Consider the following 144179-nt stretch of genomic DNA (forward strand, 5'->3'; position numbering starts at 1 on the left):
GGCTGAGCAGGAGATAAATGCTGACAAATACATCATTAGGCCAAATAGAGAAGTTATAGCTATCACTGAGATGAAGACACTAAAGAACAAGAAAGAACTGAGAATCTTTCTATAGCTAACCCAATGCATGAAATCTGTCATTTCTGAATGACAGAACATGTGGCAAACCTGAGAGAATTACTGAAAAAAGATTCTGTACAAGATTTTCCCATGAAGTAAGTGTTAGCAAATTTAGGAGCTGATGTACACTGAGATGAGCCCATCATAATACAACAGAAAAAAAAGACTATGAAGACAAAAGAAACTCCAGATGCTGGAATCTGGAACAAAAAAACAGAGCACTGGAAGAATTTAGCAGGTCAAGCAGAATCTGTGGAGGCAAAAGGTGTAAGTTGCCATTTCAGGTGAAGATCTTGCTTCAAGACCTAAAGCAGGGTCTCAACTCAAAACGTCAACTTACACCTTTTGCCTCCACAGATGCTGCTTGACCTGCTGAGTTCTTCAAGTGCTTTGTTTTTTTGCTCAGAAAAAAACTATGTAATTTTAGATATAATATCTTTATTAGTCACACGTACATTGAAACACACAGTGAAATGCGTCTTTTGCATAGAATGTTCTGGGGCAGCCCGCATGTGTTGCCACGCTTCCGGTGCCAACATAGCATGCCCACAACTTCCTAACCCATACATCTTTGGAATGTGGAAGGAAATCGGAGCACCCAGAGAAAACCCACGCAGTCACGGGGAGAACATACAAACTCCTTACAGACAGCGGCCGGAATTGAACCCAGGTCGCTGACGCTGTAATAGCGTTACATTAACCACTACACTGATCCCTTTATTAAAGGCCTCAGAACCTTTAGGTAGAGGGATCTACTATATGGCAAGATGAGAGAATTTGTATCTGAAATACTACATTGACATACTACATTGCCGGAAATAAGATAGCCCAACATAGAAACCGAGATATACATTTGAGAAGTTCCATGTCTTTCTCTCAGGATGGAAATTTGCAGTAGAGATCACTTACCCGAGAGCAAATCTGCAAGAAAAATCAATGTGGATTACCAGCAAAATACTCCTGTGGCTTCAAAGTTAGGATTTTACTTTGAATTACAAGCCAGAAAAAAAAGATGCCAGCAGATATGCTACCTCAGTCACTGCTGGAGAAGCACAAGATTCAGACACATTTGGGTGTGAAGATACAGTACATGGAAAATGTGACACCAACAAAGCTGAGTAAGATCACAGACTGACAGGAATGAAGAATTATGGATGCCTTCTTAGCAAGTGATTCAAGGGTGGCCAAATAAAATTCAGCAGACATAACCAACAATAAGATGTTATTGGCCAATAAGCTATGATATCTTATGAAACATGTGTCCTTCCAGCTGGATCCAGGACCATCAGACTCAAAAATATGAAAGGAGAATTACTTGAGAAGATCATGAAGACCATATGAGTTTAGACCCGAGAGGCAGATCTGTTGTAAATTGGATTGATGTCTACCAGATGATCTGTCTTGGCTTCCTCCTGACATCCCAACACCAGAGAAGCCAGTCTCCAGCCAATTCAATAAAGTGAAATCAATAAAGGACTGAGGGCTTTGGATAAGGCAAAAGCTCTATGTCCAGAAATCATGCCAGTTCTACAACTGAAGATCTGCATTCCAGGAATGGACGTGACCTACTTGTAAATTGCCTCTAGCCAAAGGTTCCAATATAGTTACAGCACTGGCATCAACTGACAATGTGGAAAATTGAAACAAAAAACATTTGGAAATACTCAACAGATCATGCAACATTTATGAAAAATCTTCTATTTCAAAGTACTTCTGTTTCAGGTTGAAAACCCTTTGTGAAATATTAACTCTGTTTCTCTTTCCACAGATGTTTCTGACCTGTTAGTATTTCCAGCACTTTCTCTTTAATTTTCAGATTTCTAGTGTCTGTAATATTCTATTTTTCATGTGAAAAAATTCACAGATATGTCCTTTTCACAAAAAGCAAAACAAATTGAATTCAACTAATAACTACCCATTGGTTTATTATCAATCATCAGCAAAGTGATGGAAGCTGTCTTCAATAGCACTGTCAAAAGGCACTTACTCATCAGCAACCCAAGCACAGATGCCCAGCTTGGATGTCACCAGGATCACTCTGTTCCTGCCATAATCAATGCATGGTCAAAGAGCTGAATTCCAGAAGTATAGTGAGAATGACTAGCCTTGACATCAAGGAACACTTGTAAAACTGAGGCTAATGGACATCAAAGGGTATCAAAAGACTCCAGTGGTTAGAGTCATTTCCCAAACAAGGAAGTCGTGGTTATCAGAGATCAGTCACCTCAGCCTTGGAACATCACTGCAGGAAATCCTCAGAGTAGTGCCCAATGGTCAGCCATCTTCATCTGCTTCATCAAAGACTTTCCTTCCATCATAATGTCAGAAGTGGGACTGTTCATTGACGACTGCACTTTTTTCCAATTCCATTTGCAGCTCATCAATAAATGAAGCTGCCCATACCTGCATGAAGCAAGACCTAGACAACATTCAAACATGGGCTGATAAGTGGCAAATAACATTCTTGCCACAAAATCGCCAGGCAGTGACCATCTTGAACAAGAGAGAACCTGAACACCTGCCTCGACATTCTGTGGATTTATCATTGCTGACTCCTTCACCATCAATATTCTGGGCATCACCATTGATCAGAAACTCAGCTGGATCAGACACATAAATACCATGGGTACTGAAGTTGGTAAGAGCCTGGGTATCCTGCGTTGAGTAATTCACCTTCTGACAGCTCAAGGTCTTTGCACCATCTATAAGGCACAGATCAGGGGTTTGATGAATGCCTAGTTACCTGATAACTGTCAGCACTAACAACTCAAAGCAGTCCAATCAAGCAATCAAGCTGCCTGAATAAAGCAGTCCATCAACCCATCTAAACATGCATTCCCTTCACCACTACCACTCAAGTTTTTGGCATCTGAACCAATATCTTATTACCTGGCTCAGCATTACACTTTGTTGGAAAACAGTGCTCTGAAGTACTTTGGGACACTTTGTCATATTAAAAGTTCAAGGTAAATACAAGTTGTCTTTCCCGGATAACTGTTGCTAGGAAAAACTGTGATTTGTTTGGTATCTTTCTGGCATGGAAGTTGTTCTATTTTACTCTGACCTCACTTTGGTGGTTTAGGTATGTGGCAATCTAAGGCAGTGGTTCACTTGTCAGTCATAGAGAACCTATTTCTGCCAGAGTTAGTGCCAACACAAGTTTTTCATCATTAGGTTACATCAGATTATAATGTGGTCTAACTAATGTTATACAAGATTGCAGTTTAATACATTTGGAATTGTATTCTGTGAATCTCTTTACATCACCTGATAATGCAGTTTATTTTTGAACATTTTAATAATGGTTTATATTAGAGTTGAGATCATTTTGCTGCTTATTTTATGTAATGGAACATTTTTCATGTTTTGTGAGGTCTTACAATAAGTTATTTTCTCATATTTCCATTAACAGTTTATTATTTCCTTGGGGAAGGCCTTAGGATTGTTGTGAACTTCATCTATCCATTTTGACATGACTATTGCTTTAATTCTTGATAAGCTCTCTATCCTTGCTTCCTTTCACATGGCTACAGGACTTTCCAACAGATTATTTCACACTAAAAGACTCGGGCTTATGTTGCTAACCATTAAAAATAAAGTTTTAGGTAGTTTCCAATCTTGTGATTGTAGTCTTGTGAGCCGAGAATTAGTTTTCTCCACACCTTCCCTTGCTTTCTTTCACCATCTTTGGATGTGTTTCATTTATTTCCCCTGCCTTTTCAGTTATATAAAGGTTGTTCAGCCTTCCATGCCATTTGAATCCTGACTTCTCTTGGAGTTCAGATGAATCTCTTATCAAGTGCAAATAAAGTTTTCTGGAGGGCAATCCCGATGATGCAAAATGTGGTCACTGCACATATAAAATTACTGAATCATGACCTCCGATATAGTTCCTGTGTTTGCACAAGTGGTATTCTGATGTCCAGATTACCTTTAAGGCAACTGTGTCCAGAGGAAATTTGTTAAAATCAGAAAGGGGCACACTTGGAATTGGGGATGGTTTTTAACCCCTGAGAGTCATTAGGTTCACAGAATAGTAAGGGTTAAATCAACTAAAACAGGCAGAAATCTGACACTCAAATGCATTCACTGAGATACTGACATTTTGAGACCCTGGGGTTTCAGCCCGAAACATCGACAGTTTATTTCCCTCCGTGGATGCTGCCTGACGTGCTGAGTTCCTCCAGCACTTTTTGTGTATTTTTCAAATAAATTCACTCATTATAAAGCCAACATATCATTTGTTTTCTTCATCATTTCTTTATCCATACATTGGCTCCTAGTGACTTGTGCATAAGCTTACCTGGGTCCCTTTGAACATCATCATTACCCAAATAAAAATTACCTTATTTTTCGATTTCACACACTAAAGGGGTTAACTTCACATTTTTCCACATTTACCATGTTCTTGCCCACTCACCTAGCATGTGTACCCCCTTGAAGCCTCTTTAGATCCTCCACCTTACTCACACTCCCACCTAGCTTTGTATCATTAACAAAGCTGGAAATATGACATTTGGTCCCCCAGCTAAATAGTTTTAAAGATCACAAATACTTGATGCACAAGCAACAATCCTGTAGTACCCCACTAATCATAGCCTGCAAACCTGAGAGAGGGGCACTTATTTACACTCTTTGCTTCCTGTCCAATACCCGAGTTCTCAATCCATATCAGTATATATTATCCCTGACTCTGTGTGCACGAACCTTGTTGACCAGCCTCCTGTTTGGAACTTAACAAAAACCTTCTGAAAATCCAAATACATCACAGCCGCTATTTCTCCACTAGTCACATCCTTAAATAACTCCAGCAGGTTAGTCCAATGTGTTTTTTCTTTCACAGTTCCATGCTGACTCTGCAACTTAGAGAGGCACCTCACAACATTTGAATGCTGCTGTTGAATTTTAGACTGCTGCCATTGACTTAGGGCCCAGTGTTTCAAAGAGATTTGGGAATATTTCAGCAAACTAGCAACTTTTCTTCCAGGAGGTTAATAGGATTGCTAAGGCAACACTCTGAGGAAGTGCTGATGGCTTCATGAAACATATATGCTTGCCGCTCTGCTTGTACCCTTTCTGTTGCCTATCAGCCAGTCAAGCCAGAGTGCTGGCAGTCATAGTGAGAGCTTTAGGCCAAAGCCAGGAATCTGGTGACAGGATTGCCCCAATTCGTCCGCCTGCAACTGCTTCAGTCTCCTCTACTGTAAGTCAATAGCCTTTCACCAGCAACCCCGAGCCCCTGAGTGAGCACTATGCAGAAATATTAGTTCAGTAAGGTCATGGTTAATTCAACTATTCTCAAGAAATTCATTCTCATCTCTGTCTTAAATCGGACCCCCTTAGTCTGAGACCTAGACTCTCCCAAAGGGGAAAATATCCTCCCAGTATTTACTCTATCAAGTCTCCTAAAAGTATTCGGGCTTCAATAAGATCACTCTTCTAAAGCTCACCATCTACTCCTTATTCTTCTAAACTCCATTGAGCACAGATTCAACCTTTTCACCCTTTTCTTTTATAAACTGACACAGCTTCCAGTTGAAGGTCAGAAAAGAAATCTGTCTTTGACACACAGTCAGTGAAAGCATTTGAGACACTAACTGCTCATTAATATCAATGTTTATTCCACTGACACCTCTGATTCTTTTACCTGTCATCTGAAATCTGTGACTTCTGGTTTTTGTCACTTACATCAGTTTCTCCTGATCTGCTCGCTCACATCTTTCAACCTTATCCATGGGGAATAATTCCAGCTTTTCCAACCTTTCCCTGTAATGTAAGTCTCTCATCCCTGGAGCCAATCTAGTGAAGTTTTTCTGCACCCCATTACATCCTTCCTCAAATGCGGTGATCAGATATGGAATTAACATTTCAGTCGTGGGCAAACCAATATTTTATGAAACCTGAAACTGTCATACAGCCACTTTTTCTACTTCATCCTGCTCACTTTTGACCTCATCACACAATAATTACTGACTTTGGTGGTCTTACCTTACCTTCTTGTTGGAGTTTATCAAGACTGTACAAAACCAATCGGCACTAAGGTCATCTTAGTTGAATTACAATCTTGTCTGCAATTAAAAGGGTCATTTCTGCTGATCAGTTCTTGATGCTTGTATCAGTACACCACTTAGTGTTGAAAATCAAAATACTGCAGATGCTGGAAATGTGAAACAAAAACAGAAAGTGCTGGAAATACAGCAGATCAGGCAGCATCTGTGGAAGGAGAAACAGAGTTATCGTTTTAGGTCAAGGAGTTTATGTTGAAGGGTCTGCAACCAAAAATGTTAACTCTGTATCTCTTTCCCGAGATGTTGCAAGGCCTTCTGAGTGTTTCCATCATGTTCTGTATTTGCAATACTTGGTGTTAACTGAGGTCCAATTTGGCAGCATTGACACAAAATACAATGTTGAACATTGCATCAGTTTTTGTTCTGCAAATTCAGCAAACTTTGGTGTAAAGAGCAGGAAGTATAAATAGATAACAAAAGCACACTTGTGTGGCTGCTTGTGCCAACAGTACCATGTGTTTTAAAAGTGTTGCATTGCAATAGCTTAACATGAATGACAGGCACAACCATAATCACTCCCTAGTTCTTATGAAGGATTGGACTTCAATCCAGAACCTAAATTTTTTTTAGAACTGCAACTGGAGACATGTAAAAATGTAATATAGTCTTCAACAATTATTGTCATGAATACGATTTGAGCTTTTAATTTTAAAATAGATCCAAAAAGGATTAAGATCTTTGGTTTTCAAAACCTAGTATGTTGTAACTGCAAGATCTGATTTGTAGAAATGTGATCTGACAATTCAATAAACCACGAAAATGTAAAGAGTAACAGATAACTAGTCCAGCATATCCTAACATTTTGGGTACAATCATTTTCGGCCTTCCTGTATTTTTATCAAAAATGCAAAAATGTGAAAAAGCTAATGATAATGATTTCAAAAATGTAATCAAGTGTGAACAGATTTCAAGTTGAGGATGGTAGTTATATGGAATGAGCTGCCAGAGGAAGTGGTAGAGGTGGGTAAAATTACAGCATTTAAAAGACATTTGGACAGGTACATGGATAGGAAAGGTTCAGAGGAATACACGCCAAATGCAAGAAAATAGGACTAGTTCAGGAAAGTACCTTAGTTGGCAAGGATGAGCTGGGCCAAAGGGCCTGTTTCCGTGCTGTATAACCCTATGACTCTCTTTCCTCTATGAAATCAATAGACATTGGGGTATAGACAATTGAAATTTCATGTAATTTCCAAGCACATAAAGCTACATTCGATTTAGTTCTGCTTTAGAAATTTAACCAGGTAGTTAGGTGTATTTATAAATGGTTATGTAAGTAAGTCACGTGTTCAGAGGATGTAGTCTTGTCATCAAATGTACACCACAGTAGAGAGTTCCTTCTTGTTCAAATAAAAATAAACATCCTTGTTTGAAGCTCTGGAGTTTTGAAATTATTACAATAAGTAGAATTTACCAGAAACCCAACAGTATCCCAGGTGATGAGGATTGGAGAAATTTTTAAAAATCAAAGTAAAAAACAGTACTGTGACTTGAAGAGTATTGTTCTTCCTCTGTGAAATCTGTGAAAAGTCCTTGACTGTGATGAAAACTGGGAAAAAAATAGCTGAAAACAGGCTTCTGAAGTTTCAGCCTCTCTGATTTATTTGTATGGGACCATGGATCAAAGCAAGAACTCCAAGCAGCTGCACTTTGCTTGTAAGACGGCAGCGATTGTTTTTAAAGCTGCAGCAACAAATTTCCAAACACAATTACAGCAAGAAAGGCTGTGTAAATCTGCAATTAGTGGAGGATCTGAGAGTAGAAGTCCAAATGCACAGGAGGCTTGAGTCTTGTGACATTGCCTCAGCAGGACAAGAATGAAAATGGCTGCACAGACATCTGCAGGATTCATGAACAGCCCGGCTGCGCATAACAAGGTATGTGAATTATTCACACTCCACCTGAAATGGATGAAGATATCCTTTATGGCCAATAATAATTTCTGAGGTGAAAGCCTTTGTCGAAAATGTGCAAGTATTGAATGCTGCAGTGAGGGATATAACAAATCAGTTCTAAAATATACACATACTCACAAACATAGTGCCTCTGCAGAAAGGTAGAGGTAGTTCATTTAGATCTGATGATCACAGCAAATGATGAACATAATTTGATGAATCTATTCCTGACTTTACTATAGAGTCAACTATTGCTCAACACCGACAGAATGGCCATGAATCAAGTCACAAGCTTGTAAGTGCTTCAGTTCAAGCAACTAATACAACATCAGAGACAAATGCACAATTGAGGTCAAATTGACTTAGAAAGCCAGTTGACAGATTGAATCTTAAGACTGTGTATAATCGTGAAAAGTGTTTACACAGGCTTCCTCAAACATGGTGTGGTGGATAAATATGTATGTTCAGTCATGTAGTAACTTCCATTATGTGTAAAATATATGTATTGTACACAGCAAATATATCTATAGCATAACAGTTTCTTTCTGTGAAAAGAAACACCTTTGTTTGAAGCTGCTGTCTCCTGCAATTATTACATTAAGTAGAACTTACAAGACCCCCAACAGTAACCAAGGTACATCATAAGATACGTTACAGATAGTCAATTATAAATTATATCAGTCATTGATATAGTATATTGTGAATATTCTGCCTGATTGACTTGTTGATATTGTAAATATTGATAGCTAGCATATGCCACCAGATGTTAATTTACCATGAACTAAGTTCTAATCTATTGGCTTGATTGTGTGTCACTGCTGTGCTTCATTGAACGATTAATGTTGCCTTCTGTTTCAAAAATCAAAATGAAAGGCTTGTTTACAAGAATTTGCTATGACAATTAGAACAAATTATAAACATATCCCTTTGGAGCAGATGCAACCAAACATTAATGGCAAGGTTGTTGCTGCGTTTCACAACACTGAATGCTTCAAAGTCAAAAGAAGGCATTTCCTAACAAGCCAAACATTAGCGAGAAGCAGCTGCAGACCAGATAACTCGCAAAAATCTCTGCAATAATTAGGCACTGATGGGATTGAGAACATTTGCTTCACACAAATCTATTTACTTCAGCTGACTGATCCTCAGCATTGCCACCGGCATAGAATCTCATTACTGAAACCAATGGCTTTACAATCAATTTACTTTATGCAAAACATAGGTCTTGGAAAAGATAACATCTTCCAGTGTTGGACTCATAACAGGTGCCGTGCAGTAACAGTGAGGGATGCACATATCAAATTATGACTGCATATTTCAATTCCAGTCTCAGAACATCCTTGGTAACATTTTCCGAAAGTTAAGAATGAAGAATGAGCCAAATGAATGGAAAAATCCTGTTGTAAATTATAATTAATATGCAATGATAATTAATGAATGATAATTCTATCTTCTCAGAATGTTTTTGTAATATGTGTCTCTCTGGCCCACAATGTGAACTGAGATAGTGTTTCAATCAAATGTTCTACGAATCCTCAAAGAATGATTATCAAAAACTATTCACACTTTGACAATTAGTTACTTCAAGTAAGAATTAATATCTCTTTAATAATCAAACTGGAGATTACAGCAATAACAAAGGCAAATATTAAATAATAAATGAAATACCATTTCCCAAGTACAGGGAATAGTGGAATGCCATCTGTAGAAAGCACCAAACCAGGGTGGAGTTTTCAAGTTTGTTGGATAGATAGTCTAGGATTTTGTTTGATTACCTTTTATGCATTAGAAAGTGCTTCCTCCTGGAATACTAAATCAATTCATTGAACTCCATGACATTTCACAGGAATGGAAATTAGAGGCTTTATTGTCATTCCTTGGGCTTACCATGCCTTTGTGATACACATTCTTTTTAAGGTTAAAAATATTCAGACACAGATAACATATTTCCCCAAACATACTTTTGTTCTCATAAGACATGCATTAACATTGCATTACCCTTGATCCCAGTGACATGTTTAAATAGTGGCTTCATCAAGGATTTACAGATTTAATAACAGCATGATTAATTTTTACAACATAAGAACATTATTAGTTTTATTTTTTTCACATAATCTAGTTTACTAGGTCATTATCCCACATCCCAGCATTATCACGCACTCTGTTGCTGAAATAAGTGGGCTTCAATGAGTTAGTCTTAAGTTGCCCACAGTACTGCAAAACTTGATACATTTTAGAGTTGAATCATGTACAAGTTGTGATTGTTGGATGTACTGATCATCTGTATTACAAAAGAAGAAGAATCCTTGTATTTAGGCAGTTGCTCTGAGCTCTTCAAAATCTAAGCATCTAATTTATATTCAGTTCTTTTTCTGGTAACTGGAAATTAATTTTAATATTCATTTTTGTTTTATACAGCAGAATGTCTATGCATTGAGGGATAAAATATGCAAACAATCTTACATAAATTGCAATATTTATTAATTATGCATGCCTTCTTGTTTGTTATGGCTTAATTAAATATGCACTGATTAGTCTGATGTCTTTCACATTTTGCAGGCCAGCATTACTCTCCGTGCTGTAGCACATGGATTTCAGGACTGCGGCTGAGGAGGTAAGTTCATTTCAAGCTTTTGGCTAGCATTGTTGGAATAAGATGAAGAGGGAATACTTGCCTGCTTGGCTTTTATAGGATAGATGTTTCAACTGACCAATTCATCATTGAAATCTATTTTGCAACACATTCTGAATGCTACTTCTAGTGATTATTTATTGGCTCGTTTTCTTGATGGTTAGTAAGGTGACAGTACTCATCATTGAACTCAAGGAAAACTACCCATAAAGACCTTGCCCCTTCTGCGTCATGATTTCATCATTCCCAATGTTGGTAATTGAAGTTTCAGTTCACTGAGGCCTCTGCCAACCAGCAACAGCAAAATCATCGTGAGATGAATGGACAAATACTTTGAAAATTCTCTCAGACAACAAACTTGGAAATAAAAAATGCAATTTCTAACTATCTTTTTAAACATCTTTGAACAATAAAATGAAGGTGGAGCATATACATGAGAATAAGCCAAATCACCACTTTGTTATAAAACAAAATAAATACATTTTTATCATTTTAAAGGCATAGAAGTCTGAAATAATTTTCTGAACAAATGACATTCTATACATGTAAAATCAAGTTTTTACAACCAGAATCATTGCTAAGCACTAATGATGGGCTAGTAGGGCACTAAATCTCATTAACACTGTACAACAATGTGCAACGTTTGCAGGGTTTTGTTTTTCACTGAGGATGAATTGTAATTATTTGAAGTTCATAATAGTTCACCATTTTCAGGATTATGATGGTAAAGATAGCAAAATAAAACAGGCTGTAGAGGAGGGGTTCATGGACAGCAGTTCTTTTTACTCAAGAATTTGCTCTGGTTACTTGGTGAAAGAAAACAATTTTGTCATGAGCACAATGACAAAATCCAGGTCAATAGCTGGAATGCAACAAAGCAACAAAATGATTTAATGTGCCATACTTCTGGAAACTTAGTAAAAGTTCCAATTATTATAGATGGTAAGAAATATAAACTTCCACTCTAATTAATATACAAAAGGACAATGCAAATGACAAAGAAAACAATAAGAACTGTAGGAGATAAAACAACTTTTTTGGAGACTTTTAAGTAGAAGGAAAGTATTTAAATAGCCTCCAAGCCTCCAAGTAATTTTTGTTCTTCACTTCTTTCACCTTAAACTTTAAAAGCTTCATTCAAATATTCTATTCAACCAAGTTTTTAGTCTTCTTTACTAGCTCTTGTACTTTTGCACAGTGTATTTCCAAGTAAAATTTGTCCTCTGAAAAGTTTACAATATGTCTTACAATACTGCACTGTTTCAGGCATGATGTATTGGGAGTGGTGTATTTAAATGTTCTTTTAGTTTTGTGGTATATCTTAAGTTCCTTTTGGAGATAGATTTAAATGATACCATGAAACTATTTAGAAGAACAGTATCTCCATTAAATGCACCTTCCATAGTGTAGCATTTCATTAGTCTTGCACTGAAGTGTCAGCCTAACTCCTGAGGTCTAGCCCCATGTGAAATCACAACCTTCTTACTCAGGTGGGGATGCTACCAATAAATGGGAGTTAGAAGCAGGATGGGCAGCAGCAATGATGCAAGTCATTTTTAGAGGCAGAAAATATGAAGCTTAGCGATAGGTAGCAATGACAGCAAATGTGGTATTGGCTTTGTTATACTTTCCTGCATAACAATGGAATCCATAGAAATAATTAATTGTGAAATATGTGAGGAGAAGGTGATATTCCAATGCAAGTCTTTCTTTTGTAAATATTTTTATGCTGATAGCAGGAGAATCTAGTTCACACATCATTTCAAATGGAATGGGACATTCTTGATGATTGCTTTTCAACGTAATATTCTAATTTGTTCATAACGTCTCTAAAACACCTCATCCTGCACTGTGCCTCACTCATCCATCACTTATCTTCACCAAACTTCCTCATTCTTTGTTGGATAGCAGATGAAATTCAATATTCTCATCCATAGCCTCCTCCAGCCTTTTATCTTAAAATTTGTCCTCTGACTCAGATCTACTGTGCATCATTTCACCACCAGGAGAAGATGCTCCTGTGATTTAGGCCTTAATTTTTGGCACCTCCTAAATTTTTGTTTTTCACTTCTTTCCCCTTAAACCTTAAAAGCTTCATTCAAATATTCTATTCAATCAAGTCTTTAGTTTCTTTGCTAGCTCCCGTGCTTCTGCACAGTGGATTTAATCCAACAAATACGTAATCTTGAAACTGGATATCAGCAATATCCCTTGGTCCACACTTTGCTTTCATTTTAAAAATCTGTATTTTGTTTATCTTCGTGTTTCCTTTCCCTTTGTCCTCCACTCTCTGGCCCCTCGCACAATGTTTTATAGCTATACCTACTTGCTGTAATCTATTTTGGTCCATTGTTATCTAATTTCCAGTGTAAGGCACTCTGCTCTGAACTCTCATTATTGTTGTTTGCCTCTGCTTTATGGCTTCTCTCCCCACAGCCATAGATTTTATCAAACTCAGAATAAGGCCATCATGATAATGCTCCAGATTACTGAAAAGCAAATTGGGAAATTATTATCTGGGTATGATGGAATTAGATAACATCTTCCATAGCTTATAAAAATTACTAGAATCCATACCAAAGACAAAAGACATAGATGAGGGGAAGCATGAAGGAAGAGTAAGAAAATGAAGTGGAGAAATATAACATTGGAACTTAATGGTGCTTCTGTGTGCTGCTGGCATGTAAGGTTCATTGCTCCTACTATATTTTGAAGAATGCACCCAGAGGAACGTAAATAGAAACCATGATGAACATGCAATGAAAGGGTGTCAGAGAAAGAGGGAGGGGGTTGCAGATTGAAACAACTTAGAGATGGAAGACAAACACAAAGAAATGAAAGATTTTGAGATTCTGAATAGAAATATTACAGATGAATAAAATTATAGATCATCTTCTCACTTCAGGGTGCAGTGTGCACTACATGGTTCTGAAGTTTAAGTTTTGCTGTTACTTATTTACTCACTTATTTGTGGAGCTTTGAGAAAACACAACTTTCATTTATGGCAGTCGGTCATCAACTAAACCATAAGGATGGTAGAAGCAATTTTATATGATATAACCATGTGGTAGTTTTGAAAGATAGTAGCAACCCTCCAACTACAAGGTAGCACTTTCCCTAGCAGTTAAGACATATAACATACCCCAATTCTTCTTTATTAAAAAAATGAACAAAACTGTATGAACAGATAAACATATTTTCACTGGAGGCTGACATAAACTGAGCCAACACAGGAAATACATATAAATTCATAACTTGCATTCTTGATAACATTCATGATAGTATTTCAGACATATAAAATCGTTTGTTCACCTTATATGCATGAGATCCAACATATTTGCAAACATGTTTAAAATGTTAATACTTAGATACTTACGTAGATAGCTGATGAAATATTATCCAAATGGCACAAACTCATGAAAACTTGGATCACCTTATGAAGAAGCAAATACTTTCAATGTACCTTGTGTATTTTCTTAGTGTATGTGTTCTTCGTCCACAGTCAAATCTTTACTTTCTTTTTGTTCCTTTGGCCTTCCAGAGATTCTGCATCTGCCTTTGTGCTGCATTGTACTTCATCAAGATGGTTAAGATAGTTGCTTAGTATTCAGTGATTACAAAAAATAGGACTTCCATTCCATTTAAATTAACCAGTGCCTAACCCAGATGATGCCATAGATGTTTACCCCATCCTTCTGCACTCTGTTCCTCAATATTTACTCCAATCACTTAAGTAATTCATTAACCTTGAAGAACAGTTTGTTCTGTCAACATAGGCACTAAATAGCTCCTGCATTTTGTCATAGGGATTGAGGAATCTGATATAACTATTGTTGTAATTTCAAGGAATGTCTTCTGTTTTGCCCTGCCTTTGCAAATTTTCACGCTCACCCAGTCTTACTTTCTGCAGCCTGGGACATTTCATACCTATGAGTTCTTTTGAACTGGTCTCAGTATCTGAGTTTCACCGTGCATATTTGAATAAACGAGTTACAGAACTCCAGGTAAACAAACAAGAAACTGCAGTTGCTGGAATCTGGATCAACAAATAAAATGCTGGAGGAGATCTGCAGGTCAGGCAGCACCTGTGAAGGGAAATGGACAGTCGATGTATTTGCAGCATGTCTTCAACCAAATTGCACACTTGGTATAAAAATGTTACAAGGTATAACCACTTGACAGTCTCTTAAGGTAGTAACCTTATACTGTATCCTACCTCAGAAAAGACCAATCCACCTGTCCCATCAGTCACCTCCTGTTCCACCTGTGGTAGAATCTGCACTTTCCTCATTGACCTCATCAGTTACCTCTGAACCCACAAAACTAGAGTCATCCTCAATCCTGAGGGAATGCCAAAGGAGTTTAAAATATGGAATTTCTACTGACGAAAATAAACTATTTTGCCTCACAATCAGATTGTTTTATTTTGAGTATTTGACTCCTCCAACATATTTTGTTTTCAGGAATAACAATGGAAGAAGTGAAATTTTAAAAATGAGTTACAATAATATATTGCTCCTGACTTCCATTACATTTTGAGAAAAGAAGTACTTCCAGACATAGTACAGAATATCTTCTCTATTTGTCTGATCAAATTAGTCAGTCTGTATTTACCTTTATCAGTCAAGGCATTGTATAGGAGTTGGGATGTTATGTTGCAGTTGTATAAGGCAGTACTGAAATCACACTTGGAGTACTGTGCACAGTTTTGGTCACCCTGTTATCGGAAGGACATCATGAAACTGGAAAGTGTGCAGGGAAGATTTACGAGGATGTTGCCAGGACTCAAGGGTCTGAGTTAAAGGGAGAGGTTGGGCCGGCTAGGAATTTATTCCTTGGAACATAGCAGATTGAAGGGTGACATTGTAGAGGTGCATAAAAACATAAGGGGTATAGATAGGGTAAACGCACATAGTCTTTTTCCAGGGAATGGGAGCTTAAAACTAGGAGGCATAGGTCTAAAGTGAGAGGTGAAAGATTTAAAAGGGACCCGAGGGGTAACCATGCAGGGGGTGGTATGTATTTAGAATGAGCTGCTAGAGAAAGTAGTTGAGGCAGGTACAATAACAACGTTTAAAAGACATTTTGATAATTACATGGATAGGCAAGGTTCAGAGGGATATGGTCCAAACGTAGGCAAATGAGACTAGCTTGGTGGGCACCATGGCTGGCCTGTTTTCATGCTATATGACTCGATGCCTCTAAATCCTTTAATCATTTTAAGTACCTCATTTTGATCTGCCTTTTATACTCTTTACCCAAGTTCTGCCTGTTTGTGGTATAATAAGGTACCTCTTTATTTTGATTTCCACTGACCCTGAAAGCTACCCATTGTCCAAAATAATCTAAAATAATCCTCACAATAGGAGGATTATTTCAAACTTCTGGAAACTGCTGGAGAATCCTTGGTGGCAATGCCCTGTTCAACAAAGGCCAATCTGTGCTTTGATGTGATCATATGGGTTGTGGTGGGGTTAGTGGTGAGAAGGGTGTAAAAAAAAGTGGGCCACTAATTACTCATTTTGACTCAGTCTTGTTCCCCGGACAAAACCAGGATCATCAAATACTTCAAAGACCCTGTATGTTTCCGAGACACTCTGAAACGTCCAAAACTATCTTGTTACGGACTCAGTGAAAGTCCCTTTAAGATAGAGAGTGTGTGTGTATGTGTGTGTGGGGCGTGCTTACGTCAATAGAAGATAAAGGACGTAATGACGTTGTTGAAGAAGTTAGAAGAAGAAGAGAGAGAGAAGGGAGAGAGACACCAGCCTGCTTGTTTTCTCTATCGATGGATGAGAAACAATAACTGTGTTTGCCACTGAAATCCATGTATGGAAGTTGGAAGTAATCCGGTGGAGTTCACTTTGTTGCTGACCTGTAGAAGGAAACAGGTATTTGTATGTGGACGACCACGGTTCGGATGCTTTTCGGGGTGAGGAAGTCACTACCGAGTAAACACTGAAGTGTCGTTTGGGTTCCATCGTGGAACATTTGGATTTCGTATGTACTCTCTCTATGTTTTTCTACATCTACATCTTATCTTCAGACAACGGTGGTTGTTGAAGAAGCCCTTGCTCATGTTTCACCTTATGGCTTGCGGAACTGAACTTTAAGAACCATTCAGGAACTGGGAGTTTTGGACTTTGTCACACACACACACGAAGAGTTTAGTTTTGGGGTTAACGTTCGAGGTTTAACATTTTTGAATTCTAACATACTAACATTTTTACTTTTATTTTACGTATTATCATAAGTAGTGATTAATAAAATAGTTTTTAACACTAAATCATGCTCAGTGTGTTTCTTTTGTTGCTGGTTCGTGACAATCTTCAAAATTGTAAAGCAAATAATGACAAAGAACTTAAGTAAGCTAAAACACTTTTGAGCACTTTTAAACATCTTCAAATATTTGTATTCTTCTTGTATTTAAAAGAAAAAAAATTCACACAAGGCTCTCACAGCCATTCTCTTCCACTCAAGATCAGTTGTGCCTTCTCCGATCTAGCACAGAATTCTTTAGTGAGTCTGGAGTGTGAGAGTTTAAAGTATGTTGTCCAAATTGCCTTTTCTATTCTGAACTTGTTGAGAACTTTGCTGGTGGAGTGCAGTTGACTGTCCTAGGCCTGAGTGTTCCACATTTATGCGTACATGCAAGGTAACCTGAAGTCAGAAACCATTATAAAGGGTAATGTTTTCAGTTTTGCTCACTGGTTAAGCTTCCAGCAAAAAATCTTTCATAATTAGTTCCACATCAACCAGACCTTTATAGTCATTGAGGTTGAAACTGCCACCAGATCTATTGAAAATGATAGTTCAGAAGGCAAAAGCTCTCATGAAATTGATTAAACAGAATGTATCATAACCATCAATGTTCCTTAAAAATAATAATTCTTCACCAACCTGATCTTCCTCTGGCAGAAAGCCAAATTGAATAAAGCTTACAATACAATACATCTGACATATCCATGGCACAAAATGTTATCAGATTTATATAAAAATAACATATGAAAAATGGAAACATTTTCTCCAGAATTGATTATGTTTTCATAAATTGCCTGGGGTTTGTCTCAGTATTTACTGTGGCTGGAAGATTGCCTTTTGTCCCATTGTCCTTGGCAAAACATTTTTAATACACCCTGCCAAGAACATTGCCTTTGCCTATGTCTCCTAATTTTATTCAAAGATAGACAACGCCATAAAGCAGTAAATGCAATTTTATGCATGGGACATTTTTTCCAATACATTTTAGTGGGAGTGATTTCAATTCTGCTGCCAAAATGGTGGGAAACAAGAAAAATACTCAGTTTTTTCCTTTGCTCAGCACTGCCAGACCACATATACTGTAGCACAGCTAAGTGACAATTAAAGATCGCTGAGTGCCCCAACCTGATATCTGCACCAAGAAAGCAATTAAAATGAAATTTGTATTTTTTTTTAGCAGTCTGCTGTTTGTTTAGAAATTATTTGTGAGATATTATGGCAAAATTGAACAGCTTTCTACAGGGGAGATTTAAATGATCAGGGAGCAATCATATCCTTCATTGAAGTAAAACTAATTCAAAAATTGAACATCTTTGTCAGAGAATCAGTTCCATGTGATTTTTTTTCTGCAATTGTTGCATTTAATAATTCTGTGTGTAATAATTGGTTTGGCTGGTGTGCATTCGTTTCCTACCAAAATAACAAATGGAATTTAAGAAAGCTATTGCAGTGTGTTTGACAATTAACTGAATAACACTGATGGTAAGGGATTTTAAACAGACCAGGAATTACCTGTTTAAAAGCTCCAGCATTATGCTAAACTGAGTATTTCATTCTCCTTTGAAATATTCAGGGTCTGGATATTTAAATGAATAACTAGATGTACATGAGAGGAGGGAAACAATCAGTTAGTTAATTTAAACAGAATGCAAATTTTGCAGGGTTGGATTCCCAGTATGGTGTCATGTTTGGTATGTGTTCAAGATATAAGCTAAAATTAACTACAAATTACAGAAATGTTTGCCGCATCTGAATTTAACAGATTAATTTGACTTTGCTCTTTGGTTCTGGTTTAAATATTTAAATAATTCATTATACAAATCAAAATACTATTTTAATCTAATGCCACAGTTGTGAAAAAAAAGTCCTTCAAAAAAAAAGCAACGTTGTTATGTCCTGTGATGTCCAGGTTCATTGTTCTGCTTAATTTGCCTCAGCTAACCCCTTTGCAGAGCTGGACAACTATCTTGATTGCTACTACTGGTTACATCACTGAAACACCACTTCAGTGAACCAAAAGGGGCATTATTGTCCCAATTGATCAAGTTTTCTACCAAGTTATGTGATGAATTCACCCTCAAAATGCTGATGCTGGAGAATAGAACGTGTTCTAGTTCAAACTCTAATGGAAGTCAGCATCAAGCACTGCCAGACCACATATACTGTAGCACAACTAAATGACAATTAAAGATCGCTAACTGCCCCAACCTTAGAAGACAATTTTATAAATATCAGGATTCCCTATTTATGAAGTGAACATCTTTCTATTTGGTGACTTGAATGAAGTTGCTAATTAGTGTAACATTAGGCTGTGGTCTGTGGTGTGGTCACTTGTTCATTAGTAACAAAATTAAGACTTCCCACCATAACTTAACATGGAACCCTAAACAACCAGCAGGAAAAGAAAGCTTGCATTCAGACTGGGTTGGATTTAAACTTGTGCAGGGTTAAAAACCAGTGTCTAACTCACTGAAGCATTCGGATCCAAGTACAACTGAAATAAATGATAACCAGATAACAGCCTTAATTCCAAAATTGGACAACTTGTTCCATAGTTTTACATTGTTCTTGAATTGAACATAATACCAAAACCATGCTGTATTTACATGTTTTCTTTGATTGAAAAATAGCCAGATGAAAACATCTAAAATCATTATTATCTTCTGGAATCAAGACCAATTTTCAAGTGAATTGATGTGAAAGAGAGACAGATAATGGGGCTGATCCATGCAGTTGTAATTTAGTCCTCATTTTACATTCTGCCCCTATTTAATACCTTATAATATTTTTTTTATTTTGAACATCTTGCACCAGTTTAGGAAACAAAAGTAGAGTTGGTTAGAACAAAGAGATTGTTCCTTAATAGAGGTTGATGAGCTGGAAAAAGATAAACAGAACAGCAACATATAATACCACCATTCACAAAAAAGACTATTGCAGTGCGACCTGTTTGCATGTCTAATTTATGTTATAAGTGCAGCTTAGGAATTTATGACTTTTTATATACAATAGATTAGGGTAAAAGGTTGTATTATGAAACATGCATTTGATGCCATGTAACATTAGATAATTGGTTGCCAATGCATTATGTAACTAGAAGCCTAACTTGTTAGAAACTAATATTCATTGAAACAAAGCATTGAAGTTTACACTAAGACATGTTAATGCACTGTTAACTGATCAGGAGTGTACTACTAAATGCAAATTAAGTTGAATTCATATTTAGAAATGTATACATTTGTATTTCTCCATATGCTTTGAAGAGAGTGCAAGTCAAAATACAAACATGTATAATACAAACATGTAGAATGCTCTATAAAAGTATTTATAGAGTTTTCATAGTTAATGAGATCCAAGCTTTAAACCATACTGGAGAGCCAAATAAGACAGTACAATGTTATACCGTTAGTTTTTGTTAAATATAAACAACTAATTAAATGAATGCTAGAAAACCAAAATACTGACTGCTGAAATCTGAAATAAAAACAGAAGAGGCTGAAACTAGTCAGCAGAACAGTCAACATCTATAGAGAGAGAAACAGGGTTAACATTTCAGATTCTGATGAAAGATCATCGATCTGAAAGGTTAACTTGATTTTCCCCAAGATTACACTGTGGAGCAATTTTTAATTGTCAACCCTTTGCTGTCTTTATGTCCTTCAGCTATTAAGTCTCAGAAATGATTCTTCTGTCTAGTATTAATTGATTGGATTTTGCAATCCACTTACAGAAAACAGGAGTGGGATTGGTGAGCCTCAGACATTTTCTGTTCAAGTAACTTTGTTAAAGCAAAATATAAAAGTCTAAGAATGTATACTTAGTTACATAATTAAAAACATACAAAACTACAGAATATAAAACATTCTTTGCAACTGAATAATTAGAGCTTTTTTTTCTGCAGCATTCACTTTGGCACAGAAATGTTGATTAGAGCTGCTTTGGTTCTGTTCTGTTCAAAGACAGATTGTGTTCAAAAACAGATTGTGGTGGCTTCCCTGTAACTCCTCTCCACAACGTTGTAGGGGGGTCTCTGTTTAATGATTTGGTTCATTGATAGTAAATCCAATTATTGTATCTCTTAACCACTTTAATCAACAAGTTGTAACTGAGGACGAGATAGAATGTACTTTAAGTATAGGAATGCACGGGAATGTACTTTAGGTATTGCTGTGACCATGCTGATAACAGACTTACAAAACATATAATTTCAAAAGGTAGCAATTTCACCTTTATCTCTCGTGTACATAGAATTGGCTGTGAATAGATCACTCCCTTTAGAAGAGAGAATGGCAGGGTGTGAAATTTCAGAATCTGCCATAAACACGCTGAATCAGATGTTATAAGCTCCAAACCATTTTAGAGACCATCTCATTAGGATGCATTCAGTGAGCTGCAAGTGTCTTGCTGCAGTTCACTGGCTGTGAGGGATCAGGAGATCATGTAACTCTTGTACATTGTTGGCTGGCAGATCAGGCTTAGGTGTGTGGCAGGGTTGGAGAAGAATAATGATAATGGAGTTCTTGTGAAAAGTTTCTGGACATTTTAAGGAGGGCATGCATTGGGGAGGATTCACATGTTAGTCGTACTGCATAATACAAGTTTATCACAGTCAGCGTAGACAAATTGGACCGAAGGGCCTGTTTCTGTGCTGTACAACTCTATGACTCTCTATGACTCTATTTTCAGGCAGGATGCCTGGGTCCAGATGAAGTGTTTTGACTTGAAACGTTGACTGTCCACTTCCTTTTACAGATGATGCTTGACCTGCTGAGTTCCTCTAGCGGTTTCTTTCCTCCTGGTTCTAGCATTTAGTCTCTTGTGTCTCCAGGCCACATACATAATTTAATTGGAGTCTTGCATAGACTGCAGGAATCTGTTTGTTATTCTCATGCACAAATGGGCAGAACATGACTACCATTCGTTAATTTTAAAAGTGCTGTCCAGAAATAAAACAAGCAGGATGGAGCACGTGCCTCTGTATTTATCAAGGTGCTGAGGTGGAGATGGTTGAGAGCTTCAGGTTCCCAGGTGTAAATATCACTAATAGCTTGTCCTGGTCCAACCACAGAGACGCTATGGCAAGAAGACACACTAGTGCCTCTAGTTCCTTAGAAGGCTGAGGGAATTCAACATGTCCCCATTGACCCTCAACAGTTTTTACAGATACAGCTTGGTATGGCAACTGGTCTGCCCAAGACTGCAAGAAATTGCAGAGAGTTGTGGACACAGCTCAGCACATCATGGAAACCAGCCTCCCCTCCATGGACTCTGTCTACACTCTTGCTGCCTCGGAAAAGCAGCCAGCATAATCAAAGACACCACCCACCCCGGGCATTCATCCCCCTTAAATTGGACAGAGAAACAACAGTTTTAAAACACGCACTACCAGGCGCAGGAACAGCTTCTATCCCACTGTTGTAAGGCTCTTGAACGGTCCCAATGGACGTTAAAGATGAACTCTTGTCCTCACAACCTACCATAACATGGCCCTTGTGCCTTATCATCAACCTGCATTGCACTTTCTCTGTAACTGTAACCATAACACTATAATCTGAATTCAGCTATTGTTCTTCCCTTATTCTATCTCAAAGTACTCATGTTTTAAAATGATCAGTATGGATGGCTAGCACTATGGATAACTTCCTCTATATCTCGGTACATGTGACAATAATAAACCAATGCTAATAGTAATGGGCATCTCAGAAACTTTGTGTCCTGTCATTGGATTCCATATGGAGTCTAGTGATGAAGTGTATTTTTAGATCTCTTGTAAAGAGTCTGTCATCAGGTTTGAGACTCCCAAGCACTGAAGTCCTGAACTTACTTGAATTTACAAGAGAAATACAAGAACTAACCAATAAGTTTTAACTCAATATATTGCCAACAAAATCAATCCATTTTTCTCAACCTGAACCACCTTTCCTAATTCCCCTCACTGGCTTTCACTTCACTTTCTTGTCCTCAGCAACAATCAGTTATCCTTTAACAGCTTAGAAAATGATTGACCCTCCAATGTTCCTTGTCTAGAATCCTCAGGTATAAACTGCGTGGTCCCAGTGATTTTTTTTCTATCTTAGGTTTTAAGAGCTTTATAATAAACTTTCCCTTCATATTAAAGTCTTCAAAAGTTGTTCAACCTCATCTGTGCAAGCTAAGACAAAGAAATTACATCACATCATTGCTATTTCCTCACTCTTCACTACAAGCTAGCTTCATCTTCAGCATTTAGGTCCACTCATTCCATGTAATCTTATTACTAATTTAGTAAAAGAAAATTGTTCTTCTTAACTTTTGTTCTTTTCCTAATTTTCTCACATCGTCTAATACTTTACATTTATTTATGCCCTTCCTGATTATTCTTCAGAATTCCCTTATTTTTTTTAATTTTCTGCCATTTTCAAACTTTAATTTGTGGAAATCAGTATTCAACATACTTCCAGGATGGCACAATGGTACAGCTATTGGACCTGTGCTTCACTGTTTCAGTGATCTGGGTTCAATCCTGACCTCCACCGCTGTCTGTGTGAAGTTTGCACATTCTCCTTGTGACCATGTTTCCTCCCAGTTCTCCGGTTTCCTTCCTTATCCCAAAGATGTGTGGATTGGTAGGCTAATTGGCAACTGTATATTGTTCCAAGTGTAAAGGTGAGAGGTAGAATTAGACGTTTAGTTGATGGGAACATGGAAAGAATAAAACAGGGTTAGTGTAGTATTAGAGCAATTAGGTATTTGATGGTCAGTGTGGACTCAGTGCTCCAAAGGGTCTATTTCTGTACTATATGACTTTATGAACCAATGTTTCCCTTCATCACTGCTCTAGGTGCTTAGCTATGATTTTTCATTACCACATCTGCCAACACAAAGTAATATAGATCCAAACTTCCATTGTCTGATGTGTCATCTCAAAACCCCACTGATTCCCCTACTTATTTCCCCAAACTAGGGGAATGGTTAGTTGTATACAATTACAAAGCTTAATCAGTGCTTTCACCAGGCAGACATCAGGCATAAGGAGCTGTTCATAAATACCATAGTAAGCAGTGGAATTCTCAGAAAAAGCTGTTTGATTTTCTTCAGCCTAATCACAGAAGGTACTGTGCCCTAGATCCATAAGCACATTTTCATAATTATCCTCAGGCAATGTCTGCCAGCAACTATTGTCCCAGGTTTCATGTTTTACTAATCAGAAGGATAAAGACCATCTGTCCTCAGTGTGATAGAAGGATAATGCAGGATAGTTGGTAATGTGCTGATCACCTGTGAAAAAGTGGGCATCAGATTACATCAGGGGGGTCAAAATTTTACATGAACTACATCCTGCAGAAAAACTCCTGACTAATTGCCTCTATATTTGAATATATTAAAAACAATACCTGATGTTTTGTGAGGAGAGGCATAATAATTTTCATCTGAAGTACAAAGACGATGAGTGTTTGAGGTTTTCATAATCTATACTGCGGTGCATGCCTTATGTATCAGTTGTTAATTTCAGGATGAAAAATCCTGCCTATTGTAGTTTCAAATCTGAGGTTTCACAGAACACTGGTATTCCTTATAATGAATAACGTCTCAAATTTGCTTCAAATCAGTTTAATCTTTTCCTTTTTTTTCAAGACAAAGACAGGAATTTGTTTGCTACAAGATGGTTCTCAAGAGCCCTTTGAAGTGCGATTGCACTTAGCAAAGGACATCTTAACAATTCAGGAGCAAGATGTTATCTGTGTGTCGAGTGAAGCTTTCTATTCCAATGTAAGTAATATCCTTTTCTATCAAAAATGTTAATAATTGATGTCTTTGCTATTTAGAATGAATAGTACCCACTTATTGGATCAGTTCATTTATTTAACTGGATTTATTGCAAGACTCTTTTCAACTTTCTATGAATCAATGTCCAAAATATTTTGTGGTTAACAAAAAATAGTGTCAGTGTGCAGAAGAGAAAATAAATGACACACTTTAGGGATTCAGATGATAATGTCCTTGTGCCTCCATGGCAACTTGGAGAATAAAACAGCATGTGTTAGCACAAGGGAACTACTAATCACACACAGCTTATTCATATGACATTGATAAATTTCAATGTGATCTTTACATTTGGAAAAATGTATTTGTTGAAGGAGTTTTGTGGTTCGTTGAAGATTAAGCATAATTTTTTTCCTGCTTGATGTCAGTCTTGAATGCAGCACAATTCCTCCCTCATACTCAATTCACTGTCCTTTTTTTGCTAGATGTTAAATCTACCATTGCAGTGCACCAGAAGGCTGAACAAGACATGAGAGAGGAAATGTATATACTCCTGTTATAGCAGGAATCAGTCAATAACCCATTTCATTATTTATGTCAGGGGGCATTCTGAGAGAAGCTGGATCAACATTTGCAATTTTTTTTAGCGATGTCCAGACCCAACACTAAAATAATGGGGTCCAGAATACATGCAAACACTTGTGACAAGAAGTGTGCCAGGTGTCATCATGATTAATGAGTTTGTGCTTGCATACTTAATGATTGCCAGTACCATGCAGACCAAGCAGACTGTGAATCAAATTATCTATCATACTGATTTGAAGCCAGAGCTAGAATTTCCCAACCGGACACCCTAGCCCTCTGTTTTAATTTGGTACATCTGAGCATGTTGCTAAATGGAGTAAAGAATTTTCCCCTCTCCCTTATTGCCCACTATGGATCATGAACTACCTACAGGATATACATTTTCTCAGAATTCCCATGCTTGTGTAATGTTTGAATACTCTGCAGGGAGTGCTTTGGCTGTGCTGAAACAAGTAGCTTCCAGTCTTGAGTGACTTGGAGGGGCTTTCTCTAGGAGTTAAATATGAAAGACTGAAGAGAGGTCTTGAAGAGCAGAACAAACAGCTCGATGTGCATGAGGAAAAAGACCATTCATCAGGAGGCCATATCAACTGTAGGTCTTCAGGAACTAGTTCTTTTACCTCATCTTAAGTGAGAACCAATACATAGGAGGTCATGATAGAAATCTTGACCCTGTCTGCACTTTCCGCTGCCTCCGGAAAGCAGTCAACATAACCAAAGACCCGTCCCACCCTGGCCATTCTCTCTTCTCCCCACTTCCATGGGGCAGAAGATACAAAACCTTGAGTACATGTACCACCAGGCTCAAGGACAGCTTCTATCATGCTGTTATAGGACTCTTGAATGGACCTCTTGTACAATAAAAATGAACTCTTGATCTCTCAGTCTACCTCATCATGGCCCTTCCACCTTAATTGTCTACCTGCACTGCACTTTCTCTGTAATTATAACACTATATTCTGCGTTCTGTTGTAGCTTTTTTTCCTTTTGTGCTACCTCGATGTACTTATATATAGAACAATCTGTTTGGATTGCATGCATATAAAGCTTTTCACTGTATCTCGGTACATGTGACAATAATAAACCAATTACCAATTGCCAGCCATAATCACAGAATCAAAGGCAGAAAAAGGAAGCATGACTTTGCATATCAAGCTGATTAGATCTTAACTGTTGTGTATTTGGTTCCTTTTGAGCTGCTGCAAAAAATCTGGCTATTAGCAATGCATTGCTGCATCAGAAATATCACTGAGGCTCACTGTACCCAGACCTCAGCTGCAAGATTTATCTCCATTTGTTAGATGTCGTGGGTGCTGAATTGGTTCTCCATGTTCCTTGCCCTCCTATGTGAGCTTTGGGAAAGGCCTGGCAATTACCCAAGCATTTACTTCTATGTAATCCCAGCCTTCTTCTGTGGCTCAACACTTCGAAGTCCTCATCTGCAGCTGAAGTAACATGTGATATTGCATTCTGGGTAGTTCACACCTGCATAAACCTGTGTCCCAAGCCGATTCTTGCAAACTTGTGTCCATCGCCTCACACCATAAAGATCTTTGCTTGATCCTAGTCTCTGAAAAGTGGGCAGCACAAATGATCCAGCTTGCAAGCATAAGTGTGTAAATCGTTTCTCTTCACTTTCAGTGTCTTTATCCATTTTGGCTCCTGACCCAAAAGGCTCAAATTCTTGAGAATCTGAAATGAAAAGGAAACTAAAGTTGGATTGCAATGAGTGGAGAGCATAAAGCAAGATGTGTATCACAAACAGACTCAATACAGGTCTGGCACTCTGGTGGAAGATCAGTGTGCTGCCATCAGAAGCTTTGAATTCCAAAGGGCCTATGGATGTGCACAGTGGGGAATGGAGGGGAATGAGTAGGCAAATACCCTCATCATCAGTTTCTCAGCTGTAACAGTGGTGATCAGTGTTGTCTCCTCCAGTCATTTTCCACTGTCTCCTGTGACGTGCCACTTTCTCCTGCAAGAAGAGAAAACATGTCAGTGAGTGTCCCACACGAGAGTTGGGTGGAGCCTGAAAGTTGGATAAAAGGTAGCTGTAAGGTCAAATACTTTTAAGGAACAGGACCGGATATAGGGGAAAGTATTCATTTTACTGCTGAAATAAGGTCTGCAGTCATTTCAGGTTCCCAGCAGGGTAACCTCAACAAAAGGTTGATGAATAGTTATAATGACCCGGGATAGATTCAGTTTGGGGGGTGAGGCCTTCCTCGTGCCAAATTTATTATTGTCACACCCATTTTACACCCACTAAAGTTTAATGAAGTTTAACAATGGAGACACAAGAGACTGTAGATGCTAGAATCCGGAGCAAAGGAAACAAACTATGGGAGGAACTCAGCAGGTCAGGCAGCATCTGTGGAGGGAATTAGACAGTCGACAATTCATGTCGGTCTTGACCTGAAATGTCAACTGTCTATTTCCTCCCACCGATGCTGCCTGACCTGCTGAGTTCCTCCAGCATTTTGTTTTTTGCTTCACTTTATCAATAATGTTCCTGTCACCATCTTGATGACACTTAGTGACAATTGTCAGTCCAAACAGAAATTTATTCACTAGTTTTATAAATATGGCTGAAGTGAACCTCATTAGCAAAACCAATAGAACCACTGATTAGGCACACAAGATAAAAGGGAAGCTTCAGTAGAGATGCATCACTAATTGACACATAATAGATGTTTTGTCCAGCCAACCAGGTATAAAACATGTTAGAACAGCTGGCACATTGGCCAAAATGAGATAGTAATACAAATGAGCTTTGAACTGGAACTAATATTCTCCTTGTAACACAAAGGCATTTTATGAAAAAATGGTTCTATAATATTCTAGGTTCTGAATGTTGAAGGTCCCTGTCACTTTGCAATTACTGGGCAAAGTCTATTGCATAGGAACGGCACCAAGAACTTGACCTACACAATTTCTAGTACAAATGTACTTATCGTCACTAGATCTTTTGCAGCTGTAGTTGTTTCTTTGTAGCAAGTTGCTACCTCCAGAGCTGGATTGGAATTTGCATCTTCTGTCGTCCAGCTTCAGTTACCTTGTCATACTTGTGCCAATGTCCTCACTAGGTTCAGATGCAGCATTTGTATTTCAAAATAACACATGATTACTTTTATTCTTTTCCTCCCTAGTCAAAGAACAGAAAACTGCCCACAATCACTACTCCCCTGAAGTGGATCTTCCATCAGCAATCTGGTCTTCAAAATCAATTCTAACCTGATAGATGAGACCTTGTGCAGTGCACAGGCTGCCAAGCCTAGCAAACAGCCTGAATATTTCTGAATAGCTCTGATGTTTACAAATATTCAAAAACTGTTGAAAAATTAAACATATTATTGAAAACTTAAAAAAAACAAGAAACACAGAAAACGTGGAAAAAAATTGAGTGCATTTAATTCAACTCAGATAAAAGAAGTGTAAATTAGAAGAACCTCGCCTCTCTCCTTTGCAAACTTTACTCTCTGTTCAAATAAATAGATCACTGAACCTCTACCAGAACTAACCAGAATCAGGCTTGGTGGACAGATTCCCTGGGATTGCTCCTGGGAAACTGTGGGAAATTGGCCTCTCAGCTTTAGGTTTGACCAGGGAATCTCTCAGGATGTTGACACCAGCACCTGAGTCTTCAACTTCCTGACAATTACATGGCAAATTTAATGCCAAAACATAAGCAGTAGCTGTAACTTCCAAGGAAAATCTGGGCCAATATTTGCCAAACTATTTTTTTCAGGAAACCAGCCACTCTTCAAGAAATAATGAATCCACACACCTAAAAAAATACTATTTTGTTATTTTGAATATAGTTTTTTATTTGTGACCTCATTCCATATTTGATGGCCTCTTTATTGAGAATTGGGCTGAAGTTGCCCAGATTGTTTTTTACCTTGTATGTGGCAAAGAAGAAGACCACCTGTTCCTTTTGACCATTTTCTCTGCTCCAGTGAGAGGGCTGGCAAGTTGACTCCTTTGAGATTAAGCTTTACTAATAGACCTGTCTGAAAAACTTGTTACTTCTACTGCTGAGAGGTATAACTTTAAAGAAAGCATTGCCAATTTTCCTCAGAATAAATAAAGACACCTTATGGTAAACTGATGTTAGGAAATAAATATCATCCAAAAATATAGCATCAGTTTCCAGCTGTGCACTAAAGACACCCAGCTCACCCTCATCAGCATTCTCCAGACCATTCATCCTGCCTAACACCAACCTCCACTGTTTTGACCTTGACTGACATTGAGTACTGGATAAGCAAAAATCTTCTCTGAGTGATAATAAGGAAGACTAAAAGCATTGTCTTCAATATCCATCATAGACACTGTTCTGTGGCTACAACATACACCCTCCTTTACTAGCAAGTGTCTGAAAATGGAACTAGACCTTGGATAGCAACTCTACCATTATCATAGATTGAATCCCCCGCCAATGAAAAGGAAGATCCTGTCAATGGGTGAGATCTCCCTCATTGACTAAGAGTTTCCATGAGAATGAGTAAAAAACCCCACTGCCATTATGGTCTCATAAAATATCACTAAAGGTTCTTGTGATTCATTGTCAGAAAACATACATATTGCCTGCTGAACCTGACTTTTTATATTATGTGAGAATTGTTTAGGATTTGCATTGATTTATGCAATTACGTATACTAACTATTATTATCCTTCTACAGGAAAGAACTGTTACAATTAGAAGACAGACAATTGGTGGATTTGGGCTAAGTATAAAGGTACCTTTTTAAAATTAAATATTTCAGAAACAGTTTTATTTGATATCTAGTGTAAGTTTTTCAGTATTGATATTGCCCAAAAATTTCAGATCAGTTTGACCAAATAGAATTTATTTCTCTTCACATAAAGGCGGTTTCTGCTTCTCTCTATTCTAGCAGAGTTTTACCAACAAATACTCCATGGAACCTCCTAGATATATGGCTTGGTCAACCCTGAAAGCATGGGTCATTGGGGGTGAAGCTCCTTCCTAGAATAGAAGATGTTTCCAAAGATGGTTTTGTTTGATTGTATGACATCCATGGTGGCTTAAGCTCTTAATTCTTTCAATGATGAAACTCATGGTTCTAAATCATTTTTAGGGATCCAGATTACAATTTGTATAGTTACATGGGCAGCCACTGCCTCTGCCAATTGAAATGCCATCAAGAAACCGAAGCAAATGCCTTTAAAGGATCTGCTGGCCTTTTTATCAATCACCTCAAGCCATTTGTATTTTTTTCTAATGATGAAGTGTTCTTGTTTGTTCCACAGAATACTTTTGGCTAAATAAGTCATGCACCCCACCACCCCATCTCACTTCACCAAATGGCTCAGTATAGCAGGTAGCTAAAATTTTTCAGGATTAAAACAGTCAATGCATTCTGTCATCCGCTCATTGGTCCCACTTCAAGGAGGATCAGACCTTAAAGTAGCTTTGACATTTTGCTCCAAAAACAGATAGATGATTAACAACTCAGCTCTCTGCATGTTAAAATGATTCTGAGTGAGCTTGTTGAACAGCTTTTCAGATGTATAATACCTGCACCTTTTACTACATGTTAAAAAATATAATCTTTGAATTTAAATGTTACATTTGGTAATTCAAAGCAAAGTGAGTAGATTGGCACAAGTTCAGGATCTAGAAGATTTTTAAGACCTCAGGGAGCTGTAGCTGCTTGTGATGTTTAATGCAGCTTGAAACAGATGTAAAGAATTGCACATGACTCAATTAGCCTTCATCTTCTGTAAAGATCAGATAAAACCATCTGGCATTCACCATTTTTATACTGCAGTGCCTGGTGGCTATTTCTGGATCAGAAAAAAAATGACTTTAAAAATAATGATCTTGTACCCCACTTGCAGTCAGTAGCTCATCTAATTTTGCTTTATATCAATAAAAGACATGGGGAAACAGAGTGGTGAGACACATGCACCTATGACAAGTGACAAAAGGACATTAGAAATACCTTTCTCGCAGAAATGTAAACATATAATAAACTATTCCCCATAAAAGAAAATCTCTTTTTAGCAATGGCACAAAACAGGCAAGAGGAAAATCAGGAGCCTACTTTTGCACTTATTGGAAAAGAAAGTAGCACAGAAGCTAAAAAAGACTCCTGATGAAAAACACAATGATGCTGGAGGAACTCAGCAGGCCAGGCAGCATCTGTGGAGAAAAGCAGGCGGGTCAATGCTTCGGGTCAGGACCTTTCTTCAGGACTGAAGATAGGAAAAGGGGAAGCCCAATATATAGGATGGAAAAGCAGAGCAGTGATAGGTGGACAAAAGAGGGGAGGTGGGTTGGGCACAAGGTGGTGATAGGTAGATGCAGGTAAGAGATAGTGATAGGCAGGTGCGGGGGAGGAAGGGAGAGCAGATCCACCGGGGGATGGGTCAAAGGTAAGGGGGAAAAAAGGGTAGAAAAAAGAGAGATAGGCTTGGAAAGGGAAGAAAAGAAGCATGGTTGGGGGGTGGTGGGGGGTGAAAGATTCGTGTTTTGCACTTCTGCCCAAGGTGAATTTAAGTTCCATCGATTGTAAGATAACTGAATGTATCTACTTCCAGTTAGCAATGCAGCCAAAAAATTGTATGTGTCAGTATAAAATGAGGAAGTAGACAAAAAAACCCGATCTCATTTTCTTTGCTTATACTGCTGGCAGCATGCCTGAAAATATTTTGTTTTTGGTCTTTAAACCTAACTGTTATTGTTCTTAATTTAGGGCAGTTTTACTTTTTATGAAATGAGCAGCTTGTTGTGAGAGAGATTAGTAAGTAACAGATCTAGTTGTCGTCTGTGAACAGAGAATAAATCAGAAAAATTCTAGCTCACCTGGAAGAAATGAAAATAAAAAAGAATCCACCAAAAAAGTTAAAAGAAAAGATTGTACTGTCAAGGATAATCACAATTTTTGATCACAGCTGTGTTGATTTGTCCTGCTGCAGCTTGCTTCTGTTTCAAAGACCTGATTAAGGGAAAAGGCAAATGTGCACAAGGAGCTCTGTTGAGCTTGCATTATGCTGGAAGAGTATGGATAATAGTAATATTGGCACAATTAATGGTATAACACATCCTAGAGTCAGCATTTCTGTCCATAGTGTTAAACATATCAAGAAGCAGAGTAGAATGTGTTGCCATTAAGTGAATTCACTGCTATCAACTAAATATTGCTACCAAGGCAATATTTTGCATTGTAAGGAAAACAAAAAATGTCTGCTTCAGATCTGACAACATTGATAGTATTATATAATTTTCAGTCTGTTAAAGTGCCAAGAACAGCTATCATAAATAACAGGTTTCTGCCTGTGATTTATTGATGTAAGAGTCATGACAGCTGTGGTATCATTACTGATGATTGGTTGAAAAATCATTTTCATTTGATTAGTGTAGAATAATGAAATCCATACATGTTAATAAAAAGGGTCCCTACTTGCTGCTAACATGAAGACTTGAAATGAAAACATCTGAACTGGAATTTTGTGATTAGAGTTGCCACTTCCAAAATTCCATTTGATTGATTTTAATGGAACTAGATTATACAAGCTCCAGAAGCATAACTGCTGGAGCAGGAATGGTGGGCTCACATACATTGTCATCCAGACTGATTTGTCCTGCGGGGGGCCATCACACTCACGGACAGCAATGCCTGGGCAAGCCTTGTGTTCTGCTGGAGAAAACTAATCGGTGCACTCCTGTGACAACATTCTAGTCTTTCTGAACACTGAGGCCTGATTGCATTCTGTGCATCCATTGCAGCGTCAGAGGTTGTGTGGCTTTTGCTATGCTGTAATGCGATCTGAAATATGACCCAACAATTTATCATGTAGACTCCAGAAGTGAAACTGCTACTGTTTCCATTGCTGAAAAGGATGGTTTGCAAGCTCAGCACAATATCACGTGTGAGTAGTCCTGATCTCCTGAATTCCAAGTGCAAATTGGAGGAACAGGACCACATTTTCCGTCTTGGAATCTTGCAGCCTGACAGCATGAATATTGAATTCTCCCACTTTAAATAATCCTCACACGCCCTCCCCCCCCCCCACAAACCCCGCCCCCCCCACCATGGCTTTTCTTTTCTTCCCTTTCATAGCCTATCTCTCTTTTTTCTATACCCCTTTTTTTCCTTCTCTCTCCTTACCTTTGACCCATCCCCTGGTGGATCTGCTCTCCCCTCCTCCCCCATCACTATCTCTTCCCTGCATCTCCCTATCACCATAATGTGCCCACCCCGCCTCCCCTCTTTTGTTCACCTATTACTGCTCTGCTTTTCCCTCCTATATATTGGGCTTCCCCTTCTCCTATCTTCAGTCCTGAAGAAGGGTCCTGACCCAAAATGTTGACTGCCTGCTTTTCTCCATGGATGCTGCCTGGCCTGCTGAGTTCCTCCAGCATTATTGTGTTTTTAATCTATATTCCAGCACCTGCAGTCCTTTGTTTCTCTAGTCCTGAACTCTTCCATGTTATGTGACATTGCACGTTGACTATCTGGCATGCCTGTAAATGCCCCAAACATTTACTTGTGGATTCATTGGAACATTAGAACTTTACAGCACAGTACAGGCCCTTCGGCCCACAATGTTATGCCACCATTTTATCCTGCTCTAAGATCTATCCAACCCTTCCCTCCCACATAGCCCCATCAGCCTTCTTCTCTAGGTAGGTCCATTAAAGTCCTGCAGCAAAACTTGTGTGTTATATCATCTTCCAAGAATTTGGCATGGGCTGCCATTTGCCCTGTCCTGACTGCAGACCATTTGTACCCAGTAACTCATCATATACAGATTCTGCTTTCATACTAATGTCTAAATCATGCAGCAGCTGTGGTAGAGGCAAGGTGGATTGGGTCAAGTAATAGTATTTTCATTATTTTTGCTCCCTTCTAAGTTCCTTGTTCCATCAGCCAGGTCCATGGCTTTCTGAAAAGAGAGCGAGTGCCACAGCTTGTAGAGCAGCTGTCTCATACCTCCAACAATCTAGGTACAATCCTCGTTTCCAGTGCCATCCATGTAGAGTTTGCACGTCCTCCCTGTGATTCTGTAGGTTTCCCCTAGGTGTTCCAGTTTCCTCCCACATCACAAAGATGTGTAGTTTGGTACATTACTTGGCCACTGGGTGCAGTTGATGAGAACTTCTCAGCTTAGTATAGGATTAGAGTAAATGAATGCTTGAAAGTTGGAGTGGACTTGGTGGCCAAAGGGCCTGTTCCCATCTTCTATGATTCTATGACTCTATAGACACATGGTTAAAGTCATGAAGGGAAGTTGGTAGGAGTGGAAGCAAGAAGTGCGTGCTTCTATCGTCTTCACCTTGTTAAACAAAAAAAGCACTCTCCAGTTTATTTGAAAAGGAGAATTAGAGCTATTAGAATATCAGCTCATTTACTGATCTGAATGTCATTACTGGCCACAGTCTAGTCATATCTGTAGCTCTAGAATACTGGATATAACCAGCTCCATTGGTGGTTAAGGTGATGCATCGAACCTGAGTGCCCCCTGATAGTTTGCTGATGAAACCAGCAATCATGTACCTGCTGCCTTGTAGAAGAGAGGGACGTGTATTACTGCGTGTTCCATAATGTGCTCGCTATCACACATCCTCAAATAGTTCACTTGTTTGGTTGTAGTTGATATTGTGTGCAGGCTCTGAAATGTGGGTTTGAGGCACTGTGGGATTGTGGAATAGTAAGTTAACGTTAGTGATATGTGCCCTGTGAATTGAGATTATTGGAAGATGAGTGACGGTGAACATTATTTGAATTTAGTAATGTAGTGGGTGTTATATAACATTTGTAAATTGAAGCTGACCACCGATTTGAAGTCATTGAATTTTCTGCAGCATTCTAGTCAGCTCTATGGTGTTTAGATTCATGCATTCATCTCCTCCTGCTTTCTTTGTAGTGGAGGACATACTGTTCTCTGTTCAACAGAGGACATCTCTCCTTTTCACCTCCTTGAGCAATTTCAAAGCAGCAACAGAAAAGCGTAGAACCATCTGCTTCCATGCTATGATAGCCTTGCTCGAGAAAGTGGCACCTGCTGCTGTCAACTCTTAAACCAGAAACACCTTATGTTGTTTTTGTTGGTTTTAAGTAATACAGGCTAGCTTTAACTGGCTCCAGCCACTTCCAAAATTATATCACCTTGCAAAAGCATTGAGCAATTTAGCATTGGCACTGGCAAAGCACTACAATTCTGTTGATCAACAGGGAACATCAGGTTTCAGTGCTGCCTGGAACCGGTGTGAGTTTATCTCACATCATAATGTTTTCCCTTATTTCCTGCATTGTCCAGTTTATCCTATATATTTTAAACCACATCAGCTGTTTGTACTTTTATTAGTATTCACCCTTTTAGTCACCTTATATTGATATAGTGGTTGTACAGCAGTTCTAGGCTCTGCTGGTGCCACTTTTCTTTCATAGAACATAGAAAAACTACAGCACAATTCAGGCCCTTCAGCCCACAAAGCTGTGCCGAACATGTCCCTACCCTAGAAATTACTAGGCTTACCCATAGCTCTCTATTTTTCTCAGCTCCATGTACCTATCTAACAGTCTCTTAAAAGACCCTATCGAATCCGCCTCCACCACAGTTGCCGGCAGCCCATTCCACGCACTCACCACTCTCTGAGTAAAAAACTTACCCCTGACATCTCCTCTATATCTACTCCCCAGCACCTTAAACCTACGTCCTCTTGTGGTCACCATTTCAGCACTGGGGAAAAGCCTCTGACTATCTACCTCATCAATAGCTCTCATCATCTTAAATACCTCTATCAGGTCTCCCCTCATCCTCCGTTGCTCCAAGGAGAAAAGGCCGAGTTCCCTCAACTTACTTTCATAAGACATGCTCTGCATTCCAGGCAGCATCCTAGTAAATCCCCTCTGCACCCTCTCTATGGCTTCCACATCCTTCCTGTAGTGAGGCAACCAGAACTGAACACAGTACTCCAAGTGGGGTCTGACCAGGGACCTATATAGCTGCAAAAATACCTCTCGGCTCCTAAATTCAATTCCCCGATTAATGAAAGACAATACACCATATGCCTTCTTAACCACGGAGTCAACCTGGCAGCCACTTTGAATGTCTTATGGACTCAGACCCCAAGATCCCTCTGATCCTCCACACTGCCAAGAGTCCTACCATTAAGACTATATTCTGCCATCATATTTGACCTACCAAAGTGAACCACTTCACACTTATCTGGGTTGAACTGCATCTGCTCCATGTCTCCTTATTTTCTCAATAAGCCTTGCATGGGGTACCTTATCAAATGCTTTGCTGAAATCCATATACACTACATCTACTGCTCTCCCTTCATCGATGTGTTTAGTCACATCCTCAAAAAATTCAATCAGTCTCATAAGGCAGGACCTACCCTTGACAAAGCCATGCTGACTATTCCTAATCATATTATACCTCTCCAGATGTTCATAAATCCTGCCTCTCAGGATCTTTTCCATTAGCTTACCAACCACTGAGGTGAGACTCAGTGGTCTATAATTCCCTGGGCTATCACTACTCCCTTTCTTGAATAAAGGAACAACATCCGCAACCCTCCAATCTTCCGGAACCTCTCCTGTCTCCATTGACGATGCAAAGATCATCATCAGAGGCTCCACAATCTCTTCCCTCGCCTCCCACAGCAGCCTGGGGTACATCTCATCCGGTCCCGGCGACTTATCCAACTTGATGCTTTCCAAGAGTTTCAGCACCTCCTCTTTCCTAATATTTATATGCTCAAGCTTTTCAGCCTGCTGCAAGTCCCCACTACAATCCCCCAGATCTTTTTCCATCGTGAATACTAACATAAAGTATTCATTAAGTACCTCCGCTATTTCTTCTGGATCCATACACACTTTCCCACTACTGCACTTGATAGGCCCTATTCTTTCGCATCTTATCCTCTTGCTCTTCACATGCCTGTAGAATGCCTTGGGATTTTCCTTAATCCTGCCCGCCAAGGCCTTCTCATGCCCCCTTCTGGCTCTCCTAAACTCCTTCTTAAGCTCCTTCATATTAGCCTTATACTCTTCCAGATCTCTAACATTACCTAGCTCTCTGTACCTTTTGTAAGCTTTCCTTTTCCTTTTGACTAGATTTATTATAGCCTTTGTACACCACGGTTCCTGTATCCTCTCGTGAATCCCCTGTCTCATTGGAACATGCCTATGCAGAACGCCACACAAATATCCCCTGAATATTTGCCACATTTCCTCCATACTTTTCCCCGAGAACATCTGTTCCCAATTTAATCTTCCAATTTCTTGCCTGAGAGCCTCATAATTCCCCTTACTCCAAGTAAACGCCTTTCTAGTCTGTCTGTTCCTATCTCTCTCCAGTGCTAATGTATAGAATTATGATCACTATCACCAAAATGTTCACCCACTGAGAGATCTGACACCTGACCAGGTTCATTTCCCAATACCAAATCAAGCACAGCCACTCCTCTTGTAGGCCTATCTACATATTGTGTCAAGAATCCTTCCTGAACACACATAACAAACTCCTCTCCATCTAAACCCCTCACTGTCTGGAGATGCCAATCGACGTTTGGGAAATAAAAATCCCCTATCACAGCAACTCTGTTATTCTCACACTTTTCTAGGATCTGCTTCCCTATCTGCTCCTCAATATCCCTGTTACTATTGGGTGGCCTATAAAAAACACCCAGTAAAGTTATTGACCCCTTCCTGTTCCTAACCTCCACCCACAGAGACTCCGTAGACAGTCCCTCCACGACGTCCACCTTTTCCGCAGCCGTGATACTATCTCTGATCAACAGTGCCACTCCCCCAACTCTTTTACCTCCCTCCCTGTCCCTTCTGAAACATCTAAAACCTGGCACTTGAAGCAACCATTCCAGTCCCTGAGCCTTTCACATGTCAATCTTTTTGAACAGCTATCAAGTTTGAGGCAGGCAAAATATGCAGCTCATTCTGGCGAGCCACCAAATTACCCACTTAAATTTCAACAGATAATACCATAAGAGCTGGCAATGAAGCATAAAGGGTTCTGACAGTTATTCCTACATAATGACTTTCCATTTAGAAAGGTTTCTATAGCATTGACCTACATGGTGCAAATGCACAATTATTCTGATCTCACAGAACAGCTTCCCAGATTAATGCCCATTGCTCGACATTTGCAGTGAAAGTTCCAGTTGTGCTAACATACACACTGCTCTTTACCACATAGGGGTCAAATTATTTAATATCTATAGGCCTCAGTCAGTTCCAAATGTTTCAGAACTGATGCTAAACCCGACTGATTGAAAAATGAGACACAAATAGTGCAGGGTATCTGGTGATGGTAATTTAAAGAATTATTCATAGCAAACACAGAGGAAATTTGGGAATAAACTAGTGGTAGAGGACAAGTGGGTGCTAGAGAAATTTAAAGGGATAATTAAAGGTTAACGTTACCATAAATCATCGTAAACATTTTTGAAAATTCATACAAGCTGTAAAGATAGGGGATGGATAAGTAAGTGAAATGTAAAAGGAGTTCTTATGCAGGCACGAATCTAGGCAAGAGCCATCCTAGTACAACTGAAAGCCCCATGTCTAATGGCCAGAGAAATGGAGATGGTGCTGCATCCAGTACTTGGAGAAGGATTACCTCTGTACCATCCCCATGGGCTATCATTGCAAGATATCTGAAAGAAGGAGCAGGCGTGTTTCAGAGTACAGCTGACTGACCTCGCATGTGAGGCCTGAATAAGTACAGCTGCCAAAGCATCCCTGATTTTGACCTGGAAAGAGAGATCCCAATTGCCATTAGTAGGTGAGTGTGTGTCAAGGCCAATGGAAATTGTAATTGCAACTTGGAGGAACGGACTTGATGACATAATATTGCTCTGTTTCTACTGAGAAATTTTAGCCCAGTTTTTTTTTGTTGTTTGTTTTTTTTAAAAAAGCATTTTTTTGTTTCATATTGTTTCTAACTTTTCTTATTGATTTGGTTTTTTTTAAATTTATATAATAAATCTTTTTCTTTCCTTTCTTTTATATTATATTCATTTACTAAGAGATCGTTGGATCTACAGATTTTTTTTATATTTTATTGTTCTTTATGATTACCTGATCTCTTTGTATTACATGTATAAATATTGATGCTATATATCAATCTGTATTAACTTGAAAACTAATAAAAAGATTGAAAAAGAAAGGAAATTGTAATTGGGTCATGATTACTCTGGCATAGCTTCTTCCATGCAGTGCTACAAAAACCACAATGAGCTTTAATTGGAATGTCTCAAAAATATCACCAATGTTACAATTAGTCGGGTACATATGTTCTCAGTGAAATATTTGGAGTCTGTGCTCATTTCATTCTGCTCGCTGCTCTCTAAAAGATTCAGTCTGGAAGATGTTCAGTAAGTGCCACAAAAACAAGTAGGTGCTAAAACTCATGAAAATCTATGGCAAAAGCTCCCACTGTGCTGCTCCTTGGCACTCATTGGGGCAACATATCTCAAAATCACAGGCACAAATCACAGTCTGTGATGTTAATGGATGGCAGACATGATCAGGAAGTACCCAGTTTTTCTGCTTGTATTATGAGATGCGCCAAGGAATTCTGCAGTCCATTTCTAAACTAAATGTCAACATCTGCACTGTTGCTTGGAATCCAACCACAAAGAGGTAGAGGGGAAGAATTGGGCAGCAATTGCCACCTAACTTTACAGTTGCATGTGCTCCACCTGCACACAAGCAAGGATGCAAATAGAATGCTCAAAACATTTTTTTTGGATGAAAATCCTGAAACTTCCATCCTAACAGCACAGTGTGCTAACTTTCACCACAGAGACCGCATTAACTCAAGAGGTGCAGTAGCACCTTCTCAGGCATTTAGGAATGGGCAGTAAATACCGGCCTTCCCAGTTTCACCCATATCTCATGAATTAATTAAAAGACCCACTGAATAAGCCCCATGACATTTCATTTCATTCACTTCCCGTTACTATTAAATGTCACTGCTTTTATTAAGGATAGATTTTAGTGATTCTAACCAATCACCCATGTAGGTATATCTGCACTGTCCCATGTTATTGAAACAAAAACAGTTTTTGCTGTATATCATGCTCTCTTACAATTCTATATCTCCAGGGTGGAGCAGAGCACAATATTCCAGTCATAATATCGAAAATCTCAAAAGAACAAAGAGGTATGACACATTTGGCTTATTTATTTTCTATTGTTTTAATACAATTTGTCAATAAGACACTTGACACTTTATCCTTTCTTCTCCTGTATTATTTACAAAGCTGATCTATCAGGTTTACTGTTTATCGGAGATGCTATCCTTCAGGTGAGTTCGCTGTCAATGTTTTTTTAATTAAGCAGTTAGTACCAACTGACAATTCCAGTGAATTCAATTTTGTCAACAATTTTTTTTCTCTTTTTCTCCTGCTTTCCCTGGACCATTAGATAAATGGAATAAATGTTAGAAATTGCAAACATGAAGAAGTGGTGAGTACAAATTAATTTCTGATTTTGCTCCTTTTTTCTTGATTGAAGCAGAGCTCACCCTGTAATATGTATGCATTTTGACACCTGTCTCATGTAGCTATCTTTTTAGAACTTCCAGACAAGTTGAGGTTTAAACCTTTCACATGTCAACAATCTTGTTTATATGAGTGGCTGAGAAGGCCGACATTTTAACTAAATGCAGCCAAATTCAATTTGCCAAAATGAAAAATATGAGATGATATTTCTTTTTAATGGATGAAGACTCACAGGCAATTTCTTCATCTAAATTCTCGATGTGCACCATGATCACTGAAGTAGAAAATTGCCCCTACATTTTGTCTTAACATTCCTGTTGCATTTGCCTCAGTATATGTGCCAATATTTCAAATAATATTGGGACCTCAGATGCACTGATTAAACAGCCAGGTTCCTCTTCTCTAATTCAAGTCAAACGAAAACCCTTAGGTTCCTTAGAATGAAGGAATCCCATAAAGACATGATCCAAGGTCACTGGCTTTGCCAATCAGTGCTGTGCTCCACAACCTTTGTGTGGATGTTAATGATCTCACAGTTATCTATAGAAAGGGGAGACATCAAAAGCTTTTCACTTTTTGGGATGTGGGAGTCACTGGTTAAGAAAACCTTCATTGCCCATCTCTAAGTGACCTTCAGAAGATGGTAACAAGCTGCCTTCTTAAACCACTGCAGTCCTTCTGACGAAGGCACTCCCACAGTTCTGGATTTAGACCCAGAGATGATGAAAGATCAGTGATATATGTCCAAGTCAGAATGATGTGCTTCTTAGAGGGGAACCTGCAGGTGGTTGTGCTTCCATGCACCTGTTGCTCTTATTTTCCTTGACGGTAAAGCTCTTGGGCTTGAATATTACAGTTGAAGTGTTCCATGTGAGTAACTGCAGTGCATTTTGTAGATAATACATACTTCAGCTGATAGTGGAGGGAATGGATGGATGGTGGAGAGGGACCATTGAGTGGTTGCTTCGTCCTGGATGATGTTTAGCTTCTTGTGGTTTGTTGCAGCAGTACTCAACCAGCATACAGAGAGTATTCCATCATCCCTCTGACTTGTGTACCTTACAACTGGTGTCAGGATGTGAGCACTTGCCACAGAATCAGAATCAGATTTATTATCATTGACATATGACGTGAAATTTGTTGTTTTGCGGCAGCAGCACAGTGCAAAGACATAAAAATCTACAAGTTACAAAACTAAAGTAGTGCCAAAAATAGGAACAATGAGGTAGTGTTCAGGATACCCAACCTGTACACAGTGAGAAATATGCTGTGCCATGAATTATTGAATGTGATGGTGTATATTTCTGCTGCTGGTGATGGCCCATCATGCTTCATGGATGCCCTGTCTTGAGGTGAATGGTTCTAATTTGAATCTATCCCATTCAGTACAATTGGAGTGCTAGACAACACGATGGTAGGTATCCTCAGTATGAAGATGGGACTTTGTCTCCGTAAATACTGTGCAGTGGTTATCTGTACCAATTACATCATGGAAAGAAGTACCCGCAGCAAAGAAATTTTTGAGGCCATGGTCAAAAATTTCATGATGGTTTCATCACTATCTGCTGCTAGTCTACACCTATGTCCTTCAGCATTTGACTGTTCAGTCAGTGGTGATGCTTCCAAGCCATTCTTGGTGTTGGACTTTGAAGTCTCCACATTCTATGTCATTGCTACTGTTACTGTTCTTTCCAAGTGCCGTTCAACATGGATACGCAGTGACCTTTCAGCTGAGGAAGGTCTGTGCTTGGTAATTAGGAGATTTCTTGCTTATGTGTGACATGATATCATGAGACTTGAGAGAGCACAGGAGTCAATGCCGAGGGCTTCATCCAGCCTGAATACAATTGTATTCCCACCCATGGTGGCCTGACCTGCTGGTGAGACAGGCTTCACCCAGATACAGTGATAGTAGAACCTGCCCTTAAAGCTAAGCTGAAAGAATGTTTTGTTTAAGCCTCTGCTGACTGCTGAATATGTAGAGGAAATGCATGAATGGCTCACTGATATAGTGAACTGCACAGTTATAAATATTTTCACACCAAACCGGGAAGTTTCACATATTTGAGTTGAATTTCTTCTGAAGGGGAGTCACAATGTATTCAAATTCTGCACCATCCTCTTGAAGGAAATGGCTGCATGAAAATGCCCAGAGTATCAAACCAATGTTTCAAAAGTTGAGAAAACACAAATGTGCGACAGTTATGGTTTTGATGAAGGAGTTCACTCAATGTGCTTGTGTACTGTTCTTTAAATTGGCAGTTCCAGCACAATCTTCAGAGCAAATGCCTCCACAGAGATGCAAATACAATCCTGTCTGCTGATACACATCCTGTCATTATGATGGCACTGGTAAACAAATGTCATTAATTAGATATCATTAATGTTCGTGCTAAGTATGCATTGGACATTCCTCTGTGCATGATTTTATTGAAATTGTTAGCCAATTTATAATAAACCAATTAAATAGTATGCAGAGGAATTACATCAGAATATATTATCACAATTGTTTGTAACATTACACAGCATGACTTCAACCCATTAGTCTTCCACTGAGATATATTAGCATCAACAAAGATAGGTAGCTGTGCAATGATACATTAATGAATCTTTTTACGTTTATAATCTGATTCCAAGAATAGTCTTTACATTCTGTGTGAGAATCAGTTTCCATTTGGAGTCTATACACTTCACTTATTTGATACTACCATCATTAATTTGCTATGTGTGCATGCTAAAATGCTATGCCCTTGACTCCCAAATGGGGAAAAATACATGCTAATTACCTGGATATTTTACTTGACAATCCATTTGGTGCAAGCTTCATTATTCAAGGTGCTAATATCTATTGATTTTTGCTTCAATGCCTACTACTTAAGAACAATTAGTTTTGCATATTCTTGTCACAAAGAAACACTTACTGTAAAATGCTGTAGCTCTACTAATTCTCCTTTTGTCTTAGTATCCCCCTGGAGGAATTTACTAACAAGCCAGACAGCATTTTGTCATGAGCTTTAGGTATGGAAAGATTTCATACAAATTAACATTATACCTGAATACATAAAATCTAAGGAAATAATTGATGAGCTTGAAGCACAGGGACATTAAAACCAAAGCTATTTCATGGATTGCACTGTGGTAACAACTAATATTGCACTTAAGTAAGAACTTAAAATTTTCCAAAACAAATAGTTTGCTGAACAGAACTTATTACAAGTTTGTTTGTGATGTTTGTTTGCAAGAGTTCCCATTGGAAATATTAATTATGAACTTTTACTTTCTTGCTCAATGAATAACCAATGTTAGTTAGAGGGCCCATTCCTTACAGGGTGATATTTATGTTCCTATCAAATTAAATTTACTTAAAAACATATTGATAGAGGAACCACATGGAGGATGAATTTCTGCCCATTACAATTTTTTAAGTCAAACTTGATTGAGTTCCCACGGAGTCCAGGTATGGGCCTCAATAATAAAGGCAAATCAGAGACAAATTCCATTGTTCCAACTCCCCAAACCATTTTTGTCTCTTTTGCCTGATCCTGATCTTAAACCAAGTTGGGAGATGCTCATTTCCAACAACATTACACAGCGCCCTTAGTTGTTTTCACGTAAAATTCTCTAAAGTTTGGTGAGACAGTTTTAGAATTCCATCAAATCTGAAACACATGAGCAGGCTATTTGAACTAGTTCCTTTATGTTAGCATCTCTGCTCCACTTGGGTTTCTTTTCATTCCTTCTCTTTTTCCCATGTATGTTTCTCTAACTTCCTGATAAATGCAGTGTTGCTGTTCTTGGCAATTCCTCCTTCTGGGATCTGATTTCCATTCTTAAAGAAGATCATGCTCCTCATGGGTCTTTCTTAAATAGTGGAAAGGGCTTTAGGGAGTCAAGAGCTGAGTCACTTGCTGATGGATACACAGTCTCTGCCCTGCTTCTCTTCCCTGCATCTCTTTGATCTGGGTGCTGCAATTGTCTCAGTGTGTTGATTGTGGGGAATTCATCAATGACAATGCCATGGAAGGTCAAAGGGAGGCAGTTAGACTCTTCCTTGTTGGAGATGGTCATTGTCTGGTACTGTTGTACCACGCGTTTTACTTGTCATTTATTAGCCTAAGTCTGATGAATGTTGAGGTCATGCTGTATGTGGGCTGGACTGTGGGTAGAACTGAGTGTTGAGCATTTACAAGCAAATATCTCCAGTTTGGAACTTATGATGGAGGAATGCCATTGATGAAGCAATGAGTAATGGCTGGGGCTGGGATACTTCCCTGAGGAACTTCCGCAGCTATGTTCTGCGACTGGAATGATTGGCCTCCGACAACACATTCCTCTGTGTGAGATATGACTCAGCCAATAGAGACTTTGTCACAAGATTTCCACTGACTTCAGTTTCACCAGGATTTTTTGATGCCACACTCAGTCATAGCAACCTCAATGTCAAGGAATTATCTCACTCTTATTCCGTGTTTGCTGCATACTAGCACCATTTGTTGCACCTTGCATCATTTGGCTGAAGATGATTGGTGTGTGCCTTTTCAAATTAGATTTGTCCTGCACCTTGTGGACACGATACATCCTGCCAATATTTTCTTCCGCAGATGACACTTTTGCAGCTGTACTGGAATAGCTTTACTTAAGATGCAGCTATTTCTGGAGCATGAGTGTTCAGTTCTACAGTCATGTAGTCTGTAGTCTACATGATGTATTTCTACAGTCATGTACAGTATTCTGTAGTCTTTTCTATCTCTTGTTTTCTCAGCTATTTTTTCATATATGGATTGAATAGAGAAAACTGAAGATTTATTCTGCTCTTCAGGCTTGGTCAGCTCAATCAGTTTTGGTGGTACCCAGACACATTTGACGATGACCATCGCATTTCTCTACTCAACATGTATTCTGGGATCTTGGCTTTTTCCATTCATTTTTCAAGATGGTCTTCAACATGACGGAGTGCTACTTCATCATCTGAGGGTATGCAGTAGATGGTAATTAGCACATTTTCTTCCCTGGGGTTCACGAGAGTCAGAGTCATTGCTGAATACCTCCTCCACTCCACGTCACCTCCCCTTCCCCGCCCCACTCTCTCATAAGCACGCGTGCGGACACACACAATTATCCCACTGTGCCACCACCTTTGGGATAAATGTGAGATGGGACGTATGGAGTGATTTGATGTCAGAGTCTGAGACAATAGACTGGAGTGTGCTGATTACCAACCAGTGACTCCATGGAGAACCATGGTTAAAACGCACTGAGCTGAGGGGCAGTATGCACACATGTCATGTGAATGTCCCCCTAACCTGAATTAAAAAGGTAAATGAAGGTAAAAGGATTTTTTTATTTTTTTCAATCTTAATATTTTAATCTCAAATCTAAAGTTTAAGCAAGTCTTGGTAAATGTATTGTTTTATTATTCTTAATTTCAAATGTTTTTAAATATCCCTAATTATTAGAGATATCCTAAAAAAGGCCCAGGGCAGGGATCGCCTGTCAAGAATCCTTCTGGGCAGTCTGGGTATGAGGCTTCAGGATATATCACCTGAGGCCAAGCCACCAGTCACAGACTACCCCAATTTGTAGGATGTCCTTTACAGTAGGGTCTGAAGCTCAGGTGGAACCACAGGCTGTAAGTGTTGCTACGGGAATAGCATGGGGTCGAGTGTGAGCAGTGTTACAAATCATGGTGATGTAGCTCACTGTGAGGACAGCTATGCAGCTTAACATTTGTGGGACTGTTCTCCCAATTTTAGCCCAGGTCCTGAGATATTTTCAAATACACTGCTTCAGGGTCAACTAAGCTTCAGACTATAAGTTACAGCTAGAAATAGAAAAAGCATGTCAGAGAGACAACATGAAGATAATTATGGGGGATTTTAACATGAAGGTGGATTGGGAAAGGCAGCAAGGCAGTGGATCTCAGGAGAGCGAGTTTGTGGAATGTCTACGGGATGGCTTTTTGGAGCAACTTGTTGATGAGCCCACCAGGGGATCAGCTGTTTTGGATTGGTTGCTGTGTAACGAACCGGAGGTGATTAGGGAACTAAGTGCAAAGGAACCATTAGGAGCTAGCGATCACAACATGATTGAGTTGTTTCAAATTTGAGGAGAAGCTGATAGCAGGGTCATCAATATTCAGTGGAACAAAAGAAATTACAGTGGCATGAGAGAGGAACTGGCCCAAATTGATTGGAAGAGTAAACTAGTTGGAGGGATGGCAGAGCAGAAATGGATAGAATTTCTCCAAGAAATAAGGAAAATGCAGGATAGATATATTCCAAGAAAAAAGGTTTTGAATGGAAAAAAGGCACAAATGTGGATAATGAGAGAGAGATTAAGGCTAAAATAAGAGCAAAAGGGAGGACATACAAGGAAGCAAAAATTAGTGGGAAAACAGAAGACTGGGAAACTTTTAAAAAGCTGCAGAAAGAAACTAAGAAGGTCATTAAGAAAGAAAAGATGAATTATGAAAGGAAGTTGGCAGATAACATTCAAGAGGATACTAAGAGTTTTTTTAAATATATGAAGAGTAAAAGAGAGACACGAGTTGATATAGGACCAATCGGAAATGGTGCGGGAGAGATTATAATGGATGATAAAGAGATGGCTGAGGAACTAAATGAGTATTTTGCATCGGTCTTCACTGTGGAGGACATCAGCAATATATTGGATAGTCAGGGGTCTCAAGGGATGGAACTAAGTTCAGTTAAGATTACTAGAGAGAAGGTGCTAGGGAAGCTAAATGGACTAAAGACAGATAAGCCTCCTGGACCGGATGAGGTGCATCCCTGGGTTCTGAAGGAGGTGGCTTTAGAGATTGCGGAGGCATTGGTGATAATTTTCCAGGAATCAATAGACTCTGGTATGGTTCCAGAGGACCGGAGGGTTGCAAATGTATTTCCGCTGTATAAGAAAGGTGGGAGGCAGCATAAGGGAAATTACAGACCTATTAGTCTGACATCGGTGGTGGGAAAGATATTGGATTCAATCCTCAAGGATGAGGTTATGGAATACCTAGAGGTGCAAGACAAGATATGTCCAAGCCAGCATGGTTTCATGAAGGGAAGATCCTGCCTGACCAACCTATTGGAGTTTTTTTTGAGGAAATCTCAGGTAGGGTGGATAAGGGAGAGGCTGTGGATGTTGTGTATTTAGACTTTCAAAAGGCCTTCGACAAGGTGCCGCACAAGAGGCTGATTAATAAGATGAGAGCTCATGGAAATACAGGTAGGATAGTAGAATGGGTGGAACATTGGGTGGAGCATTGGCTGGTGGGCAGAAAGGAAAGGGTGGGATAAAAGGATTCTGTTCTGGTTGGCTACCGGTTACTAGTGGTGTTCTGCAGGGGTCGGTGTTGGGGCCGCTTCTTTTTACTTTGTACATTAATGATTTGGATGATGGACTAAATGGTTTTGTGGCTAGTTTGCAGACGACACCAAGATAGGTGGAGGAGTAGGGAGTATTGAAGAAACAGGAAGGTTGCAGAGAATGGGCAAAGAAATGGCAGATGAGATTCAATGTTGAGGTACACTTTGGAAAAAGAAATAAACGGGCAGATTATTATCTAGAAGGGGAGAAAATTCAAAGTACAGAAGTACAAAGGGACTTGGGGGTACTCGTGCAGGATACCCTAAAGGTTAACCACCTGGTCGGATCGGCGGTAAGGAAAACGAATGCTATGTTGGCATTCATTTCGAGAGGTATAGTGTATAAAAGTAGGGAAGTGTTGATGAGGCTCTACAAGGCACTGGTGAGACCTCATTTGGAATACTGTGTGCAGTTTTGGGCCCCATATCTTAGGAAGGATGTACTGATGTTGGAGAGGGTTCAGAGGAGATTTACGAGGATGATTCCTGGAATGAAAGGGCTTACATATGATGAGCATTTGTTGGCTCTTAGACTGTACTCACTGGAGTACAGAAGAATGAGAGGGGACCTCATAGAAACATTTAGAATGTTGAAAGGACTGAACAGAGTAGATGTGGCTAAGCTGTTTCCCTTGGTGGGTGAGTCCAGGACCAGAGGGCACAATCTTAGAATTAGAGGGTACCAGTTTAAAACAGAGATGAGGAGAAATTTCTTCAGCCAGAGGGTGGTGAAATTATGGAATTCTTTGCCAAATACAGCTGTGGAGGCCCGATCATTGGAGGCATTTAAGAGATAGATAGTATCTACCTCAAGGTATCAAGGGATATGGGGATGAGGCCGAAAATTGGGGCTGGATAGGAATAGTATTAGTTTAGTTCATGGTCCAGACTCGATGGGCCAAATGGCCTACTTCTGCTCCTTTGTCTTGTGATCTTGTGAAATGCATTGGTCAATGCTGGATGGTCCACCTGGTTTGATTCTTCGCAGGGCAATTCATGTTAGTTGTGGCAGCGTTTCCAAAGAGAACCGGTGATGTTCAGCTGCTTCCAGTTAAGTAAGTCCTGGACATAAGCATAGTTCCTGTAAGTTCTGAAATGAGCTTGGAGACAGATGCCAGCCCATCTGTTCCTCCACTCCATTGCAGGACTTCTTGTGGTCCTGCAGCAGAACCCAGCCATGATGGGAATCCTCAGGGAATCTACCTCTCTGATCCAATGCCAGTCAGATCTGGCTTAGAATTAGAAAGTCCATTAACTTGAGTAGGGATCCTGAACTCAAGAAAGGAGGGAAAAGATTTTAGTTTATTTTTAAGTTTAGTTTGATGTCTTTAATAGTTATGTTTGATCTCCAGATTTAGAGCCAGGTTATGGCATCTGGTTTGACTGTGTGAACATTGGCCAAGTGTCCTGGAAGGGATCGGAGAGGACAGAATGATATTAACTTTTTACTCCAGACTATTTAATTCACTAAATTTAAATTCCCCTGCTGCTGTGATGTTATTTGAAATATCTTTGGATCATTATTCCAAGCCTCTGATTTACTGGTCTGATCACATAACCAATACATTACCATAGCCAATATATCTGTTGTGGGAATAACCTTGGTTCTCTGCCAGCTGTCATAGACTATTCATAAGGGTCATAGAGTCCTACAGCATGGAGACTGCCAACAACATCTTGGTCGCATTTAACTGAATGTGGGATAAAGGAGCTCTTGTTAAAAAAAACAAGAGGGCAGAGATTTAAGGTGAGAGGAAGGAGTTGTGAAGGGTATTTCGGAGAAAAGTTTTTTTACACAGAGTGACTGATATCTGGAAGACGCTGCCAGAGGAGATAGTGGAGTCAGATGCAATCATTATGTTTAAAAGACATTTTAGGGTACTTAAAAGCACTTAAATTGGTCAGGCATGGAAGGATACAGACCATATGTGGGCAAATAGGATTAGTGTAGGTGGACAAAAAGGTCAGCATGGATGAGGTGGGCTGAAGGGCCCATTTCCCTGCTGTACAACTCTATGACTGTAATTTTACTTCATTTAAAAGGATTAGCACTGGAGGAGGTCACAAGCAAAGTGGCGGCTAAGGAAGAGTAAGACAGCATCTGTGGAAAGAAGACCTGACGTAATGTTTCAGGTCGAAGGCGACTCATTTGTTCTGGGTGTTTCCAGCATTTTCTGTTTTTATTTCAGATTTCCAGCATCTGGAATATTTCTTATTTTTAATAGTAAAGAGCCATACAAGTAGAAATCCTTCCTCCCTCACAGAACAGATCAAAATTGCAGATCCTCAAGGAATCATCCATGAGGAGACTTTGCTCCTTTGGAAGTTCATTTGCCCATCTTAGACCACAGCCCAGTACTGGCAGGCCACTGCAGTCCTTCTGGTAAGGAGTTCAAGGATTTAGACTTAGTGACAATGAACAACTAGTGTTATTTCTAAATCAAGATGGTATATAACTTGGAAAGGAACCCACAAGTCACAATGTTCCCATGTGCTGCTGCTCTTCTTGGTGGTAGAGGTCACAGGTTTGGCAAGTGCTGTCAGTGTAGCCTAGGCGAGTAACAGCAGTGCACTCCTGGAAGGGGAGGTGCATATTTAGGATGCCAGTCAAGTAAATTGTTCTTATCTGGATGGTGTCTAGATTTAGAGTTGGTGGAACTGTACTAATCCAGGCAATTTGAGAATATTCTATCATGCTCCTGCCTTGTGCCTTGTTGATGGTGGAAAAGCTGTGAGTTATTTTCTATCTATTCTCAACCTGTTCCTGTAACCACAGTATATATGTAGCTAGTCCAGCTGAGTTTCCAGTTAATAAGGCTAATGTTGTATTTAATTGTTTGGAATCCTAAAGCTGAACTTGTTTTCAAGAAACAAGAAGAAGAATGCTGATACCACAACATAACTAACAATCTACTCACTGAAGTCTTCCAAATGTATTGTAGGGAAAATTCTGACCTCAGTAATCCACCCTAGAGAACTGAAGAGACTGGAGCATCATCAACATTAGTGCGGCTTGTTATAGTTTGGGTGCATTGAGTAATTGTGTACCTTTGCCATTACTTAGGCTGGAAAGCTCTGGACTAAGGGGTACACAACTTGCCAGGGTCATTGGAACTGAAAATCTTCCCAATGATTTCACTAGTGGCAATGAGAAGTGGTAATCTATCTGAACATATTTTCAGTAATTTAATCCCTTGCAAACAACTAATGAACTGCAAGCCCTGTGTAAATGTCAAAGTTTATTAATTGAGTAATTTGTAATGAACGATTTCTGAGAAGTATGTAAACAGATCCTGCTCTTCCGAGGCTGAGTTGCATGTGTTAACTGCACTGTTTATTTGTGCTGCTGTGGTGATGCTTAAAACATTCTCCTTCTTGAAGTTTATTCTGACCAGGATTTAAATGCTCACTTTGACTCTGCAGCTGTTAGATGTTAGCATTGACTCTAACCACTCATAGTTCACAGCTGTTTTTATTCCTTTAGAATAAGAATCATCAGCACAGCACTAACAGATAAATTACCTTCTGTGCCCTCTGCCAGTGTTTCTACTTATTAAGGTCTACTTTTATCTCAACATCATCAGAGACTGACAGGACTCCAGAAGAAATCTCTTTTCTGATTAGACATGATTTTGTCTTCAAAGTCCATTGAGGTTCGATAAAGCTGAAGCAAAGGTTTCAATATTTCCCTTAAGATACTGAACGAATGTCTTAAATACATATGTGTCATATCACAATTGTTTTTCTTTTATTATTTGCCGGCTTTTCTCATTTGTTAACACTTATGACTGATAAGTATAATGTAGTTTTCAGAAACAGTAAATAACCAGAGAAACAATGTTGGCATCTCTTGTAATGACCTTCAGTATAAAAGTACAGCGAGGAAGAGTGAATCATGTGCTGTTCATCCGCGTGCAGCCATCTTTTTCTCCTCTGACTTTCTTTGCTGTTTAATTGCTGGTAAACCAGCACTATAACAATCCAATGCAGACAAACACAACTAATTGCACAATGCAACATGCTATACTCCACCTCACTCCTGTCTTCCTTCCCTTCCTACACCATCTTAGATTAAATGTCACTTAACAGTACAGGTTATAACAACTCATCACTACTGGGCTCAAGTAGACTGTTCAAAACAGAACAAGTTCAGCTTACTTATAGAACTATCAAACAAAAATCTCCTTGAAATCTCTCAGGTGTCTTCTGTTGCTGTGTACGGTATTCTCATTCCAGAGTAATAGATGTTAGTGAGACTTGATAGTCATTACCATGTGGAACAGGTTCTGCTACAGTCTCATGAGTGAGAGAAAATCTAATATTTCTCTGTCTCCCTCTCCCTATTGAGTTATTGCATTTCATTTCAGCTGACTGGCAGTTATTGGAGTAATTGCTGTGATTTACCTACGTTTCTGGTTGGAAGGCGGCTGGATCAGCAGAATGGCTGACGATTCTTGAGCTAGACGCCTACTGACTACCTGCTCACTGATGTAACTGGTTACTTGTTACAGTGCAAAGGGATGTCAGCAGCCAGCACCCACCATTCAGTGATCCAGCTGTGTCAAGATTTTTTGGCACAATGGGAAATCTGAATAGCAAAAGGCCTCTCTGGCTGAGTGAGACCCTGGCTGAATGAAGGTATGGGTGAGTGATACCCTGGCCATTCCCAGGGTCTCTAGCTTAATCTCGGACACTAGATATTGAAGTGGGGAAGTGGGTGGGTAGGGGAAATGATATGAATTTGGTTAACATTTTCCACTTAATTTTTAGCCGAAGGTATTAGTCAACACTTGGAGTATTGTGTTCAGTTCTGGTAGTCTCATTATAGGAAGGATGTGGAAGCTTTAGAGAGGGTGCAGAGGAGGTTTACCAGGATGCTGCCTGGATTGGAGAGCATGTCTTATGAGGATAGGTTGAGTGAGCTAGGGCTTTTCCCTTTGGAGAGAAGGAGGATGAGAGGTGACTTGACAGAGGTGCACAAGAAGATAAGAGGCATAGATTGAGTGGACAGTCAGAGATGTTTTCCCAGGGCAACAATGGCTAACACAAGGGAACATAATGTTAAGGTGATTGGAGGAAGATATAAGGGGGATGTCAGGGGTAAGTTTTTTACACAGAGAGTGGTGGGTGCATAGAACGCACTGCCGGCAGAGGTTGTGGGGGCAGATACATTAGGGACGTTTAAGAGACTCTTAGATAGCTACATGCATGACAGAAAAATGGAGGGCTATGTGGAGAGAAAGGTTAGATAGATCTTAGAGCAGGATAAAATGTCAGCACAACATTGTGGGCCGAAGGGCCTGTATTGTGCTATAATGTTCTACGTTTTATATTCTAACAAGGTAGAGGTATATTGAGAAAGCAGTTAATGAAAGTCTGAAAATGGCCACGATATTTTGCAAAAAATTTTGAACATGTATTATACATTATTCAAACTCTCACTTCATCCCCAATGATTAACATGGAAATCCCAATGACCTTTCTCAGTTGTGTACTTTTCTGGGGTGTGGGTGTGAATATAAGACTACTCCCCATTCAGGAAAAGGATATGGTCAGCATATGTTACCTAAGATTTCCAAATCATTCATCTGTAAGATGAATGTCATTAAAATGCGTGGAGGTGGGTCACATGACCTCATCCGTAAGCTGATGAATGGTGAGTGGCACGGTGAACCACACAGGGCACCCTACCCAAATGAAGATCATCTAAGAACATTGAGTAGTGTGTATTGCAGCTGCAACTTACAAGTAAGTGGCAGGTAGACATTAGGTCACCTATCTGAAAACGTAGTGATTGGAAAGATTTCCTATAAAATACATGGATTATGGTGAATTACTCAATACCCCTTATGGCAGGAGGGATACATTTGTTGCCAGATACATTGACATTCAAACCTGTAATCATTTTGAACAATCTGTACTGGACTGTTCCATACTCAACCGTGGCAAACGGTATCAATATTCAGAGTGTTTTGGAAGAGAGCACAACTTGTATTAGGCCTTACACAAAAAGTGCTGGAGTAACTCAGCAGCTCTCCCCCATCCTTTATTCCATGGTCCACTGCCCTCTCCAAATGGATTCCTTCTTCTTCAGCCCTTTGCCTCTTCTACCGATCACCTCTCAGCTTATTACATCTTCACCCCCTCCCCCACCCACCTACCTTCACCCTCTCACCTGGACTCGCCTATCACCTGAACTCACCTATCCCCTGCCTGTGTGTGCTCCTCCCCGTCCCTCTCCCCCCACCTTCTTATTCTGGCTTCTGCCCTCCTCTTCCTTTCCAGTCCTGATGAGGGATCTCGGCCCGAAATGCCGTCTGTTTATTTCCCTCCACTGCTGAGTTCCTCCAGCACTTTTTGTGTATTGCTCCAGATTCCAGCATCTGCAGAATTTTTGTGTCTTTGTATTAGACCTTTTTTTCTTTTTGCAAGTGAATGTAATTTTTTTCCTATTGAATCTCATGAAACATTGTAGTTAAATAAAACTTTTGAATACGTGACACGAAGTAGTAAACGGAGAACTCACAGATTGCATATATGCATGTGAAGAACAGTAAAATGCTTTTCAATAGCTAAAAAAAAGTCAATGGGCTTTAGCTTGAAGTTAGGTGATGATGATGCAAAATGGGTGTTATCACTTAACCACCCTTAAGCAATTACTCTTCAAGTGAGTGGAGGATAAAATAGTGGGGGAGGGATACAGCACAATGGGAGTTCAATTTTGCCTATTTTACACTACAGCAGAAAGACAGACAATTTGCCCCCCCCCCCCCACTCCCAATGTTTTTATTTGGCTTATAAAGTGATAATTTCACTTTTAGTTACATTTTTCACATTATCAGTATTAGGCATGTAAAACCTACATTTTGAAATTTTTAACAACAGCAGTAAGAAAATTCTTAAATCTCATGAAAGAACCAAATGAACTTCTTAGCTCTTTTTTTGTCTGATTCAGGCTGTGGATAATAATAGTCACATATCTCACCTATTAAGTGAAAGTTCCAGAAAGCCTGATCCAAAGGCAGATGCTAAATCTTATCCGTAACTCTGTCAGTACTTCAGTGATCTTTCTCCATTCCTCATTAGCATGTGCTTTTGAGAGACTACTCATTGATGCCAACAATGGTCTGTCACTCAACTCAGCAACACAGAGACCAGCAAATGAAGCTCATCAAAAGCAAAAATCGTTCATCTTAGTTTGGCCTTGGTTTCTGATGACTGTCACTCTGAAAGATAAATGTATATCGGCAAGTTTAACTTTTGATGATCAATGATATCAGTCTTGGTCTTTTCTTAGCTTTGTGCCCTCTGCATATATTAATGTTTCACAAATCCTTCTATTCTCTTTCCAGTTCTTCATTCAAGGCAATAGAATTACCAGAGTTTTTCATTTGCATGTCAGGGATGCCAGGGGAAAAGCCTGATATTTTAGTTTTGGTGCTTTATTTTTTTAAATAGGAGTTCATACAATTTGAATGTTTATGTTGACAAAATTATAGCCTCTTTAAATAGAAATGCAGTGTTAAATTAATCCAATTACGTTTACACCTATTTCTCATAATAAACCATAGGTTCAAGTTCTGCGCAATGCTGGAGAGGAAGTAACTCTTACAGTGTCATTTCTAAAAAGAGCACCTGCCTTCCTGAAACTGCCACTGTATGAAGACTGCACATGTAAGCACAATTAATCTTTTTTTAGAAGAGGAATGACGATGGCTAAACACGCTTTCATTTTCACATAATATTTCTCCATCATCCCCCTGCACAGATCTTCTAACTGTTTGGATATTCAGTTTGTGTAGCAGGTTGGCTTGAGTTAATTAGTATGTGATAAAAACAAGACCGTGCCAGTTGTGAATATAGGCCAAGATTAGTTTGGTTTAATAAGTACTGGCCTTTTGAGGAAATGGTGCATGTCTTGTATTAGAGGTGAATGAATCCAAAATTGAATTAAACTGACTTACAGAATAAAAATGCACATGGTCCATGAAAAAAACAGACTCAAAAGCTATAGAAATTTATCTGCATTGATTTTCCATTGTTAAAATGATCTTAACGTCTTCCGAATAGAACTATGTCACCAATTGCAGAAATTCATCCAATAACATCTATTTTCATGAAACAGACTGGCATTATTTAAGGTAGCCCAACAATGCTGTTTTTGACCGAATGCTAACTAATTTTGTCATTTTAGATCTTTTTCAAAACTATATATCTTGAAAGGCTCTAAAATTTGAAAGATAGTACCTGTGGTTTTCAGGGTCACAAACTTCAAGTGAATAAATGGAACTCAAGCTGACTGAGTCAAACTGGGATCCCAGTTATCACAGCAAATCTCAGCAAGTTCGTCCTGAAAAATTGGCAGCTAGAAATGCCACAACAAACCCTGGAAGAACTGAAGTTGTCCCATGTTCATCAGATCAGAAATCTGTTAAAGACAGGCAAAGACACCTAATCAAAACAATGGCATCAAGAACCTGGCCACTGATTTTTGAGGGGAAACTTGCTGAAGCCACCTGAGAGTACTGTGAATGTTATCCCTGATTGTGTCAGAGATTTGTTTTGCAGAGAGTTGTGCAGCATGCTGACTATGAAAGAAGGAGAGATGTGTCTGACCCTTTAATAATGCTGGTTTGGAGCTGCCAGCATTATGGAAACCTTTTGTGCCAGTCTGGTTAAAATTCTTGCCAAAAACAAAATGTGGGTGTTGCACACTCTTGACATCACTTGGACACACTGGATGCCAAAAAACAACACCAGGGCAGATGCAGTTCTTGCGATAAACAAAATTTCCTAGGAATAACCAGCAATAATAGGAATAACTCCTATTGAAACATGCAATGTAAATTTCGTTATTGCAACACTGTTATTGGGCTTTGCACAGATGAATTTCCAGGCCTAAACTTCGTGGTGGATTTGATCATCTCACAGAAAAGAATTGTTTGCCAATTATTTTCTTGCTGATGTTCGTTCATGTGTTTATTTCTTTTTGGACAGTTTATTGTTCCACAGGTTGAGGTTGAGATGTTCTCATTGGATTCCCAATGTTGTTAGTTATCAAGCTGGACTGACTTCTTTGAAAAACTATGTGATAAACAGAGTTAACTGAACTCTCAGCTTACTTAGCTAAAACTATCTCAATATTTTTTGGCAACTTGCATGAAATAATTTAAAGCTGGCTATTTAAGTCATACCACTAGTTACAAAAGAGAAGTAACTGATGTAGTTTCATACAACTGGATAAATCTCCCAATATTGGCACAAATCAATATATACTGTGCATCTATGAGGAAGGATTTTCTGGATTGACAGGGCTGGGCCTGTCTCTGCCACATATAAATTGTGCCCTGAGGTCAATGCCAAGTAGATCGCTTTTCTAAAGCGGGATGGCATGTTGGACCATTTCACAGGAAAATTAAGAGTCAGCATATTGCAATAGCAATGATAGGTCATTTCCCTTCCTGAAAGATATTTTAAAAATTTTTTTATGACAAATAGTGAGCTTCATGAACACCATTATGAATCAGGGTTCTTTTACACATTTATTTAATTGAGTGAGTAAAAAATATCCAGTTGCTAATGTTGGGACTTGAATTCTCCAGATTGTTAGTTGGAATCAATCTTAATGAGCCTTCTAGGATTAATTAGATGGATCCACTAAGTTTCTTTACTTTGTCCCATTTATTTAATTGCACTAGCTGAGGAAATGTTTCAGTATTTTGTCCTCCTACAAATACTGTTAAGCATATTACTGCCCACAAGTAGTAATGTATTGATTTTGGTCATACATTAATCTATTTTCCATTTGCTTGCAGGTATTCCCAGTGACCAGAGCAGTGGTACATCTTCTCCACTTTGTGACAGTGGATTACATCTTAACTACCACCCTAACAACACAGTAAGATGCAATTCAGCTTCAAACTTAATGTTGCAGCTTGCTTAGTGGTCATTTTCTATTTTTAGCAGAAGATAGATTTGAGTACAAAATGGTGTTCCCTACCCTGTAATCATGTTTATTTTAACAGAAACAGCAGCAAACGAAAATAGGAACCAACAATTCAATCACAATCTTCCTTCCAATCTTTCCAAGAATATTTGGCAATTAGATGCACTCATTACAGAGGTATCAGACACTCAGTGGGGAATGTTAGAATCCGGAAGAAATGGTGAAAATTAGTAATTTCCAACCACTTTTTTGAAATTCAAGCTAAATCATGCTGGGTAATTGAGGAAAATGTATGGAAATTTATGTTTGTGATTCTTATTGTGTTCTGAAGCTATACTGACCCTGAGACTCTGTTAATCTGTTAAAATATCCTCTCTTTGTTGGGCACACAAGTAGAATCTCTGGAAAAATGGTGGATGTGGCTAAAAGCGTCATGAAAAGGAGTATTACTTTAACTCAGCTGTATGAACATTTATTGTAAGAAAAGAGGTGCTGGCATTAGCAATAAAATAAAACTAGAGTATTAATGATGATGGCTAAAATTATGACATAATTTGAATCTTTTTAAGCTTTCTTGTTGGAAATATTTTGTAGACTTCGCAAGTAAATTCTTGACGACTGCCTTTATCAGTAAACCACTTGCTTGGACTTTCCAGATAATTGAGCTGTTTGAGATAATTTATCATGGAAAAGCCATGGAATATCTATCCTCTCATTCTTTTTTTTTAAATATGTTCAAGAGCTATTTCCATATCTGCTATTTATAAATCTCTCTGACCACAAGTTACAGATAATGATCAGCAGGGTATTCAGGTGCCTTGCCTTAGATACATTGTACTAATCATGATACAGGTTTGGAGATTGAGGTAACTTTTCCTTAATCTCTGAAGAATAGTTGGTTCTGAGTCCTTTATAGCAGTAATCAGTAATTGTGTTAACTGGAGTTTGCCGTTCTTAATGGATTCAGCAACGGAAATGGAAGGGGCAACACAGGTCCACATAAATAATTTAATGCCTTGAACCCACCGAAATGTACTAGTTCACAGTTTTAATTTTGCAGACCCAGGGAGTGTTGTTAATCTATTACCCTTCACAATACTTCTTCCACATGTGAGATTATTAAAATTAGAGGTAATGTATTGGCATGGGTTGAGGATTTGTTAACAGGATAAAGAAAGTGGAATCAGCCTTTGTTATTTTTGGGTTGGGAGGTTATCACTGGTGGGGTGGTGCAAGGATCAACATTGGGTCCTTGCTGTTAACGATCTATATCCATGATTTAGATGCATGTAATGTATCGAAGTTTCCTGATGATACAAATCTTGGTTGTAAAGAAGATATGGAGAGGTTTCATGGGTATATTGACAGGGTAGGTCAGCAAACCTCAGCAGTTGTACTACGTTGTGCTCAAAGACCTAGCTCCAAGCCTATGTCGACACTTGCACATGAGAGGATGGACATTACACTCATTATCTGCAGGATGAAGGTCCTTTACCAACCCGCCCCCACTGCATCATGCGGCCCTCACATGATAAAGGTTCATGGACCACACCTAGCATCTCAACAGCCACTTCTCAGCAGACAAACATTGATGATGAAATTCATTATTGCCTTCAATCCACCACCACGGCCAATGGTCCGCTAAGGAAAATGGTGTTTGAAATTCAAGACCTTAGACCTGGCATAATAGTCATGGTCTACCAAGCAGTGATTCCTGGCCTTCTTTATGCTTCTGAGAGCTGGACTACGTGTAGCAGGCATCTCGAGGTATTGGAAATATACCACCTTCTCAAAAATCCTCCAAGTTGATAATAAATACAAGCTAACCAATGCCAATGTCCTCTCCAGGCTATCATCCCTAGTACTGAGGCCCTAATTACACTCACTTGGCTATATTGGGCAGGCCATATCTTTTGTATGCCTGGTACGAGACTAGTGAAACAGGCATTCTTTTCTGAGCTTGGTCATGGAAAGAGATTACCAGGTGGATAGAGGAAAAGATTCAAGGATGAGCACAGAGTCTCCTTGAAGAAACACAACATCTCTGCTGACTCCCTGGGATTCCCTGGCCTATTACCACTCAAGGTGGAGAAGAGGCATAGAGGATGGTATTGCAAATTGTCAGGCAATGCATCAGGAACACACAGAAGCACTGTGTAAGTGACGACTGACATTTCGGTTTCCTGCAGCTTACGCATTGCATAGTTGCTTGGCCAACCTGGCTGAGGATGGACAGGTCCGTGTGGGAATGGGAAGGGGAATTGAAATGGCCTGCAACTGGAAGCTTGGGATGGCCATTGTGTACAGAGCGTAAGTGCTCTGCAGAACAGTCGCCCAGTCTGTGATTGACCTCGCCGGTGTTAGGGGAGGCCACACTGGGAGCACTGAACGCAGTAGACAAGGTTGGAGGAGGTGCACATGAATCTTTGCTTCACCTGGAAAGGCTGTTTAGGTCCCCAGATGGTGATGGGGGAGGAGATGTAAGAACAAGTACTACACGTCCTGTGATTGCAGGGGTGGCTGGGGAAGGATGAGCAGACCAGTGAGTCGTGGAGGAAGTGGTCCCTGCGGAAGGTGGAAAGGGGTAGGGAGGAGAAGATGTGGCTGGTGGTGAGATCTCTTTGCAGCTGGCAGAACTGACGAAGGATGATGTGCTGGAGGCTGAGGCTCATAAGGGTGAAAGATGAGGACAAGGTGATCTCCGTCTCTGTTCTCTCTGGTGGGAGCCAAGGTGAGTGCAGAAGTATGAAAACATACGAGGTGTGAGAGCAGGCTCCATCAATCACAGCAGAAGGGAAGCTTCCTGAAAAAGAAAGACACTTCAGAAATCCAGGAATGGAAGGCCTCATCTTGAGAGCAGATGCGGCAAAGATGGAGAAACTGGGAGAAAGGTTTGGCGTCTTTACAAGAGACAGGGTGGGAAGAGATGTAGTCTAAGTCGCCATGGGGGTCAGTAAGTTTATGGTAAATATTTGTTTGCCTCCATCTATCATTCACCTGCCACTGTCTTCCAAGTCCACCCTTGCTCACCTCCCCTACCTGGCACTACTTGCCTGTCCGCTTACACCCCTTCCCAGTCCACCAATCTCCTCAGAATCCTTTCTCACCACTCCCCTCCTCCTCTTTACACTGGCCATCTCCCCTCTCCACTCTCAGTCCCGATGCAGGGTTTTGACCCAAAACATCGACAATTCCTTTCCTTCCACAGATGCTGCTCGACCCACTGAATTCCTCCAGCAGATTTGTTTGTTGCTCCACATTCTGGCATCTGCAGTCTCTTGTGTCTTCAGTGGATAACTTGTCTCCTGAGATGGCGACAGAGAGATCTAGAAAAGGGAGAGAAGTGTCAGAAATGGTCCATGTGAATTTGAAAGCAGGGTAGAAGTTAGTGGCAAAGTTGATATAATTGATGAGTTCCGCACGAGTGCAATCGTCACTGTAATGGAGAAAGAGTTGGGGAGTGGTACCAGAGAAAATTTGGAACAGGTCACCAAATTTGTTCCACATCACCAACAAAAAGACATGCATAGCTGGGGCCCAAATGGATGCCAATGGCTACAACTTTGATTTGTAGGAAGTAAGCGGAATTAAAAGTAAAGTTGTCAAGGGTAAGAACAAGTTCAGCCAGGTGGATGAGAGTTTTGGTGGAAGGGAAATGGTTGGATCTTTGTTGCAGAAAGAAGCGGAGGGCTTTAAGACCTTGTTTGCAAGTGGGCTTGAATCTCATAAGGCACAGAAAATCAGGCTGAAATGACATGAAAAAAAGAACCCTCGTCTGATCTCTCGTCTGTACACTAAATACTGAATTGCTTGGATTCTCACATCAGAGCTACCAAATAGGCATTCAGGATTTTTGCTGCACGCTGTCAAATTGTCTCCAGAATTTTTGTGTTGATTTCACAGAGGCTAAAATGACATGAATTTTAGAATGTTACAATTATTTAAATCTAGCAGCCAAAGTCAAAGTCTGTCAAAGCATTTGTTAAAGGATTAATTGAGCATGTCAAAGTATTAAGAACTTATTGATTTTCATCCATCGGTATATGAAACCTCAATGTGTTTGATATAATATTCATTCCAACAAACTGCTTCAATATATATTCAAATGAAAGAAATGTAATGGTGCAATTACAGTAACAATCTTTTGCAAGGTACGGAAATGAAACTCTTATTAAGAATGTATTTCAGTTAGAAAGTCTAAAATGACAAATACTTTTCAGGATTCATTGTCATGTTCTTCATGGCCAACATCCTCAGGCCTGAAGTGGGAGAAGAGATGGTGTGATCTGCAGCTAATTCCTCTTCTTCATTCTCGTCTGTCACACCATATTCCAGGCACTGATATTTCCAGGTAACAGTTTAAAATATTATTTACATATAGCAAATTAATGTTCAAATGTTGCATTTGGAATTAAGGTGCCACAAATATGATTAATATTTAAATATCTAACAGATGTTTTCTTCAAATATTGCACTATGATTCGACTGCAACCCACTTTTCTGAGCCAGGACTCTATTAACTTACAGGGTAGGTAACTTCCAGTGTAAGGGAGCCCTTTATTGCTGGCCCACAAAAATATAGCAATCCCATTGCAGCACCATAAGAGACATTCAGGAATGTTTGCCCTTCTTTCATCTTCTCTACCTATTTAAAATTCCTCAGGGTCTCTTTCACATGTTTTGCAGGTTTTGGCAGAACTGAAGGCAAAAGAACAGGGGGAGGGAGGAAGCTCTAATAGGCTCACTCCCTCCATCAGGTGACATTAAAGCTATTGTTACTAACCAGCCCGACTTTCCACCACATTGCCACCTCAGGCAGTCCTGAATAGAAACAGAAGAAGGGTAAATGAAAGAACAATCTCCTGGAAGTCAAACTCCAAGTAAGGATAGTAAGTTAGTTCCAGCCTGATGGAAAAGGCAAATCCAAGTCTGCATGGCCTTTCCACCCCAATTTTCCACCATTTCTATGGCAGTCCTACTTAATTTTGGCTGGGATTGCCAAGGAAAATCGACACCAACTATGTCAGCAAGCTGAGCAATAACAGTGCATTTGTTCAAGAATTCTGTTAACATTTCTATCCTTCATATCATTGATAGTAAATTTCACTCGGAGTGATAGGTTGTTTGTTCGATATTCTGCAAACGAGTCAGTTTAGATCGGATGAAATGGCATGTGTTTGTGGCACATGCACAGTGCCCAATAGATGTCCCACTCAGCAGGACCAATGTCCAAGTGAGGAAACCCCAAATCAGTGACCTGAATTTTACTGTGTGTTGCCGGAAATTCCTCTGGTGATTTCTTATCCAACAGTGGAGCAGGAGCTTGCTGAGATTCCCCTCCTCTATAGTGAAGAATATGCTCTCAGATCCTGCACCAGGTTTAAATCTGTGCAGAAGAATGGATCTTAGTTATTTGTGTTTGCTCTAATGCTTTTAATTATTTAGAAATGTTTCTTATTGTTTTAATATGTTTTCAATAATTTTAAAAGAATTATTTTTAAATGTTTCTGAATGTTAGAGATGTTCAGGAGTATTAAAACATTTTGATAGTTTTGACAAGGCTGGGGGTGGGGTCTTTCCATCTTCAAAAAGGTTTCCAATGGAATTTCACGCATGGGACTTGCTCACTCAGTTACTTCATTTGGGGACCTGTGTGCAGCACAATTCCTCGCTCCTTAGTCCTTACCTGGCAACATCCAGACCTCATAAGTTCAGGGCTTTGTAGACCACAGGCTATGGGTCACACTCAGCTAAAGCTGGGGCTTTGTCTTCTACTCTTTCCCATGGTTGCAGCATAACTTTGAATTTCTCTTCATATGTTTTGTGACATTTTCAGGCAAAATGCATTTCAAGTAATTGCTGTGGATGGAGTGTGCAGTGGTGTCATTCAGTGTCTCACTGCTGAAGACTGCGTAGATTGGTTGCAAGCACTAGCAATTAATATATCCAACCTTACCAAGCACAATGTATGTATCCGTGTTTGCGCAAGGAAAACTATGGAGTTTTACTCTTCCAGTTCAACAGGCTAGTGGCTTAATATCCGTGACTTAAATTGTTTGTTGATCAAGTCATTAGAGTTCTTTTTTAATAAAAAGTTCCACATTTGCCATTGGCAAAATAGTAATTAAAGAATCATTGATATGTATATGATTTTAACATAACAATGAGGTTTTACACAAGATTTAGCTGTAATTACCATAAGTGACAGTAATGCAGTAATAGGGAACATTTACATGGTTATTTAACATTTAAATTATACTACTCAATTAATATAATAGCACATGTAATTATATTCACAAAACCACCTTTTTAATGTTTAATTGAGGTACAGATCTGATTCTGAATTATCCTCAATAATAGTTGGAAAAGCTAAAAGGAGAATAAAAGTTTTATTTACGTATCTTACAATGAAATGAGTTGTCATCCAGTAATATTATTTAAGAGAATTTTCCCCCGTTCCCATCCACACATCCATCGACAATACAACTCTCCAATCACATGCAGATGAATGTGCAACATCTCAATTTGACTTCACTTAAAAGTTCTCCAGTCATTGTAAGTTGAACAATCTCAGTCCAGTTCAATATTTGATCCACACAATTAAACTAGCTAAGCTTTATTTAATGAAACATTTGACAAGAATGCAACAGGAATTGATGTTGAGCGCTGTATCACAATAGAAAATGTTCTTTGAGGCTAGAGTTATGGTCAACTGCGTTGGTAATCCCTCCATAACACAAACCTGTTCTGTGGCTTGGGAATCATTAATACTTCCACTGAGTGAAACACTTACATGCTTCACATCAGATTCTGTAAATTTTATTATTAAATTGATATTATACAAATTACTCTAAAAGCTATTCTCTGAAGCTTCAGCTTTATTGGACATTTTTCATCAGTTCAGTGTGGACAAGAAGTGACAAAAATGTAGAGTTTGTATTTTAACTGCAGTTAAGGAAACTTATCTGAATACAATTACATAGAACATAAAACATAGCGCAGTACAACAAAGGAATAGGCCCTTCAGCCCATTGTGTCAGCTCCAACCAGTATGCCAGTCTAACTCATCCAATCTGCCTGCACATGGTCTGCATCCCTCTATTCACTTCTTATTCATTTTTCTGCTTAAATGCCTCTTAAACATTGCTATTGTATCTGCTTTTACCACCTCCCCTGCAGTGCAATCCAAGCACCTACCTGTAAAATCTCCAGTAAACATTCCCCCTCTCACATTAAACTTATATCCTCTAGTATTTGACAATTCCACCCTGGGAAAAAGACTCTGACCCTGTCTGTGCACCTCACTATTTTATATACTTCCATCAGGTTGCCATTCAGCCTCCAACACTCCAGAGAAACCAATCCAGTTTGTCCAACCATTCCTTATAGATTATCTCCAATCCTGGTAGCATTCTGGTGAACCTTTTCTGTTCTCTCTCCAAGGCCTCCACATCCTTCCTCTAGTGTGATGACCAGAACGGCACACAATACTTCAAGTGTGGCCTAACCAAAGTTTTATGCAGCTGCAACATGACTTGCCAACTTCTATAATTAACTTAGAAAAATAAGATTGTGAGATTATTTGCCAACATTCATGGTGCCCCTATCAGTTTTGTCCATTTTGGACAGCCTAAGAATCATACAGTTGTCTCAGAGATTAATTTAAGCTTTAAAATAAAACCAGCTGGAGCATGTCAAACACTTGTTTGACTACCTGGAATGTGCATTAGGAAGTTCACTGTGGATTATATAAATTAAAGAGTCATTTTTTTTTAACCTTTATGTTTCCAGGGATTACTTTATTGCTGTATTTTTCTTTCATTTTCTTTAACAAATGTATGTCCTTTCTAAAAAATTAGTTTTATAGTTGTTATTGTATCAAAAGAGCAAGGATGTAAACCAAGTGCTGAATAGCAGTAAAATCACTGGTGGCTGACAGTTATTGTGAGATTGCCAGCAAGAGGTTGGAGATGGAGGGAAGATGTGAAGTGTGCTGCAAAGTTCATGGATGGTCTGGGCACAGCAAAACATGTCAGTGTGATTAGCAGTACCTCATGGAAATTGTCAAATCAAGTTGAAAAAAAATGAGGGAAGCTTTTAAGTCTTTTGCATTGGTACAGACTGAAAAAAGCCATGGTAGGGAGATCAGCAAGCATCAGAGCCCCGTTACAGATCAGATGCCACACCCACACCCACAACAGGCTGATGAGTCCTGTAATGGGCTTTGGATCAGTAGTCACAACATTGCAATCCACGAATAGAGACAGACATGCCATTGTCAATAATACTTATTCCATTTATGGTTCCATCTCCTTCCATAACATCATATCACCTCTGGTATCAGTCCACATCAATCAGGTCACTGATGCATTGATCGGCATGACTAATTATCACGAAGACTGAAAAACATCAGCTGGTCAAGTTCACCACCTGGAAACATTTAGCAAAGCAGAAGTGATCAATTTTGGGAGTTACCCCAGATACGATTTCTTCACCTGGCATGGTCATGCTCTGCTCATCAGTTGTGTATTGAGTGCCACAAACTTACACTTGCTAAGAGCAGACTCAAGAGATGTATGTGGTTATGCTTTATTTGCCAGTGAGAAATGATACAAGTTCTGTGGCATGCTGTCTTCCCTTGAACCACAGACAGAGTTGGCAGGCTGCTCTCTTAGATCTACAATGATAGAACTGGGTCCAGTACACACCTTGAATTAGAATGTACATTGTGAGAATACAATTCTTGATGTTTATGTAGCTGTGAATGTGAGTAGGAATATATAAGAACATAAAAAATAAGGAAGGAGCAGGTCATTCATCGAGGAGATACACAATATATTTTCACATTTCCTTATAAGAAAGAAGGAGGTCATTTGGTCATTCAAGATCTGCCTGTTCTTGGAAAATCCTATCAATCCCATTCTCCTATTTATTTCCCTGTAACCGACTCACATCCTTCTGATCATCCTACCACTCAGCTACAGTAAGAGCAGTTTAGAGCAGCCAATTAACCTCATAACCAGCATGTCCTTGGGATGTGGGAGGAAACTAAAACACAAGGCGGAGACCCCTGCAGCCACAGGGAGAACATATAAACACCAAACAGTCAGCACCAGAGATTAGAATAGAACCAGGGTTGCCAGAGCGGTGCCATCTACTGTGATCTTTTACCTTAACACTACTTCTTGTATCATCCCCGTGTTCCTTAACTCTCATGGTAACCAAGAATTTATCTATCTTGGCCTTAAATATACTTAAAGACCTTGTGTTTAAAGTCTTCTGGGATAGTAAGTCCTGAAGGTCCATAACACATTAAGAAAAACCTCATCTCGCTTTTAAATAGACGGTGCCTTATTCAGAGATATCCTTCTGGCCTGTAATTGAAAAGCAATAAATGCAGATGCTGGAAATCTGAAATAAAAACAGACTAGCTGAGTCTAGAGAGGATGCAGAGTAAATTTCCAAGAATGTTGTCAGGACTAGAAAACTTGAATCCTTAGGAGACACTGGCTAGGCTGATGTTGTTTTCTTTGGAACAAAGAGAGGTAGATGGGGTAAACAGATTCACTCAACAGAGAGTTCAGTAACTAGTGGGTGAATGGATTAGAGGAGAGTGGAGAAAATAGAAATATTTCACTCATTTTGTGGTTGAGGTCTGGAACTCATTGCGAAATGGTGGTGGAGGCAGAAACCTTTGCCACATTTAAAAAAAATACCCGAATGATAATTTGAAGATCCATAACTTGCATGGCTGTGGATCAAGTACTGGGAATTGGGATTAATCCAAAGTTCATTTTAGGCCAGCATAGGCATGTTGGACCAAGTAGCCTTGTTCTGTGCCATAACTTTCAATGACTTCTGTCAAGGAAGACAAACTAATAGATCTGCAAGTTATTAACCCTGGAACTGGGGAACCTTGGATCTGTTAGGATAGTTCTATGCTACCACCCAAGGAAGTCAACAGCTTATCACTTCTGAACAACCCTCCAGTTTGCGTGCGTTCCCAGGTATCACCTACACTTCTTGGCATGTAAGTTAGAATAAACTTGAGATATTGTGAACTGACTGGGTGTGAACAGCTTTAAACAAATGTGTCCAAGTATATAATTGTTTATGTAAGTAATCTTATGTCATACCATGTTGTTAAGCTACAATGCCTTTGTCAATAAAACATTTTAAAGATACATCAATAATTGCAACCTTAATATGCATGATATTTTAATCCTTGGCATTAATAACCAAAAAAATTAAATGGTTTTACATTTTTACAAGCTAGCAAACAATAGTTCAACTATTGCCTTTGTATATGTTGTTATTTTAATAGTCTGCCATATTTTACTGTGCCAATTTAGACTCCTAGCTCAAAGTACAATACATTTAATACATTTAATTCAATATTTTTCCTTCAGATTAAAAAGATAAACAGAAATTTTCCAGTAAGCCAGCAGGTAAGATGGAATATTTAATAATATCACATTGACACATTTATCTGCCAGGTACACTATTTTAAATGTCTTTTTTTTAACTTTGAGGTAGAATGACCTTGAAATAAGGACTAATGACCCATAACTATCCCCGTGAACAAGAGTCACTAATCAAATGATTATTGACATTACGAATGAGGACGTTCAGGAATTCATTGACCTGGACCATGCAGCAATGCAACTCTTTGATTGCTGTTGCTAGAAAACTAAAATATTTGCATTCTTTGGTGATATAAAATTTGCTGTGAGCAAGAACTGGGATAAGCTTATTTATTTGATTCAGAGACAGTGAATCTCATCTCAGTCAAAAAATCAAATTCAATACAAGTATGCACAATGGCTTTGGTAGAGTGATGGGTGCGTTTCAGTCAAATGGTTAAGAAATGACAGATAAAATCAAAACATAATTAAATGTAGTCCAATATATTTTCGTACAGAAACATTGTAATAAGGACATTTTAACTGAGCAGAAAATGAAGTGAAAATGTGGCTTTCTTGACTTTCTTGAGAGAGGGCAAGTACAAGGATACATTTTCAAGATGTTTGACTTTAACTCAAACTAATTCATACTAACCTTATAAAGATCACCGAGAATGAAGCATCTGGAAATTTTGTGCAGCTTATCTTCAAAAGAACATATATTGGTAAAGGTTTAAAGAACAACTAGGATCATTTCAGAACAGGCTCAACATTACAAATGTCCTCATAGAGGTGACTATGTTCCAAAGAGAAAACCGAAGAGGGTCATGATCCTCTTATTTATGAAGCAAAACAGCTGGAACATAAAGATTCGAAAGAAAGCTTCAAAAAAGGCAGAAGTGCGACTGAGACAAAAAAATTAGATAATTTTTTCCCCACAGGATAGTGAACTTATTGAAGAGAAACTCAATAAATGTAACTAACGGTGATTTGATGAAGTTTTTTGCACCAAAAACTGGTTAATTATCTGACTAGAAATATGATCAAAGGTTATAGGGATAATTGTAGAACTCATTAAGTACTACAATTAGCTAAGTACTTCGTGGAATATGATCATTGCTGTGCTGCTGTGATCAAGGAAATGTCAAGCCTGGTAATCAACTGTCCAGGGTAGAAAGAAGGAGACATTGGACTGATATTTTAGAATTTGACTTCATTCACTATGGGGATCAATGAAAAGTTGTATAAATCTTTCCTTCAGGCTAAAGCACAACTTGGTTGACCTTTGTCATGGACTATAATGTACATGGCAGGTGAAAGGCATAAAATTGACAAGGAGTAACTCATCTTTCCTATATTTTCTTCATCCATCAAAGTATTTTGACTGCCAACTGCCCAATGTAACTCATTGATCTGTTCATATTATAGCATCTTTTCATTGCATTATAATATTGATATTCTGTCAGCATTTTTGCAAAGCCCATAACTTTTCCAAGTGTAAGAGGCCTGTGAATTTATAGGACAAATTTATTACTGTGCTTTGTATGGTTTTTGGGAGAAAACAATTACATTTCTAAATCAAAATATGCTTTTAAACAAAGATTTTGATTAAATCTCCTGCAGGGTAAGGTTTAGTTTCCAGAACCTTTATTAAAAGTCACTGTAAACAGATTTCAGTACTTAATTGTAGAAGCTTGAAGTAGAAAATAATTCTCTCAATAAAGGAGTGATACTTTTGTTTAAACTTCTCTATTTGCATCAAAATATAATGTTGCATAGAACAGTACAGTGCTGGACAGGCCATTTGGCCCACAATGTTGTGCCAATCTTGATGCCAATTTATACTAAATGTCCTTTCCCTGTGTGTCATCCATATCCCTCCATTCCCTTCATATTCATGTGTCCATCTAAAAGCCTCTTAAACTCCACCAAACTGCCTGCTTCCATGACTTCCCCTGGTACCTATCACTCTCTACATAAAAAACTTGCCCCTCACATTGCCTTTAAACTTAGCCCCTCTAAACTTAAAAGCATGTCCTCTGGTATTTGACATTTCTATCCTGGAGAAAAGATTCTGACAACCTACACTATCTATACCTCTCATAACTTTAAAAACCTCTATTAGATCTCCCCTAATTATGAACCTCTGACGCTCTAGGGAGAACAACCCTAGTCTGTCCAACCTTTCCTTATAGCTCATACCCTTTAATCCAGGTAGCATCCTGGTAAACCTCTTCTGCACCCTCTCTACAGTCTCCACATCCTTCCTATAGTGGGGTGACCAGAACTGCACACAATACTTCCAAGTGCGGTCCGACTAAAGTTTTATACAGCTGCAGCATGACTTCCTTACTCTTACACTCAACACCCCTACCAGTGAAGGCAAGCATGCCATGCGCCTTCTTTACCACTTTATCCATTTGCGTAACCACTTTCAGTGAACTATGGACTTGGACCCCAAGATCCCTCTGTACCTCAGTGCTATTAAGGGGCGTACCATTAACTGTATGCTTTCTCCTTTCATTTAACCTCCCAAAGTGCAACACCTCACATTTGCTTGGATTAAACTACATCTGCCATTTCTCCACCCATATCTGTAACTGATCTATATCCCGCTGTATTCTTTGATAGTACTTTACACTGTCCACAGCTCCACCAATCTTGGTGTCATCCGCAAACTTGATAATCCATTTTCATCTAAGTCATTGACATATATCGCAAACAACAGAGGTCCCAGCACCGATCTATGCGGAACACCACTGGTCATGGACCTCCAGCCAGAATAACAGCCTTCCACCCCTACTCTCTGTTTTCTATGGGCAAGCCAGTTCCAAATCCAGACTTGCAATTCACCCTGGATCCCATGCATCTTTATCTTCTGAATCAACCTACCATGAGGATCCTTATCAAATGCTTTACTGCAGTCCATGTAGATAACGTCCACTGCCTTACCCTTATTAGCACCTTTGTCACCTCCTCAAAAAACTCAGTCAAGTTTGTAAGGCATGACCTGTCTCACACAAAGCTATGCTGTCTGTCCCTAAGCAGGGCCATGCCTTTCCAAATATGCATAAATCCTATCCCTCAGTATCCTCTCCACTAGCTGCCCTACCACTGACATGAGGCTCACTGGCCTATAAGTACCGGATTATCCCTATTTCCTTTCTTGAACAAAGGCACAGCATTTGCTACTCTCCAGTCCTCCAGGATCTTGCCTGTTACTAGTGAGGACACAAAGATCCTTGTCAAAGCCCCAGCAATCTTCTCACTTGCGTCTTCTGGGATATATGCCAGAAGGCTTATCCACATTAATGCTTTTCAAAAGACCTAGCACTACCTCCTCATTAATCTCAAAATGACCCAACACAAAGCATACCTCACTCTGTTTTCACTATCCTCCAATTTCTTCTCCTTTGTATGTTTTCACTATCCTCCAATTTCTTCTCCTTTGTAAATACCAACACAAAGTACTCATTTAGTTCCTCAGCTACTTGCTCAGAATCCAAGCACAGAATTCCTTTCTTTATCCTTGAGTGGACCTACTGTCTCCTTACTTATCCTCTTTTTCTTAATGTAAGCATAAAATACCTTGGGATTCTCCTTGACCCTGCTCACCAAGGACATTTCATGGCTCCTTTGGGCCTTCCTAATTGCCTGCTTGAGCACTTTCTTGCTGTCTTTATGTTCCACAAGGGCCAAGTCTGATTTTAGCGTCCTAAACTTTACGTATGCTTCCTGTTTCTTCCTGAATAGATTTAGGACCTCTCAGGTCATTCAATGTTACCTTACCTTAGCATCCTTGTCCTTACTCCTTACCAGAAAACACGCCAACCCTGAACTCTGATCAGCTGGTCTTTAAACAATTCCCACATGTTCGATGTGGACTTGTCGAACAACAGCTGCTCCCAATCAACCACCCTCAGCTCCTGTCTCATCCTCTCATGATTTGCCCTTCCCCAATTTAGTACCTTCCTGCAAGATCCAATTTTATGCTTACTATCTTAAGATATAATGAGCTGTGGTCACTGTTCCCAAAATGTTCACCCACTATCAGGTCTGTCACCTGGCCTGGCTCATTTCCCAAAACTAGTCCAGTATGTTCTCTCCTCTAGTTGGACTCTCCACATACTGTTTCAAGAACCCCCCTTGGATGCACTGAAGAAATCCCGCCCCATCTAAGCTTCTTGTATTAAGGAAGTTCCAATCAATACTGGGGAAGTTAAAGTCCCCCACTATGACAACCCAGTTGTTTCTGTACATTTCCATAATCTGTCTACATATCTGTTCCTCCACCTCTTGGTGGCTATTAGAGGGCCTATAGTATAATCCCATCAGTGTAATCGCACCTATCTTATTTTTGAGCTCCACCCAAACTGCCTCTGTGGATGAGCCCTCAAGTATGTCCTCTGTGACATTCTCATCAGTAGTGCAACCCCTCCACCCCTTTTACCACCCCTACCCCCCCCCAATCACATATAAAACAATGAAACCCAGGAACGTTGAACTGCCAGTCCTGTCCCTCACACAACCAGGTCTCTGTAATGGCAACAACAACACAATTCCCTGTACTGATCCAGGCTCTAAGTTCATCCTCTTTACCCATAATAGTATTGAAATAAACACATTTCAGCCCATCAGTCCCACCATGTTTATTAGCCTGTTCCTTGCTGTCCTTCCTTTCAATCTTACTTGTCACACCATCTTTCTTGCCCTCAACCCTACCACCTGTTGTCCTGCTGCTGTGGTTCCCATCTCCCTGCCACTCTAGTTTAAACCCTCCCGAGTAGCACTAGCAAACCTCCCAGTGAGGATATTAGTTCCCTTCCAGTTCAGGTGCAAACTGTCTTATTTGTACGCATCCCACCTGCCCTGGAAGAGAGCCCAATGATCCATAAATCTGAAGCCCTCCCTCCTGCACCAGCTCCTTAGCCACATATTGAACTGCATTATATATCTATTTCTCACCTCATTAGCAGAAGTCCTACTTTTTCAGTTTCTATTTAGCTCTCTAAAATCACTTTGCAATACCTCATCCCTGATTCTGCCTACGTCCTTGGTACCAATATGGACCACGACCTCTGGCTGCTCACCCTTCCCTCTCAGAATGTCCTGTACCCGCTGCGAGACATCCTTGACCTGGCACCAGGGAGGCAACACACCGTCCTGGAGTCTCAATTCCAGCCACAGAAACACCAATCTGTGGCCCTTGTTCTGAAATATTGAAAAGCAATGGTAACTACATGAGCTATATTTATTGGAGGATCTAGTTATACAATAACAGATAGAAATTTAATGGTATTTTCATTGTAATGCAAGTGAAAATTGATTTCATCCAGAGTGAAATGCTACACCAACTGTTTCCCTATCTTTTTATGTCACTCTGGAAATTTGATCAAGCACTTCCTGGAATGAGTACCTTGTCCATTGGGAATTTTGTAAGAACATAGACCTTGTTGACTCAGCAACAACCGTCATGGGGCACTTGTGTAGAATCATGGATTGGGACACTCTGTCCCCAGGAAGAGCATTGATCCCACAATCCACATCTCTAGGTGGCACTTCTCACCTCTCAAGACCCAGGCCTTGACCTCAGAACCCCTATACTATGATGCTCCCATTTTTTATTTATTCATTTTTCAGAATTTATATAGTGCTGACAAAGCCAGCATTTAGTACCCATCCCTAATATCCCTTGAGAAGGTTGAAGTGAGCCACCTTATTGAATACTGCAGTTGTGCAGCTGAAGAGACTCCCACAATGCTGTTGGGTGGGGACTTAAATCCAGCAATGAAGAAGCAACTGCAATATTTTTCCAAATCAGGATGATGTACAAACTTGGCAGAGAACTTATTAGTGCTGAATTTTAGAGATGCTGTTGGAGTAGCCTAGCTGTATATCTGCAGTGTATTTTGCAGCCACTGTGCACCAGTAATAGAATGAATGTTCATGGTGATGGATTGGGTGCTATTCAGATAGGCTGCTTTGTCACAGGTGATTTTGAACCGTGAGTGTTGTAGGAGCTGTGCATATCTGGACAAGTGCAGAGTATTTCATGCCTTGCAGATGGTATTGGTATTGGTATTGGTTTATTATTGTCACTTGTACTGAGGTACAGTGAAAAACTTGTCTTGCATACCGATCGTACAGGTCAATTCATTACACAGTGCAGTTACATTGAGTTAGTACAGAGTACATTGAGGTAGTACAGGTAAAAACAATAACAGTACAGAGGAAAGTGTCACAGCTACAGAGAAAGTGTAGTGCAATAAGGTGTCACAACAAGGTAGATCGTGAGGTCAGAGTCCATCTCATCGTATAAGGGAATCGTTCAATAGTCTTATCACTGTGGGATAAAGCTGTCCTTAAGCCTGGTGGTATGTGCCCTCAGGCTCCTGTATCTTCTACCTGATGGAAGAGGAGAGAAGAGAGAATGACCCAGGTGGGTGGGGTCTTGATTGTGCTGGCTGCTTCGCCAAGGCAGCGAGAGGTAAAGACAAGAATCCAAGGAGGGGAGGTTGGTTTCTGTGACGCACTGGGCTGTGTCCACAACTCTCTGCAGTTTCTTGCAGTCCTGGGCAGAGCAGTTGCCATACCAAGCTGTGATGCATCCAGATAGGTGAAAACACTTTGAAATGATGGTTGGTGAGTCACTCACTACAGAGGAAGGTCATTGCCTGGCATTTTTGTATTTGTCACTTGGATTCTGTACATTGCTGCATGGAGGGGTTGGCGGCATCATTTGCTGAGGAAATGCAAACGGCATTGCACATTGTGAAATCCTCAGCAGACCTCCAATCTCTGACCTCAGGGTGGAAGGAAGGTCATTGATGAAGCAATTGAATAGACTTGGGCCTGCTGCTAAGAAACCCATGCAACGATGTCCTGTGGTTGGCCTGATTGATCTCTGACAATCACAACCACTTTCCTTTGCGCTCGGTATGACTCCAGCCAATGGAGTATTTTCCCCTTGGTGGCTATTGATTTCACTTTTACCAGGGTTCCTTGATGCCATACCACCTCAAATGCTGCTTTGGCATCAAAGGTAAGTTACTCCCTCGCACCTCTAGAATTCAGCTCTTTGGGCCGAGTCTGACCAGACCTAATATCAAGTGCCCCTTGGTAAAAACATCCATGATGCCTTTGATCCATTTGCTGAAGGATGAAAGTAGACTGATTGGTGGGTAATATGCTGTACTTATTTGTCCTGCTTTTTGTGAACAAGACACAGTTGGGCAATCTTCCACATTGTCAGGGTGTTGCCAGTGTTGTAACTATATAAAACAGCTTAGCTTGAGATACAGCTAGTTCTGATTTGCAGATCTTCAGTATTATGGCCAAGGTGTTATCTTTGTTGTAGACATTGCTCCCAGTCATTCCTCGAAATCACATGGATTAAATTGGTTGAAACCTGGCTTCTGAGAAGGTGAGGATCTCAGAGGATGCTAAGATTGATCTTCCACTTGGCAGTTCTGGAGGAACATGGTTGCAAAAGCTTCAGCCTTGTCTTTAGCACTCACACCCTGGGCCTTGCCAGTACTGAGAACAGGGATGTACTTGGACCTTCCCTTTTCCTGTTTACTGTTTAATTGTTCACTCTCATTCAAGACAGGATGTGGCAGGACTGAAGAACTTTGAACAGATCTATTAATTGTGAGATCACTTTGCTTTGTGAGTTGTTTGCTGTTCTTTCTGTTTAGTACATTTGTAGTCCTGTGTTGCAGTTTTACTAGTTTAGCAGCCCTTATGCTGATCTCATTGAACCAGGGTTGATTTCCTGGCTTGGTTATAATGGTAGGGGAGAGAGATTCCAGTTGAATTGTGCTACATTTCACACAAATGGCCATCATACAGTATTTATCCCCAATAACACCCTGGACAGATACAGCTGGCATAGTTACTTGGTGAGGTGAGGTCAGTAGATTCAATGCTTGTGTTAGTTCATTCATTACCTGCCACAAAAACAATCTGGCAGCTATGTCCTTCAAGGCTTGGCCAGTGGTGGTACAACCAAGCCTCTCTGGGTGATGGACATTGATGTCCTCCAGTTTGAATACATTCCATTTTCTCGTTACTTCCAACATGGAAGAGCCCTAATTCAATAGCTGAAGGAGGACAGGTGGAAGTTGGAGGAGGTTTCCTTGCTCATGAGTGATCTAAAGCCATGAGACTTCCTGGGGTCTGAGATCAACATTGAGGGCTACTTCGTCTTGCCCATATGCCACTGTGCCACTGCCTTGAGTGAGTCTGTTCTACTAGTGGGGCAGAATGTTCTCAGAGATTGTGATGGATGAGTTTGGTGGGATGTGCGTTATGATTCTGTGAGTACAATTATATCTGGTAATAAGAAATACTGAAAACATTCAGCAAGTCAGACGAGAAATAGGATTAATATTTCTGGTTGAAGATGATGTTTGGTTGTTTGCTTGACTGGTGTTGGAACAGCTCTCAAATATGAGGATGACTTTGCAAGCTCATTTGCACTGGGAGCAATTTTGCCACATCCAAATTCAGTAATGGAACTTTTGAGTTCTGTATGAGTACAAGAAGCAGCACCAATGCAGTTGTCAATGCACCAGAAAAAGATTTGAGGAATGAGACTGAATAAGACTGAGAGAAAAGATTGTTCCACATATCCCACAAAATAAAAGGCATAACTTAGCCCAAGCTATACCTTTAAGCTGGAGAAACTAAGTGGAGTTGAAGGGGAAGTTGTTCAAGATGAGGTTGAGTTCAGAAGAGATGTAGGCCACGAGACCCTTTGATGTGGGAAAGTAGTATTGAGTGACAGTATGTCCGTGGTGAGGATGAACCAGTTGGCACCAGGAAATTGCAAACTGTTAATGTGGCAGACCATTTGAAGTGCCACAGATGTAAATGGGAAGGGACTGGACCAGGAGAGAATGGATAAAGTCAAGGTAGGAAGAAATAAGTTTTGTGGGCAAGAGCAGGCTAAACATTGTGTCTGTCAGAACAGTCCTGCTTAATAGGCACACCTCTATTTTGAACAACGCCATGGTGTTCAGAGTTTTGTTGACCTTTTGTTCAAATTGTGATATTCTGACCAAGTCATCCATGGTTGATAACATTTGATTTTTATGTCAAGGAAATATGTTTTTAAATTACTGAATTGTGCTCACAATATTAAATATTAAGTAAGATGTAATTAGCTTCATAATTTATTTTTTGTCTCCATTTTTCTTCCTCAACTGTCTTGATCAATTGATATCAATTTTGTTGGGAGTTCATCTGTATGCATAGTACAAACCATAAGCCTCATTAACGATTGGTGAGGATAATGATTAATGTTTGGATAAACTCGGGTTAATAACCTTATCTTACTCCGAATTGGAGCTAAATGAGCTGGCTTTCCACTAGCGAGAATTCAGATCAACATTTCATTAGAACTTTCCATGCCCAACCCCACCACGCCCCGCTGGCTTAGAAACATAGTGTTATTACAGAGTTGGGGAAGTTCTTAAGTCTGCACTTCTTCGATTATGTGGAGCACTATCTTTCCTTCAAGAATTTATCAAATGGGTTGTGGACTTTGTTATCAAGAAGATTATTATTTGTCCATCGCTTAATGCCCTTGAGAAGATGATGATGACCCCGCTTCTTTGATTGTTGACATCCTATCGGTGAAGGAGCTGCCTCCATGTTTTAGGGTAGGGAGATCCCAGATTTGGATGCAGGGACACTGATGGAACAACACTATGTTTCTAAGTCAGGATAGAATGTGTCTTGTAGAGGCATCTATAACTCACTGTGTTACCACGCATTTGTTGCCATCATCTTTCTAAGATTTGGAGAACACAGGTCTGGGAGGTACTGTTGAAGTAACCTAGATAAGTAACTGTAGTGCATTTTGAAGATGGCACACAGTAAATACATGGCATATTTGTGGTGGAGGCAGTGAATGTCTTGAGTGGTAGATGGGATGTCAATCAATCTGATTGCTTTATCCTGGATGTTGTTGAAGTTCCTGAATTTTAAGGAGCTGCACCCATCCAAGCAAATGGACCGTACTCTGTCACACTCCTGTTTGTGACTTGTAGATGGTGAAAAAGCTTTTGGAATGGTGATGTGATGGTGGACTATGGAGGAGGTCAGGAAGTGACTCATTTTCTGCAGGATGCCCAACGTCTGCCTAGTGTAATGAACAGGATATTTTTGTAGCTGGCTTAGTTAAGTTTCTGCTCAGTGGTCACCTAAGGATACTTACTGACAATGGAAATTCCTTGGAATGCATGGGAGAGTCATTGGACTCTTATGTTGAAAGATGATGATTGCTTGATTTCTGTGGTGCTAATGTTATTTAACACTTATTGATCCATCATTGATGAAGCAGCTGGAGATGGTTTATCCTAGGTCTGCCCAGAAAAATGCCTGTAATAATATCCAAGGCTGAAGTGAAAGATCTTCTACAACAACAAAAGTCTCCTGAGCAATTTTTGACTTCAGCAGTGGAGAATGTTCTACTCTATGCTTTTTGACTTCAGTTTTACCAAAGGTTGATGCATTACTTGGTCAAATGCTACCTTGATATCAATGATTCTCACTCACAACTTGTCTCTGCAATTTGCTTCTTTTATTCATCTTTGGACCAAGATATAATGAGGTATGGAGCCAAGCAGTGGTCCTCCATGTGGTAAGATGATTCAGGTGTGCCTGACCCTAGAGGTAAGTTGCTAGTGTCTTGGATTATATGCCACTTTGTCATGCATGAGAAAGGGAAATGTATCTATACGTGTAGCTCAGAGTGTTTGGATGTTGTAGCACTCATGGTAAGTGATGTGGCAGTGGATGAGAGCCGTGAGATAAACTGCAAAAGTTCTAGCTGCACTAATTGCATAAGGATGAAGTGGGTCATGATTTTTTGGTATGAGTTCCAATAGATAGTGTTGTCAATAAGTGGCAATATAATGAAGTAAGCAGTGTCTGATGCTGGTGAAGCAGTTGGTAGGAGATGCAGTCACTCACCTTGACCGCACCATTAAACTTATTACAGTGCTGCATCTAAACCTGTGGGGTTTGACTTCTGGTCTGGATTGCCTCTGTTTTCTGATTCCACTGCCTGTGCAGGTGACTCAAGCGCCTGCTTGTCCCCTGTGGGAAAAATCAGATCTGTTCTTTCTATCCCATGCACCGAAAGTTCCAGTTCAATGTGAGAAGAGCTTGGAGTCTGCTCTCATTGCTGACCATTCTTGCCATTGTTCACAGTTTCCCAGTTTATGTTGTGGTATGTCTGCCAGCACCTGCTGCAGTTATAGTGCACTTCCCCTTAAGGAGTGCAGGCTGAGTAATTATTGCAAGCAATGTTTAAATTGTTCTAGCCATTCACGATATTGGGCCTCAGCAGAGAAATGGAGCTAATATCCAGAGGAGTTAATGCTGGCTGCAGAGGCAGACTTGCAAATAAAGAGAGAGCATAATGTTGGCATGATGCCTGTATCAGAAGCAATGGGAATGTGCTAATCACAAATCACGGCTTTTTGTCTGTTTCCAAATTTGGCCATCCCTTTTCCTTGCACAGATCTGGTATCTTCTCTGACTCAGTGGAGAATGGAGTGAAATATGTCTTAAAATGTGTCTGAAGGATTTTTTCTACTGGAAAATGAAAGCATACAGTGTGAATGAAACACATCTTTACACAACATTTTTCTGCCTTAAGGCAAAAAGAAAGATTATTCATCATGATGAATGGGGATAATCATACACCCTAAGGCCTTACATAAAATGATAAAGCAGAAGAATGGCTGTTGATTTGAAATGGTTTTCAGGTGAATGCTCCATTTTGCTCTATATATCATCTTAAGAGTGCCCTCGAGTTATTAATGTAAGACTGGTCAATATTGTTATGTTTTTTTGTCAGATAGTCTACATGGGCTGGGTAGAAGACCGGGAACCAGACTCGCTGCAGGATAAGCTATATACACCAAAGTATCTAGCCGTGAGAGGCGCTTGCCTATACACATTTACAGCACCTCCAGTAGGTTCAGTTTTGACTTAATCAGCATGCATTTTTAATTTAGTATACAACTAAAAATGTACAGACAGTATGTATATTAGTCCGATAACACTGATGGTTGCAGTGAACTGCATGTTATAGCTTGTATTTTTATATTTTAATTTCTATAATAATGAAAGAATGCCAATCTTCTCACAATGCTGGAAACAAAACAGTGCTTTGCAGTTGAAAATAGAATTAATCTGGAGTGGAGAAAAATTGCATCTCTTTCTGGACCAACTGACAACCAGTAAAAAATTCAATCCTTAACTCTCCAGTGGGATGTTTGTTAGCATTAGAAATTGAATCTTCCCCAAATGGTGCTCACTCCAATACAATATCCAATATTTATCCCCAGTGTGGTTTTCACTCTCTCTGATCTGAAAAATGATGGTACTTGTTTACTCACAGAACAAGCAGCTTTTAATCACCCCATTTTCCCTGAAAATGTGCTATTTAAAGGCCCAACATTTAGCAGCAATTTTTAACAGACTGCTTCAGAAAACTCAATAACCTTATTGTTTACTGTTTGCAATTAAGCTTGAGCTTTTCTTGCATCTTAAACAACAGTTTTTTGCATTCAGAATTGATTGCTAATGGGGGATTTGTCATCACCTAATACTTTTCTTGCTGGATGGTATGGAGATGAACCATAGACATTAGAGGCATAACTGGCAACAATGGGAACTATATGGTGGAATATATTATAGAGTGGTCCACCACCCAAGGTTGTATCACCCAGAGTTTACAGGGACATATGGCTTCACCAAGATGGTTCTTACTGTGATCTGTGATCTCCAACAGTACCTGTGCCTGGATTGCTTTGCTCATGGAAGTCTGATTCAGCTTCCCAGCCTCAAGATCTTTCATGGCTCTGTTGTTCTCTGCTAACAGTTTTCTGGTGATTGCTGCATTTTTGACAACACAAAAGTTTTATATTCAAGGAGAGAAGACTTCATCCTCTATTCCTTCACCCCACAGAAGCAGGCAGTGCAAGCATGTGCATTTATTACAAATTAATTACACATTGTGAGTTGTCCCCAAATATTAGTCCCAAACAGAAGACATTCAAAAACTGCACTCATGCGGTAAAACTCCTTACAGAGAGCTCCCTGGAAACCTCCTGCCAGGTGTGCCTAACTATAATTCTGGAAAATCTCTGTGGCCTCCTTGCAGAAGCAATACACCTCCTGCAGATACTATTTTCCACCAGCCTGTCCAAGTCCCTTCGAATTCTTAGGCAGCACACTCTCTCCTATCATTGCGGCATCCATTCTTTAAGCAGTAGTCTCCCAATTAGCTGGAAAAGTGCTGCTTGTATTGTACGTATGTCCCTACAAGAGGTGGATTCCAAGGTTAGAGGCCAAGTGCCAGCAGCTGTGAGATCTTGCAACAGATCAATACAGTAGCATGCACCGAAATTGACACAGGATGATGTTTCACAGGGTAACCAGAACTCACTGTTTTGGAAATCTTTCAAATAAAGGATTGTGAGCTTTCTGGGAGTTTGAAAAACAGTTTTAGGATGATACACAACGCTACCTAAAAGTCTTTAAAAAGTAGAAAGTACATTCCCAGGCTTGTTTATTTGATGAGTCCAGCCTAAACTTATTTTAGGTTTATTATGCAGGTGTAAATTGAATCAAATGTTTTATTTATTTTAGGTGAAGAGTAATAGAAGTAACTAAGCCCAATTTTATAGAAATTTCTGTTTATGATAATTTTTAGATAAAAATATTGAATCATTTAATATTAAGCAGTGTTAGTGATCTTTTAGCCAATTGGATGTGTTCATACTGTTCAACAAATGACTGAAAAACTAGATTCAATTGGAATGTCAATTGTTATGTACCAGCAACAATAGAAACACAACGAGCCATGTATAAGTGTTAGAAACTATTTTATTAATAACTACTTGTAATAATAAGAAAAGTAAAAACATTAGATATTAAACATTGACCCCAAAAATCTAAACTCTAAGTGTGTGTGTGGCTAATTCCCAAACCCCAAGTCTAGGAATAGTTGTCAAAGTTCAGTTCAGCAAGTCATAAGGTGGAACGTGAGCAAAGGCTTTTGAAAACCTCAGTAGATTGTAGAGAGAATGTAGGGAGAAGACGTACGAAATCCACATGTTCCACAATGGAACCCATACGACACCTCAATCACTGAAGATCTCTATTGCTTGGTTTCGAAGTATCTGCCACCCTGAAGGAATTTGATATGTGGCCACCCACAGAAATACCTGCTTTCCAGTACAGGTTAATGACAAAGTGGACTCCACTTGATTGCTCCAAAAATCCATACACAGATTGTATAGAGACTGACACAGCTATTGTTCTTCATCCATTGATACAGAGACCAGCAGTCAGTGTCTCTGTCTCTTCGATTCTGTGTCCAGACAGCCAGTATGCTCCAGTTATAGTCTTGCTGTCTTGTAGATAACACACACACACACACTACTCTACTGTCCAGTTGCCTTAAAGGGACATTCACCAAGTAGCAACCTGGCTTGTAACACACTACTTGACTTAATTATTGAATTCCCTTCCTTCACTAATATAGGTGCAATATTACTATTGCAATAATAGGCTGCCAAAGTGCCTAAATATATATTTGTCTCTTTATAGATAATAAATTCTTGCATTACATCACTAAAAGGAGAATTTCCAAATGTCAAAACCTTCATCATTTTGAACCCAGTCCACATTGTGTCCCAAATTTGTACCATTTGCAAAGATCTTCCAGTTGGTGGACAGATTTAATTCTGCTTAAATGACTCACACTGCTTATAATGAACAGTTGCATCATCAGGAGATTTATGTATCTCTTCATTTAGTGGTGACTCCCTGTAATCAATAGATAACTAACTAGAAATAATATTCCCCTGGCTGGCTATGTTTATAAGTAATTACAATCTAGCACGGATGGGTGAAATATTCTGCCATGATATTTGTATCTGCTTCTAATTCATGGGTCGATATTTAGTCATTAAGTAATAACTCCCTGAATAGTCCTAGTCATCACAAGCTACTTACAATTGATGGATAACTCCCTAGAGAAGATGGTGGTCAGTTGTTGTAGTCCATAAGTTACAATCTAACCAAGTTTATTAATGCTGAGAAGCAGCACAGGAAATTATATTTGATTTTATTTACCGTCACCAAGTTATTTCCACAATTTAATAAAAAATTACATATTTCCCTAGAGGAGGAAAGAGAAGTCTCCTCTTATTCTTTTCCTCTGTCTTCTGGTAGCACCAAGGTCATGTCAAATTATCCTGGCCAGAAGACAGTCTAATGCTGGATATTTCTGCAAGGCAATTGTTTCAGAGAACTCAGGATTATTTAACAGTTATAATTCCTAATCCCATAAAATAGCTCAAAACATCCATAGTCTATTAAGAAGGGAACATGGATTTGAGTTCACTGACAACCAAGGAGCGGTGATATATTTCCAAATTAATTTTGTTTGTGGCATGGAGGTGAATCTGTAAGTGATGACATCCCATGCAATTGTTTCCCCCATCTTTCTAGATGGTAGAGATGCAGGTTTGGGAGCTGCAGTTGAAGGAGCCTCTGTGAGTTACAACAGCGCCTTTTGTAGAAGACGTACTTTACTGCTCCTCAATGAAGCCATGAGTGGTCATTAAATACCTCCAGAAATAACAGCCTGTATATAAAAATTAACCATCCTAAAAGCACCACCATGTTAATCTACTCTGTGAGGGAGGACAATGAAAGCCATCTGTTTAATTAAACTGAGATTAATAAAATGCTGTCTAAAGTCCACACACAAGCATATATTAGATAATTATGCAAAGAAAGTCTTTTCATCTATTGATTGTCCTTTGTAATTTATTTTATGTCCTGGCTAAAAAATATGAAAAAGATATCAATTAGTTAAGTTTACCCACTGGAAAGTATGACTTTTTTTTTAAACCTTTCATGAATTTGTATTTCTGGTAATTATCACCAGCACTGTACCTGTCACACCTAAGGACAGAATCCCAAGTAAGGTATCTTATATGACCTTAACAGAGATCAGAGTTCTACTTTTCACATCCAGTAAAGAAGCTTCAACTGAAAAGAAAACTACCAAAATGCTGGAAATTGGAAATAAAAATCAATATAGAGAAAATATACAACATGTTAGTCATCATCTGTAAAGAGATTAAACAGGTTATTGACATTTAAGATATTACCCTTCATCTTAACCTGTTCTGAGGAAGGGTCTGTGCTGAAATATCTTGTTTCTATTTTTATAGTTGCTGAACAAGTTGCTGGAGATTTCCAGCATTTTCTGTGTCAGATGGGAAGAATGCCTGTACAGTGGGATGCAAAGGTTTGGGCACCCCTGGTCAAAATTTCTGTTACTGCGAATAGCTAAGCGAGTAAAAGATGACCTGATTTCCAAAAGGCATAAAGTTAAAGATGACACATTTCTTTAATATGTTAAGCAAGATTACTTTTTTATTTCCATCTTTTACAGTTTCAAAATAACAAAAAAGGAAAAGGGCCCAAAGCAAAAGTTTGGGCACCCTGCATGGTCAGTACTTAGTAACACCCCCTTTGGCAAGTATCACAGCTTGTAAATGCTTTCTGTAGCCAGCTAAGAGTCTTTTGATTCTTGTTTGGGGGATTTTCGCCCTTTCTTCCTTGCAAAAGGCTTCTAGTTCTGTGAGATTCTTGGGCCGTCTTGCATGCATTGCTCTTTAGAGGTCTAGCCTCAGATTTTTGATGACTTTTAGGTCAGGGGACTGTGAGGGCCATGGCAAAACCTTCAGCTTGTGCCTCTTGAGGTAGTCCATTGTGGATTTTGAGGTGTGTTTAGGATCGTTATTCTGTTGTAGAAGCCATTTTCTTTTCATCTTCAGCTTTTTTACAGACGGTGTGATATTTGCTTCCAGAATTTGCTGGTATTTAATTGAATTCATTCTTCCCTTTACCAGTGAAATGTTCCCCGTGCCACTGGCTGCAACACAAGCCCAAAGCATGATCGATCCACTCCCGTGCTTAACAGTTTGAGAGGTGTTCTTTTCATGAAATTCTGCACCCTTTTTTCTCCAGACATACCTTTGCTCATTGCGGCCAAAAAGTTCTATTTTAACTTCATCAGTCCACAGGACCTGTTTCCAAAATGCATCAGGCTTGTTTAGATGTTCATTTGCAAACTTCTGATGCTGGATTTTGTAGTAAGGACGCAGGAAAGTTTGGAGAAAAAAGGGTGCAGAATTTCATGAAAAGAACATCTCTCCAACTGTTAATCATGGGGGTGGATCGATCATGCTTTGGGCTTGTATTGTAGCCAGTGGCACGGGGAGCATTTCACTGGTAAAGGGAAGAATGAATTCAATTACATACCAGCAAATTCAGAAAGCAAACATCACACCGTCTGTGAAAAAAAAAGCTGAAGATGAAAAGAGGATGGCTTCTACAACAGGATAACGATCCTAAACACACCTCAAAATCCACAATGGACTACCTCAAGATGCACAAGCTGAAAGTTTTGCCATGGCCCTCACAGTCCCCCGACCTAAACATCATCAAAAATCTGTGGCTAGACCTCAAAAGAGCAGTGCATGCAAGACGGCCCAAGAATTTCACAGAACTAGAAGCCTTTTGCAAGGAAGAATGGGCGAAAATCCCCCAAACAAGAATTGAAAGACTCTTAGCTGGCTACAGAAAGCGTTTACAAGCTGTGATACTTGCCAAAGGGGGTGTTACTAAGTACTGACCATGCAAGGTGCCCAAACTTTTGCTTTGGGCCCTTCTCTTTTTTTGTTATTTTGAAACTGTAAAAGATGGAAATAAAAAAGTAATCTTGCTTAAAATATTAAAGAAATGTGTCATCTTTAACTTTATGCCTTTTGGAAATCAGGTCATCTTTTACTCGCTTAGCTATTCGCAGTAACAGAAATTTTGACCAGGGGTGCCCAAACTTTTGCATGCCACTGTATATGAGTTTGTCCACATCACTGGGCTACTTTTGAATGAACCTGGTTATTTGATAGGAAGTGCAAATAGATTATCTACAACTATCCATGATATGTGCATTCCCTAAATCCTTCACTAAGGTTGTCCAAATCAATTTTATGATGAACCTCTAAATGTGATATAAATGCCTTTGATCATAACTGTCCAGATCTTAGTTAACATTAGACCACAAGTGGAAGATTGATCACTACCCATTACATGACCTGGAGTTTCACTGAGTTCAGCAGTTTGCAGTATTGATCAAGCATGGGGATGCTTTAGAACCTGCTCCAACTTAAGTTCCTGGATGTAATGGGATATGTCCTGTAATGGACGGTAGAAGGACAGGAAATTGTGTATTCAGTTCACAACTTTGTGTGCTAGCCATAAAAATCATAAGACTCAAATGACAGTGTAGTGAAGCAATTTTCATCTAAGTTTAAATATGGGAATATAGTTGTTTTCTTTTCACATTCCCTATAACTAAGAAATCCCAGTTCAACCACTCAGTGGGAAACTACTGGTTTGTGTGATAAACTGGCCACTTTTCCCGCTTACAAGCAGAGCTGATATCTTCACCCTCTATTATAAATTTTAGAATGCTTTCATTGGGTGAATGTTAACCCCACTGAAGGCAGGGGCACTGCCTCACATGGCTAACAGCACTGCTATTGAAGCTGGAATGTTGCCCATGCCATCAAGTTAATACTTAGGAGAGATTAGCTATTCTTTTGGAAACAGAAGATTGAAAAATGTTCGGTCCAGATGTATAAAAATTGACAATAGCAAAATGCACTTTAATAATAAGCATTTTTCATGAACTGTTATTCTGTACTTCAGAACAGCCCACAAAAAACCAACCAAATGTTAATAATTTGATTACTGTAAAAATAAAGATGACTAAATGTATTTGAATTCTATGCAAGGCCGATTCTTCACCTTGGATACGAGTAAAGGAATGATACTTCTCCCAAAATGGAAAGAGTGAACTTATCCAGACAGTTATCTTTTTCCTGGCAAGGAGCAGGCCCACTACACATTTCCTAAGCAAAGGATAGGAAATGAAGATGTGGAAGAAAATATTGGTAAACATTTTTCTAGCAGGAAGAATATTTTTACTTGCAGTGACTGGCTGAAACGTATTGCCAGTTTGTAAGAGAACTGCTGGCGAGGTCCACTTCGCAGTTCTGACCTCTGCATCTGTGCATTTCTGGTGCATCTGAACCCCCATCTCTGCCTTGCTGCTGTACTCAGCTCTGAGTTTGGGCTGTTGCTCAGCTGTGTCGAGCTGAGGGGTCTGATGCAGATCGCATCTGGCCTGTCAGCTTTATGCCAACCATGGTTTTTATGTTAATAATTAATTTATACCAGATAAATATATGTTGAAATATACTTATTACTTTATTTTCTAGATCTTATTTTTTTAAATGATTTAAATCTTTAAATAATTCTGATTATTAGAGACAAATATTGGGAAAGGTAATTGACAGCAGCAATTTGTCAAAAAGACACCAGGGAATCTGGGGTTGGGGCCTGGTCATCACTTGCGTATTGGTCCATTTTATCGGAAGAATCCAGCAGTAAACTTTCCAACTCAATTGGGCCTGTGGACCACAAGAGGTTAGTGTAGGTATTACAGTGATAAACAAGTGATGTGGGCTGGGTCAAGCACAAACTGTGTTCCTGAAGCATGGACACAAGTTTTCAAAGCCATGCCAAAAGCTTCTTCTCCACTTTGAGCAGTTTTGGGCCAGATATCCCCACGTCCTTGGGAATCTTGCATTTCTTCAAGGAGGCTTGAAGCATAGTCTTGGAGAAAGTTGTAATGAAAACAATGTCTATTTCTGCTTTTCCCTCTTATGTGAGCTGAATCAAAAGTATATGGAATCTTCTCTCCTTGAGTATGAAGCCCAAATTTAAGGTTGCAGGAAATTACTGAGTACAAAGAATGCAGGTTGCATGTTGACCCCTTAAATAGCATGGTTTTATTAAAACTTGGTTGTCCTGTAGGTAAATAACAACTGCTTTTTTTCAAACTAATAAGGTTGAAAATCATGCTGTAGACAATTTTGGGTCATTGCATTATTGTTGCCATCATTTGTGGAAGTTTTACATCAGAGAATTCTCCTGGAAAATCAGGAGTTAAATTTTCTAATGGACATTCAGAGTCTTGGAAATGAGTACAATTTTGTCCAGCTGTGGCTTGAGCTTATTTTCATCTGCACAACTGTGCAAAAGACATTCTAAGCCATGTTGTTCACATGCAACCTTAAAGCTAAATTATCCACATGTTTAAGCATCTAAATCATTTCTTTCCTCAGGTGACTACATGGGATTGGACAAAAGCTGTGAGAAGTTACACAGTTTATGAAATAATGTGCAAAATCCTTAAGGTATGAATGAGCAAGCAGATTCTCTTAGTATCTGCAGAACTAGACTAAAGTGTTTTGGTGGACTACAATGAACCATTGTTTTGAATCCTACAGATAAGGAAGGTATAAATTTCAGTGAATTGTCATTGAGGTGTGACAGTGGTTCTTTGAAGCTTTGACAGTTTATTTCATAGGCTAAAATATTTCAAGAGATATATTCATTATTGAGGTTTATTTTTTGAAGTATTTAATCTAGAGATGTGAATTGGTAAATTGGTTTATTATTGTCAAACGTACCAGGGTACAGTGGAAAACTTTGTTTTGCTTGCCATCCATCGTGATCATTTCATTACAACAGTGCATTGAGGTAGTACAAGGGAAAATAATAACAGAATGCAGAATAAAGTGTTACGGTTACAGAAGAAGTGCAGTGCAGGCAGACAATAAGGTGCAAGGCCATAATATGGTAGATTGTAAAGTCAAGAGTCCATCTTATTTTACCAAGGGACCGTTCAATAGCCTTATAACAGTGGGATTGAAGCTGTCCTTGAGCCTGGTGGTATGTGCTTTCAGGCTTTTTTATCTTCTGTCCAATGGGATGGGGGAGAAGAGAGAATGTCCAGGGTGGGTGGGGTCTTTGATTATGTTGGCTGCTTTACTGAGGCAGCGAAAAGTGTAGACAGAGTCCATGGAGGGGAGGTTGGTTTCTGTGATGTACTGAGCTTTGTCCACAACTCTCTGATGTAATTGCTAATATTAAGTAATACTAACAATGAAGCAATTTCACATTATCTGGAATTTTTACAAGGCAAATGGAAAGTTTTGGTTCATGAGTCTGTGGACTAGAAAATGTCTCAGTGGTCAGCACATCTAAGTCAAGAATCTATCATTTTTTCTGGGTGTTTAAATTGCTAATGACTCTGTTAAGGACTAAATGAAAATTGACATAAGACCCCACTATTTTTGCATTATTTTTCAAAAAATCCTCGCCTCAAAATAAAACTTTACAAAATGACTTTCACAGATTATTGAATGCAAACCATTTTGTAAAAGTGGAGTGTCAGCAGGAGTTGAAAGAAAAAATTTGAAACATTTTATTTTGTTTTTATACTGCTTTGATATCCTCTGAAGGAAGGGAATGCATTAAAGCTGCTCTTAAGCACTGACATGGCTTTATCAACTGAACTGGCTGAAATTATTTGTCTTTTTTATTATTTGTTGCTTTTTTATATATTATTCATTTAAGTTTGAAAACCTGTCTAAACATGCCAACTGGATTAATCAAATTATAATGTATTAAGAATCACTCATTCATAGATCTGAGGGTCTATGAGTGACAAAGTTAAGTCACAACCACATGGTAATTAGACAACCACAAATGGGAGCGTATAAGATTAATAAATAAGAGGGGTAATGTTATGTTGGGGATTAAAACCAACACATTATGTAAGCAAAGCAGCTAATAAGGTGGATAATGTGCCTAATTCACCAATGTTTTTCCTTGAAAATATTTTCTCTCACAGGGCATCATATTTAAACAGTTTGTACAAATGCTTTTTTTAAGAAAACATGACATGGGCCTAAAGGTTCTATTGAAATGCTTTGCTATTAAAGTGCTTTGCTGCAATTTTTGAAAACCTGACCATTAAATATGCTTGGGATCCTTCTGCACCAGTACCACGCTACTAGATTTTCTATGTTGGTTCTCCATGTATAGGATGGGCTTATTCTAACTGTGGCCTTACTATGATTTTATTGAGATTTAACATGATAGCTCAACTTTTATATCCACACCCACGACCACTGGATCATTTGGTTAAAAGAAGACCATTCAATTGGTTATATTGATATACTGGTATTTTTAAGTAGCTAATCTTCCATTATACAAAATAATATTTTCAGAGATGAAAATATAAAATATTTGGCCTTTGAGAAAAGAGGAAGATATACCATCTTTTATCATGATAATGCCATGTGCAAACAATGATGTTTTTAGAATAGGTAGTTTTCCATCTGCACTGCATCAACATTTGAAAGTTAATTTACAAGCAAATTTGCCAACACAGCAATACTTGCATAAAAACACCTTTTAGTCATCAGTGGTTACATTTGCAATATATACCATTAGTGTGTGTGTTAGGTGAAAATATTAAATGATGTATGCCAGATTACATAACTTCAGGTTTTCATCAGGACAGTGATCTGTGGGATCGGCGAAAGCACTGTTTTAGTGTTCAGACAGAAAATGGAGAGGACCTTATCTTCAGTGTGGAATTAGAATATGAACTCATTCTCTGGGAAAAGGCCTTTCAGACAGCGACCTTCTTGGAGGTAGAAAGAATACAGGTATGATGAATATCAAGTTATAGATAAATGAACATATGGATGTAAATGTACTTATGTAGAACTTTGTACTCTGCTTAATATATTTTCTTCATTACCCAAGTCTTCATACTGACATTTTCTATCATTTCACCTACACACACAATATTACTTTCATATGAACAACTGAAGTTACTGAGAACAACCACTTATACAAATGATGACTCTCTTCCTTACTAAAGGGACTACAGGTCAAAAAGTACTTCAAAGATTGCATTTGAGGTATTCTGAGGTCATAAAAACTGCTACATTAATGTAATTCTTTCTTCCCTGCATTATACGCAATCATGGTCTTAAAAACCAACTATTAAAAAATTATCAACAAAATTCGAAGCGTTGTCCATGTAAAGTTGCCAGGTGTTGTCTGTGAAACTAGTTATTGTACTGAATTAAAAATTTTTTGGGTCTTAAAACTTAAAGATCCCGTCCTTTACATTGTATTCTCCTTTTTAAAAAGATTTGTTCATTTGAGTAAGTAAAAGCACTTTCTGTGATACTGACTAACCTTCAGTCTGGCAAAAAACCAAACAAAAAATGTCATCCCTGGGGTCTCATTGAAATTCAGCCAGCAGCTAGAGATGCAAAATGATCACATCCAGCCTATTAGCCTTCAGGCTCTCTGCCTCTGCCCGGTGTCGCTCAGTACATGGAAATCATTTTATTTGTGATGCTTCCTGTATAGGTGAAACACCAATAATGACAATAAAAAGAATTTGAGATTGAACTAAACGGGGAAGCTGTTGATTTTGTGCAACTGTATAAAATGTGTGAAAGTAAGTCAGATGCCCATTTTACTTTTCTAGTGAATTTTATTTTCATTGAAATCAATAATCCACAAGGAATGATTCATTACATCAAAGAGCAGAAGTTACAAAATGCGATGGGGAGGAGGTAGTGGAGTGGGAGGGAATCAAAAGCTGAATTAAAATTCCTGTGGACCCTAAAGTGGCAATAGTTGAAAAGAACAGTGGCAGCTCGAATGGTGAGATAATTAGGCAAAAAATAATTTTAATGTAGGGCATGACTACTTTTACATTTTGACAGATGTACTTATACAGAGCTTGCATTTGTTTGGGTTTGAAATTATGGGCTGTTTTCAATGCCCTCAATTTTTCCCAATCTCCCCATGGATAGGAGTTTAAACTGGGATGATGATTGGATTGAGTGCAATTTTTGTTTGTTACTGAAACATTTCTGCTCAAACTGAGGAGGCTGTTAACAGTAACTAATTTTGGTCAGTCAGAAGTCACATACAGGCCAGGTGGATAAGGACAGCAGATTTCAATCCCGGGCATCAGTGAACAAGATAGGTTTTTAACAACAATCTGGTTGTTCTGAGATTATTGTTATCGACAGTAGCTTTTTTGCAAATCATCATCCATTATATTAGAAACATCAGAACTTTTGCTGACTGCTAATTTGAACACTCCCAGTTCAGAGGCTGTGTGCATCAATCTCTGGACCAACTACTTAACTATAATAGAGAAATTACACCTTAATTTTCTGATTTTGATTTACAATAGGGTAGGAGTGTGTGGCAACAAAATGAAAATGAGAGCTGCCATTTTGTGAGCAACTTCCATGATATTTTCCTTCTTGTACTGGTATCAAATTAACAAATATTCTCAGTAGAATTCTGTGTTATGAGGAAAATATCCAATGGCAAAGTTACTAGTTCATTGCCATACCTTGTTATTATCTGGGAATAACACAGGAAAAAGGTAATTTTTCCAAAGGAATTGAATACATGTTTGAATAAAATTGTTTGCATAGAATGTCAAAAGAGCAGAAGTGTGAGGCAAGTTGAATTATTCTTCAAAAGAGCCATGTCAGGCACAATGGGCTGAATGGCTGTTAGATGCTATGATTTTACACTTTGATGTTCATTGATGGATTTCAAATGAACCTGGAGTGGAAAAGCTCACTTTATTGCAAACAATTATTGGGGTAGGTGGGACCTGTACGAGAAGGATGGGTTGCACCTAAACTGGTGTGTGATGAATATCCATGCAGAGATGCTTGCTCACACTGCTTGGGTGGGTTTAAACGAATTTTGCAGGAAGTGGGAAGCGTAGCAGCAGCGCAGCAACTGGGAAGAAAATGTCGAGGATAAATTCAGGAAGTCCAGTGGGCAGAGAAGACAGTGGCAAGTTAGGGAGCATGGAAGGGCGGGCAAGCTCAACTGCATTTATTTTAATGCAAGGAGCCTCCTAGGTAAATCTGATGAGCTTAGAGCATGGATCAGCACATGGAATTACAATATTATTGCAATCACAGAAATGTAGTTGAATGAGCAGGACTGGCAGCTTAATGTTCTGCAGTATAGAAGTTTTAGACATGACAGAGGGGAATGCAAAATAGGTGGGGGAGTTGCACTATTGCTTTGGGAGAACACAACAACTGTACTTAGAGAGGACATCTTGGACGGATTGTCCAATGACACCGTATGGGTAGAAATTAGGAACAAGAGAGGGTTGATCACTTTGCTGTGGATATACTATCGGCCTTACAATAGCAGGAATTAGAGGAACAGGTATGTAAGCAAATCACAAAAATATGCAAGAGTAATTGGATGACAGTAGTGGGGGATTTTTAACTTTCTCAGCATTGACTGGGATTGCCTTAGTGCTTAGATGCTCATGATTGAGGTCTTCAGAGATTTGAAACCTGTGAGCACTCTGCCATAGTTTCACTTCTATCAGCGTAGGGACAAGCTCAGCCATCACCACAGTATATAGGATAATGGTGTGGTTTTGGAGAGGAGGTGTGGCGAAGGCGGACTACTGGCAGCACATAAGAAGAAGAAGCACTTTGAACAGGTTCTACACTTACACATTATCCTCATCATCATCCCTCTCATGGTCAACCCCTACAATGTGGGTGGAGGGGTCTTTAACGTGATCAGAAGGACTGTGATATATTGAAATGTTTTGTTATAATCTGGAATAATCTGTTTGATGGGCTGCATAAGCAAATAAGAACTGGCTCATTGGTAAATTTAAGAAAGGGATTAGATAAATTCTTGAAGGGGAAAAATTTGCAATACAACGGCGATAGAGCAGGAGTGTAGAACTAACTGAATTGCGCTTCAAATTTGGCTCAGGCACTGTTCATCGAATGGCCTGCTTCTATGTTTTAAAATGCAATAAATCTGACAGGAAAGAGGCATTTAAACAGTTTTTCAATTAAATAAAACTGTACCTTTTTGATGCATAATAACCAGAGAAGTTAAGCAACAATAAGTGCAAGCATTCCTAGTCACAAACAGCTTTGATTTCCTTCAACATGTTTGAAAGTCGGAATCACTTCCAGCAATAAATTAGCCAAAGAAATTACACTGTTTTTCTGCTGATAAGTTACGATAATTTTTCACCAGTAATTTTCTTTTTTCTTTAAAGTACAAAGGTATGTGAAACTAAAGTGCAGAACGTTTAAAGAATAAAAACAATTCCAATTAATATTTAGTGTTTTTTATGATGCCTGGTTGCAGCGTGAATTTTTTTGCTTTTTTTCCTTTGTTGCTGTTCCATCCACTTTATTCCAATCTTTTACTTTCTTTATATCAGGAGCCATTGGAGAGGGTTTCAAGACAGGTAAAAGAAAGGAACAGATAAAGCCAGTTGATTCCTTGAAATAAGGAAATCAGTTAAGGAAACATGGGTTCAGACTAATGAAAATAAAATCAGAATTGAAGCTGGGAAATCCTTCTTCATGCAGAGTGATAAATGTTTGGAATAAGTTTCCAGATAGACCAGTGGAAGTGAGTATCGTGGATACATTTAGGATGTTACTGGACAGGTGAATTTAGAATAATCGAATAACTTATCAATGACCATTGTATGATACCTTAAACATTAATTAAGTTGCACTGTGTTTGCTGAGGCTAGATCATTGTCATGAGATCTTCCTGATATGTGTTTCAACGCAAGTTTTTGATCAGAAGGAGAATTGCATCTGCAATACTTTGTTTCCTACTCTTCCAGTGTAAGACCTATGCCTGTGTGTTGGAGAGTCACCTCATGGGATTGACAATAGACTTCAATATGGGTTTTGTGTGCTTTGATGCTGCCTCAAAGGTAAGATAAATCTAAATTTACCTTTTCATTAATATTAATTTAGTTCAAAGTTACCACAAAGTTCTTCCTTCTCAATACTCAGAACAGCAGGTTGAAATGAATTTGCAATGCTTTATCACAAAACTATTCAAAAAAAAATTGTAAACAGAAAGCATACTTTAATTAGATTTCTTCATAGAAAACCCTTAATGAGGTTACTGTACACAAACTACATTTTAATTAATGCCCTGTAATGTAAAAGCTATATATATCTGTATTTTTAAATATTTCTTGTTCAGGCTTTTGTGGTAGAAAGTCATATTCCTTGTATTTAATTAAACTTTAAAGTCAATTGAAATTCACTGGCAAGATAGCTAATATAGTAACTGAATCAATATTAAGAATGAATAGTTCTTGGAAATGTCTAATTATTGATCATTCAAATGAATTTGAACATGAATTAATTTCTATTCATACAAAACGTAAATGTTCTTTGATTGTTCATGAATTTGTATAAATAACACACAGAGCTATGTTTACTATGCTAATAAAAGTCATTTATCACAACTGTTAGAAACGTACCTTGAAGACTATGTCGTCTTCTTCTCTATATTTGGGAAATTGACTATCCCCGACACAAAGAGGAAAAAAGTAGTCCCAGGACCATCTATGTAGGTTTCCACTCCCCTTGCATTGCTTTTGGGAGTTGCATAAGGAGAAAGCCCCTTTAAGTTATTATTCATTTATGGATTTGCTCCTCCCTAATTACTGTTGAGAAGGTGGCAGTGAACCACCTTCTTGAAGCTCTGCACCCCATGTGGTGAAAGTGTACCCGCAGTGCCATTGCATAAAGAGTTTCTGAATTTAGACCCAGTGAGGTGAAGGATTGGCAATACTTTTACAAGTCAAGATAGTTTGTGATTTAAAGGACAACTTGTAGGTGTTTCCTTGTCCTCCTCAGTGGCAGACATCATGGGTTTAAGAGAGATTGCTGAAGAAGTCTTGCTGAGTTGCCGAAGAAGTCATGACCTCTTATAGGTGATACAAACTGCAGTAATGGTCCATGAGTAGTGGAGGGAGTGAATGTTTCATGGGGACAATTGGTCTGCTTTGTCACAGTGTCATTGGAGTAGTAGTCAGCATAGAAGAGAACTGTATTCCATCAAAATCTAGGAGTACTTTGTAAATAACGGAGAGACTTTGGGAAATCAGGGGGTGACTCCCTTATCACAGGATACTCAGGCTATCTGCTCTTGTAGTCTTTCGTTTATGTGGTGTATGCAGTTATATTTGCAATGGCAGGTGGAATTTGAACTCGATAAGTGTAACGAGATGCACTTTGGGAGGATGAGTAAAGGTCGGACAAACACACTGAATGGTCAGGCCTTAAGTCCAAGGACCCCTGAAGGTGGCAGCACAGGCAAATAATGTGGTGAAGAAGGCTAAGTCTCTTATTTTTATACTTGTTGGATTTCTCAGAGTGGGAAATCCAGAAGAAAACTGCCACATAGGTTGCCCACGGTAACACATTGCTAATTATCCAGGCAAACAGTTACATGCTTTTCCAACTAACAATATTGGAAGAAATGAGGAGCTCTCTAGAACCAGCTGAAGGACTCAATTATGGCACACAAGTGGGCAAAGAAGTAATCTCTTCATTTCTAGCTCAAAACAGACAATCAGAAAGAAATGTATGGCCGTGAAGACTGCGGTGTTGATTAGCTTAACTCAGTTAATAACTTGTTTGTTTCAACTTTACACTGTGTGGATATCGAGATGTGCCCTGCTTCCATTATCTGTGGAACGCATGTGTCTTTACTTACATTGACCACCTTTAAAAACTCTAATGACAGTTGCTCAAGAACTGGGTGAAGTGGCACTGACTGCCTGACTCTCTTCCCTCCAAAATTCCTGAGCCTTATTTTGCTGAAGCTTTCATTTCCTGGTGACATACAACCTTTAACTCTTTGGCTTTATCTCTGTGGACATTGGTCACTGCAAATACTTGAATGTTGTCCCTCCCTCTGCCGCTGGAATTGTAACTTGAGGTCCAACTCCAGCTTTGTCAATGTCTATTTCTTAAACTGTATTTTTGTTGTTATATATCTTTGTCTTTTTGTATCTGTCACTCTCTCTGTCCCTTCTGTTTGGAAATGTTGTGGTTCTGAATCTCTAAAATGGGCCAAACTTTGAATTGTTGCAGCTTGAACTGATTTAATCTCCCAGCCACCAAGTCTTGCAACCTTTCCTCCTGTCCTCACGGAATATTAGTGAGCAGCAAGACTCCTGGTCTAAACCCAGTCTGATTAGTACATTAACTCCACTCAAGAAAATGCAGACAAGTTAGAATCACATGGATGGGTGAAAATCTCTTCTTGCCATTTTTCTAATGGGCCTAGGATAGTGCAAGGAGTAAACTGACACTCTGCAAGGCACACTTCCCTGTGATTACAAGAGACATTAACAAGATAGAGGCTGAATACCTGATTCCTCAATCTGAACTAGAGGCCATAGTCTCACGATAAAGAGTCAGCCATTTAGAACTGAGATGAGGAGAATTTCTGGAGGGCTGGGTATCTTTGAAATCCTCTCTCTCAGAGTATGGTAGATGTTCAGTCTGAGTATATTTAAGACACAAGTCAATTCATTTTGAGATAATTAGGTGACAAGGGAGGTTATGGAGATTTGGCAGAGAGGTTGATGTGGTAAGTGTTCAGCCATCATCTTAATGAATGGCTGAGCAGACCGGAGTTCCCTCAGGTCTTACCTCTACTTCTATTTCTTGTGTCCTTCTGTTCTTACATCCAATATATCATTAGCAAAAGAGAAGGTACTTGCATTCACATATCATTTTTTACATCCTCTGAGTAGCCCAAGTAGCTTCTGCAGCTTTCAACTGAATTTGGAGCTACAATCACTCTTGTCGATTAGGCAAATAAAATGGCCAATTTCAAATGGAAACATCCACCAACTAAAAAAGTGAAAGACTCAGCAATTTATTTTCCTTTAAGTTGATGGTATAATTGAGGACAAGGCATTCTGTGAATCTCCTATCCCTTAAATAGTGCATAGATTCCTTCACCTGAACAATCATAAGCACCCACAATGGAATATCTCCGGAAAATGACAGCTCCCCCACATCCCACTGAGCACAACCACATTTAGATACAGACAAAGGGGTCAAATGATAGGAGTGGGGCTTGATCATGAATCCTTTGAGGTAGAGTCAAGAATATTACTGACAAGCTACAATGAATTATTAAAAATAATTCTACCTTGATTTAACATTGCAAAGGATGGTTAAATCTGTGCCATTTATTGGATAGATCATTCCACAGTTATGACTGACATACATTTTAAAGAGAAGTGTATAAATATACAAATTTATAGGACATCAGGAAAATGTATTTTTATGTATTTGCATATTGCTTCAGTCTAGCAACAGATTTGTTAGCATGTGAATTCCAAGAAATTCTGGAATTATTTTGCCATTAATTAAATAGAATTAACCATCAACATTATTTTGTATCCAATGGAGTACTTTATAATTCATTTGCTGGCATACCCTTAAAAGTGACCTGTCCTTGAGATTGAAATTATCTCCCCTCTCACAGCTTGGTGTAAAGCAGACAGAGCCAATTAATGAAATATCAAACATCTCAGTAAGAGAACATGATGAATAAAAAGTTATATTTTGCACTGTTGTGCTGGACGGAGAATTCAATTAATGAAAAATTCAATTTTCCATCATTGAATACAGATCAGTAAGCCAGTAACTTAACCTGTCAAATCAAAGTTTGAGAAAGAATTGAGTGAAGAGTATTGAGGAAGATAATAAGAGTGATTTCTCTTGACTGTCCTGTCTCTTAAACTAAGCTCATTGTAATATATTGCATTTTGATTGAAGGTTAGCTGTTCTGTGTGGAATGAAATTGAGATATGTTATGGAAGAGGATGTTAGCACAGGGTCTCCCAACAACTTCTTTGCCATTGACTATATTTTACCTTGTACTTTTGCAGGCTGTTCTCTGGAGATACAAATTTTCACAGCTGAAAGGTTCTTCAGATGATGGTAAAAGCAAGATTAAATTTTTATTCCAGAGCATCGACACTAAACAAATTGAAGCAAAGGTAATGTAGTCTGAGTCTGGTGTCGGATTAGACAAATTCACATTTACAGTGTTTAAAAATAATTATGGTGCATTTACATTTTTTGTGGGACCAGAACATTTCCATGAAATTGAAAATAAGAATAATTTTTCTCTTCACTCAACAGATTAAAATAAGAGGTGAGTCAATAAATTCTCCCAAGGGAGCATTCACCTGAAAAGCACACATATTATTCAATTAGTTAGTTACTCATCTTGCAGAGAAGTGATTACTGTGTCTGCATTTTCAACCAGAGAAAAGGCCATTGAGGTCCCCAAGGACTATGTAACACAAATTCCCCTATGCATTGTTAATCTTAAATCTGTTCACACTGGCTTCTAGAAAACAGACCACTGTCATGTGATTAAAAACTGAAGTAAGTAGGCGCAGTAAAATTGCAGAACTGGCATGCAAAATGTATTGGGAAAGAAACAACTTCATGTAATGTATGGCTTTTGACCTATGTGTACATGGAAGACAGCTTTTGATGTGGATCTTTGACCAAGAAAGAAGAATTATGTATGTGAAATTCCACTACAATCTGTTTGTGTTAAATACCCACCCTGGATATCTGTTCTGGTCCAAATGGATCTTATCACTAGGGAGCAGACAGATTGGACTCTAAAGCTTATTCATACCATTCTTAACTACAGACATTAAAACAAAGAAACCATTAAAACAATAATGTTAAAAATGTTAATGACACCTTTTTTTTCCTTTCAGGGGATTGGTGAGTTGGGAGTTCTGGTTGGGATCTCAGTGGGTGGGTGGGACATGTTGAATTTCAATGAATGGTGGGGACTCATGAGAATGGAGTGTGGGGGAATTGATTTGGGGAAGGTTGCAAGCTGAACCTGAAAGAGAAATCATTGACTTTGCAAACCATGCTGTCAGTTCTTAATTTTCATCCATAATCTATTTTTCATAGAAATTGGATTATGTAATACACATAAATGTGGCGCACAGATACCAGACAATTAGGAAGGTGAAGAATATTTAATCTGCATTGTTAGAGAATTTAAGTACAAGAGTAGCTGTCTTCAAAGAAAGTTATTCACAGGTTTTGCCTTCCTACCTTAGCAGGGTTATACTTGTGACAGAGGGGACACAATGAAACTTCAGTAAGTTGATTACTGGGATGAGGGTTGAAGGTCCCATGAGAACAGATTAAGTAGACTGGAGCCTCTATGCTCTTCAGTTTTGAAAATGAGAGATGATCTCCTTGAAAAATACAAATTCTTATAGAGTTTGACAGGTCAACTGCAGGTATTATACTTCTTTTCCTGGCATTAGATCTAAAATTAGGCCTCATAGTAATAAGTCAATACTTTGAGAGGTGAGGAGAAATTTCTTCAAGTAGAAGGTCGTGAATGTTTGGAATTCACTACTGAAGAGAACATGGGAGGTTCAGTCACAAGATCATTGGAAATTAAGGGAATCAAAGCATATGGAGTTAGTACAGAAAAGTGACGTTGAGATAAAAGATTGTGGAGCAGGTGGAAAAGGCCAAATGGCTGACTTTTGCTTTTATTTTCTATGTTCTAATGTTCTCGTAATTACAGTTATAGGCACCATTGTTGTATTGTATGGAGTCTGCCTGACCAAATCCTGAATCCAAGTAGCTATTTTGTTTTTCTCCATTTTGAAGAGTGCATCAAACTTGGTGCAATTAAAATCACTGTTAATGTGAAATGTTCATGCATCATTAGGCTATTAGCAAAATCCAGCTCATTATTCATTGCCAATATTTCTCCCCTCTTCTTGGTTCTGGAACAAAGGTTTAAGGTGAGAGGGGAGTGATTTATAAGAACCAGAGGGACAACTTTCTCACTCAGAAGCTGGTCAGTATATCGAGTTGCCAGAGGTAGTGGTACATTAACAACATTTAAAAGGTACTTGGAGGGGCACATGGATAGGAAAGGTTTAGAGGGATATGGGCCAAATGTGGACAAATGGGACTAGCTTAGATGGGCATCTTGGTCAGCATGGAGCAGTTGGGCCAAAGGGCCTGTTTCTGTGCTCTATGACTCTATGACTCTAAATTATTGCAGAACAATATCCTCAACACATTCCAGAACCTCACTGTCTTTTGGCCATGAACTATTCTGTTTATTGCAATCTGTATGACAGTTAAAATCGCTCTATAAACCACCTTGCATCTTAGCTATATGTCTAATTTCTATATTAGTGCATTATGCCAATGCACAATTGCCACTGTGTATATATTTCTACTACTAGAGACATATTTCTTCCTATTTCTTAATTCTACTCAAAATCTCCACCACTTGATTCGCTCTCACTCAATCGGAGTGATCTATCATGTAACATTATTGTTTCTCAGTGCTATGTATATATAAATTGACATTTCCCAAAGTGGAACCTGATTATCATGCTTTCTGGGTGGAGTTGCCCTGCCTTAGGAATTCAGTTGGGCACTTCCTATTGTGAATTGCACTTGCATGAATCAGTGGTTTTCCACATCAAGTGCACAGACCGTGCCAGATTTCCCATGCAGTGCTTTGGGTGCTGCTGGATTTTCATGTGACAGGACAATGATCAAAACCTCTGTGACTATGATCTGCAACCTTTTCTCTTTCCTTGTGCTTAGTCCCCAACCACCACTCCAGCTGAGTGACTCTGAACCTGTAGGAATCAAAGTGAAGGCATTTATTATGGATTTGTTCACTCAGATGGTCTTGCCGTTCACATATTCCCACATTCTGCAGTTGTCACAACCTCCGCTGCTGTGTCTACGTATATATTTTTCTTTTGCTCAGATAGTAATAAGTTTTGTTTTAATAATTAAAGTCTAACATGATAAGGGCTAATGCTTTAAATGCTTTTTCAAGTTTAAAGGAAATATTGCAAGAAGCTATTCCTCTAACCTTTTTGGCACCACATTCTCCTCAGGACAAATATTTAATTTTATGAACTACTTAAGCAGCACTCTATAGTGGGTCAGCCATCAAACCTGTGGCACCTCATATCCAAATAGAAATTCTGAATTATGAACCAAATTAAAATAATGAGAGGGTAATGAAAATAATAATTACTTGCAGCGTATATGGATTATCAAAAGGTAGTTGATAATGTGTCACAAAATTAAAATCCAACCAAAGAAAGTGATATCTGAAGGGGGTAATAAAACTTGATTTGAAGGAATAGATTTTACAAAGAAGAATGAGATGGAGAAGGAAAGCATTTTTGGGAAGTAATTCTAGATTGTGGATCTGAGCTCACTGATGGTATTACTGAGAGTGCTGGGACAAAAGAAAGTTGTTGCATGGAGATCCATCAGAGTAGCACAGAAGGAGGAGTTGGAGGTGATCGCGAGTTATATTACCATCACTGAGGCAGAGGTGGCAATATATAAAGGTGGAAATAGGCAGTATTTGTGATGGTGTGTGTGGATCTGAGGTCAAAAGCTCAACGAAGTCTGTGCCAAGTCTCACTCACCTACCATGTTCCAGTGCCTCAAATTTAATTCCTATAATGAATTCATTCCCCCCTCCCCACCCCCAGTTCTGGAATTCTCTTCACCTGCATTTCCAAATCCATCCCAAAATCTACTCACCTCAATGGTGAAAACATTTGCCCTCAATAATTTACCTCTGTGCCATTGAAGTTGCTTTCTAAATCTCTCATTGACATCTTTATCATTTTAAAGACAGTCCTCAAAGCCCACCTCTGGCCAAGCTTTTAGTCACCCTCTAATATCTCTGCTCAGAAACTTGGATCCTGTAGGATCAGTAGAGTAGTGCCAGTGGCTGAATCCCAGGTATGATTTTAACTGCCAACCTATCCAGTTTCTGACTGGGCTGCAGAGTTTAAATTAATCATTTAGATTTCTACTTTCAGCTCTTTTGGTACCATGCTACATTTGAATAATTATATATTCTTTTCTCTTTGTATTTTTTTGAAGCAGGAGCTGGAATTTTCCAACCTTTTTGCTGTACTGCACTGCATACACTCCTTCCTTGCTGCCAAAGTTGCTTGCATGGATCCTCTCTATGTTGGAAGTCAGCCTGTTGCTGGGAAGACCAAGTACAATAACTGACGAACACTTGTCTTTCTATCCAGTTTGGAAGAGTCATTACTGTTGAAGATAAATATTTAACACACTTCAGCCATGTGAGATTTCAATACAAGGCTCCAGTTCAGGAGAAAAGTTGACAGTTACAATTGCTCTCCTGTGCCCTAAGTTGTAAACTATTACTGAATAAGATGAACTGAAATTGCCATAAGCTGCAGCCACTGAATGAATTGAACTGAACTCTCAAGGGAACACAGACATGATAGTTTTTCCCATTTTATTACTGAGTTCAAGCTTCCTCATAGATTCCAGCCTGAAGATTGTCACAGCATACTTCTTGAATGATGGGAGTCATTGAAGCACTTAACGTACACAGGTTTCTTATTGGACATATCTCTGCATAAGCAACCCTGCAATTAAATGTACATCTGTAGTTCCAAAGATGGAAATTTTTATCAATTTACAAGACGTTTAAATGTAATAGATATGAGGTTTATGCAAGATAATAATGATAGGAATATGATAAATGGAAATTAAGGATTCAAATGAACAAAAGTGGATCATTTTTATGTAAAATAATTTTTGTAGTGAAAATGCACTTATTTTTACAATACACCCTGAGTGTTTACTGTTTCCATGTTAAGTCTCTGAAATACTGAAATCTGAACTTGTGAGCAACATAATCAGAAGTTATTCAATGTTGTAGATAAAAATAACAATAATTTAATCTTCTGTGAACCATTGTCAAAAGCTGCTAAGATCTAGCTAACATTTCTCTATTATGACCAGCATTACCTGAACTATAGACTAATTTTAATTCATTAAGATATATACCTGTTCAATTGCATATTTCACTGTACATTTTGAAGTACGACCATTCTGATAAAAACAGCTAGTGAAATTTTAACAATATGTGAGCTTTTTTTTAAAATTCATAATAATAATTTTAATAACTAACAATCTAAAATAGCCCTAGAAGCCTTGCAAATGAATGGAATGAAATAATTTGATGTGAAAGTTGCACGAACAGACTCGCTTTTGTTGAAAATTGCAGATAGAAGAATTTCACAATTCTGTGTGTGTGTGTGTGTGCGCGTGCACGTGCGTCTGTTTATGCACATTGAGATGGTGGTAGTGGTGGGATTGAGTGTAAACACAACATAATGAAATTCCAAGATATAAGAGGATATTAGAGTTTTATTTGTACATGTTCTGTTAATCCCTTAAGCATGTTAGGGTCTATTTAACAAAACCTGACAGAAGCTGAGCTGTTTTTTACCACGAGCTTTGCATTTCACAGCAGTCACCCATGTGCAGTATCCTACTTCCAGATTTGGAAAGTTTGCTTTGTTTTGTACTAAAAGGGAGTATTTTTAATCTACTTGCATCATTTGCTCTTGGTATTAGCTGCTTCTTTGAATTATTTGTTTGTGTGTCCCTCTAGTTCTGCTGCTATGAGCATTTAATCTATTGAATGCCGACAGTATTTCTCTTTAAAGGGATCACTTGAATCATCTGGCTTTTCCTTGGATTCACTGACAATAGTATTTTCCATGCTGTTTTTAAGGCTCAATCAAATTTTAAGATAGTAAAGGTGAAAGCCTAAATTATACGAATTAGATATTAAAACTACTATTTCATAGCTATCATCAAAAGATTTGGTACCACTCATGAAAGAGAAACAATTTACATTCATATTTTAAAATTTTGTAGGGAAGATCAGTTCCTGGTTACCAACTTGTGGAGTTGTACTTGGACCATATTGCTTCCTTCAGTCCACAGAGGCAATTTCTCTTCATTTCAGTTTAAATTTTTATGTGCCACACTACAGTTCAAGTGTTTTCATGATATGAAAATGGTTTAAGTTGAGCCTCCTCCTCTGCCTGTCCCATGTTCCCTTTTTTATCCACTTATTTTAAAAGTATTGTGAAAACTCAGCAACATTCTCATTGCTTTCCTGGCTGTCATGCCAAATCTAATTTATCTGTTGAGCCTTCAATGGCACTGAGCTAGTCCTATGAACCACAAGCAATGTGTGAGATCATTGTACTTGACATTTTACCTGCTGTTTTGACCTGTGGTCAAAAGTATTGATAAATTCACAACGATGTTGATCTAAAATGCTCTTTAATTCTTCTAAAATGTCGTGCAGCTTTCATTCCTCATTTTATTACATATTTATGCTTTACTGTTTGACAGAAAAAATATTCCTGGGTTAATCGTTATTGTTGTTTCATTGAATTAATGGGGATTGAGTAGCATTGAACAAGCCTCATAAGATAATCATACTGTAAGTCCATTATACATAATGGATCCATGAACTTGCCAACCAATAAGCTAAGTGATGTATTAATTTATATTGGCTTTCAGAACACAAACGTATTTTGGTACTACTGATTTTACATCAGAAAGATAAGGAACCTTTGAAGAAATCTGAAGAAAAATGATCCTAAATTAATATGATATGGAATAAGATTGATATTTTGTCGGAACTATTTTTAATCTTTACATGCTCCCGCATTGTCATGTGTTTGGTATTCAGGACAGATTTAGATTATCTGAACAAAGGCAGGCGGTGCATTATTGTAAATGATTGTATATGGAAGAACTGGTGCATTTCTTGAAAACAATAACTTTATATCAAACTAATTCAGCTCATCCAAAGTTTATTTAAATGTTAGTTCATTAATTAGTAAAAAATAAAGCTATAGATTTGAATCAGTTATATTTTTGACAGCTATAGGAAGTTAAGTGATCTCTTGTGGTATTACACATTGGGAGCTGAATGCAAGAGCAGGTCCCAAGTCAACGAGAACTAGAAGATAATAATTGAAGCAAGGTAGCTAAGGAGTATGATTGTATAAGGGAGGGGACAAATAGAACGTGAGAGAGATAGGGAGAAGAGAAGAACGTGGTGTGGAAATGATTGGGTTGGAGAATGGATCTGGAATTGAAAAGGTGGGGTGAACTAACTTCTTGATTCACTGCAATATTTTCTGTAAAACTGTTCACACATTGCTTTTGAATATGGAGTTTCAGGATTTAGGTCCAGCAATGCTGGAAGAACAGCAATATATTTCCTAATCTGTATGGTGTGTGACTCAGAGAGGTACCTGGAAGGTGGTGATGTTCCCCATAAGCCTGTTTGCTTCTCTGGGTGGCAGAGATCAGTGGTTTGGAAAGAGTTGCTGAAGAAGACCTGGTAAGTTGTGACTGTGCATTTGGTGCATGGTCAATGGAAAACAGAAAGGAATGAAGATAGTCAGGGAAAAACTGGGAGTGGGGGGAATGCAGCAAGGAAGCAGGAGGGATGGAACAGAATGGAGGCAGTGCAGAAGAAGGGGGAAGAGGCATGTATGATAGAGATAGCAATTTTCTCATTCATAGTTAGCAGTGAGGATGTTGGAAGTTTATTTTCACATTATCCATGGTGGGACTGGAGAAAGGGTGGCAGTGGTGAGAGGAGGCAGATTGTTTTCTTCTGAGTGGGATGGAAACTTCGGGCAAACTTCCTTTCATTGTCTATAAATAAATCTCATTTCTCATCATTTGACTTGATTTCATCTCTGTCTTTAGTAGATTGGATTCACTACCTTTTCACATTGAGATAGCTTTTGATATTTTTTCAGTTTGCAGTGAAAATATAAAAAAAGTCTCTAGCAGTCTGGTCATTTTATGCTGAGAATTTTATATACATGCACTTAAAACAATTATCATTTTCTGCACTTTAAAATATTTCTAACCTCTATTTTGCCAATATGGTCTCTCATAATTGCCAAGTATACTTGCATCTTGTATTTTGCTTGCATATTGTTTTCACTCATCATTGCTGTTTCCAAGAAAGTCTCCTACCTTAGATAGTTCTCAATAGCCTTCATCACTATTTGTGTGTTTTATTATATGAACAGCAAAGGGTCTAAAAAGTGGTTCATCTACCCATATCTCAATTATAATTAGCAAAGGGCAATAAATGTTGGCCTTGCTACTTACATCAACATCCTGTAACAATAAATGAAAAGAAGGTACACATTCCAATGATCTTTGATGCCAAGTTTATTGGGGATTTTTGGACCAGAAATCAATTCATAGTGCTGTTTATTTCTATTATATATCACACAAGAAAATCACATTTTTGTAATGAAATGTGATTGCAACCATTTCTGAGTTGAATTGCATCAGAACAGAAACTCATTTGAGCACTTACTAATGCAGTTAACTGTTTATCAGTGAATACCACATCAATCATGTATGGGATACCATTGGTCCCTGTGCAACAATCCTGATAATATTACCTCGGAGAAATGGTCATATTATTCTGAGGAATGTCTGTCATTAGGCACTCCCTGAAAAACCATGGTTTCATTGCAAGTATTTCAGTAAGATATATTTGGATTGATACCTGTGCTAACTAGCTAAAACCACACCTCCGAAAGTTTCGGGTAAGTATTGTCCCAGTAAGTTGCAAGGTACTGTGATTTTAATTTCCTTCATCCCACATGCTTGTGAACCTATAAATTCTAATTTGTGAAGTTTTCTGTCATTATTATATGTATATATTATATATGATACTGGTGTTAACAAATAGCAATGTTATTATCGATAATGCCCATCTTGGATTAATAGAGCAATTTATTTCGTATCAAGTATTAATTTGCAGTATTGGGGTGGGTCAAGTATTAACTTACAAGTATTCATTTACAGTATTATTTGAGGGGATTGGCCTGCTGAATGTCTGAGAAATTGTGCTTTGTAGGGTCATCTATATTAAACAGCCACTGAAATTTTTACAGAAAATCAAAAAGATTCCTATTAATAATTTTATTAGTTTCTTTCTTTGAGGTATTGACTATGGTTTCACAATTTCAGTCATCCAAGACATCTCATCAATATGAATGGCTGCTTGAAGCTTGAAACTTCCATTTGGAGCACAAAGAGGGAGAATGAATAATCCCATAATGGACAAATCGTTGATGAATGAATGACTTAGCCTTTTATAGCACTTCAACATCAACAGTCATGTAGATTATGGGATATGGTTCAAAGAAGCCTATTAAAATGCTCCCATTCTACATGGGAATAGTTAATATCTAGTACATCTTGCTGAATATAGAATCTTTCTGGAGTGCTCTTTTACTCTAAAGTGATGTGACTACAGAATAATAGGGTTATCAACTAACAGTTAAAGATTTACAAGACCGATATTTACTTAAGGCTGTGAAGCAAACAGAGCCTGAAGACTGTGGTGCTGAAAATAACCACAAGATATCTTTTGGAAGGTTTCAGGAGAACTTCCACAAAAACAGCTAAGGAATGGATGTCAAATAATTAGGAGTTTTGGGGGATAGGTAAAGTCATGGTTTGGAGGGAAGAAGGAATTGGATTTGGTGAGTTGGGAGAGATTGAAATGAGATGATTGGCAAAAGGGCATTGCAGGGGGAGATGGGACAGCTGGGTATGAGGCTGTTGATGCTGTTGGATATTGCAGGTTGAACTATGAGATTGTAGGGAGTGGGGTGCATTTCAAATTACAGATGCTGGGCGTTGAAGATTAAGATGTATGTGAATTCAGAGAGTCTGGAGGGAAGTTAGAGAGTGCTGTTGGTGGCAGAAGTGAGTAGTTGGGATTAAGTCTGATTAACTGGGGTTTTCCAGAGATTAAAGTTACCTCAGTATCTCTTTCTATAAGATATTGGAAAATAGTTGATAATTCATTAACTCTTTAGGTTATGAACCAAATAAAAAAAGGTATTCCATAAAATTAACAGTGTCAGGGAGCATCTTACTCTGGCTTTCTTCCACAGAGACCAAAAACTTCTGGAACTTGCACAGAAAACAAAGTTGCAACAAAGAAAATTCTTAAAGAGGTGCCCACCAATATTACGTATACAAACAAATCAGGAGCAGGAGGAGACCGTACAGTCCCTCAAAGCCGCTCTGCCATTTAATAAGATTATAGGTAATCTGATTGTAATCTCAACTCCTCATTCCTCTCTACTCCTATCAACCTTTCACCCCCTTGCATATCACCTATCAATTTACTCTACCTTAAAAATAATGTAAAAAGACTGATTCCACTGCCCTTCAAGGAAGAGAGTTCCAAACACTCACTATCCCATAGAATTGGATCAAAGCTGATCTTTGACCTCAGCTCCATTTCTTACATTAATCTCTTGATTCCATTGAGGAGGGGTAGGTATGGAGCTGTGGAGACGAAGAGATAGAGAAAGGGAGAAAGAGTATCTAAAAGGATGGAAAGGGGAGATTTATTGTAGATTTCCACTAAGAAGTAATATTATTAAATAATCTGATAAAGCTGGTTTTGTTTAAAATTTACTATTTCCTATGTTATACTTATGCTAATTTTTGAGCATCAAATTGACTTTTAGATCAGCATTTTCCAACTTTTTCCAGCCCAAGGCACAGTTAAATTAATAGATATGTTTTGTAGTCCACAACTCAAACCCTTGTTTTCAACCAGAGGCATAGGGTCGAAGTGCCCGATCTGGACTCTATGCTCAGAAGCTATCAGGGCTTCACTGTATGTTCTCCACCTTCTTTCTCCTGCTTCTCTTTCTTATGTTGTTTTGTCATCCCTCTCTCTTCTCACCTTGTTCCATCCAATATATCTTGCTCTTTCCTTCCTATCTCCATCTCCTCATCCCCCCTCACCCCCGCCCTCATGGACCAGCAAGACTTTGAAATGGGCGCTGTTTACCTGTTGGATGCTGGCAGAGTGAGTACTCCCTTCCCTCAAGAGTTAAGTGTACTGTTGAGATAATGGAAGTTGGGGTGCTAAAACACCATTGGAAAGGACATGTCCAGATATGTTGGGCGTTGGTGGAACGAGCACGTGTCCAATGTCCAAGACAACATAACAGGGCCTAGAAAATACCATTTTGCTATGGCTGGTTGGGGAATACTAATTTACAATAATATTTAATATATTTGCAACAATTACCACAATTATTGTAAGAAGGGTTTCAAATTGCAGACTTCTACCCATTCCAGACAGACACCATTCTATTCAAAATGGAACACTGCAATAATGTGTTTTCAGGTAAGATTGGTATCTTATTCCTCATTACATGATGGTTTTTTATTCTGAATAAATTATTTTTGCCTCCATAGAAGCTATAGGTTATCTATTGTGTGAAGAGTTATACTGTTTTATAATTGTAATAATATTTTCTATTCACATAGGACATATTTAACAAAAATATCATGGAGATAAAAACAGATCAGTTACATTCAATATGGATTTCCATTGTATTGTTCAATCCTCCTGGTGTTCAGAAGCTCCCCCCTCAAAATCAAGAGGGAAAACAAACATTCAGGCTTGGAAGGTGACGGGCAGCTGACATTCCAAATCTTCTGAAAATACCAAAAACAGCATGAAAGGTGTGGATGAAATGTGCCTCAAATAACATGGTGGGAAATTTTCTTCCTTCCCTGTTCGAATACAGAATAGGTTAAAAAACAAACTACAGTTTTCTAATGATAAAACTCACTCAGTTCCTGGGCTAGGATAGAGAAACATGTCATGTGCTCTACAGAACATTTTGATCAAAAGTATTTGCTTGAAATTATGCCACTTGTTTTAAACCTTTCAACTACTTTCTCTGACATTTCATATCAATCAACCCCAATATCTGCTTTAAACTGCTATTAAAGAAGTATTGCTAATATTAATTCTGAGCCATAGATGTTCATTAACTATATTCTACTTCAAACCCATGACATTCTGACAAGTATCAGCAAGCCTAAAACAGCATGGGGCTCATTCTTGCATATGATGGAATATATCACCTGATACCCTTTGGGACTGATCCTGTGGGACTACACAATCAAGAATAAATGGTCTATTTTGCATAAAGCTAGTGAGATCATGATCTACTAGAGGAACATATCAAGGACAATTCCCGGGCAAGCTTCCCAACTAATATTGGTTTCTGGGTGAGATTATGTTCTGCCTTCCACAGAAATATTAACTAATCTTGCTGCATTATAGCAATCGGAGAGCTATAGATAAATTAAGAGTAAGAGCCATATCTAAAAATGAGGTGCCAACTCAGTGAATCTGTAGTACAGGACTATATGTGGACTAAGCAGTAAAAATAACCCGCAATAGACAGAACTAACTGATCTCGCAATCATCTATAATGGATCTGATCAAGCAGTCCAGCCATATCTAGTCTTAAAAGGTAATTAACAATTAAACAGCAACAGGAGGAAGCTTCAAGAACATCCCTCTCTTTAATGCTGTTTGAGTGCTAGAGAAAAGGCTAAAATTTTCACAGCCGTGTTCAACCAGAAGTGCCGAATTGATGATCCATCTCAGGGTCCATCTGAAATTATGGATCATCAGAGAAGCCAGACTTCAGCCAATTCAGTTCACTCTACTGAAATCGAGAAACAGCACTAGTTAAAGCAAAAGACCAGGCAGCATCCCATCTGTAGCATGAAAACCTGTATTCCAGAACCAACTGCACCTCTTGCTAAGCTGTTCCAGTACAACACTGGCATTTACTCAAGAATGTGGAAAATTCCCTAGCTATGTCCTGTTCAGCCTTCAAACTGTCCAGGTTGAGTAAACTAGCCAAGATTATTTAATAGAGCTGTGTAACTCAGAATACTTCATAAAAGTTTATTTCAACTAAGTCACACCACTACTAATGTAACATAAAACACTACAAGTAATATAATGTTAGCTATTATGAGAAACTACAAAAGATATATGATATAGAATACGATAATAAATGTTACAAGCTATAATACTATGAACTCCTGCAGCTTTTGTACTCCAACAATCTTATATAGCTTCTACCTCATCACAAACTGTCACCAACTCCCATGAAATTAGCTCTAACACTGATTCTGGATATAACTCACTCTGGTGCTGGCACCTCTTTGTATGGGTTGATCAAACCCGTCAATCATCCCTTTGAAAACTGCCCAGGATTACGTAGTCAGGTGCCTGCAGCGAGAACACATAACTCATGGTGAACCAAAAATTGATGAAAACATTGTTTCTATCCCAAGGTGCTGTGGGGCCCAGTGTCAGAGCTGAACCTTTCAAATAAACTGTAAGCTGCAGAGGGAATCTTGAGATGTTTGTTTATTTAAAGGATAAGCTTTTCATCTTGACCCATGATATGTGACAAAGTCATCAAAGAAACAAGCCATCACATTAAGAACAAGATGGCTGTGGTGTGTCTAGCTCTGTCCTCAGTGGGCATTTGCAGGTGTGAATATAAGTGAAAATGTTTGTTGACAGGTTTTAGATTGCTGATTTCCTCCATCAAGACATCTTTGTTGTACTAAATAGTTAGACATCAAATATTCCTATATCAGGCAAACAGGATCCCAGTGTACAGTCAAAGGGAACATTGTATTATTTAAAATGTCACTGGCGTTATTTTTAGATTATAAGTACACAAAGCTGTCAAAGAGAGAGAAGTTGCTGTAGTTAAGGATTAAAGTGCTGTAAGGGACGCCTTGCAAAAAGTCAGAGGCAGAATAACTTGAGTGGTTGACATGGTGAGTTCTAGCTAAAACCATTGCCATCCAGAGTTAGAGAATAAGTAATGTTTAGAGTTAAAAGGTATGCTTACAGGCAAATGCAAACAGGATTGACCACCAGTAAGGGGAAGAGAAGCTAGCAGCTGTAATTAACGGTTAAAGCACATAAAACACAGCATACAGAGGTCCTAATAAGACGATAATAGTTTGCAACATTTTGTATCATACCTTCAATTATTTCATGTTCATCGTGTGTATTATCATTGTAGTGCTTTGTTTTATATTATCTGATTTAGGGCATTTGATTTGGTTTTAATACATCGCTTGAAGGAGTTTTGAGTAGTGTTGGTCTGTGAACCTTGTCTGATTTTCGTCACCTAGATGGGTTCAGACTGAGCTCAGAAATAAAATAACAATAGGAGAAGCTAGCCACAATTGTCATGAACTCCACTTTCATAGTATAAAAGAATCATGCCTGTACAATCGATTGATCCAAACTATTCCCTTTGTAACTATCATTTCCAAGCCCAGCTTATTTCATATAAGGCCATACATCGAATCAAATTAGCCCAAGTAGTCCTGTATCACCAGTTTTCATTGAAGAGTTATTGTAGTGCGGAAGTGCTCAGAGTTTATTGCCTGTTGTTCCCCCTTTCCACTGATTCCATGGACAGTCAGACTGCAAGACCTTTGTGGAGAAAACAGATGATATAAATTGAGATTTTAGGTTCAACTTGTTTGTGAAAAAAAATTACTTTTCTTTACAGCTTCTTCAAATTACAGCCTTTTTTGTTAGGTTGATTAATAGGAACCCATGAACTCTCAGCATGCCAGGTAGAAATTCATCAATTTTATTGTTCATGTTGGTCAATCTGATATTAAATCCACGTCTCCCTGAAGGAGCTGCCGACAATATCTAGGCAGCATTTCACTGAAAGGTCTCTGGTTAAAAAAATGAAAGGGCATAGGTTAAAGGCAAGAAGAAGATTTTAAAGGGGGTTTGAGGGAAAAGATTTTTTTTGTGTCAGGAACTGCCAGTGGATGTAATGGAATCAGATACAATGACCATGTTTAAGAGATGTTTGGACAGGCACTTTTATAGGCAAATCATAGAAGGACACAGACTTAATGTCGGCAAATGGGATTAAAGTAGATGGGCAAAAAGATCAACATGGATGTGGCGGGCTAAAGGGCCCACTTCTGTGTGGAACAACTCTCTGACTAAGCGTGAAGTCAATGGGCATCAGGGGAAAAAACTCTTCAATGACTGAAATCATACCTGCATAAAGGAAGATGATTGTGGTTGTTGGAAATCAATTATGCCAACCTTAACACATCACAGCAGGAATTCCTTAGGGCAGTCCCAACCATCTTCAACTATTTCATCAATGATGCCCTTTCCATTATAAGGTCAGAAGATGGAATGGTCACTGATGACCGCACAATTTTCAATGTCATTTGCAACTCCTCAGCAAATGAAGCATTTCATGCTTGCATGCAGCAAGACCCTGAACATGTTCAGGTAAGGAGTGATTAGTGGCAAGTAACATTTGTGCCACTCTACTTCTCAAAAAATTATGTTTTACTGTCTATAAAATACAATAATATTAAGTCTATAATATGGGAATGATAATGAAAAGTGGCCTTAAGGGTGATTAACATGACGATGTATCATGATTACATAATCATGTAAGAGATTAAGATGCAAAATTAAAGCGTGTGGTATTGGTGGTAGAGTACTGGCATGGATACAGAACTGATTGGCAGTTAGGAAACAAGGAGTAGGAATAAATGAGTCCTTTTCCAAGTGACAGGCTGTGTCTTGTGGGACACAGAAGGGTTCAACGATCCCAGCCATTCCAACATATATTAATAATTTGGATTAAGGAATTAAATGTAATATCTTCAAATTTTCAGGGGACACAACTCTGAGTGGTATAATGAACCGTGAGGAGAATGCAGAGGCTGCGGACTGATTTGAATATTTTCATTTAGTGGGTAAACGCAAGGCCAATGCAGATAAATATGAGGTTATCCACTACTGACAAAAAAATGGTTATCTGAACAAGGAGATTAGGAAGGAAGAAAGTGCAACAACATTCGGGTATCCCTCTGCATCTGTTGATGATAGGAGATATGCAGATCTAGCAGGGGGTTAAGAAAGCAAATGGTATAGTGGCCTTCATAGGGAGAAGATTTGAGTACAGGAGCTGGATTAATTTATTGCAATTGTACAGTGCTTTGCTGAGACCATACCTTCAGTATTTTGTGCAGTTTAAGGCTCCTAATCTAAGGAACAATATCCTTGCTATTAAGGGAGTACAATGAAGATTCACCAGATTGATTCCTGGGATGACATATCTGGAGACATTGAGATGATTGAGTTTATATCAGCAGTGTTAGATACAAGAGAGGGAACATCATATAAACTTTTAAAATCTTGAAAGAAGTTGCTGATGGTGGGTAAGTCCAGAACAAGGACTCACAGCCTAAGGAAATAAAACAATTACAGATATTGGAAAATTAAAATAACAAAAGCAAATGCTGGAAACACTCATCATGTCAGGCAGCATCTGTGGAAAGAGATGTAAAGTTTCCGATCTATTTCACACCCTAAGGATATGAGGTAGGCCCATTCAGGGCATACTCATGAGCAATTTCAATCAATACTTCAAACTAGTGAAACTAAACAAAATGCAAATGAAATCTTTGGAAATGAGTAATAAATATATGTACATAATACCATGTGTTATGGAATTATAATAACCCTCTCTTAACCTCACTTGTACCCTATCCAATATCTGTTGAATTCAATGTTCATGTATGGGAAGGTTCATTTATATGCAAAAAGAAATGCATGTCAATTCATAGAATTGAAAATATACAGGAAGTACATTGCAATAAATAATAAACAAAATGGAAATGAAATCTTCAGAAATGAGTATCTGAGCCTCAATAAATATAGGGAAGTGTTTTATGTGTCATAATCAATAAACATTCACAATAAAATCCAATGTTTCATTTAATTAATTTTATTTTATCTTTACTGGACATATTAAACTGTAAACTTCATAAGATTTATATGGAAAACCAATAGAAATGATGGAATATTTTGGCAAGGCTTAAAGTACCTTGCTCAGTATTTAATCCAAGCAGGCCCTGAATTAAACAGCATCAGGGTTTTGTCTGGCACGCTAAACATATTTTGAAGGGAGGCTGAAAATATATGTGTAAAATATGTGTCTTTGTGGATTACAAATATTCATTAAGGTCCATTTGCAGAGTAGCTGACAAATGGACATGAGTCATGAGGAGCTCAAAACAAGGCATGTCTTTTTTCATTCAAAAGCTTCTCAAAGACTTCCTCTCTGGGACTTCCAATAAACATTGTGGTAGCCTGGGGAGCAATTAGTCACATGACAACATGGCACAATGCTTGAAGCAATAAATTATTGTTCACAACCATTATTATTGTCCCACCACTGACAAAGTTGATTAGATAAACCTTCTCATGAAAAAAAAGAGAACAAAAAACAATGGCTGATTTCTCGGGAGACCCTGCAGGTGGATGGATTAGATTTAAGGTGACATGATGCACCCTGGCAGAAGCCTCATTTCAGAAAACATTAGTTCATGTCCAAACACGAAGGAAGCAGTATGTTGGTTTAGAAATTCATATGACCTATGCATATTGAGAAATTCTGATGCAATTTTTGGAGCATGCTTCTGTAAAATCAGCCTGTGATATCACTCACACACTTAAGATAAGATATCTTTATTCGTCACATGTACATCGAAACACACAGTGAAATGCATCTTTGTGTAGAATGTTCTGGGGGCAGCCCGCAAGTGTTGCCACACTTCCGGTGCCAACATAGCATGCCCACAACTTCCGAACTCGTACGTCTTTGGAATGTGGGAGGAAACCGGAGCACCTGAAGGAAATTCACACAGTCATGGGGAGAACATGCAAACTCCTTACAGACAGCAGCCGGAATCAAAACCGGGTTGTTGTTGGTGTAATAGCGTTACACTACTGTGCCTGCTAACATTTTCTAGTCTGAAGCATCCTTGGGTTCTTCTATAATGCTGTTTAGGAAAGTGAGTAATAAGGATAGAGCTTCCAACCAAATATCCTTCATTGAAGATGAATAACACTCAGCAGTTGCTAATATAACAATGTATATAAAGTCATAACACATGTAGTCCTTAAAGATGCAAATGTACTCAACGTAATGCACTGATATCTCTTAAAAAAACAAACCCATAACATTATCTATAGTTAATTGATAGAATAACAATATATATTTACATGCAGCATTAAATTATACAAGTAATTATTTATAAAAACACCAACTGTCAACAAGTATAAATTTAGCTAAAAATGAAACAACTAATTTTCTAATCCTCACAACTACAACACTACAATATAAATTATATAGAACAACTCTCCAGTTAAGTACCCTGATAGTGATAGACCCAACTCCTCCAATAGTCTTCCCATGTGATAAACCTCATATTCGTCTACTAAGATCATATTTTGTTTATGCATAATCAAAATCTAGTATAAAACATATATTTCTAAACTTTATTTGTGGTCTCCAAACTTAACATCCATTAACTACTGCACTAATTTCAATCATACATTATTTTCAAAATATTCCCAAGCATGATAAACCCAATAATAACAATTTTATTTTTTTAAATGCTTCCCCTCTTCCTGCTTTACATATATATACTGTTTCACATTACAACCCTCATTTTGGGCATTGAACCTTTTCTTTGCTCTGCTGACCCTTTTAAAGGCAGAAAGTACTGACCTTCTCTCTCTGGATGATTTCCTGTGCCTGCAACCCAGCCATCATTCAGCTCATCCTCTCTTGTTGCAATGTGCATTGAAGCAACATTGTTCGGAAACATCTTATCATCAGACTCTTTTATTTGCATCCACATAGGCAATCCTCCCACAAGACATTGAACTCAATCTGAGTCTGGTTTAATCTATTAAGCAGTTCTGTGAAAAGCAGAAATCTTATACACACCCTTGCCTGTGCAGTGCCTTCCACTATAGCAGCATGATCTGACTTGAATAAAATGGCTATACTACAACCCCACATATCGAACCCCTTATTGTCCATCTTTCCAGTGGATTCTGGCAATGGTAGAACCATAGCCTTAACAGTCCACCGAGACAATTCTCTTGTATCATCTGAACAACCCACAGTGGGGAAGGAATACTTGGGATCACATTAAGAACCTTGAGGCCATGCATTGGGAGCACATGGAAGCCCTGTGCAAGTGCCAGAAGGAGTGGATCACCTCACATACTACCTACCCTTCTGTCCTACCATCAACCACATCCTCCAACTGTAGAAGAGTCTGCAGTTCCCAACATTGGCCTCATTGACTACCTTAGAACCACAAAATTGGAGTTGAAGCAAGTCAACCTCAAATCTAAGGATTCTTTATCTGTTTCAAAGCAATGGTACAGCTGAGTGGTTTGCGAGACTCTTTCAGAGAAGATTTAAGAGTCAAACACATTAACAGGTCTGGAGTCACCTATTAGGTAGACCAGAAATTTTTTTCATGATGATCCAGTAATTCTGATATCATCATTCCTTATGAGTGGTTATTTTTTTAAAATTTCATGCTGGGATTTGAACTCATGTCTCTGGATTCCTAATCCTGGCTCCTGGATTATTAACCTGGTAATTTAATGCCCATATCCTCACAATTATACCCTCAGGAACAACTCTACCCATTCTGTGTATAGGGAAACAATTATAAACTCCTATAACTTTCCAGGTTTTAAACTTATCTAAAACATCGATGCCTGCCATAATTTCTGGTCTCTGGTCTACCTCTTTCTCTTTTACCTCTCACCTCCTCAGAAGCAAAATCACATTTTTGTCATCAATGTAACAGCCATACATTCATCTACACAGTTCAAAAATATGCATCACAACTCTTTCCATGGGAGTTGCATATGATGTAAGCAGAATTGTACACAAAGCAAGAAAACTGCTTGATTCAACACAGGTGGGAAGAGGAACGTTTCTCAGACTCACCAGTTGTTACTGTGGCCTGAAATGTTGATTACATAAATGATGACAAGTCAAACAGAAATCGCACACTAGAGGAGGAAAGAACTGTTCAGTGCCTCCCATCTGTAAAATGCGTGGTAAGTGCATGACTTTTCCCATTGCGTTTATGTGTTAAATCTAAATATGATCAGACAATAAATCTCTTATCAGTTTACCAATTCAGCTGGGGTCCAATAGAGCTGGAATCTGAAATCTTTACATTTAATACTCATTGAGTCTTCTTCTTATCTGTCTGAAAGCCTCACTGGAGCCATGAATTCTGGGTGCATAAAATACCCTTGCAATACACCTGCTCTTAAATATATGAGCTTGTATCATGAGGCCAAGTTTGATTCTTGGCTATCTGGCAATGACATGTTGGGCCAATTTTCACACTTCAGATGATGTGCATTGAAGTCTATTCTGTTCTAAATTAGCAGAGGCTTCATTAGATTCAGAGTTGCCCATGGGTTCCGTCAATTGTTCCCAGTACCTATGGAAAGCCAACCTATGAAACTGTTTCTCTTGTTGCATTGGGATGAAAATAAGTGAAGCTAACAGTCTGGTGTGGCAGTATTAACTCGGAAGGATCCTATTCTAGTGTGTAAGGTAATGACGATCTAGGTCAGTACCTTCAGTAGTATTCACATTGTCGCAAGCTTCAGGTATCAGTAAACAGTTGATATTGGTCAAAAGGCTCCTTTCTGAGCCACACAATTTGAAGTCTAGGGAAGAAGTTTAGGTCTTCACACACGAGTGGTTGAGTGTTTAGATTTACAAGAGAGGTAAGTGGCTCATCCACCTAACTCTAAATACGTTTAATCTGGCTTGTGTATGCATCACCTCCCTCTCCAGAGCACAAAAACAGAAATATTCCTGGAAGGAAATCCACATCCAGGATGCTAGACCAAAGGTAATAACAAATGTTTTGATTCAATGTTAAGGAATATTTCAAAGAACTCGGTGGAAATAAGTACTATCCTTCAGCAAGAACATAAGAAATAGGAGCAGGAGTAGACCATCTGGCCCATCGAGCTTGCTCCACCATTCAATAAGATCATGGCTGATCTGGCTGTGGACTCAGATCCACCCACCTGCATTTTCACCATAACCCTCAATTCCCCTACTATGCAATGATCTATCTAATTGTGTCATAAGTATATTTAACGATGCAGCTTCTACTGCTTCCCTGGGCAGAGAAATCCAGATTCACTACTCTCTGGGAAAAGCAGTTTCTCCTTATTTCTGTCCTAAATCTATTCCCCTGAATCTTGAGGCTATGTCCCCTAGTTCTAGTTTCACCTAGCAGTGGAAACAGCCTTCTGGCCTCCATCTTATCTATCTCTTTCATAATTCTGTATGTTTCTATAAGATCCCCTCTCATTCTTCTGAATTCCAGCGAGAATAATCCCAGGCGATTCAATCTTTCCTCATAGGCTAACCCCTTCCTCTCTGGAATCAACCTGGTGAACCTCCTCTGCACCGCCTCCAAAACCAGTATATCTTTTCTTGAGTAAGGAGACCAGAACTGCACGTAGTACTCCAGGTGCAGCCTCACCAGTACCCTGTACAGTTGCAGCATAACCTCCCTGCTCTTAAATTCAATCCTTCCGGCAATGAAGGCCAACATTCTATTTGCCTTCTTGATAACGTGTTGCACCTGCAAATCAACCTTTTGCGATTCATGCACAAGCACTCCCAAGTCCCTCTGCACAACAGCATGCTGCAGTCTTTCACCATTTAAATAATAATCTGATCTTCTAATTTTCTTTCCAAAGTGGATGACCTCACATTTACCTACATTGTACTCCATCTGCCAGACCCTTGCCTACTCACTTAACCTATCTCTATCTCTCTGCAGACCCTCTGCACAATTTTCTTTTCCACTCAATTTAGTGTCATCAGCAAACTTAGATACACTACTTTCAGTCCTTTCTTCCAAATCGTTAATGTATATCATGAACAGTTGTGGGCCCAGCAGTGACCCCTGCAGCACCCCACTCACCACTGATTGCCAACCAGAGAAACACCCATTTATCCCAAATCTCTGCCTTCTATTGGTTAACCAATCCTCTATCCATGCTGATACCTTTTCCCCAACTCCATGCATCCTTATCTTACGGATAAGACTTTTATGCGGCACCTTATCGAACACACTCTGGAAATTCAAGTATACAAAATTCACCTGTTTCCCTCTATCCATTGCACTCATTATATCCTCAAAGAACTCCAGTAAGTTTGTCAAACAGGACCTGCCCTTCCTGAATCCATGCTGTGTCTGCCTGATGGAACCTCCTCTATCCAGATGTCTCACTATTTCTTCCTTAATTATAGCTTGAAGCATTTTCCTGACTACAGACATTAAGCTAACTGGCCTATAGTTACCTGATTTTTGCCTACATCCTTTTTTAAACAGTGACGTGACATTCGCTGTCTTCCAATCTGCTGGGACCTGCCAAGAGTCCAGAGAATTTTGGTAAATTATCACAAGTGCATCAATTATAACTTCCACCCATTTCTTTCAGTACCTGGAATGCATCCCATCAGGACCAGGGGACTCGTCTACCTTTAGGCCCACTAGTTTGTTCATCACTACCTCTTTAGAGACAGTGATTGTATCGAGGTCCTCACCCCCCATCGCATCCATAACATCTCTCTTTAGCATGTTAGACATGTCCTCCACCGTGAAGACCAACACAAAATAGTCATTCAAGTCCTAGGCCATTTCCACATTACCCAATATTAATTCCTCCTTCTCATCTTCCAAGGGACCTACGCTCACTTTAGCCACCCATTTCCACTTTATATAATAACAAAAACTTTTACTATCTGTTTTTTACATTTTGTGCTAGTTTACTTTCCATAATCTCTCTTCCTTTTCCTTATTGCTTGCTTCATGGTTCTTTGTTGCTTTTTAAAGTTTTCTCAATCTTCTGATTTCCCACTACTCTTGGTGACTTCGTATGCATAAGCTTTTAGCTTGATGCCTTCTTTTATTTCCTTAGTTACCCAAGGCTGGCTCTCCCCACCCTTACTGTTCTTGCTTTTAACTTGAATATACTTTCATTGAGCACTTTGAAAAACTTCTTTGAAAGTCTTCCACTCTTCCTCAACTGTCCCACCATTGAGCCTGTGTTTCCAGTCTACACTTGCTAACTCCTACCTCATTCCATTGTAGTCTCTCTTGTTTAGGCATAATATGCTGGTTTTAGATCAAACTATTGCACCCTCCATTTGTATGAGAAATTCAATCATACTATGATCACTCTTTCCAAGAGGACCCCTAACCACAAGATCATTAATTTTACCTGTCTCATTGCACAGGTACAAATATAATGTCTTCCTGCAGGCTGTCTGGTTGAGAGTTTCTTTCTGAATGTTCCATACTCGATTTATGATAGTGTCAATTACTTGGATATGAGGAGAAAAATTGAGTGAATTGGTTGGAGGGACTTGATGCACCTATGAATCTCTGTACATGGGGCACTAGACAATTCTGAAGCATTTTAAAATATATTGGAAATTATATGATAGATTTCAGTCAGTAGTCTTAAAGAACACATTCTTTTCCTACAGTTAGTCCAAATGGGCTGTAACTCTAAACAGTAATCTAACTCCCATCCCACCTTTAGTGCAATTTAAAAGAATTGCTATGAGTTTATTTTATGTATCAGCATATACTGAAGCTCCAGAGGGACTAAATCAGTTCAAATATTATTCAATAATTCTTGCTGCTCAGTGTCAGTATTTTTTCATTGGGATTTTTATCTTTTCTATTACTGTTGTAATTGTTGAACAGGGCATTTTATTCAATAAAACACTCTTCATGTTGTTTTGATCCAGCAGATTAGTTGAGTCTAATGTTTTTTTCCTGATATCGTTATCCTTTCAAATTTAGGTCAGTGTTCGGGAAACTGTCCAAAAGTCTTTGGCTGTCATTTGGCCTGTATTTGCCAGATTACTTGCAACTATTGAGCTCACACTGGCTTGCTTCCAATATCTTTCATTTGATGCAGAATTAGCATCAGCTCGTGCATCTTGTCAAGAACAGAGCAAATCCTAAGAAGCTGCTGATTTAAAATGAGAAATAAAATCTAAATAGAATACAAATCTTCTTCAGAAATTTTCCAGGGAAACTGTCTAGTTGAATACAGTTCTCTTTTATCTGCAGGGATCAAAGAGCTCTGCTTCATTTTATTTCCATTTACGTCAATGAATGATAGTCACTAATCTATTGCCTAAAAGTACTGTTTTAAAATTAGTACATGTGAGCTATATAAAGCAGATCAAAGGCCAGTTCTTTTCCTGTTTTCTTAATTGTGGTTTTTGACACCATGATAGAATTTCCCTGTCAAAATAAATTGTGAGCAATATTTCATGCGAGGATATGGATTGACAATAAAAAAAGTTGGTGCCACATTTGTCTATGACCTACTCTCATTGATTCTGTCCAAATTGCTCTCATTGGAGTCCTTCAGTACTACTCACTCTAGAGTTTGCAGTATCACTCGTAGCACAAATCACTTTCATGGGGTAGGGAACACCAGTTTTAGAGTCATACAGCAAGGAAACAGGCACTTTGTCCCAACTTGTCCTTGCTGACCAAGATGCCCCATCCAAGCTAGTCCCATTTGCCAGTGTCTGGCCCCTAACCTTCTGAACCTTTCCGATCCATGTATCTGTTTGTCTTGCTGACTACTCATAATCAACACTTGTCTTTCCAGATGCATGTATATCTTATCCTTCAGAATCCTTTCCAGTAAATTACCTACCACAGATGTTAGGCTTACTGATCTATAGTTCCCAGGTTTTTCTTTGCCACCCTTCTTAAATAAAAGCACAACGTTCGCTACCCTCCAGTCTACCAGCACCTCACCTGTGGCTAACGATGATGCAAATATCAAATTGTAGCACATGCCCTGTGCACCCTTAAAATTCAGAACCATGCCGGTTCTTCTATCTCTCCCACCTCCAACCATAATGCCTTTGGTCTCTGTTGTTTTGTTTTAATTAGTTTCTTTTCTTTGTATGTATTGGAGCACATCTACCTTGAGAAGGCTCACTTACTGTACTGGTTTCCAAGGTGTATCAGGTCCAGTGCATAGAACACAAAACATAGAACATTACAGCACAGTACAGTTCCTTCGGCCCACGACGTTGTGCCGACATTTTATCCTGCTCTAGGATCTCCACATAGCCCTCCATTTTTCTGTCATTCATGTGGCTACCTAAGAGTCTCTTACATGTCCCTAATGTATCTGCCCCCACAACCTCTGCCGGCAGTGCGTTCCATGCACCCACCACTCTCTGTGTAAAAAACTTACCTCTGACATCTCCCCATACCTTTCTCCAATCACCTTAAAATTATGCCCCCTCGTGTTAGCCATTTTTGCCCTGGGAAAAAATCTCTGACTGTCCACTCGATCTATGCCTCTTATCATCTTGTCTATCAAGTCACCTCTCATCCTCCTTCTCTCCACAGAGAAAAGCCTTAGCTCACTCAACCTATCCTCATAAGACATGCTCTCCAATCCAGGCAGCATCCTGGTAAGTCTCCTCTGCATCCTCTCTAAAGCTTCTGCAGCTTTAAGGCAAGAACTCCCAAAATAGGAAATCTTGCTCCCAGAGTCACCTTCCTGTTTTTATTTGCTTTTTATGATGTGGTGGGCAGTTGCATGGATTTAAGGAGCAAGTGAGAAATTTGGGAAACAATAGGATTTTCTGTGTTCCCCCCATTCCCCACACACCATAGCTGCAGTGCAGCCGCTCTGGGGTCTACAGGCAAAACTGGCTCTTTGAGATTCCTTGGTATCTATGCTGAGAAATTGGCACCTGCACCAGGACTAACCTGAAGTATAATCCTTGATGGAATTAATTTCAATCAGAATTTCAGGGCTGCAGAGACGAAAAGTAAGGAAAAGGCAAGTTCCTATTTTAAAAAAACAGACTTTTTCCCAGTGCGACAATGGCTAACACGAGGGGACATAATTTTAAGGTGATTGGAGGAAGGTATGGGGGGATGTCAGGAGTAAGTTTTTTACACAGTGAGTAGTGAGTGTGTGGAATGCACTGCCTGCAGAGGTTGTGGGGGCAGATACATTAAGGACATTTAAGAGACTCTTAGATAGCCACATGAATGATAGAAAAATAGGGGGCTATGTGGGAAGGAAGGGTTAGATAGATCTTAGAGCAGGATAAAATATTGGCACAACATTGTGGGCTGAAGGGCCTGTACTGTGCTGTAGTGTTCTTTGTTCTGAAGTGTTAGTTTCAGGAGCCTGTTAGACATTAGAGCTAATTGAACGTAATTAAGGACACCATGTAGGGATGTTTGGGAGAGGACGCTGAAAATGATTCACATATCTTGCCAGTGAGTCTGGAAGATTTTGTGGAGAAAGTGCTGGTGGTTCGTCTCCAGTGCTTTGAGGCTTTGCTGTAGATAGTCCATGTCTCAGATGTATACAGGAGGGCAGGGACCCTGTTGCCATGTAGACCGTGTACTCCTCCCCCTCCCCCCATCTTATTATTCTGGCTTCTGCCCTCTTGCTTTCCAGTCCTGATGAAGGGTCCTGGCCCGAAAAGTCGACTGTTTATTTCCCTCCATGGATGCTGCCTGACCTGCTGAGTTCCTCCAGCACTTTTTGTGTATTGCTCCAGATTCCAGTATCTGCAGAATCTCTTGTGCCTCCATGAGTTTTGTGCTCAGTTTGAGATGATTTTCAAACACCCTTTTCCTTAAACTGGTAAAGGCTATAGAACATAGAACATAGAACACTACAGCACAGTACAGGCCCTTCAGCCATGATGTTGTGCCAACATTTTATCCTGCTCTAAGATCTATCTAACCCTTCCCTCCCACATAGCCCCCCATTTGATGAGCCATTGGGGCAATGGTCTTGATAAGGTGCACGTGGAGAGGATGTATTCTCCACTGGGAAAATGGCAAACTAGGGTCATTGTTTGAAAATGAAGAGATACTCACTTAAGACAGATGATGTCAATTTTTTTGTGTCACAGGCTCATGAGTTTTTGGAGCTCTCTTCCTTAAAGGGCATTGGAAACAAAGTCTTTATTTTTTTTAAGACAGAGGTAAGTTCAGAACGTTGGAGTGTGAGCGAGCGGCTACTCACAACCTACCTTCAACGTACCTTCAAGCTGATTGGTAGAGAGCGCGAAAGCGGGAATTTCGCGACTTGAACAAGGAGCGGTGAGAGTGTGGCCTAGTGTTCAGAGCGTTGGAGTGCGAGTGAGCGGCCTGGAGGAGCGGAAGCAACCTACCTTCACTATATAAGAGGGGCATTGTCTAGCGGAGCGGTAGTCGGGGAACGGTCATTGTCGGAATGGTCTGAGTCAGAGTGGTAAGGCTTTGGCTCAACAGGCTTCGGTGAGAACAGGTAAGAGGCGAGAATTATAGTAAGGGTGTAAGTTACTGGTTTATTTATTTAGTAGCATTAGATAGTTGCATTAGCAGTATGCATATAGGATTGGTTTTGTGCTTGGAGTGCCAGATGTGGGGACCCTGGGAGACTTCCAGTCTCTCCGAGGACTACATCTGCGCCAGGTGCATTGAGATGCGGCTCCTTAGGGACCATGTTAGGGATCTGGAGCTGCAGCTTGATGACCTTCGGTTAATCAGGGAAAGTGAGGAGGTGATTGACAGAAACTATAGAGAGACAGTAGAGAGCACCTCTGTGGCAGTCCTCCTCAGAGATCAGTATATCGTTTTAGATACTGTTGGAGAGGATGACCTGAGAGAGGAAGACCATGGTGATTGGGACTCTGGCACTGTACTTGGTGCATGGTCCAGAGAACAAGGAGGAATGCAATAGTTATAGGGGATTCCATAGTGAGGGGAACAGACAGGAGATTCTGCGAGCCTGATAAGGATACCTGGATGGTGTGTTGCCTCCCTGGTGCCAGGGTACGGGATGTCTCTGATCGGGTCCAGAATATTCTGAGGGGAGAGGGAGAGCAGCTAGAAGTCTTGGTACATGTTGGTATCAAAGATATAGAAAAAGGGAGGAGGTTCTGAAGGAAGATTACAGAGAGTTAGGAAGAAAGTTGAGAAGTAGGACCTCCAGTGTAGTAATCTCAGGATTATTGCCTGTGCCACATGTAATGAAGTCAAGAAGAGCAGAATCAGGCAGATGAATGTGTGGCTGAGTACTGGTGCAGGGGGGCAGGGCTTCAAGTTCTTGGATCATTGGGACCTATTTTTGGGGGAGGTATGACCTATACAAAAAGGAAGGGTTACATCTGAACTCAAGGGTACAATATCCAGGCGGGAATGTTAATATAGTTGTTGGGGAGGGTTTAAACTAATTTGGCACGGGGAAGGAAACCAGGATGTTAGGGTCGAGGAAGAGGAAAATAGAAACAAGTCAGAGATAGTGTGCAGCAAAGATGGCAAGAAGGACAGGCAGGTGAAAAGACAGGATAATTTGTTATGCAATAGAAATACAGTGAAATCGGTAGCAGATGCTGGTCTGAATGTACTGTACTTAAATGCACATAGCATTAGAAATAAGGTGGATAACCCTGTAGTACAGCTACGGATTAAAAGATACAACATTGTGGCCATCACCGAGTCATGGCTTAATGATGGATGTGATTGGGAGCTGAATGTCCAAGGGTACACAGTGTATAAGAAAGATAGGCAGGTAGGTAGAGGGGGTGGCGTGGTCCTGATGGTAAGCAATGATATTAACTCACTCGAAAGAAGGGACATAGGATCAGAAGAGGTAGAATCTTTATGGGTTGAGTTAGGAAATGGCAAGGGTAAAAGGACCCTAACAGCAGTTATATACAGGCCCCCAAACATCAGCTGGGATGTGGACTACAAGTTACAGCTGGAAATAGAAAAAGTGTGTCAGAGAGACAATGTCAACATAATTATGGGGGATTTTAACATGAAAGTGGATTGGGAACGTCAGGAAGGTACTGGATCTCAGGAGAGAGTTTGTGGAACGCCTACAGGATGGTTTTTTGGAGCAGCTGGTTGATGAGCCCACCAGGGGATCGGCTGTTTTGGATTGGCTGCTGTGTAATGAACCTGAGATGATTAGGAAACTAAAGGTAAAGGAACCCTAAGGAAGTAGTGATCATAATATGATTGAATTCAGTTTTAAATTTGAAGAGGAGAAGCTGATATTAGGTGTGTCAATATTTCAGTGGAACAAAGGAAATTACAGAGGCATGAGAGAGGAACTGGCCCAAATTGATTGGAAAAGTAAGGTAGGTGGAGGGGCGGCAGAGCAGAAATGGATGAAATTTCTACAAAAAATGAGGAAAGTGCAGAATAGGTATATTCCAAGAAAGAAGAAAGTTATGAATGGAAAAATGACACAAATGTGGCTAACAAGAGAGGTTAAGGCTAAAATAAAAGCAAAAGGGAGGGCATACAAGGAAGCAAAAATTAGTGGGAAAACAGAAGACTGGGAAGCTTTTAAAAACTTACAGAAAGAAACTAACAAAGTCATTAGGAAGGAAAAGATGAATTATGAAAGGAAGTTGGCAAATAACATACAAAAGGATACTAAGAGTTTTTTAAAAATATATGAAGAGTAAAAGAGAGACACAGGTAGATATAGGACAAATTGAAAATGACTCTGGAGAAATTACAATGGGTAACAAAGAGATGGCAGAGGAAATAAATGAGTATTTTGCATCAGTCTTCACTGTGGAAGACATTAGCAATATACCGAATAGTCAGGGGTCTCAGGGAATAGAATTGAGTACAGTCAAGATTACTAGAGAGAAGGTGCTCGGGAAGCTGAATGGACTAAGGACAGGTAAGTCTCCTGGACCGAATGAAGTGCACCCTTGGGTTATGAAGGAGGTGGCTTTGGAGATTGTGGAAGCATTGGAGATGATTTTCCAGGAATCAATAGACTCTGACATGGTTCCGGAGGACTGGAAGGTTGCAGCTGTAGTTCAGCTGTTTAAGAAAGGAGGGGGGCTGCAAAAGGGAAATTACAGGCCTATTAGTCTGACATCAGTGGTTGGAAAGTTATTGGAGTCGATCCTCAAGGATGAGGTTATGGAATACCTGGAGGTGCATGACAAGATTGCTCCAAGTCAGCATGGTTTCCAAGGGAAGATCCTGCCTGACCAACCTATTGGAATTTTTTGAGGTAATGTCAAGTAGGATGGACAAGGGAGGAGCTGTGGATGTTGTGTATTTGGATTTTCAAAAGGCCTTCGATAAGGTGCCGCTCAAGAGGCTGCTTAATAAGATTAGTCCCCATGGAATTACGGAAAGATATTAGAATGGGTAGAGCATTGGTTGATGGGCAGAAAGCAAAGGGTGGGAATAAAGGGATCCTGTTCTGATTGGCTGCCAATTACTAGTGGTGTTCCGCAGGGGTCGGTGTTGGGGCCGCTTCTTTTTACACTGTATATCGATGATTTAGATTATGGAATAAATGGTTTTGTGGCAAAGTTTGCAGATAACACCAAGACAGATGGAGGAGCAAGAAGTGTTGAAGAAACAGAAAGGTTGCAGAGAGACTTGGACACTTTAGGAGAGTGGGCAAAGAAATGGCAGATGAGATTCAATGTTGAGAAATGTGCCGTTATACACTTTGGAAGAAGAAATAAACGGGCAGGTTATTATCTAGATGGGGAGAAATTTCAAAATTCGTAAGTGCAAAGGGACTTGAGGATCCTCGTGCAGGATACCCTAAAGGATAACCTCTAGGTTGGGTCGGTGGTAAAAAAAGCGAATGTTATGTTGGCATTCATTTCAAGAGGAATAGCGCATAAAGGTAAGGATGTGTTGATGAGGCTCTATGGGGCACTGGTGAGACCTCATTTGGAATACTGTGTGCAGTTTTGGGTCCCTTATCTTAGAAAGGATGTTCTGATGTTGGAGAGGGTTCAGAGAAGATTTATGAAGATGATCGTAAATCCCGGAATGAAAGGGCTGACATACGAGGAGCATTTGTCAGCTCTTGGACTGTATTCATTGGAGTACAGAAGAATGAGAGGGGACCTCATAGAAACATTTCGAATGTTGAAAGGACTGGACAGAGTGGATGTGGCTAAGTTGTTTCCCATGGTGGGTGAGTCCAGGACAAGAGGGCACAGTCTTAGAATTAGAGGGTACCCATTTAGAACAGAGATGCAGAGAAATTTCTTTAGTCAGAGGGTCGTGGATTTATGGAATTTGTTGCCACGTACTGCTGTGGAGGCCCGATCATTGGAGATGTTTAAGGCGGAGATTGATAGGTATCTAATTGGTCAGGGTATCAAGGGATATGGGGAAAAGGCCGGGAATTGGGGCTAGATGGGAGAATAGTTTAGCTCATGGTGAAGTGGCGGAGCAGACTTGATGGGCCGAATGGCCGACTTCTGCTCCTTTGTCTTGTGACCTTTGTCTTGTGAAATAAATTTTTGATAAGCAAGGGGATACCAGGGACAGGAGAGATAAGGGTTCAATTCAATCAGCCATGATCATAAGGTGGAATGGTCTTGAGGAGCTGATTGGTCTATTCCTGCCTCTAATTTATAAGTTTGCATCTACGTTCTTATATCTGCCTCCTCTGGGAGATTTGGTTCATGATATCCAGGATCTTGTCGATCTTTATTGTCAGAGTGAGACAAGTTGGTAGAGTAATTCTGTTTTGTCAGTGTTAAATATAACGGCCTGTGGCTGGCTCCCTGCTTGTGTATGTGCCAACATTGTTTCCAAAATGCATCTTGACGACTGAAATTGGTGGTGAACCTGGCTCTGGAGTGGAGGCAATGGCTGAACAGTTGCCCTACAAGCCTCGGGAAGCCAAGCCTTAAATTCTAAAACTTGGTGGAGAGGAATTTAACTCAAATCCACAATATCTGTTTGTAACAGATAAAACCAGTCCTCGAATCACAGTGTGGATTCTATTCCAGTGCTCTCCTTTCCTCCCACAGATACATAACTTCTGTCTTCTTTCAGATAACCCCTAGGATCTCCAATCCCATGTCCAAAAACCACGTGTCCTCCCTTAATTTTTTAAGACAATCTAAAATGTATTGCTATTCATCAGGATCACATTCAATACGGGGAAATGTGATACATTTCAAACAATTTCATTAAAAATTTGAATCACTCAGCAAGAAAGTTGGATTTGCTCATACGCTTGGGCTAAGTTCTTTACATACCTTACATTCACCAGAATATGTTTACCTGCCTCATTTCTATCAAAGTTAACTATGTACATTAAAAGCATAAAACTCATTAATGATTTCTGGAATTGTAAATGTCTTTACGTTACATGGAGGGATGCCAGCTATTAACAAAACGCTGCTTCTGTAGTGTTGATATAATTTTAACATACTCTAATCAGGTCCTATTTGGTTCATATTTCCACTTGACATTCACTTGAATGAATGCTATCAGGTCCACCAGATACATTGCATTTTTCAAAATAATTTAACAAAGTATTGTGGGGACCCCCCTTCAAGACAAGCGAAATGGCTCCGAAATCGGAGCGCGTGTCAGCAGGAAGGCTGGCTGCAAAATGGCGCCAGGCCTTCTTCTCCAACAGCGAGGGGAGAAAGCCCACACAAGTGAAGAGTTCGGTGATGCACCGTGGGCGTCACTTCCGCCCAGAGAGGGCGGGACGTTAATGGGTTTAAAAAGCTAGCACGGGAAGTTGAAATAAAATCAGTCTCCAGTTCAACCCTTCGACTGTGTGTTTTTATTCTTCGCTCAGTGTGTAGCACTTCGCTTCATTGGTGACCCTGACGGTCCAAACGGGATTTGGACTGAAGATGATCGACCCTTCAGCTGTTCACGCAGTTTCACTTAAACTGCCAACTTTCTGGACACTGCGACCATGACTGTGGTTTGACCAAGCAGAGGCCCAGTTCCAGATCCGGCAGATATCTTCTGACTCCACGATCTACTATTACATGGTGAGCTCCCTCGATCAGGAGACAGCAGCCCAGGTTGACAACTTCATTCAATCACCCCCAGAGGAGGGCAAATATGTAGCATTCAAAGCGCTGCTTATAAGGACCTTCAGCCTCTCAAGGTGGGAGTGGGATGTCCACCTACTGCACCTGGACGGTTTGGAGACAGGCCACCGTCAGCTCTAATGAATGAAATGCTGGCCCTAGCTGACGGACACAAGCCCTGCCTCATGTCTGAGCAGGCATTCCTAGAGCAACTACCAGAGGACATACACCTGCTACTCGCCGACGCAGACTTCAGTGACCCCTGGAAGGTGGTGGCCTGGGCAGACATGCTGTGGAAGGCCAAGAAGGAGAGCGAGGCGTCCGTTGCACAGATCACCAAGCAAAGGCCCCAACAGCAGATCAGACCAGGCCCAGCAACAGAGCACGCACACCTAGAGGCAGGAGTGAAGGGGCCAACGGGCAGTAGTGTTTCTACCACCAACGGTGGGGCACGGAAGCCCGCCAATATCACCCGCCCTGTGATTTCCCGGGAAACGCCGAGGTCAGCCGCTGCTGATGGCTACGGCGGCTGGCCACCAAGACAGCCTCTTGTTCGCCTGGGACAAGCAATTGGGACACCGCTTTTTGGTCGACACCGGAGCGGAGATTAGCATCTTACCCCTGACGGGGCACGACACCTGCAACAGGGAGCCAGGTCTCACCCTCAGGGCCGCAAACGGCAGCACAATTCGGACCTACGGCACCCGAACAGTGCAGCTGCAGTTCGGCGCCAGCCGCTTCACGTGGGACTTCACACTGACTGCCGTGGCCCAACCACTCCTGGGGGCGGACTTCTTGCGGGCCCACAGCCTACTGGTTGACTTACGCGGGAAAAGACTGGTGCACGCCAAGACGTTCCAGACATGCTCCTTAGGCGAAACCAAGTTGCTGACCCCACACCTGGACTCCGTCACACTGTCGGACAATGAATTCACCAGAATCCTGGTGGACTTCCTATCGGTTCTGGCACCGCAGTTCACGGCAGCCATACCCAGACACGGGGTATAGCACCACGTTCTGACCAAGGGACCACCCCTCCACGCCCTCGCTCGACGGCTCCTCCTGGACAAGCTCCGCCTGGCGAAGGAGGAGTTCAAGCGGATGAAGGAATTGGGGATTGTACGGCGGTCCGACAGCCCATGGGCTTCCCCCCTTCACATGGTGCCCAAAGCAGCCAGGGGCTGGAGACAGTGCGGCAACTACTGTAGGCTGAACCAGGCTACTACCCCAAACCGCTACCCCGTGCCACACATACAGGACTTTGCAGCAAACCTGCACGGGGCAAGCATCTTTTCCAAGGTGGACCTCCTCCGGGGATACCATCAAATCCCGGTACACCCCAAAGACATCCCCAAGACAGCGCTCACCACCCTATTCGGCCTGTTCGAGTTCCTCCGAATGCCATTCGGCCTGAAGAATGCCGCACAGACGTTCCAGCGGCTAATGGATGCAGTGGGACACGACCTGGACCGTGTTCATCTATTTGGACAACATCCTCATAGCCAGCTGTGATCGTCAGGAACACCTGTCCCACCTATGCCAGCTCTACTCCCGCCTGAGCGATTTTGGCCTCACTATCAACCTGGCCAAATGCCAGTTCGGACTCGACACCATTGACTTCCTGGGCCACAGGATTACCAAAGACGGGGCAACACCCCTGCTCACCAAGGTAGATGTGATCCGCCACTTCACCCGGCCCAACACCGTCAAAGGCTTGCAGGAGTTTGTTGGTATGGTCAATTTCTATCGCCGTTTCCTCCCCTCAGCAGCCAGAGTCATGCGCCCTTTGTTCACCCTGATGTCGAGTAAAGGCAGGGACATTACCTGGGATGAAGAGGCCGCGGCCGCTTTCGTTAAGGCCAAGGAAGCCTTGGCAGATGCCGCCATGCTGGTGCACCCCAGAACGGACGTTCCAACCACCCTCACAGTGGACGCGTCCAACACGGTAGTCGGTGGGGTGCTGGAGCAACTCATTGGGGGGCGCTGACAACCCCTGGCGTTCTTCAGCAAGCACCTGCAGCAGCCTGAACTCAAGTACAGTGTTTTCGACCGGGAGCTGTTGGCACTATACCTGGCAATCCGGCATTTCAGGTACATTTTAGAGGGCAGGCCGTTCACCACATTCACTGACCATAAACCATTGACCTTCGCATTCACGAAGGTGTCCGATCCCTGGTCGGCCTGTCAGCAGCAACATCTGTCCTATATCTCCGAGTACACGATGGACATCCAGCATGTCTCGAAGAAGGACAATGTCATGGCCGACAAACTCTCCAGACCAGCTATCCAGGCCCTGTCCCAAGGTGTGGACTACGCAGCTTTAGCAAAGGCACAGCAGGTGGATGACGAGTTGCCCAGCTACAGGACCGCAGTCTTGGGCTTACAGCTGCAAGACTTCCTGGTAGGCCCAGGTGGGAGGACCCTCTTATGCGACATAGCTACCGGCCAACCCCGCCCCATCGTCCTGGCAGCCTGGTGGCGGCGAGTTTTCGACTCCATCCACGGTTTGGCGCACCCATCCATTAGGACAATCGTCTGGATGATCTCCAGCAGGTTCATGTGGCACGGACTTTGCAAACAGGTCAGCAAGTGGGCCAAAATGTGCGTGCAGTGTCAAACAGCCAAGGTACAGCGGCACACCAAGGCCCCGCTACAGCGGTTTGAACCCACCCACCAGAGGTTCGACCACATTCATGTGGATATCGTGGGGCCCCTGCCTGTGTCAAGAGGAGCGCGGTACCTCCTCACTATGGTGAACCGGTTCACGAGATGACCAGAGGCAGCTCCGCTCACTGACATCACCGCCGATTCCTGCGCCCGAGCGCTGATCACAACCTGGGTAGCACGTTTCGGGGTACTGGCCCACATTACCTCTGATCAGTTCATCTCCAGCCTGTGGTTGACTGTGGCCAGCCTGTTGGGAGCACATTTACACCACACAACTGCCTACCACCCATGGGCTGGTGGAATGTTTCCACCGCCACAATGTCGGCTCTCATGACCTGCCTGAAAGGGCCTAACTGGGTGGACGAGCTCCCCTGGGTCCTGCTGGGAATCCGCATAGCACCCAAAGGGGACCTGCCAGCCTCGTCGGCCGAGCTGGTGTACGGCACACCCCTGGTCGTCCCAGGAGAGTTCATACTAGCCCCAAGGGGGCAAGAGGAAGAACCAGCGGCAGTCCTAGACAGACTACGCGAGAGGCTTGGCAACCTGGCCCCCATTCTGACTTCACGACACGGACGAACCCCGACTTGCGTATCCAAAGACCTGCAGGACTGTAAGTTTGTCTTTGTCCGAAGGGACGCACACTGGACACCGCTACAGCGTCTGTACGAGGGGCCGTTCAAAGTGCTGAGGAACAACAGGTCCATGTACGTCCTGGACATTGGAGTGAAAGAGGAAATTTTCACTGTGGACCAGCTCAAACCGGCCCACGTGGACGTCGCAGACTGTCAAGGCTGAGGCTCCATGGCGCAGGGGCAGACTGCCCAAACAGTGACTGCCCCAGACTGTAGACTTTGGGGGGTGTATCGCCGGTTCTGGGGAGAGGGGGGTCATGTGGCGGCCCACCTTCAAGACAAACGAAATCGGAGCAGGCGTCGGCAGGAAGGCTGGCTGCAAAATGGCACCGGGCCTTCTTCTCCAACAGCGAGGCGAGAAAGCCCGCACGCGGGAAGAGTTCGGTGACGCACCGTGGGCATCACTTCCACCCAGAGAGGGCAGGATGTTAACGGGTTTAAAAAGCTAGCGCGGAAGGTTGAAATAAAATCAGTCTCCAGTTCAACCCTCCGACTGTGTGCTTTTATTCTTTGCTCAGTGTGTAGCACTTCACTTCAGCATAAACCTTTCTCAGACTTCTACAACATCTCTTGCATGGTACCATCATATTCACTAATTGCCAAAAATAACGAGAGAGAAGCTGCATTAATTCCTTCAGCAAGGGTGGATATAGCTAAACTATTAGAGCAGATTTTCTGGAGTTTATTTCATTGTTTAAGACAGCTGCCAAGCAAGAAATATCTATCCTTGATATTTACCATAGAACCATAGAACCATAGAACAATACAGCACAATACAGGACCTTCGGCCCACCATGTTGTGCCAACCTTCAAACCACACCTAAGACTATCTAACCCCCTCCTCCCACATATCTCTCTATCTTAAATTCCTCCATATGCTTATCTAACAATCTCTTGAACTTGACCAATGTATCAGCCTCCACGACCACCCCCGGCAGCGCATTCCATGCACCAACCACCCTCTGGGTGAAAAACCTCCCTCTGACATCTCCCTTGAATTTCCCACCCATTACCTTAAAGCCATGCCCTCTTGTATTGAGCATTGTATCGTACTGTATTGTATTAATCTTTATTCCTTGATGCTAACTTTGAATTCATCTTTCTCTCGCAATGATAAGTGACCTGATTTTGTTATTTGTCATATCGGTCTCATTAATAACGCTGAGATGAGCTTTGGGCAATATCTTTGTCTCACTCTGAAGACTCCCTCCTTATAAGGAGTAAATAGCTTCACCTTCATAAAATAAACTTTCGATCTGTTCTTCTAATACAGAAATTCCCGTCCATCTCTTTACTACCTCCTGACATGACTACTCAATGCACAGACTGCATTCTAATGCACTCTATTCTAATACATTCCTAGTTGGCCTCTTATACTTCTTTTAGCATAAAGTTCAGGTTGTGCATAAAATTCTGTAGTTTGCATCCAAACTCAAACTATATTGTTATCCCACCCCCTTGGTGCTGGGTTACCTACACTTGCTACCCAACAGATAAAGCTTCATTTTTAAAATTCACATTCTCATTTGCAAATCCTTCCAATATCTCATTCCCCTCTGTCTTCATAACCTTTTTCAATCATATGGGCTTAAGAGATATCTATGATCTGCTAATGTTGACCTCTTGAGCATCCTCAAATTCAGTATTGGCAGCAGAATTTTCTCACCAAACCTCTCTGCCTATCTACTTTCTTTTCTAAGTTTTTTCTAAGTAGTCGAGTGGGGGCTGGACTGTGCAGGCGCAGCGCGGGCAGCTTAAAAAGGAGAGAAAAAAAAAACTTCAGAGGACTCGGGCTTCGGTTCGGAGGGCTTCGGAGCAGCTAAGTGTTTTCTCTGTTTATCACTTTTATTAGGGTTTTTAGGTGTAAGGGTTAGTTTTTGTTAAGGTTTTTAGTGTAAGGGTTAGATTTTTATAAGTTTTTTCTAAGTAGTCGAGTGGGGGCTGGATTGCGCAGGCGCGGCGCGAGCAGCTTAAAAAGCAAACAGCCTATAGAGCGGGCAGCGTCAGAGCGGGCAGCGGAGTGAGTGGGAGCAGAGTGTTCTGGGCTTTGGCTCAAGGGGCTTTGGTGTGAAGGGGCAAGGAGGGTAAGTAGCTGGTAAGTAGGTAAAGGCAAGGTTTACCTGTTGTTCATTATAGATTTGTAGGTGGGACTAACTAGGGAAAAAAGAAAGGTAGTCAGATGGAGGACATGGTGGTGTACTGCAGCTGTTTGATGTGGGAACTCGTGGACCTTGCTGGGGTCCGAGATGGCCACATCTGCAGTAAGTGCTTGAGGCTGGACGAACTTCAGCTCAGAGTTGATGAGCTGGAGTCGCAGCTGCAAACACTGCGCAGCGTAAGGGAGGGAGAGAGTTATGTAGACACAGTGCATCAGGTGACAGTCACCCCCCTTAGGGTAGGTACATCTGAGGTTCAGGAGGCAGATAGAATGGTGACTGTCAGGGGAGGGAAGAGGAAGAAGAAGTCAGGCAGGCAGACAGAGCAGAGAACCCCGGAGGCTGTTCCCCTCAGTAACAAGTTTTCTGCCTTGGAAGCTGTTGAGGGGGATGACCTGCAGGGGCCTAGCTGCAGTTACCAGGTCTCTGGCACTGGGACTGGTACTGCTGCTCAGAAGGGAAGGGTGGGAAAGAGACGTGGTAGTGATAGGGGACTCAATAGTCAGGGAAACAGATAGGAGGTTCTGTTGCAGTGAGCATGAATCCCGGATGGTATGTTGCCTCCCAGGTGCCAGGGTTCGGGATGTCACTGATTGGGTCCACGGGATTCTTGAGCGGGAGGGAGAGCAGCCAGAAGTTGTGGTCCATATTGGCACCAACGACATAGGTAGAAGGGGGATGAGGTCCTGAAGAGTGAGTTCAGGGAGCTAGGCAGAAAATTGAGGAACAGGACCTGAAGGGTAGCAATCTCGGATTGCTGCCAGTGCCACGTGATAGTGAAGGCAGGAATAGGAGGAGGTGGCAGATAAATGCGTGGCTGAGAAGCTGGTGCAGGAGGGAGGGTTTTTAGATTTCTGGATCATTGGATCTCTTCTCGGGAAGGTGGGACATGTACAGAGAGGACGGGTTACATCCGAACCAGAAGGGGGTCAATATCCTTGCGGCGAGATTTGCTAGGGTGGTTCGGGAGGGTTTAAACTAGTTTGTGAGGGGGAAGGGAACCGGAGGAGTAGGTCAGAGGAAGAAGGGAATGGGGAAAAGTCAGATCAAACAGGTAGAGAGGCTTTGGGGAAGGAGAAGCAGAATACAGGCTATAAAAGTAGTAAGGTAGATGGACTGAAGTGTGTTTACTTAAATGCAAGAAGTGTCAGGAATAAGGGGGATGAACTGAGGGCTTAGATAAGTATGGGGGACTATGATATCGTGGCTATTACTGAGACGTGGCTGACGTCAGGAGAGGAGTGGATATTGAATATTCCTGGTTTTCGGTGTTTTAAGAGGGATAGGGAAGGGGGGAGAAGAGGAGGAGGGGTGGCGATACTGGTCAGGGACACTGTTACGGCTGTGGAAAAGATGGATGTTGTAGAAGGATCATCTCAAGAGTCCGTTATGGGTGGAATTAAGGAACAAGAAAGGAGCAGTTACTCTACTAGGAGTGTTCTATAGGCCTCCCGGGTAGCAGTAGAGATATAGAGGAGCAGATTGGCAGGCAGTGTTTGGAGAGAAGCAAAAATAACAGGGTTGTTATAATGGGAGACTTCAACTTCCCAAATATAGACTGGAACCTGCTTAGTGCCAAAGGTTTAGATGGGACGGAATTTGTTAAATGTGTCCAGGAGGGATTCCTGACGCAGTATGTTGACAGGCCGACTAGAGGGAATGCCATGTTAGATCTAGTTTTAGGAAATGAACCGGGACAGGTGAAGGATCTATTTGTGGGTGAGCATTGGGGGACAGTGATCATTTCTCCATACCTTTAAAATTGTCATGGACAGGGACAGGTGCAGAGAGGACAAGAGGTTTTTCAACTGGGGAAGGGCGAACTACGAGGCTATAAGGAGAGAACTTGAGAGTGTAAATTGGGATGTCCTTTTTGAAGGAAAATGTACCATGGAGATGTGGTCGATGTTCAGGGATCTTATGCAGGATGTTAGGGATAAATATGTCCTAGTGAGGCAGAGAAGGAATGGCAGGGTGAAGGAACCGTGGGTGACGAGAGAGGTGGAACAACTTGTTAGGGAGAAGAAGGTAGCATACGTGAGGTATAAGCAGCAAGGTTCAGACAGGGCCCGTGAGGAATATAGGGTAGCGAGGAAGGAACTTAAGAAAGGGCTGAGGAGAGCTAGAAGGGGACATGAAAAGGCTTTGGCTAGTAGGGTTAAGGAAAATCCCAAGGCCTTTTTCAAGTATGTGAAGGGTAGGAGGATGGCTAGGGTGAAGGTAGGTCCGATTAAAGACAAAGGTGAGAGAATTTGCCTGGAGGCGGCGGAAGTGGGAGAAGTTCTCAATGAGTACTTCTCTTCGGTATTCACCAGGGAGAGGGGTCTTGATGACGCGGAAGGAAGTGCTGGTAGGGGTAATGTTCTTGAGGTTGTAGATATCAAGAGAGAGGATGTGTTGAAGTTGTTAAATAATATTAAGACAGATAAATCTCCGGGGCCTGACGGGATTTTCCCCAGGCTGCTTCGAGAGGCTAGGGAGGAGATTGTTGAACGCTGGTAAGGATCTTTGAGTCCTCGTTGTCCACAGGGATGGTTGCCAGAGGATTGGAGGGTTGTGAATGTTGTCCCCTTGTTCAAAAAAGGTAATAGGGATAGGCCAGGGAATTATAGACCAGTGAGTCTCACGTCTGTGGTGGGTAAGCTGTTAGAAAGGATTCTAAGGAATTGGATTTATGAACACCTTGAGAATCATGGACTAAATAGGGACAGGCAGCATGGCTTTGTGAAGGGAAGATCTTGCCTCACAAGCCTGATAGAGTTCTTTGAGGAGGTGACCAGGAAGATTGATGAGGGCAGTGCGGTGGATGTGGTTTACATAGATTTTAGTAAGGCGTTTGATAAGATTCCTCATGGTAGGCTTCTTCAGAAGGTCAGAGGCCAAGGGATCCAAGGAAGCTTGGCTGTGTGGATTAGGAATTCGCTTGCATATAGAAAGCAGAGGATTGTGGTGGAAGGAGTGCCCTCGGATTGGAAGGCAGTGACCAGTGGTGTCCCGCAGGGATCGGTTCTGGGACCTCTACTTTTTGTGATATTTATAGATGACTTAGATGAGGGGGTGGAGGGCTGGGTTAGTAAGTTTGCAGACGACACTAAGATCGGCGGTGTTGTGGATAGTGTGGAGGGCTGTCGGAGCTTACAGAGGGATATTGATAGGATGCAGAGCTGGGCTGACAAGTGGCAGATGGAGTTCAATCCGGAGAAGTGTGAGGTGGTACACTTTGGAAGGACAAACTCCAGGGCAGAGTACTGGGTGAATGACAAGGTACTTGGCAGTGTGGAGGAGCAGAGGCATCTGGGGGTTCATATTCACAGTTCATTGAAAGTTGCCTCACAGGTGGAAAGAGCAGTTAAGAAGGCCAATGGGATGTTGGCTTTCATAAGTCGCGGGATTGAGTTTAAGAGCCGCGAGGTGATGATGCAGCTTTACAAAACTCTAGTTAGGCCACACTTAGAATATTGTGTTCAGTTCCGGTCGCCTCATTATAGGAAGGATGTGGAGGCGTTGGAGAGGGTGCAGAGTAGATTTACCAGGATGCTGCCTGGATTGGAGAGTATTGAATATGAGGAGAGGCTTAAGGTGCTAGGGCTTTATTCACTGGAAAGGAGGAGGATGAGAGGAGACATGATAGAGGTATATAAAATACTGAGAGGAATAGATAGAGTAGACAGTCAGCGCCTCCTTCCCAGGGCACCAATGCTCAAGACAAGAGGGCATGGCTTTAAGGTTATGGGTGGGAGGTTCAGGGGAGATGTCAGGGGGAGGTTTTTCACCCAGAGAGTGGTTGGTGCATGGAATGCACTGCCTGGGGTGGTGGAGGAGGCAGATACATTGAACAGGTTCAAGAGCTTGTTGGATAGGCATATGGAGGAGTGTGGGATGGGGGGATATGCGGGAGGAAGGGGTTAGGTAGTGTGAGGGTGGTTTGGTGGACCGCACAACATGGTGGGCCGAAGGGCCTATTTTGTGCTGTATCGTTCTATGGTTCTATGGTTCTCCTGTAAGATTATCCTTATAACTAATCCCATCAACCAAGCTATTGGATATCTTCCCAAGTATGTCCTTAAGTGACTTGGTATAAACTTAGTTTTATAACTTCCTTGTGAAGCACTTTGGATTTCTTTGCTGTCGTAAACCTACAAATTAGAAGCAGGCCACTCAGCCCCTCGTGTCTGCGCTGCCATTCATAGAACATGGAACAGTACAGCACAGAACAGGCTCTTCGGCCCACAATGTTGTGCCGACATAGCTAATCCCTCCAACCTACAGAATGCCCATATCCCTCTACTTTCCTCTCATTCATGTGCCCATCCAAGTCCCTCTTAAAAACCCCCAATGAATTTGCCTCCTCCCCCCTATCAGGCAGCGCATGCGAGGCATCCACTACTCTCTGAGTAAAAAACTTACCCCTCACGTCTCTTCTGAACCTACCCCTCTCACCTTAAATGTGTGCCATCTGGTATTGGATCGCTCAATAATAGGAAAAAGATATTGTTTGTCCATTTTATCTATGCCCCTCATAATTTTATACACTTCCAACAGATTACTCCTCAGCCTCTGCCACTCCAGAGAAAAGAGCCCAAGTTTGTCTAGTCTCTCCTGATAGCTCATGCCCTCTAATCCAGGCAGCATCCTAGTAAACCTCCTCTGCACCCTCTCTAAAGCCTCGACATCCTTCCTATAGTGAGGTGACCAGAATTGCATGTAATACTCTAAATATGGCCTAACCAGAGTTCCATAGAGGCATACAACATAGAACAATACATACAACAGTAACATCTGTACCAACTGTGATACCAATTTAAATGAATCCCATCTGTCTGCACATGTCTATATCCCTCCATCCCCTGCCTATTCATGTGCCTGAATAAATGCGTCTTAAATGTTGCTATCTTAACTGCCCTACCACTTCCCCTGGCAACTCATTGAAGGCACCTACCCCTCTTTAAAACCAGTTTTGCTCCCAGAATTATGCTGGTTCAGAATAATGCACAATGGCTATACTGACTCGCAAAGCCATTAGTTAGAGCATTGCGCATTTTAGTGTAGACTAAGTGCACATAGGAATGCCCAATCCACATGCAACCTACTGATTGTCTTTAAGAGATTTAACCAAACATGCAAGTTTTTAAAATGATGCTTAAACTGAATGAGATCTTACAGATGTGGGAGCGCTTCTCCAATTTCTAAATTAAAACATTGTGCTTCCTCAGTCCATATGATTTCCACCTACCTGTTCTTGGTCTCAAACTTACCAAATGATCATCACCCAATCATTGTTGAAACCATCCATTTCGTATTCACCTTTCTTCCCAGATTGGATGCTCAACTGAATAGCTCCCTCTTGGTCATTCTATTTCCCTACTCCTCTTAGCTGTTGTTTCTCTACCATCTCACTGTTGGCTCCCCCTAATATTTTTGCAAGACCTACCTAACTAAGAAACATATAATACACAAATGTACAAATTCTGATAAAAGCCAATTGGAATCTCAAATCATCAGGCTTCTGACTTATTCATTCAAGCGTAGGGGTCATTCACAACATTCATATCATAAACTTATTTCCCTGCATCCAAGTTCATTAGCAGAACAAAGATTAAGATTATCTCCAGATAAAGTCAAGTAATTTTGTTATTTAGAGATGAACTTGAAATGGCTAGGCCTAGCCTTTCCGGTTATTTAGAGATAAAGTTAATCTTTGTTTTAGCAATGAACTTGAATGCAGGTAAATAAAGTTGTGTTATGAATTTCTAGGGTTAATTTACATATTATGTTACATTGTATTATCGAGTATGTTGTTGGACAAAGAGAGACAAAGATAACTCCTGCCCTCATCAAACAAGTCAGTACTGTAGCAACACACACAAAATGCTGGAGGAACTTAGCAGGTCAGGCAGCATCTATGGAGGGAAATAAGCAACTAACATTTCAGGTCGAGACCCTTCATCAGGACTGGAAAGGAAGAGGGCAGAAGCCAGAATAAGAAGGTGGGGGGAGGGGGAGGGGGAGGAGCACAAGCTGGCAGGTGATAGGTGAGTCCAGGTGAGAGGGGGCAGGGTAGTGGGTGGGGGAGGGGGCGATGAAAGGGAGTGATGTATGAAGCTGAGAGGTGAAGTCTGTACTGTTTTGTGTAACTGAACTAACAAGTTTAGCAACAAACATCCCACTGGAATATTCTCTCCAAGATAATCTGTTTTCTCAGGAGACCACAGGATCTGAGTAACAAATTCTGAGATGGCAAGGATAACTCCAGAATAGCCCCCCAAGGTTGTCTCCCTGGTAACCAGGGGCTGATTTAGGACCATCACGTGGTAAGTAGGACCTTAATTGAAGAAAGAGATGCTTTAGGCACGAGACCTTCAGACTCCAACCAAAGACAGGAGTCTGTAAAGTATACGATGATCATGCATGGAAGGTGATATCAGAAGCAACTAACCACATACTTTCTCATCGAGGGATGGTCAAGAAATAATAACTGAACATCTGTATGATGCTGTATTTTACCTTTGCTTATATAAACACCATGCTTGTAGTGAGCTGAACAGGCCTCCATTTCCCTACTCCAGATGAATGACCCAACCAAATAAAAACAGATTCTGCTTGACCTGACTACAGACGGTGTGAGTAATTCTTCTGCTCCAGAAAGTTTGGTGTAGTCAGCAAGATCTTCTCCTTGAATAGAAAT

The 144179-nt window shown here is 40.0% G+C and overlaps 1 protein-coding gene across 1 annotated transcript; it reads left to right on the top strand.

Moving 5' to 3' along the window:
• The first annotated feature begins 10639 nt into the window (after positions 1 to 10639).
• Positions 10640 to 103522, top strand: sntg1 (syntrophin, gamma 1). The gene is made up of 17 exons (XM_052023510.1): positions 10640 to 10697; positions 24591 to 24725; positions 29990 to 30046; positions 40415 to 40472; positions 40573 to 40616; positions 40736 to 40777; positions 55751 to 55853; positions 57995 to 58077; positions 62346 to 62476; positions 63962 to 64091; positions 68535 to 68573; positions 80401 to 80517; positions 88829 to 88900; positions 91073 to 91225; positions 95245 to 95337; positions 99337 to 99447; positions 103391 to 103522. The coding sequence occupies exons 1-17, from the start codon at positions 10671 to 10673 to the stop codon at positions 103520 to 103522; spliced, it is 1527 nt and encodes a 508-aa protein (XP_051879470.1). The 5' UTR covers positions 10640 to 10670.
• The last annotated feature ends 40657 nt before the right edge of the window (positions 103523 to 144179 follow it).

Source organism: Pristis pectinata, chromosome 9 (genome assembly GCF_009764475.1).
Source record: "Pristis pectinata isolate sPriPec2 chromosome 9, sPriPec2.1.pri, whole genome shotgun sequence".
NCBI classification, from domain to species: Eukaryota; Metazoa; Chordata; class Chondrichthyes; order Rhinopristiformes; family Pristidae; genus Pristis; species Pristis pectinata.

Excerpts from the sequence above, each read along its gene's own strand:
- sntg1 (XM_052023510.1), top strand. The coding sequence starts at position 10,671 with ATGGATTTCAGGACTGCGGCTGAGGAG. Across the intron at positions 24,726-29,989 it reads GTGAAGCTTTCTATTCCAAT|GAAAGAACTGTTACAATTAG; the intron begins GTAAGTAATATC and ends ATCCTTCTACAG. Across the intron at positions 58,078-62,345 it reads ACTACCACCCTAACAACACA|GATTCATTGTCATGTTCTTC; the intron begins GTAAGATGCAAT and ends AATACTTTTCAG.